The following is a 121,896-nucleotide window of genomic DNA, read 5'->3' on the forward strand; positions in this document are numbered from 1 at the left end:
GCTGGTAGGGATTCACACGTGCAATGGAAGCAAAGGCCCCCTGGCCTATAGCCGTGTGTGTCTCAGGTGGCTGAGGATGTGGGCTCTAGCGTCAGACCACATGCATGAAAAGCCCAGCTATACCGTGGGCACTCTGTACATGGTGCCTAGGACAATTTACTCCTCTGTTCTAAGCCCCAGCTCCCAAATCTGTAACGTTGGGATGATCACAGCTGTTTGATTTTCATCCTGTATACATCTGTGCTTTGTGCCTTCTGATTAGTTGGCCATATTAATTGTTATTTTCAATATCATCCTTAGATTAGAGTTTTTACCTCCTGGGAGTCACTGTAATAACTATGTGAGGTAAGTACTCATTGTTGTATTTATCATTATTATATTTGTCATTATTATTATAGTTTAAATCAGGGCTCAGCAAATTATTGCCTGTAGGTTAAACCCAAGCCCCCTTCTATCTTTATAATCTTTGTAGGTAAAGTTTTATTGGCACACAGCTATACTCATTCATTTCCTTATTGTCTGTGGCTGCTTTCACACCACAAAGGCAGAGTTCATTAGTGGAGATGAACTGGCCCTTTGCAGAACAAGTTTGATGTCTCCTGTCCTAAATGGAGATTGAGTCCTACTTTAGCTTTGTCACAATGTAGTCTAGACAGCTTTACTCTGTTACAAAATGTTAGCATTTTCAAATAATTCTTTGCAACCAAAAAAGGAGTTGTGCTTTGCCAAACTTTTCAGGACAATTTGCTAGGGATAAACTTGGAAGTGATGAAACCTCACTTCCCTCCACCCCAAGATGAGGGTGCTGAGGATGAGGGTTCCCAGTTAGCTCTGGGGTCAAATTTCCAGAAATAAAAAGACACATTGGCCATGAGACATTCATGTATACACTGAGATGTATTAGTGTCACTTTCTGTTTGCCCCCTTGCCCTCTAGTCTCCCATCCTGGTGGCAGCCTTTACCTTGCAGTGCTAAGTTAAAGCAGAGGATAGAACATTTCCAGGGAAGGCACAGGGAGAAGACATTTTTTCTGCCAGTTTGAGTGGGGGGTCAGGGTCATGTTTACTCTTCATGGAACGTGGAACCTTCAAAAAACTATTTGGACCTTATTTTTGATTTTGCTTCTTTAGACTCGTAAGTACTTCAGGAATTTCAGGATTTTAAAAAAGATTTAATTTTTTTTTTTTTTGGAGACACAGTTTCACTTTGTCACCCAGGCTAGAGTGCAGTGGCATGATCATAGCTCACAGCAACCTCAAACTCCTGGGCTCAGGTGATCCTCCTGCCTCAGCCTTCTGAGTAGCTGAGACGACAGGCACATGTCACCACATCTGGCTAATTTTTAAATTTTTTGGTAGAGACGGGTCTCATTATGTTGCCCAGGTTAGTCTTGAACTCCTGGCCTCAAGCAGTCCTCTCGCTTTGACCTCCCAGAACGCTGGGATTACAGGAATAAACCACTGCACTTGGCCATTTTTTTTTAAGTAAACAAAGTTCAAGTCAGTGAAGAAATCAGGCTGAACCTCGCCCCGCCCCCCCAAATCAAAATCAAGGAGTGGTCATAAAACAATAGAAGTCAAAAATCCAGAAAAACAGAGGTTCATGTATTCCTTTCTATTCTTTTTAGTTTGATTTGACCCTTGTGGGAAAGCTGAGAGTATATTTGAGCTCTGAGTAATGGTCTCATTTCACTTCAGAAACACAGCAGAGTAAGAAGGAATTGAGTCAATAAAAGTGCTTAATCAATTAATTCCAAGCTAATACCTACTATGCACAAAGTATTGTGTTCATCTAGATATTTTATATGTGCCCACAGAGTTTTCAAACCTACATGCAAAGCTGTATCAACACTACGTCCATAATTCAGCTTTTCAAAAATCATGACTTCAATGTTTTCAAAAGAAAACTTTGAAATATTTCCTAATTAACATTTATTTGGTTTCAAGAGAAGACCAAATGTATTTTCCTCTTATGTAGGATATATTTAACTAAACACTTTTATCCTTAGTATGTAAAAATCTTGTGATCTTGGTTTTCTAGGAAAGATCTGTTTGGAAATCAATTGTTTCTTATAGAACATCACTTGTTTCACAGAAGTTGAGAGAGAGAGGCAGAGGTGTAGTGAAAACTCCTCTCACAGTGGTGGAAGTGGTATGGGTTGTGCCTTTGCCTAGATCAGAGGACAAGCTAGGTCCTGGCAGTTGACCTGCTGCAGGAGGCCTGTGATGGGCTGAGTGACCGGGCTGGGGAGAATCTCTGGAACCCTTTGCCTCCCTCTGCAGAGACAACACAGGATGACTTCCCAGTCTTGAGGGACCCTGAGTGTCTTCAGCCAAGTGGTGCTTCCTTGTCTCCTTTCCAAAATATGGTTATCTCTTCTCACCCCAGCTTTATCCTTGCTAAGAAAAATTCCCTTGTCTTGTTAGAAGGAGAAAGGAGGCCCAAAACATAGGTGCATTTTTGCAGGGGTGTACACTGGACTGCACTGTGCCTATTTTCTGGTTGTGTCACGGGCTCTGTACCTTCTTATTGCTCTATTCCCTCTGATGAGACTGGCTCCCAGCAGAGTGTGAAACTTTCTCCTGTCAAAACTAGCCCTAGAGAGAAGGCTAGGTAAAGTCATTCATGCAGCGGTAACAATGATTAGTATTAACCTGTGAGAGCATTTGCATTTTATCCTAGGAGAACCTCATTAAAAGGTGAAACTCCTGTATAAACTTTCAGGTTTCAGATAGTAGATAGGGGAGTCATCCAAGGGCAGCCGGGCTCCCTCTGCACTGTTAAAATAACAATCTTCAAAGACTGCAGTTTATTGCAGTTAATCTCAAATATGAGATTGTATGTGAATATATGAATATAATTTAACATAATTTTAAGAAGAAGGAAAAAAAGCTGTCATCATCTAAACTGCCTTATTCCAGCTTTTTTTGAAAGCTAGAAATTTAGAGAGTCAAATAGTGGAGCCAAAGGAGGTAGTTATCTTTTAGCCTTTCAGAAGATTTCAATCTCTTTAGGCTTTCCTCCAAGGATATCTGAACAGGACATTAAGTGGCTGAAAAGCCAAAGTTTCAGTGTTGCATAACTGTAATCAGTCCTATGCATTAATTTTTGGGAAAGACTAAATTATGAAAAGTTTCATATTAAGGCAAGTAGCTCTATGGGATTTTTTTCTTTTTCTTTTGTGGGGAGATGGAAGATTTTGTTTTAGTTAATGCATTTTGTTTGTTTGTTTTTTAAACTATGGATGGAGAAAAAGAAAATGCTTTGCTGGCGCACAGCAAACTTTCCCATAAAACTCTCTTTGGCCATGGACTAAGTACAACACACATAGTGCCAAGAGGGGTTTTATGCCTTCCTTTTTTTTTTTTTTTTTTCCTCCTGCAAGGAAAAAAAATGAGCACAGGATCAAAATAAAGCTAGAATGAAAACCATATTTCCATCTCATCAGTTGTGCTTCTATTCTGCCTCTTAATAATCACTTCAAGGGTTTGTTTTTGTGAAAAAGAAATCAAATAACCAAACTACTATCTTTCTTCTGCACTTCCAGAAGAGAAAATGAACAGAGTATTCTGTGAGCTGAGATGCCACTGCTATGTTGGTCGGGCATGTTTATAAACCTCATAACTTGGCCAGTAGCTCCCCGGCAGGCTCCTGTGAGCCACACTGGCTGAAACAGTCCTTCTGAAGACAGGGACACTGCCCTGTCCCAGCAGGCTCTTGATGACCTGAGTGCTGATTACTTAAAGAGCAGGTTGATCCTGATTGGCTGTCAGCCCCAGCTCCAGTCTTTAAAACCCAGGCCCCACAAACTGTTTCTACCCCTAACACAGCAAGCCATTCTGTTGATTGGGACTATCTCCTGCCCAGACAAATCAGAAGAAGTAGTGAGGACACTTTTTTTTTCTACCAAGGGTAACTGACCCATGAAGGTGGAATTCAGGGAAGTAACAAAACTTTCTCAGAATTCACATTTTTCTAATTTTAAGCAAGACTGATTCTCCCTAGCCCCTCCCTGAATCTCAACTTCCTACTCTAGAAAATGAGGAGGATTTTCAATTATTTTACAGAAAGAGATATTTATGTTCATGTAGTCTCATACTCTCGATATTGTGAATATAAACATTACATTTAAACTTCATGGGGATTGGGGAAAAATTCCTAAACATAAAAATAGTGGGCAAGGGGGAAGATCACCAAATAAGCTATCAATAGACTTCAGTTTGTAAAAATTTAATACTCCTTTATAATAAGAGGACTATAAATAAAATACAAATTTAAAGGACTAATGGGAAAATCCTTATAACACAAATAACAGGAAAAGATTAATATGCCTACCAATAAGAAATTCTTACATAGCAATAAGAAAAAAAATACTACTATCCCATCATAAAAGTGGGCCAACAAGGCAATCTTGAAAAACAAACTGAAGAACTTATACTACGAAATATAGTAATGAAGACACTGTAATATTGGCACAAGAATACACAAACCAATCGATCATCAGAACAGAATGGAAAATTCAGAAACAGAACCATATATATATGGTCACCTGATTTACGACAAAGGCAATAAACATTGTAGGGTAGAGGATAAAAGAAGATCTTTCTGTTAAATGGTGCTGGGTGAATTGACTATCTACATGGAAAACAATCTATCTGGACCCCTACCTCAATGCCATACACGAAAATCAACTCCAAATGATTACAGATGTAAATGTGAAAGAGTAAAAGATAAAACTTTTGTAGGGAAACATAGAAAAGCATCTTCATGATCTTGGAATGGGCTAAGATTATTTAAACAGGCATAAAAATCACCTACCATTAAAAAAAATTAATGACTATATTAAAATAAAAAACTTCTTTTAATTCAAAGATACCAATGAAAGAGTGAAAAAGGGAAGCCACCGAGTGAGCAAAAATATTCCCATACATATTTCCAACTTACTAGATAGAAAAATGGACAAAGATTTCAACAGATACTTCACAAAAGAGCATATCTAAATGGCCAATAACCATATGAAAAGGTGCTCAGTATTAGTTATCAGGAAAATTCAAATTAAAACCACAATGAGACACCTTTACACATCCACCAGAATGGCTAAAATTAATAAGACTAACAATACCAAATGTTGACAATGATATGCAGCAAGTATAACTCTCATACCTTGCTGAAGGGTATAAATTGGTATGACCATTTTGGAAAAATGTTTGACGATATTTATTAAAACTAAATATATATATACATATATATATATAACTAAATATATATATATAAAACTAAATATATATATAGCAATTCCACTCTTAGGTAACCACCCAAAAGAAATGTGGACATGTATTTTCCAAAAGACCTATCATAGCAACATTACTCATAATAGCATCAAATGAGAAACCACCCAAATGCCCATCAATGGATAGATAAATTGTGGTACTCACACAATAGGATTCTATCAGCAATTAGAAGAAACAATCTACAACTATATGCAACAACGTGAATGATCTCACAAATGTATTATTGTGGGAAAGAAGTCAGACACAAAAGAGTACATACCTTGTGATTCCATTTATATAAAGTACAAAAACATGTGACAATCATCTTTTTTTGTTACGTTGGTGAGGGTGGGTGTAAATGTTTTGGCAAAATAGCAGAATGGGTCAAAAGTCTTAAAAAATTTCATGCCCTGAACTCCCTGCTAAGGAAAGAATCACAGATGCCCATGGACATTTATCCTAAAATATATTCATGCTAGAATTCTTATAATAATAAAAAATTGGAAACCAATACATATCTATAATAGAGAAGTGGTTAAATAAACTTTGGTTCATCTGCATTGATGAGCTATTAAACAGCCACTAAATATCACATTTTTGAAGAATATTTAATAGCATTCCATAGTCATATTTAATATTAGATAGAAAATTATTTAAATAATGCAGAATAGAAAGTTATTTAAATAATGCAGTCCCAATTTTATTATCTGCATGCTCACATAATTCATCCATTCATCCATCCATTCAAACATACATGCATAAATACATAAAAGAAGGAAGGAAACATACCACCAGGTCAAAACTGGTCATTTCTGTGAAGTGGAATTACAGAGCATTTACATTGTTTTCTTTTTCCACATTAGTCCCTAGGGCTAACTCAAAGGTTCTGCCACAGCCTTGAGCCTGTCATTAAACAGGACTCAATACCTCTTTCATTTCTCAGGGGGATTCTATTAGCATTAAATGTTGCCTTTTACTGAGGATTTTGTAGGAAAGACGGACAAGAATTTTACACTGTACAGTCCACAGCACTTCATATATTTCCTTCAGTTGCGCCTCATCTGTTAATTCTTTCAAGCCACAAGCCAAATGAGATTTCCCTTCTGCTATCTTTCTCCTGGGCAGCACTTAGACAGGCTAGTTTCTGGCTTCCTAAACCTAAACTTTTGTACCCCCACAATATGCTGAAATAATAATAATAAAAATATTTTTAAAAAATAACTGGCCAACAAGCATATGTAACAAAAATCTTTGATGACTAAACATGAAATTAATTCAAGAAGGAGATACATTTTTTTTAACCTCTTCAGATTAGCGAAGAATTGAAAACATTTGTTGCCTGTGGAGAAAGGGTACTGTCACAATTGGCTTATGGACATATATATTGTTACAATTCTCAAGGGTAGTTTGATAAATTTTTATTAAATTCCTTCAATTTCTTTTGATTCAGCAATTCTGCTTTTAGGAATTTATCCTCAGGAAGTAATTGGACAAAGATCCAAAGATGTATGTGTAAAGATGTTTATCATGGCAGTGTTTGTAATAGTGAAGAACTGGCAATAGCCTGAATGACCAAAGAGTGTTTTTTAAAAGTTGATTTAAAAAAATGAGAGATGATAAACAAAAGAGAAAAAACTATTTTGAAATAGGCAAAGAGTGGATGTTTATAATAAAGACTTGTTTGTCTTCCTAAGTGGTATTAATAACATTCCCCACAGAGGAGGGAAGGAGCAGAATGCCATGTGACAACCTGGACATGTGACCCCTCACATCTCTGAACACTCAGGGGGTTGCCCTCCAAAGGACCACTTTCCCCTGTGAAGACTGGGCCTGACTCCTTGGCTCCATAAACACGTATCACCTCTTCCCTCCTTCAAATAGCATTATCCATCATTCCCTCTGAAGACTGGAAATTTAGCTCCTTCATTGAAAAATACCCAGTTGAGACAATGGGAGAGGGTCTTCAGACCCATCAGTCAGATCCTGGGAAGACTGATAACAGCAGAATGTGCATGGGGGTTGAGGAAGAGAAATCAGAGAACATAGTAGGTACTTAATAAACATTGAGATGTAGCTTAGGCATCTGGGATATGATTTCAACGTGCCCAGTTCCACCCTGGCCCCTTAATTGGAACTCACTACCTACTAGAGCAGGGACTAGGGACTCAGGGTCTCACATCAGGTGCCTGTGGCTATGGAGACCCTTTTCAGGCAAGCCACTCCAGCCTGGCCACACCAACTGGTCTCTGGCTGTCTCTTCCTGTTAGCACCTGAGAAAATAGAATGTGTCACTCCCATGGTTCTCCCCAGTCTTGGTAGACACTTCCCATCCCCAGCCTCTTCTTCATCTTGGGATAGAGGAATCAGAGACAAAGTGATACATTTACTAGGTTGAAGAACATTAGAGTTAGGAGGGACAATAGACATTAGCTAGCTAAACCAGCCTCATTTAAGGTGCGATGACTTGCTCACAGTCACTAGCTAATTTCAATGTAATATAGCAGCTGGGTACCAAGGTGGGCCTTTTCTTTTCTCCTTCCCCATGAACTTTCCAACCAGTCATACACTATTATCTTTCCAAATTCCCCTTAAAAACCAGCATTTTAATTGCTGTTAATACTCTTCTTTCTGCTGTCACTTACTTTGGGGCTCCCTGTTGCATTGAGGACCATGCATTACTGCAGCGCACGTTACCAACAGGCAGAAGACGTTGCTGACTATGTGAAATGATTTCCTGAGTTCTAGAAAGCTTTTCTATCACTCTTCCTCCCAAAACATTTCCTCTGCCGGAGGCTAAGTTTCGGAACCTCTTCAAAATTTTTTAAATTATAGATTTATTGAGATATAATTCACATACCATAACTTTATTTATTTTTTATTTTTTTATTTTTTCTGAGACAGAGTCTGGCTCTGTTGCCCGGGCTAGAGTGCTGTGGTGTCAGCCTAGCTCACAGCAACCTCAAACTCCTGGGCTCAAGCAATTCTCCTGCCTCAGCCTCCCAAGTAGCTGGGACTACAGGCATGCACCACCATGCCTGGCTAATTTTTTCTATATATTTTTAGGTGTCTGGCTAATTTCTTTCTGTTTTTTAGTACAGACAGGGTCTCACTCTTGCTCAGGCTGGTCTCAAACTCCTGACCTTGAGAAATCCTTCCACCTCAGCCTCCCAGAGTGCTAGGATTACAGGCGTGAGCCACCACGCTTGGCCCACATGCCATAACTTTAAAGTGTATGGTTCAAGTATTTTAATATATTCACAGACTTGTGCAACCATGACTACAATCAATTTTAGGACACTTTCATCACCCCAAAAAGAAACGTCATACCCATTAGTAGCCATTCCCCATTTTTCTCCAACTGTCTCAATCATAGGCAATTAGTGATCTACTTTCTTTCTCTATGGATTTGCCTATCTGGATATTTCATTTAAGTGGATTCATACAACATATGGTTCTTTGTGACTGGCTTCTTTCACTTAGTGTAATGTTTTTAAGGTTTATCCCTGTCATAGTGTGTATCAGCACTTCATTATTCTGCACAGCTGAATTATATTCCATTGTATGACTGTGCCACATTTTACTTATTCACTCATCAGTTGATGAACATTTGAGTTGTTTCCACTTTTTACCTATTATGAATAATGCTGCTATGAACATTCATGTGCAAGTTTTTGTATGGACATACATTTTCCTTTCTCTTGAGTATATACCAAGGAGTGAAAATGCTAGGTCACTTGGCAACTCTATGTTTAACATTTTGAGGAAACATCACATTGTTTTCCAACATGTTTGTACCATTTTTCAGTCCCACTAATAGTTTATAAGGGTTCCAATTTCTCTATATTCTTACCAAAACTTATTTTCCATTGTTTTTATAGTCATCCCAGTGGTATCACATTGTGATTTTAATATGCATTTTGCTAATGACTAATGATGTTGAGCATCTTTTCATGTGTTTATTGAACATTTTTAAATATTCCTTGGAGAAATGTATTTTCAGATCCTTTGACCATTTTTCACTGGGTTTCTTTTTTTTATTATTACTGAGTAGCAGGAGTTCTTTATATATCCTAGATACAAGTCCCCTATCAGATATATGATGTGCATATTTTTTTTCCATTTTGTATCTTTTTACTTTCTTGATGGTATCCTTTGAAGCAAAAAGATTTTTACTTCTGATGATGCCCAATTTATTTTTTTCTTTTGTTGCTTGTGCTTTTGTTGTCATGTGCAAGAAACCTTTGACATATCTAAGGTCAAGAGGATTTAAACCTATGTTTTCTTCTAAGAGTTTTATTAAACTCTTAACATTTAGGTCTTTGATCTATTTTGAGTTCATTTTTGACTTCTATAGGGGTCCAACTTCTTTCTTTTGGGTATCCAGTTGTCCTAGAACCATTTGTTGAAGAGACAGTTTTTCCCCATTGAATTATTAATATCTGGTACTCTCTAACCACTTGAAAAGACAGAATACCATAAAAATCCCATATTTTCAGAATTGGAAGGGACCTTGAAATGTATACCGGTCAGGCTTCTTAGTAGCAGATAGCAGAATGCATTCTAACAATTTAATTGGGAAAAAATTTATAAAGTGTTGTTGGAAGGAAGAGAGGCGAAGGCTCAGGTCCAGAGGTTCTCAAACTTGGCTGCGCATTGGAATCACTTGGGAGCTAATGCTCATGCTATACCCCAGACCATGAATCAGATTGCCTGCAATAGAATCCAATATGTTAAATAATCTCCTCAGGTGATTCCAATGCACAGCCAATATTAAGAATCAGTACTCTAGACTGAGCTGTTAGGAATAACCTCTAGAACCACACTGCTAAACTGGCCTGGCAACGGAGCTACTCTGCAAGCTGCAGCCCCTTCTGCCTGCCTACTCCAGAAACGTACTGCCTCTGCAGTTACCTATGCTAGCAAAAAATGTATGCCCAGTGCCCAGGCCGTTTCCATAGGTAGCTCTTTCTGAATCAAGGTTTTACAAACGTACATCTGGATGGTAGAACCTGTCCCATACCCACATCCTAGCGGCAAAGAAACTTGAGAAAATGGTTTATTTGGATTTTTCAATGGGAAGGTAAGATTCACAATATGAAGACCTGTTAAAATGTTAAAACTTTTTTGGATCAGCCAAGAAAGGTAAGGTCCATTGGTTGGTTACAAATCTGGATGTGCATCAGAGTTACCTGGGGAACTTTGCAATAATAGAGATTCCCAGGCCACATCCTGGGAGAGGTCTGGGTGGGTTCTGGATTCTGCAGGTTTGGACCTCTTGGGAGTCCAGCCTCCCACTTTCAATGTACATTCCCTCAAACAGAAGCCTTTCACTTCCAATCAGAGATAAGGCTTTCTCTGCACATATCTCCAGAGAAGCAACAGTGACAGATTCATACTAAAGCATAAATGGTCAAAAGAGCCTTTGGCCAGGATCCTAAATACAGGAATGGTGCACAGAAGGAGCATGGGGAGGGGGGTCTACACTAGTGAGTCTTAGTCTTTCTTGATCCTCTAAAATGGCGACTATCCATCCTTGATAGAACTATATAGTTCGAAAAGTCATTTTCAATATTTGAAGACATTTGGCAAATAAAAATAATCCCTTATATTTTCATAATAAAAACAACTGCACATATAGCTAGATAAAATCTTCTAGGCTGGTAGGGGTGTACAGAAGGTAGTGATTTCTAAGTTAAGTATCTGTAGAGGCCATCAGAATCTCTGTGGGGGCATGTGGATGAGATTTTTGTATTTATCTGAATAAGGGATGTGCTCAAAAATGTTGGATAGTGCTGCCCTAAACCAACTGCTTCTTCCTTTCTGGGGAAGAGAGGGTGAGAATTCAAAGCAAAGCAGGCAGAGGGGAGTCTTCTGATGGCCGCTACTCCAACAGCTGCCCCTTGTGCCCAGCAGACAAAGTGCTTTCTCCAAAAGATTATAATTTTAAAGCACTCCCTGGAGTCTTCAATGTACAACTTTTAAAAATTACTGGAGCCACTCGGCTGTAGCCCAGGTGACCATCGCCTCTTATTTAATGTGCTGTATATTCACCATGTCCTGGGTCAGGCTCACTTCAAATCACACCTTCCGGGAAAGCTCCTTCCTTTTTATCAACAGCTTGATTTACGACCAGCAAAAATCCATAGCCCTCTGTGACCCTTCTAAAAAGCTTGCCTTTCACACTGTGTCCTCTTCGAAGGGGGGGAAAAAACCCACCCTCATTTCTTACATCAATGCATTGGCTAGAAATACTACCTGTACCATTGGTTTATTTGAGAGAGACTTGCATTCAGGGGGAGAGGCCCCCAAGACACAGCTAATCTCACAATGCAGCTGAGAGCAATATGTAACAGGCTGTTCTCTGCAGAGAAAACAAGAATAGGAATTTGTACACATTCATGAAGGCAGCTTAGGCTGGCAGACAGTATGTTCTGAACCTTACTGGTTCTCATAACCTCTCTCCATATGTTTTCATAACCTCACGACTGCTATGTCATGAGAGTGTGGGGTGGGGGAAAGATCACCCAAAGAAATAAATCAGTTAGGTACTTAATTTGCTACCAATATAATAGGTCCTTGGCGACACCTATTAATCCAACTGAATCTTTTAAGAATAAAAAAGGGTGTTACCCATGGTGTGATGTTTCCTCTTGTTTGTCTAACTATGTGTCAGGCAGCTAGCAGGAAATCATAATAGAAAGGCATCCAAATAAAACAGAATCTCCTCTGCCACTCATAGCTGCTTAGTAAAGTCACATTATACCCCCAAAAAATCAAATGTTAATTGCAGAATTGGGGTACAGAAAGGATTCATTTTATATAGTCAAAATAGGAGCAGTGATGAATTGACTTTTGGTTGCTTTGGATTAAACAGAGAATTTGAATGGATACCTCCTGAGCTGGAAGGACGGTGGTGCAATGGAAAGCCAGCTTACTGTAGCAGCAGGACAAAAAGCAGGAGAAGCTGCGGCTGTCGGCATCCTCCCAACTGTTGCTGTGACAGGTAGGAGGCTTAGGCTCCTCGTGGTAGATTCCTGTTCCCTCAGAAACGGAAGACGAAAGCTGCCACCTCTGGATACACTTAAAATGGCAGTAGAGCATCTATGAGGTATAGAAACACAAACACAGCGTTACAGGAGATCCTGAAAAAGTCAGGAAAGATTGATTGACAAAGAGTGAAATGAATGGAAACGCTCATGTTGGGAAGGATGTAGTGACACAGACATTTTCATAGAGTGCTAGTGGGAGTATAAATTACTATGGTCTTTCTGGAGAGCACTTAAGCAGTTTTATCAAGACTTTAAATGTGCATTTCCTTTGACCCAGAAATTTCACTTCTAGGAATTTCTGGAACAAATAAGCAAAAGATGTATGTTCAAGGATGTTCATACTGGCATTTTTATAGTAGGGAACTAAGGAGAGAATTAAGTCAATTATAGTGCATCCATACAAAAGCATACTATGTAACCATTGTAAATGATATCTGGAAAGACGTACAGAAAATTGTTATCAGAAGTTTTCTTCTGTATGGCAAAATTCCAGGTTTTTTTTTTAAATAAAGGGAAAAGAAACAAATACAGGGAGAACTCCTTACCCTTCAATAATTGCAAAATAAAGCTATTTTCCCTTTTTAATATTAGGGCTACACCTGTTAGCCACACATCACTAGGGATTAGGATAGTTATTTGTTGTGATTTTCCCATTTAGAGGAGAAGCCTTGAGTAATTAACTCTCAACCCTTGGAGTCAAAAGATCGTTAGAGAGTTTCTTTAAGGGAAAACTTTTGAGGGATGGTGTGTTTAATGAAGAAGCCTTAGAGTGCTTTGCTAACTATGGATGTATTACGATTTATTTATAGAATAAATGTACATGCAATGAATGAATGAATGGAGTAAATGCTTTGTAGGGCTAGAAGGGACAAAAGAAACCATCGAAACTCTCATTCTACAAATGGGATCCTCAGAGTTGCCAACTAGAGACTTGCACAGGTATATACAGCGAGTAGGTGGCAGAGCCAGAACTGGAGTCCAGGGCTCCTGACCAGCACACTCAACACTGCTAAGGTCTGCTGTGACTTCACTGTATCAACGGGAGCTGTGAGGGGTCAGACCTCTTCTGTCTTCAGGCCCCCAAGTCCAATAAGGGCCACTTGTATGCAATCATTAGCTATTGGCAGGACACTGTTTAAAGCTGTGGTTTAACTTAGAGCTGCAAATAATGACAATGTTTCGTGCGTGGGCGCCCAGTAAACATTTGGTGGTAATCAGGATGAGGAGGCTGTTTCTTTTGCTCTGGGAAGGGACACACTGAGTGTCCCCTATACCTCATCCAAGTCCTCTGTGACCGTGGCCACTAAAAGCAGTCAGGGTGGGGCTGGGGTTGGCAGCTGAGGAAGTGTAGTTGTCTTTCTTCCTGAAGGACCTACCCCTAGCAAAGTCCTGGAGAATGTGGTTTTAGACTCCTGTAGTATTCCTTTCCAGTCTTCCTCTTCTCCACCTGCTGCTTTTCCTTCTCCGTACCTCCTTCTCTTCCCAAGTTTGTCAAAACCCTCCCAGGCACCTATCTATCCTGTGTCCTTCTTGAAGGACCATAAATGGCATTAAATAAATCTATAGCTCTCAAGCCATATTAAAAAGTGTTTCATTATGGGAAATTTCAAATACGCACAAAAGTAGGAATAACGCCCATGTCATTATTACTTTAGCTTCATCAATTGCCAATATTTTGCCAATTTTGTTTCAACTATTCCCTCTTTGAACTTTTTTTTAGTATTAATATTTTAAAGCACATCCCAGACATGATATTATTTCTCTCATAATTTAGAATGAATCCCTGAGAAGGGTGTTTGAAAACACAATCCCTATGTCATTAGTTCACAAACAAATTAACCATAATTTTTTAATATCATCTAACACTCAATTCATGTTCAAGGTTCCCAGTTGCTTCAAAAATGTAATTTTAATAATTGCTTTGATTGACTCAGAAACAAAACAAGGTCTATACATTGCATTTGGTTAGTATATTTACCAAGTCTTTTAAAAATATCTATCTACCTATTTATTTTTATTGAGGTGAAATTCACGTAACATAAAATTATCCATTTTAAAGTGATCAATTCAGTGGCATTTAGTGCAGTCACAATGTTGTACAACCACCACTTCTGTCTAGTTCTAAAACATTTTCATCATACCAAATGGAAACCCCAAACCCCATTCATTAAGCAGTTTCTCTTCATTCTTCGCTGTTATTAGCCACAGGCAACCATTAATCTGCCTTCTCTCTCTATGGATTTACCTATTCTGAATATTTCATGAAATAGAATCATACAATATGTGACTTTTTGTGTCTGGCTTTTTTCCCTTTAGCATGTTTTTGAGGTTCATCCACATTGTAGCGTGTATCAGTACTTCATTCCTTTTTATGGCTGAATAATATTTCACTGTGTGATATACTGCAAAATGTTTATCCATTCATTCATTGATGGACATTTGGGCTGTTTCCATCTTTTGGCTATTGTGTATAGTGCTGCTAAGAACATGCACATACATATATTTGTATGGATACCAATTTTCAGTTCTTTTGGTTATATACCCAGAAGTGGAATTGCTGGGTCATATGATAATTCTATGTTTAATTTTTTGAGAAATCACCAAACTGTTTTCCACAGGGGCTGCACCCTTTTACATTCCTACTAGCAATGTACAAAGCTTCCAATTTCTCCACATCCTTGCTAGCACTTGTTATTTTCTGTAATTTTGAGTATAGCCATTATAGAGGGTGTAAAGTGGTACCTCTTTATGGTTTTGACTAATGACTAATGATGTTGAGCATCTTTTCATGGGCTTCTTGGCCATTTGTGTATCTTATTTGGAGAAACGTCTATTCAAGTCCTTTTCTCATTTTTAAATTGGATTGTTTGTCTTTTCGTTATTGTTGTAAGTCTTTTTAAATCTAATAGTTCCCCTGCTCCCTCTCCTTTTTCATGCTATTTATTTGCTGAACAAACCAGGTCATTTGTCCTATAGAATTCCCCTCATTCTGCATTTGGCTGACAGTTTATTCATGGTAAATTACTCACTGTAAATTACTGGTAGTGTAATTTAACTTGTTTCTGTATCCTCTTACTTCCTGTAAGCAGATACTTTAGAACTAGAGACTTGGTTAGATTCATTTGTTGCTGTTGCTTTGTGGGAATATGTCACAGATGGTCCAATGTCCTTCCCACTGCATTACAGACAGGCATGAAATGCCTAATTGTCCAGTTTTTAATTATCCAAACTGTATTTTGAGGATCCCTAAGTTTCTTCAAGGCTGCTTAAGGAGCCCTGCAAACATTTAATTCAAATTTCATTTTAAAAATACACAGTTGATCACTTTTTGGCCTTTTGGCTAAGATCAAGTGTAAAAATACACAGCTGACTGTTGGTTTTCTGTATTTCTTCAGATTGAAGAGGAAGCCAAGTAGGTGAGCCCCAGCTCTCCGCCCTCCTTGAGCCAGAGTGGCTCTGTCTTTTGTATATTTGGGTTGTAGGTAGGATTTCACTGGAAAGAGTATTGCACTAAATTTTAAAAATATAAAATAAAATGAACGTTATAAGAAGATGATCCTCTCCTAAAATGTTAGCTGATTGTGTGACTCCATCATGATTGGGGTCTTTGGAAGTCAGCAAGACCTTAAGACTCAGAGGGAAAAAAGTTATTTAATGAAGCAACAGGCACACCTGCGGGGAGACACAGTGGAGTCTTCCTGGTGTCCCTCAAATCACACAACACGGGAACTGTTGTAATCTCCCCAAATCTATGGCTGCCTCCCATCCATATCATATGTTCCTGCCTCATTAAATGAAAGTGGACTTTGAATAAAAGCAATTCACATTTTACAACAGAGCCCAAAGTTTTATGAGAGGACCATGATCAAAAATGGAAGGTGATGTGGTAGGAATAGCTGAGAACCTGGCAATTGCCTCTGGTGCAGTCTACAGTTGCCCTTCAGGTGTCTTTTGCTGGAAAGATCTCTAATTCTGGTCACAAGAACAGATCTTCCATCTTTCTGACACAGAATATACACACTTTCTGCGATACCTTAAATCAATACCTGATTGTCCACCAGGCTCTTTTCCCGGTATTCTATTAAAATTGAGCTCCTCTCTGTAACTGAATGTTGAACACATCAAGGTGATGGATAGTGCATCAGCCCCTGTCCCCAGGATTTTGGAGGCAAAGTCTTCAGCCTTCTTGTGGCTAAAAGGAGATTTATGAACCTTTGCCTCAATTCCAGTTTAATCCTCAAGTGTCTATATTTTAATCGTCGAAGACTTGTAAAGTCTGCCCTTCATGGAAATAGGATGGACACAGAGCTGGATCACATTGCAAGCGGACGGAGAAAGCACTGCACTGAGTCCTCATATTTCTTCTGGAATGAGAAAATTGCGGTTCTGATTTTCCTGTTCCTCCACTCTGCAGCATTGTTTCTGGACTAGAAGATTTTGTCAGTAGAATGAATGCTTTAGCCAGAGTCAGTGCTTACTCATCAAATGCAATCATGTGACGTTTTGGTCAATGATGGACTGCATATTTACATGATAGTGGTCCCATAAGATTATAATGGAGCTGAAAAATTCTTATCACCTAGTGACATCATAGCCATCGTAACATCCTGGCACAGCACATTACATTACTCATGAGTTTGGGGTGATGCTGGTGTAAACAAACCTACTGTCCTGCAAGCTGTATGAAAGTATGCAATTATGTACACAGTCCATAATACTTGATAATTATAATAAACAACTATGATACTGGTTTATGTATATACTATACTATACTTTTTATTATTTTAGAGTTTACTCCTTCTACTTATTAAAAAAAAATTAACTGTAAAACAGCCTCAGGCAAGTCCTCCAGGCGGTATTCCAGAAGAAGGCATTGTTATCATAAGAGATGACAACTAACTCCATGCATGTTATTGCTCCTGAAGACCTTCCAGTGGGATAAGATGTAGAGGTGAAAGACAGTGATATTGATGATCCTGACTCTGTGCAGGCCTAGGCTAATGTGTGTTGCTTGTATCTTAGATTTTAACAAAAAAGTTTAACACATTAACTGCCATGTGGTTGTATTTAACTCACACTAGTTTTGAGCCTAGGGCCTTGTGAAGCTTATGTAACTCACATATTGCATTACCTTGGGAGCTGCATGAACATTTTTCAAGTTGCCTATAACTCATGCACAGAAAATAATAAAAAACAACAAATTTTTTATTAACTTAGGAAGGATAGTTTTGTTTTCAAAGGTTTTTTTCTATTTTTAGAACAAAACACCATGACCCCAGGGAAAAAAAATTTTTTTTCTAGTGTGGCAGTCAATATGTTAAAAAGTAAAAAATAAATAAATAAAAATTTTAAAAATAGAAAAACACTTATAAAATAAGTACATAAAGAAAGAACATATTTTTGTTTTGTTGTACAATGTGTGTTTTGAGCTAAGTGTTAATTACAAAAAAGTCAAAAAGTTAAAAAAATTAAAACATTTATAAAGTTAAAAAGTTGTAGTAAGTCAAGGCTAATTTATTATTTAAAAAGGAAAAATATTTTAAAAATAAATTTAGTGTAGCCTAACTGTACAGTATTTATAAAGTCTACAGGCATGGTCTAGTAGTCCTTCACATTCACTCACCACACACTCACTGATATACCCAGACCAACTTCCAGTCCAATAAGCTTCATTCATGGTAAGTATCTTATGCAGGTGCACTGTTTTAATAGTCTTTTATACCATATTTTTACTATACCTTTTCTATGTTTAGATACATAAATACCATTGTGTTACAGTTGCCTATAGTATTCAGTATAGTAACATTCTGTATAGGTTTGTAGGCTAGGAACAATAGGTTTTACCTTGTAGCCTTGTTGTGCAGTAGGCTATACCATCTAGGTTTGTATAAGTACATTCTATGATGTTTGCACAATGACAGAATAGCCTAACGATAAATTTCTTAGAATGTATCCCCCTCATTAAGCAATCCATGACTATACTTGTGTTATCATTGCTGACACCATCATCATCATTGTCATCATTATGCCTGTATTCCAACATAACAATGGGAGAGAGGGACAATTACTATCTCTCTTAACCTTCTGTAACTGAGAAAAAAGTGCTACAGGAGCAAAGAAAGAAAAAACAGCCCCAAGGCTCAGATAGCTGTTGGCCCCACAAACTCCAAATTTACTGCCTTTCCAAACCCCCAGACACAATTCTCATAAATTTGCCATGAAAATTTTGCCTAATTTCCCTAGCTTTTATTGAAAGTGATAAAAGACATATATACAATAAAAATGAATTTTTAGACACAAATGTCAAGGTTTATCAGCTCCCAAACCCTTTCCCCAAGTCTGTCCCCAACTATGACTATAAGCCAAAGACAGGAGATGGTTGCTATAGGCCCCCACAAAAAATGAAGCTGTACAACAGGCTTTCTAAGGGCCTCCTCCTTATTCATCAGGCTGCATTCCTTATAATATAGAAATCATGCTTTTTGTGTACAGATTTGGATCTAAGATGCTCATTATGTTGAACAACTGGAGAGAACCTAAAAACCCAACAGTGGGAAGACAGGAAAGTATAATTGAATTCTGAAACATTATAAAGGATGCTACAGAAAATTGATTGATGTGGGAAGATGTTCATGATAAATTAGTTTAAAAATAAGGTGGGGGAAATTTTACATAGCTATAATTTTTCTTTTTAGTTTTGGATATTTTTAGCCTTGAAGGAACTATGTGTGCTTTATTTGGGCAGAGAAGGGATATTCTATTCTGAGATTTTCAGTGTATTTGCATGGGTTGGCTTATCAGGCTGGCTCACTGTGGAAGGCACAGGCACCTTGGACCAATGGGAATAAGGCAGAGTGAGAACAGTTCAGCCTGGGAAGAGGAGGGGCAGGGCTTGGGGGACAAGTCTAGATCACATTCTAGCAGTACTGTCTGGTTAATGAGGGAAGGGCAGATAATGGAATAAATGAAGGCTTGATATGAAGCACCAAACTCCAAACGTTGAGCCCTTTGTGATTTGGTCTAAATATGAGGGGGCCCAGGGTGATGCCAGGGCCTGGCCCTGAGCTGACATAAGGGGGGACAGGAGTGATCCTGTGATGTTTCTGTTTTGCTGTGGTTGTTTTGACCTCTATATTCTTTTTTTACCTACTTCATTCTGAGTAGAGAGACTTGGCTGTCCTCTCCTGAGTATCTTAAAGCCCACGAGTGATGTTACAAACATAAGCTAGAAGAAAACAAGTGGGTTCAAATAGAGGGAGGGTGCCGATGGGGACACTACACATGTAGATCCTCTTTTCAAGCAGCAGTTCACTACCCTAAATGTACTGCCCCGGGTAGAAATGCAGGTTAGGATTCAGAGCCTAACATCAAAGATGGAGTACTTTGTTTCAACAGGTTCAAAAACCGCTCATAGTGTCACTGTAAATATATCTGAAAGGTGTTGGCAACATCAAAGGGGTTCATTAAGAGATCTCCCAATTAAAGTCCATGGAAGTTGACTAAACTGCATAAAGGTGCTTTTATGAAAGCAGGCCCAGGAGGCATTTCAATAAAGACCTCTGGTTAGATAACTGGACCAAGAGGGCTGTGTCACAGGCCTGGAATGCAGAACAGTTTGCTGTCATGCATCTGACCTAGGGTGAAGTTCCTAACCCTTCTTACCTCAGTTTCCTTCTCTTTAAAATGATAATAATAATATCCAGCCTTACAGGGATGTTGAAAGGATGAACTAATATTTTTATTTATTTTTGAACAAAGTCTGTTATTAAATTGTCACTCGTGAATGTTAATTCCTTTATAGGTAAAACAAAAACCACTCAAAACTACCATCTGAACCAAAATCTGTGGTATACTTGCTTCAGAAAGATTCCGGGTTTTCCCTCAATGACTCATACCTAAAAGAAAAGCAATGGAAGAGGAAGGTGTAACCCAACCCACACCTCGAGGTTCAGAACAAACAAAATGGTGGGAGGTTGAAGGAAGGAGGCTGTCAGGTGGTCAGAATTTGAATAAGGATTGAAAGAAATATTCTCTCATCCCTCTAGTGTTCAAATGATCTCACTTGGTCATTTAGATAAATATAGGTTCTGGTAAAACTTGGAAGCTTTCTGCAAGATTGTTCAAAAAGATAAGAAAAAAGGGAGGCCCCATTGCTGAAGTGACATACGTACACACACTGTAATAGTGAACCCTGGACAAAGAGATCTACCATAATTCCAATTTAACTTCCAGTCCAGAGGCCAGTTCAGCCAAATATTTTGTTCCTGCTTTTTAAAACTCAGTGGCGAGTACATAAAAATGTCTGCAACCCAGATGAGGTTGTTAAATTCCTTCTTAAGAACAAGACAGAAAAGAGAAGTGATTTACTGGAGTATGTTGCTGGGTTTGTTTTTTATTTTTATTTTTGCTCTTCTAATTCCCAAGCCCACAGCAGCCCGTTGCGTTGAATCGTGATTTGTTTTTGTCTCATATGAATGTGAACATCCATCCTCCCAGCAGAAATGGTAAATAGCTGTACACATCTATGTCATGAAGTGGCCATAAATAACAATCATTTATGGGGCTGGTGGGAGGGCAACCTTAGGGCTCACAGAATTGCTTGCAGCAACACTGCTCTATGAAGTTTTTTCTAACTAAAGGAGTAGAAACATTGATTTTTGTTGTTGCTGTTGTTTAAAAGTATTATTTTAAAATAATACAAATGCACAGGGAAAAAAAGAAAGAAATTGACATGTCATAGAGTGGTATTAAAGGAAAAGGCTCTATATCCTGCCATCTCCATTTCTCTGCCCCGGTGATAACCACTTAAAAATGATCAGTTTTAGGTTGCCCAAATCATACAGGAACTGCTTTTATTAATAAAAATTTCAAACCATACAGATAAGGCTTGAGTTTCTCTTGACCACCATCCCAATTACATTCCCCTCCTCAGGGGTAATCACTATTGTTAACAGAGGTCTGTTTCCTCCAGATCTTTATGATCTTTGTAGGCATAAATGTTTTGATTTTTATATTATACAAATGGTATACCACGTTTGTTTTCCAGCTACTTGCTTTTTTGACTTAACATTATGTCTAGGATATCTTTCCATGTCAGTGCATATATATCCATTTTATTTCTTTAAATGGCTATGTTATGACTGTCACATAGTATATTTATGTACCATGAACATTTAGATATTTCCAATTCTTCATTATAATGACATGGAGCTCCAATGAACATCATTATCCCTACTTCTTGGTGCATATGTGGAAGTTTTTCTCTAGAGTAGATATAAAAGTATCCATTTGTAGCCATTTCTAATTTTAGTTCTTCTGTTGGTCACCATGACCATTCAGAATAATGAGCTAATCATTTATTTCTTGGTTTACCAAATTTAGATCTTATCAATTGACTCCTTACCATGAAAGGTGAGGAATTTAGCTCACTTATATGACTTTTTACCTTCCTTTCACTCCCAAGTTTCGTTAGCTATATTTTTATTACTGGCTCTTCTATTGATTACATTTACAACTTTATATAATATACTTAAATATCTAATTCTTATACAGTCAACTTTAGACAATATCTTTTGATTCTCTGCAATGAACAATGAGGATATTAGCACGTCTACATCATCTGCTCTCCTCTTCTCCCAAGTCCAGTCAGTTACTGTATTCCTCTTACTCTGTCCAGGTTTATAAAATTTCCATTCTTTTTTATAACTATAATTAAGTTTTCCATGGTTTCTCTGTCAACTGATTCTGAAAATTGGAAAGCTTCTGATAATATTTTAATATAATGACTTTTTAAACAATATTCTCAGTATACCCAAATATTGTTGTTGAGTTCTTAGAGAAGCAGCAGTACTGCTCAGAGAAACCTTTTCAAGCATCAAGGTCAAGTGGATTGCATTTTCTTATACTCCATCATACTCTGGAAATCATGTTGCATTTTACTTTGATTCATAGATGGAACTTAACTTCCTAATAAAGTCCTCCCATCTCTTCCTTCCTCCCTTCCTTCCTTCTTTCTTTTCTCCTTTCTTTTTAAAAAAATTATTTATGATCCAACTCTGCCTTCATATTTTATATGCATTTGGGGCTACCACTTCCTGTGCTCTGTTTTTTTTTTAACCTGTAAATAAGGTCTTATCCACTTTTTCTTTTCCAGAAAGTCATGAAATTTTCTGCTCTATGAATTGCTTCTCTCTTCTAATCTCTTTTGTATATTTTTAATCTTGTTTCAGTAAGAATTTGGATAAAGGGAATTTAAATGCATAAATTCAGATATCCATCTTGAACCAGGCAAAGGAGGAATTTTTTAAATTTTCTCTTAAATGCCATTTCTTCTTTTAAGGCATTTTCAACATTATATGGCAGCCCACCTCATAGAGTTGTTATGAGTATTAAAAGCAATAATATACATAAAGCACTTGGTGCAATGCTGGCACATGCTAAGCATTCAATAAACGTTAGTTGTTTTTCTAATGAACCTTGCCTTCTGAACATATACAGTCCTCTGTGGGAAATTCCAAGGGAAGGAACGGATGTGGTCTCCATATCCCACTGGAGTTCCTAGTCTAAGGTGGCAATATGGCCAATATTTTTACTTTATGGTGCTTCACATATAGTAAGAATTTAATGGATATCTATTGGATGAATAATCAAATAACCCCCAGGTCCCAGTGGAAGAATGGCTCCTCCTCTCAGGGAATACTCAGTCGAAGAGAAATAAGACACATATGTAAACAGATACTGAGTACATTTAAGCCTGGTTCACTCATATAATTCATTCAACCAATATTTGTTACTCCTTGACTATGTTAGGAAATGTAGCAAGACACAGTTCTTGCCTTCAAAGGGTTTAAAGTCTTTTGGATAAGGTTTATACACAGAGCTAAATACATCAGGGAGAGGGCATTACTCATCAATGGGGTAAGGCAACTTTTCAAGTCACCTCATTCCCATGTCCAAGTCCTCTCTCTCCTCTCTGGCCACCATCCATCTCTCATGGTGTGTCTATAGCAATGTTTAGTTCTGAGGCAATAAAAACATCATGTGAATTGTATCAGAAAAAAAAATGGAGATAGGTATATAGTTCCCTACCTCCTTGGATAAACCTATGGGGTTTAATCTCCCCGCCGGCAAATGAGCTTTCCAAAGAATACACATTGTTCACACTGACATAACCCTAGCCATTCATTGACTTCTTTTCTCTGTGATGGAAACCCCTCACTCCATTAGTCATCTTATAAATGCATACCTAAGGGGTTGGAAAAAATCTACTTGTACTTTTACTCCACCATCACCTCAAACTCAATATGTGATATTTCTGGAGAAAGACAATGGTGTGGAGAAAAAAACTTTGAAGCTAGACAAACAGGGGTCCAAATCCAGTCTATCTTTTACCATAGTAATAGAATTTTTAGCTGCCTGTGAGGTTGCCTAGAATAGAACAAGCCTTCCATGGCCATGTAAATAAATTCTGGCCAAAGAGATATAGGTGGAAGCAGTAGTGTGCTGGTAAATGTTCAACTGGCTCTACACACACACAGCATGTGTGTATATGTGTGTATAAAAATTTATTATACATTTTACTGATATCAAAGATACACAAATTTTTATAAATTATAAAAAATGTACAGTATTCTTTATCATAAGTTCTATATAGTTAACTGAATCTTACAGAATGCTTTGGTTGATTTTTTCTGAACTCTTATATCCATATGCAACCTATGATTGCAATTCCACCATGATTTGACAAATGGAGTTGCATTCCAATTTACTAAGTCTGTTCCTGATAAATGTGTTATTATTAAATCTGAAATGTGATCTACTATTAAACTATTTCTCATCCTGATACAAATTATATTCATTAAATTTAACTCTTTTTCAGCTTCAGCACTATGAGTTGGAACTTCACTCATTCGTCAGTGAGGGAATGACTTCTCTGCTGAACTGCATAATAGTTTTGAAATACTGGAAGAATATTTTCTTAATGTTTTGTGCTATTCATAATGTTGTGGTTATAGGTACACCACATTTTTAAGTTTAATCTGCATTTTAAACATTTTTTTTCATTACTTTCCTAAATTTAGACAATCAACATAATAATAAACCAAACCCTGACTTGTAGGAGTTGCTAATTTCCATGGTGTAAAGATTCCCATCATGGCTGAGCTCAAACAGCCAGCATGAGGTCACTGAATGAAGAGCTGAGAAGAAATATGCAGTATTTCCATCATATGAATGCTGTAGATATTTCATATCTTTATGGTTACTTGGAATTCTCTGAATTGTCTATTCATATTTTCTTATCATTTTTCAATTGAGTTGTTTCTTTCTCTCTCTCTCTCACTTGTAAGAACTCTTTGTATATTATCAGTCATATGTATCGTTTATCACTAGAATATAAACTCCATGAATGCAGAGATATTTGTTTTATTTAGCATTGCAATCCAGTAGCACCTATAACATAAAAGATGTTCAAGCAAATATTTGTTAACTGAATGAGTGTGTTGCAAATATTGTCCCAGATTATGATTTGTCTTGTTATTTATTTTTTATGCTTGTTTTTTACCATACAAAAATGTTAAAATGTATGTCTACTTTTTTATTTATTACACCTGAGTTTTCTGTCCTATTTAAAAATGTCTCTCTCATCCCAAGGTTGATTATTCTCCTAAATTTTCTAAACGTTTTATTTATTTTTTTGCTACATTTAAATCTGGAATCCATCTGGAATTTATTTTTGTATATGACATGCATTTCTTCCAGATGGCTAGCCCATTGTGCCACTTCTGTAAAGAAATTATTTTTCTCTGCTAAACTAAAATTCTACCTTTGTGGTACATTAAGTTCCCATGTATGTTGGACTCTATTTCTGGCTCTCTAATTTGTTCTGTTATATATTTGCCTACTTCTTCTGGGCCTTTATGATGCTCTCGATGCACTGAATTAATGGTAATTGTAATGTAATAACAGGGTACTGTTATGTAATATTTACCATATGCCATTCTGAGCAATTTGCATTTAATTCTCACACAACCCCTACAAGGTAAGTACTATTAACATTCCCATTTTACCGATGATGAAATTAAGGGACAGAGAGGTTAAGAAACATGCTCAGCATCACACCACCACTAAGTTACAGAGCCTTGATTTGAACCTATGTATTGTAGCTTTGGAGTCCATGTTCTTAACCATTACGCCAAAGTGCTAGCCTTTTCAAAACATAATTTTCTTCGCTATTCTTGATACTTATTCTCCCATGTTCTTCTTTAAAATATATTTTGGTTCCAAAACAAAATCCAAACCTCTCTTTTGGGATCCTGATTAGAATTGCATTAACTTTATACATTAATTCTGGGAGGCATATGTTTTTATGAATTACGTTTTCCCATTTAGGAACATGATAAATTTTTCTGTATGTTCAGATCTCATTTTATGTATTCTGCATTAAGATTTTATAGTTTCCCTTATACAGATCTGATACCTAGTAACATTTTATCCTAAGTATTTTATGAGTTTTGTCATTGTTGTGAATTCACTGTTGAAAATATAGACAAGTTATTAATTTTTTGTGTGTATGTTTATATGTGTATACATACTGTTCACTTACCTTATCAAATTCTCTTATGAATTCTACAGGGTTTTTTATCACTTGAATTTCTAGGTACACAATTATATCCCTTCCAAGTAGAAATAATATTTTTCTCCCTCCCCTGCCCTCCCTTTCCTTTCCTTTGCTCTTTCCTTCCAAGCTGTCATGTGAGAATGTAATCTCAAGTAGTCATACCTTCCAACCTTTTAAAAGGAACTACAAAACTGGATTTTAATATGAGATCTCCTAATTTAAATAGTGACTTAAATTTTTAAAGTACTTTTTAGGTCAAACAAAAAAGTCTACAGGCTAGGAAATGCCAATTTTTTAAAATATTTCATTCTTACTAAGATAACGTTCATTTTAAAATCTGCAATTTTTATTAGAAATGAATGTTGATATTTTTCTCTTTTACTTGTTAATAACATTAATTATGTTGATAGGTTTGTTACACTCAAACCAGCCTTGATTTCTTAGAATAAACGTAACGCATCATGGTATATTATATCTTTCGATTAACTGATAAATTTAATTTTTCATATTTTATTTAGATTCTAAAAATCTTCCTCAAAAGTGAGATCGGCCTATTATAGTCATTTGGAGCGGGTTCTATTTGTATGAGGTTTGAGTATTAAAGTTATGTTAGCTTCGTAAAATAATGACTTTTGCATATTTTTAAGTGGTCTGAGATAATTTAAACAGCACTGGAATCATCTATTATTTAAAAATTAGATATAACTTAATCGTAGACCTATTTGAGCATACTGAAGTAAAAACCGTAGACCCTTAAATACTTTTTTTCCCCCTGTATTTCTATAAGGTTTTATTGTGCACAGAGGGGCAGGGGCTCAGTCCTTGGGACCCGCTTTCCTCATGGCGGCCAGGACACGGCTCAGCTCCTCTCGCTTCCTCTTGGCACGGATGTGTGTCCCCACCCTTTTCTTGATGAACCTGAGGGCCCGTTTGTCCTTGAGCACGCGCATGGCACCCCTCTCGGATCGTGTCCTGCAAACTTGCTGTGTTTGGGGGGGCTGCGGTGCCTCGGCTCGGCTCGCCCACGCTCCTGGTCACCTCGTGGCCCTTGTTGAGGCCCACGGCCGTGGGGTAGCGCAGAGCCATGGCTGCGCGGTGGAAGGGCCCTTAATTACCTTTTATAACTTAAAATTATAATTGGTCTATTTGAATTTCTTGTTTCTTATGCTTGGGGTCGACTTCAGCAATTTCTGTTGTTATAACCAGTATGTCGAATAAAAAACTCATTGGTGAAAACATAAAAGTCACTTAATTTTGGTCTTCAACTGTCCCTTTAATCCTGCTCAGTGGAATAGTCTTGGACAGGCCTACCTTGGGCAGGTCTTGGGAAATAGAAAGTCCAAAGTCACCTAAAGTCACACAAACAGTCCCGATCCAAAATACTGTGTACACTTCAGTCCTCATTAAGAGGCCTGAATTTTCCCCTACTTCTCCATCTGGGGTAGGCGGTGCACAGGAGGTGTGGTTGTCTTTCTTTTGTTGTTATAGCTGCTACCACTGCTGAATTTGTTCTTGTTTTCTTGTTCTTATAGTTCTTCCTCCTCCCCCTCTCTGGCACTTGTTTCTCTTCCTCTTCTTCTCTTTAACATTTTTATTACAAAGTAAAACACAAACATAGAAGTCTGCATAAAATAAAAATATAGATTAATGAATTATTTATAAGGCAAACACCCTTTTAACAATCAGCCAAGTCAAGAAGCAGAACTTTGTCAGCCATCCCAGAAGTCCCAACCATGTGCCTCGTTCCAGTTGCACCTCCCTTTCTCCCTGCAGTCACATCCTGGCTTCTAGAGTAATCACTTTCCTGTATTTCTTCACAATTTTATCACCTACTGTGCATCCCTAGACATGATAGTTTAATTTGGCCCGTTTAACATTTTTTGCATGCTTTTAAAATCTCCTTTAAATTATAGTTTCTCCTCCATCTCTTTCTTTTTCTTATAATTTATTTTTTGAAACACCCAAGACATTTGATTTGTAGACTTTTCCAAGGTCCGGATGTCGCTGACTGCATAGTTATGTGCAAGTCAACATGTTCCTCCTCTGAAAATTGGAAGCTGTATTTGTAGATGTGAGATTCTTATATCAGAATTCCAAGTGGTGGCGTTTTTTTTTTTCATCAGGAGGCACAAAATATCAGGTTGTCTTTCTTCTTGTGAAATTAGCAGTATTAATGCCCAGTGCCTATATTCATTAATTCACTGAGAGTTGCAAAATGGTGATACTCTATCATTTTGTTTTCATTGTTGCCTGGAATACTGTTGTAAAAAGATGCTTCCTCTAATCTACTTTTTGGTTATCCAGTGGTAAAATTAATATAGGAAAGGCAGGATAAATGCTTGATTCTTTCTCTTTTATTTACTAGCTTTGAAGACAATCGTTTCCTATAATTCTCCAAAAGTGATCAATTAGTTTTTTTCCCAATTTTTTAAAAGTTGTGGTAAAATACACATAACATTCAATTTACCATTAGTGACATTTAGTCTATTCACGATGTTGTACAATCATCACCACTATCTAATTCCAGAACATTTTCATCATCCCTAAAGGAAACCTCCTACTCACTGAGCAGTCACTTCCCTTTCCTCCTTCCCCCTAGTCACTGGGGACCACTGATCTACTTTCTGTCTCTATGCTTTTACATACTCTGGATATTTCATATAAATCATATAATATGTGGCCTTTTGTGTCTGGCTTGATTAATTAGTTTTTAAAAGATATTATGAATTTAAACGTATCTGATGGATTTCAATCAATTGCAATTATTGTTTTGAAGCTCAAATTCTCCTATCTTTGGTCAGTATAAGCCTCTTCAAGTTGGCTTCTATGTCATTTTGATGCAATCATACTATCCCTTGGTAAATGGTATTACAGGATATTCTAGGCTTATCTTGCACATGTCTTACTGTAGAACCAGAATCAGCCATTTCTCTAAGAAACACCGATTTCTTTCAGTGAAAAATGGTGTTTCAAGACCACATTTTGGGTACTAGATTAGTTCATTGCTATTGGGTTGGTTTTTTTCTAGGCCTTTTCAGTGGACAAAGCTAGGTAGTATCTATGTCTAGATCTATATTTATATTGTCTAAGATAAAATACCTCATGAGTTTATGGTGAAATTTGCAATTCAAATTCAGGTCTGTAGGTTTTTACTTAACCTCTTTTATATTAAAATACAATTGTATCTTTTTATTTCCACACTAAGAATCCTAGTTCTCAAGGGCATAGGGGATGATAGAATTAGAACATCTATGATTACTCACTTGTTTTGTCTCATATACCGCTCATACAATCTCAGTGAAACAATAATATTTAGTGAGAACAATTTAAATATTTTTGCATTATGCATTCCCTATTCTCTCTCTCTCTCTCTTTTTTTTTTTTACAATTTTACTGTATCTATGCTTATACACATTCTCCCTTACAACTCTCATTTAGTCTTAGTTCTACAGATAATTATATATTCTGTAATCAATGTTCACCAACAGTCCTAATGTTGATGTTTCTCTAGTCATTTTGGTTGTTTGAAGTTCATTTTCTGGTAGATTCCATTGGAAGAGCTCACAGGTGCAATATTTCCTGGATTATTGCTTGTCAAAAATAGTTAATCTGTGCCTTTTGTACTTGAAAGTCAATTTTTCTGGATATAAAATCCTTGGTTTAAAGTTTTTCTCTTTTTGAGCATTTTAAATATGTAACCACTTTCTGCTGATATATGGTGTTGCTGTTGAAAAGTTTGATGTCAATCTAATTTTCTTTACCTTACAGGTCACTTTCTGTCTTTGCTTAGATGACCATAGAATGTTTTTCTTTACCATTCTAGAATATATCTTGGTGTTCGTCATTGTGAGTTGATATTATCTGTAACAGGTGAGTCCTGTAGTTTCGAATCTTTTTTCACTTCAGGAAAGTTTTTTTTCAATTAGATTTTTTTTTCTTTTTTTTTTTTTGAGACAGTCTTGCTCTGTTGCCCTGGCTAGAGTGCAGTGGCATCATGATAGCTCCCTACAGCCTCAAACTCCCAGGCTCAAGCAATCCTCCTGCCTTGGCCTCCCCGAGCGCTGGGTCAATTAGATTTGTAATATTTGTTCTGATCCCTTGCTTGGCTTTTCTTCCCCTGTATCTTTATAACCTGTACATTGAACCTTCCTTGTCTATATTCAATATGTGTCACTTTCTCTCAGATCCTTTTTTAACTCTTCATTTAATATTCATCTCTAAAAATAAAAAAAAAAATTTTCTCCTCTTCACCTTCTATTCCTCTGAAGGCATAATCTAGTGTGTTTATTAGTTCTAAGTTAGTCTTTAATTTTGAAATATTTTTTCCTTTTATTTCTAATTCTTTCCTGACATCTGTTACCCCATTGCTGATTTTTTTCTAAGTTTGATTTATGTCATTCTTTCAAATATTGTATCATTTTCCTTATGTCCTTTAGCTCATTTTGAAATAGTTTTGACAGTTCTGATCTTTTCTGTGAGCATACCTGAGTGTTCATTGCCTATTACAGTAGATCTCAACGTGTGGTTCAAGACCCTTTCAGATGCACTGAGAGGTAAAAACTATTTTCATAACTTTACTAAGATGTTATTTTTTTCTTTCACTCTGCCAATATTTGCAATGATAGCTCAAAAGCAAGAAGAGATAAAATTGCTGGTGTTTTGTCATAAATCAAGATAATGACACCAAAATGTACTGCTAATCATTTTACATAGGTTTTTCTTTTTTTAAATCCAATTTTACTTAAGAATGTCCTTAATGAAACAGTAAAAGTTATTAATTTTATTAAATCTTATCCCGCATCTTTTTAATCTTCTATGTTACAAAATGGGAAGTACACATAAAACGTGCTTCATACTAAAATGTGATGGTTGTTTCCAGGAAAAGTATTGTTGTAATTGTTTGAATTTTTAGCTGAACTAACCATTACAAAAAAACAGAATACTACCTTTACTTGAAAGAATGACTAACAGATGAACTATGATTATTCGGATGTGGACATTTGGGAGACATATTTTGAAAACTAGCTAATTGAGCCTGAAACTTCAAGGAAAACACCTGAAAGTGTTTGTTGGCAATGATACAATTTAAGCTTTCAAATGAAAATTAGAATTTTGGAAAATGTGTACTTGCCACTCTGAGCCTGACAGCTTCCTAATATTAATGCTTAGAAGACTTTTCTGGTGGTATCAGTGATAACATTTACAAGTGTGATTTTTCTTGCTATTGTATAATGAAATGTGTGTCAACATTTGGAAGATCTGCATAATTCAGTGAACCAGTATTATCCAAATGATTAACACATTGTTACAAAGTCATCAGTGGGTAAAAGATACATTCAAAGATAAACCAATAGATTTTAATGGAATGAAATTTGTAAAATTTTGATAGGGTTCTGTATTCCATGTTGCAACTAAGCTTCCAAGCAGCTATCACTTGCGAAGGTTTAGTGTAATATCAAAGAAGAATATCCACAATTATCTGAAAAAGCTGTTCAAATACCTCTTCCTTTTCCAAATACGTATCTGTATAAGGCTAGATTTTCCCAATATGTTTCAACAAAGGTAGCATATCACAACAACGGAATGTAGAAGCAGATATGAGAATATAGCTGTCTTCTATGAAGCCTGATGTTAAAGAGATTTGCATAAATGTAAAACAATGGTATTCCTAAATTACCTATTTATTTTTTAAATATTTATTACCTATTCATTACCTATTTATTTATTAAATATTTTGGAAAATATAGGTGTTTTCAATAAAATATGTTCTTAATGTTAACATGTAATGGGTACATTATTATTTTTGAATAAATTAATAAATATTTTAAACATCACTCAGTTTTAATTTTGAATGTGGTAAATATCAATAGATATAACCCAACATAAACTAAAGCTTTCGGGGTCACTTTTTTTTTTTAGTATAATGTGATGCTGAGAACTAATGTTTGAGAACCATTGGATCATGGAGATGTTATTCTATGTCTTATTCTCTTTTATCATATAATAACTTTGAGATTTGATTTCAACCCTTTTTATTGTTGATTTTTTTAATATGAAACTAGTTTTTTGAACTTTTGGAAGGAAACATGGTTCCTGGTAACTTCTCTTGTTTTCATGTAGCATTAAAGAATATGGCAGCTTGTTTCCTGAGATTTTAATAAGAAAACATTAATGTCCTCTATATCCTAAAATATATAGCCCTAGAGTTTAACTTAATATTCACTCCCCATATTTCCTCATCTCTTTTTTTATTCCCAATCTTGTGTTTTTCTTTTCTGTAGTTTTTCCCTTAATTAGGTTTGAGAGATATATACCGATTTTATTGGTCCTTTTCAAATATCAAGCTCAGAGGTTTTATTTATATTTCCATAATTTTTTAAACATTTCAATAATTTAAACATTTGTCTTTACTAATTAGTTCCTATTACTTTTTGTTGGTTTTCTCATTGTTATTTTACTATTTTCTTCAAAATAAAACTCATGTATTTTTGGTATTTATTATGTAAATTTTCCTCAGAGTACAGTTTTAGCTGTGTCTCATTGGTTTTCTTATACAGTACTCCCCTTTTCATGATTTTCTATAAAATTTATAATTTTAATTTCCTCTTTGATAAAGACAATTTCATATAAAAATTAATGAAATATCAAATAAAAGCAATGTAGATGAGCAAGGACACCAATAAGTAATTTTGGGCCCCCAAAATTTCAGATATCAACAGCAGTATAGTAATTCAGTAAGAGGAAGAGATAGATTTTTAATAGTAGGAATAGGAAGTAATAGAATAGTAACAGGAAGAGTAGATTTTTAATGAATGCAGTCTTGGATTGTCTGATAGCTCAGTTAATCAAGACCACAAAATCATTTGAACATACTGGAAAAGGATTTCTATTAATATTACTTTGTGATTTGATGTAAAATACTGGACGAAAAATACTTACATAAAACTCATTTAAGCCTTACAGTGATGGCAATGATGACAAACTGATTAATGAACATCATCAATTCAAAGGTTAGTCATTGACCAAAGAAAATTGAAATGATCAAAATCTTACAGCTCATATGTGAAATAAACTTGATATGAAGTTACTGATATCTATATCACATTGTAATGTTGAAGGAAACTTTACTTTGGTCATTAACAAAAAAATAAATTTTGATCAATCATGCTAGAGGAAAAACCAAATTATCTATTTTCTCCATGGAAAATAATATTGTAAAATTTATTATTATAAAATTGTCATATGAAGAGTCAATCAAAGAATGTGCAGTCAAAATATTATAGAGGTATGTCACTTTTAATTGCCTGTGTCAGGCAGTTAATAAAAATATTATTATGTTATTTTACTATTTTATTTTTCTGTATCTTCTAATATTTGTAGAATATATTAGCTTTTACAATTTTAATTTATTATAATTTCTATTTTCATTCTAACTAAATATTCATGCTTATATAGAATTTTGTATTTGTAATTTTACATTATTTTTCTTAAAGAGCACCTCACTCTCTCCCCTCCACAAATTTATGTTCTAGGCCTCTCAAAGTTTGTCTGCCCAGACTTGGACTATCCCGGTTCCCCTGATTTTTATTCATATACAGACTGCTTGTACAAGCTTATTTCTCATGGGGTAATCATGGTACTTTCTGTGTACTATCGGAGGGATCTGAAGCTAAAGATAATGCCAATCTATAGGTTTCTTACTGTACTCCCAAGCATTGTCTAAAAAAGATGAAATACAAAATGGTTTTTGGACCACTTGGCAGCCATTTGGGAAACTGAAATAAAATTGGATCACTACTTTGCTCTTTGTATCTAATATGTTCCAGATGGATCAAAGATTTAAACATAAAAAATGAAGCCATAAAATGCTAGACAAAAAATATAGGAGAATTTCTATATAATATTAATGTGGGAAAAGGCTTTTTAAGTTTGATACAAATCCCAGAGGCCATAAAAATGAATTGATAAATTTTAATGCATAAAAGTGAAAAAAAATTGCCTGCCAAGAAATAATAAAGTTAAAAGACAAGCAACAAGTTTAGAAAAATAACTATAACACATATCCCGTAGGGGTTTATTCCTTAATATAAAAAGAATTTCTATACATTCTTGGTAAGAAAAAGGACCAATAACCTAACAGTAAAATAGGCAAAGGAGATTATCAGATAGTCATAGGAAAGGGAATGCAGATGACTTGTAAACACATAAAAAGTTGTTCAATCACCCTTATTATAAGAGAAATGCAAATTAGAACTAACAATCAGATTGACAAAGATCCAAAAGTTTGTAACATATTGTGTAGGTGAGGGTGTTAGGAAACAGGCATATTGTTGGTGTAAGTATGAATTGATGCAACTTTTGGAAAGGGAGTATTAAATTTGACGCAACAAGTTCATTTCTAGGAAATCATATTATAGACATGGCTATATTTGTAAACTCTTACAAGTAGAAGGGCATTCACTGTAGCATTGTTAATAACAGCACAATGTCAGAAACAACCTGAATGTCTATCATAGTATTCCATGGTGTGTATATATTTTAAAAATGTCTATCAAAAGGAGACTTGTTTAATACATTATGATACATCCACCATGAAATATTATGCAGCCATAAAAAGGAATAAAGCAATGCTATATATGCAAATATGAAACCATCTGCTATAGTTTGAATGTATCCCTTAAAATGTGTTGGAAACTTAATCCCCAATGCAACAGTGTTAGGAGATAGGGCCTAATGGGAAGTGTTTAGGTCATGAGGGCTCCACCCCCATGAGTGGTTTAATGCCAATTATATAGGGAGTCCAATTATATAGGAGTTCAATCTCTGGCTACCTCTTGTCAATGAGTGCTCTCTTGCCCTTCCACCTTCCACCATGGGATGCTGTAGCAAGAAGACCTTAGTCAGATGACCTTGGACTTCCCAGCCTCCAGAACTGTAAGAAATAAATTTCTTTTCTTTATAAATTACCCAGTCTGTGATATTCTGTTATAGCAACACAAACAGAATAAGACATCATCTTAAAGACACATTATTAAAAATACAATGTTCTGGGTAGAACCCTGGCATTTAAGTGGATAAAGTCAAGGCTTGTATTATCATGGACTAGCTCTTAAAGACAGTGGTTGCCTCTAGGCAGAGATCTAGGGGATGGGGGAGGGAGTGATGGGGAAGATTGTTGGGTGGGAAGACTTACTTTCCACTGCATAGCTTTTTGAATATTCTTTCACATACCTATATTACTTGTTAAAGTGATGTATTTATTTATTATAAATAAGAGATGCCTAGTAACTAGGCTACTTCCTGGCCTAGATGATATGCCTGTGAATATCTGAGTGTTATTTGTATTTCTTTCCCTGAAAGTACAGTATTTAGTACATGAAGAAAAAGTGAGATATCCCCAGGAATTAAGTATAAGGTTTTCCTCTGCAAAGAAGATTGTCACTCTAACAGTGATGAGTGAACGGTTGCTGAGGAGTTTCTTAACTAATGAATTCCCAGTCATGTTCTAATCTCAGAAGAATATAAAAAGCTTAGCATATCTGAAGTTGAAGCCTATTTGCTGTACAGTGGTCATCTGTCGGAAGGAAGACTGAGCTGATGGATGGGAGCCGGTAAGCATGTGGTCTAAAAAAGGGAGTCCAGGCCAGGCACGGTGGCTCACGCCTGTAATCCCAGCACTCTGGGAGGCCGAGGCGGGTGGATCGCTCAAGGTCAGGAGTTCGAGACCAGCCTCAGCAAGAGCAAGACCCCGTCTCTACTAAAAAAAATAGAAAGAAATTATCTGGTCAACTAAAATATATATAGAAAAAATTAGCCAGGCATGGTGGCGCATGCCTGTAGTCCCAGCTACTGGGGAGGCTGAGGCAGTAGGATCGCTTAAGCCCAAGAGTTTGAGGTTGCTGTGAGCTAGGCTGACGCCACGGCACTCACTCTAGCCTGGGCAACAGAGCGAGACTCTGTCTCAAAAAAAAAAAAAAAGGAGGGGGAGTCCCAAACTAGAATTTGACTATATTCATCGAGTACTGACTGAGGGAGAGGATGTCTGTAGTGTACAGTTATGTCTTCTAGTTTTTGTGTAAAATTAGTAACTGCCATTTAAGTGATCTTTGAGAAGTGACTAAAGACATGGCCTTTGGAGACAAACAGATCTGAATTCAAATCCCAGTTCTTCTTTCTATCAGCTGGATGATGTTAGGCAAATTCTAGTTCTCTGAGCCTCAGTGTATGAATTATTAAAATGGGGATAATCATCTTTACCTCCAATGCTGTTGTGGATTAAAGAAAACAACATAGAAAAAGTTTAGCATAGCGCCCAGCACATATTTGGTGCTCACTGAGTAGTAACTGTTATTTTTCTGTATAGATTGCTTTTATTATCTCTACCACTTAAGGGGCTAAAGACCAATTCATAATTGAAATGAATTAAATTGAGTCAAACATATAACATCTTGTCATTAGCAAGATAAACACAGCCTTCAGATAAGGCCTCTCAGAAGTTGAGGGAGGCTCAGCCCTTTTTCTTTCTTTCTTTTGTTCTTTTATTTACTTATTTGGATGTTCTTAGTATGTAAGATAAAGAAAAATTTCAAAACGTGTTTCAAAACATTGTGGTGTGTTTTAAATGTTTACATTAGATGGAATGAAATATATTTATGTTAGTCACAGGATGATAATAATATTTGAAATATGAATATTTAGTGCCCCACAGGCAGGACACAAGATAGATGAAGGTTTTGCAACGAGTGTCGTGCTCTTTTAGTTGCTGTTCATCTCTGGGACTGGATGGATGACCTCCTTTGATGATAACATCAAATGTCTAAAGTTGAAGCTCTTCAAAATGAATGAGGGAGCCAGCCAAATGGCCGTCCTAAATCCCCAGCCCCTGTTCTGTGCAGCAAGGCAACAGAGAAAGGCAAACTCCTCTAATGGGCTACAAAACTTAGCATACACATTTCTCTCTTCCACTTGCTCAGCATTTCTAAGTTGCCAATGACAAAAGCCAGCATCTGCATCTCATGTCTTCCTCTCAGCTGGTGTGACACAGTCTTTAACACTAATCTGGGCAGGTTGCCACTTGGGGGCCTGGATAAAGCCCTTGGAATGCAGGGAAAACTCAATCTGCTCACATTTCCCTGTGTCATGGGGAGCTGCTTCAGCCCAGTTAAAATCAAGAAATGATACAGTTAAAAGACTCTTCAAGAACCAAGAAATAGCTCCTAAGTGGGGTCTTCAGTTGGACACCAAAGAGAAATGGCCCATTTTCTCCCTGGTTGAGTGAATTTTTGCTGCTGACCTGTAAATTCTACACTATTTCAAAGTTACTGGCTGGGAAATTAATGGAAACTGAGCTGGGAATTTTTTCTTTCATACCCTTATGTGTGATGCCTTATTTAAAATAATTCAGACTCAAAGTGAATTTCTAGCAAATGGTGCTATGGCTGCTATTAAATTTATTGATGGAGAATACATCATCCTCGCTTTTTATGTATGATGTCGCTGATGTGGTGATTTTTTTAAAGCTCCATGGTGAGACTTTCTTAAAATTCACCTCTTTCATCTGCCTATAGTGCTATAAGTGACTTCAGGTTAAAATGCCATTTAGCAAATTAATTTCCCATGTTGATATTTTATGGTAAAGCTTCACAAAACCATTAAATAAACCACACTTATTTTTTATATATTGGGATGTTTTGATGTGCTAAGATTTTATATAAATTTGTTATTTATCTTGATGAAAGCCAGATAAATAAATGTTCCTATTGTGCCTAATAACTCAACTCTTTGCTTTCACAAGGCCAGAGCAAGGCTGAAAGGAAATTCATCTCAAAGCTATTAAGAAAAGCCAGATAGAAGGGGAGCATAAAAATGAAATGAACTATGGTGAAAGGGCCAGACCCTCTTCCAGCCTGCCCTACATCATCCCAGCTGCTCAGATGGAACAAAGATTTAGAGTTCCAGACAGAACTCAAGAATAGAAAGAAATGATGTGGGATGGTCTGAGAAAGGGCTCAATCTAGCTTCTGTTCATAGAAGACCCAGGGAGAAAGAGAAATCATTTGGCAAAAAGTCTTAACAGCCCAAACCAGAAATAATATGACCTACCTTTTTTTTTCTAAGCTGCCACCATGGCCTCCATTTGAATACACCCCTAGAGCAGCCTTTGTTTCCACTTCTCTATTTACTGCCCATATGTAGAAGGAGATGAAACAAAGGAAGTGAAGAGACAACCTGAGTGCCTTCTCCTTGATACTTGGGGGACTGGGTTGTTCTAACTTTCAAGTTCAGTGAAGCCCCTGGTGGCCAGAATACAAAGAAAGGGGCAGGCAATTTGGACCTTGAGGGTTTCCTCTGATGACCTGCTTTGGGTAACCTTTCTTTTAAAATCCCTGTGACTGCACAGCCGAGAGCTTGGTCTCACTCTGGCTCCTGTGCCACGTGACTGAGTCTGTACATCTTATCTTTCCATTGAAGTTGGAGGCTCATTCAAATTCCTGAAGAGTCTGGGTTTTAATTCACACCTACCTAATGCTATTCCCTCAGCTGTAACATTCTTCTAATTCTTCTTGATCCAAATCCTGTCCACCCCTCAAACAGTAGCTAGAGCTATTTCCACTTTGAGAAACCTTTTGTGGCAGCATTAGTTATTCATCCTGTCCACCTTCTTCCTACGTTTGGAGAATTACTCTTCTAAGGCACAATGAATGTACTTTCCCCTACAACCTTGACAATGTTGGACACCCACTTTCTCAGCCTCCTTTGCAGTTGGGGTGCGGGCATGTGATCTAGACTCTCTCAGTGACATGCCCACAGCCCAAACTAGTGGCAGAAAAGCTGGGATAGTGCAGAATCCCGTCTGGTGGCCAGTGAGGGCAACAGCAGTGGCCAATGGTCTGGCTCCCAGAGGTGGTGATGACTGTGGTCTCTGCAGCTGAATCCTGCATTGGTGGCGGTGTCTGGGCAAGCAGCACAGTCTGCACCCAGCGGCAATGGCTGTGATACCTTTGCTATTCCAGCTGTCTGCGTAATTTGGAGCATTATTTCTGCCTGCACAACCTCTAAGCCTGGTTCTCCAGCCTCTCGGAGATTCTATAAGCTACCCACTACTTCTTTAAAAACAGTTTTGTTGAGTTGTGGTTCACATACCATATAATTCACCTGCTTAAAGTGTGTAATTCAAAGTTTGTAAGTAAACTTATACGATTGTGCAATAATCACCACAATGTAATTTTAGGACATTTTTGTCCTCTACAACAGCAGTCCCCAACCTTTTTGGCACCAGGGACCAGTTTCATGGAAGACAATTTTTCCACAGATGGAGGGTGGGTGGTATAGGTGGAGCTCGGGCAGTGATGCGAGCGATGGGGAGCAGCTGTAAATACAGACGAAGCTTCACTGCTCACCTCCTGCTGTGTGGCCACATTCCTGAGTTTCATGGAAGACAATTTTTCCACAGACAGGGCTTAGGAGGGTGGGATGGGGGTGGGGGAGGGGAGACAGAGCTCAGGCAGCCCAGTTCCTAATGGGCCAGGGCCCGGTACCAGGCCATGGCCTGGAAGTTGGGGACCACAGCTCTACAAAACCCCCCTATACTCATTAGCAGTCACTTTCCATCTTACCCCCACTCCCAGCTCTAGGCAAATGCTAATCTACTTCTACCTCTAGATTTGCCTATCTATATTTTAGGCATTTCATACAAATGGAATTATGTAATATATGTCTCTCTGTGACTGACTTATTTCACTGAGCATAATATTTTCAAGTTTCATCCATGTTGTAGCATGTATCAGAAATTCATTCCCTTTTTATGGTTATTAATGTTCCATTGTATGGATAAACCACATTTTCTTTATCCATTCATCAGTTGATAGGCATTTGGGTTGTTTCTATTTTCTGGGTTCTATGAATAATGCCTCTGTGAATATTTATGTACAAATATTTGTGTAGATGTTACGTCTTTGTTTTTCTTGGTGGATACCTAAGGGTGGAATTGCTGGATCATACAGTAACTATGTTTAAGCTTTTGAAGAGCTGCCAGACTTTTCTAAAGTGATTGTACTACTTTGCATTAATACCAGCAATGTGTGAGGGTCCAGTTTCTCCATATCCTTGTCAATACTTATTATTATGTTTTTTTTTATTATAGCCATCCTAGTAGATGTGAAGTGATACCTCATTGTGGTTTTGCCCACTAATTTTTAAATAAATTCTTTCTGCTTAAGTTTAGTTTCTTGCAACTAGAAACTTGACTGATCCATTTTTTATTTAGTTCACACTGACCTGTCCTATCTCTGAATTCTACTGCACAATTGAGCTTTATCCAATTGTGGATCAATCCCTGGATGTAAGATGCTTTTCTCCTCTCTGAGGTGGCAACCTACTGGAGGTCAGAGAGCCCATCACCTACTTCTGTGTCTCCCCTACAGTGCCTGGCCTGGAGCTCAGAACTTAGGAGCCTTTAAATGCATGCTTATTCATTGCAGAATTGTTGATTGGTTCATCAAAAAAATTCCTTACTTACCGCACAATTCTGGAAATGTGTTTTTTATTCTCTCATTAAACAGACATCATGAAGACATGTAGCAAGTGCTGGGGACGTGGGTTTGGGAGACTGGTCAAATTTGGTACTAATTCTATCTCTACTTATCACTAGCTATGGAACCCAGAGTCAGTTAATTAACCTCTCTGAGCTTTGGCTTTTCTATTTACAAAGATAGGTAATAACAGATAAGTGTTATGAGTATTAAATTATATCCTGTATATAAAACAGTAGAACAGTGGTGCATGATGGTTGTTCAATAAACATTAGTTTCCCCTGCAACTCTGCATTCCTCCCAATCCTGTCCCCAGTAATCTGGTTTAGAGATGCATCTTAGTTAAATTTGCTGTTTCATAGCATTGCCAGGAAGGTGGAGCAATGCTGCTGCTTACATGACTTAATGATCTTGCAAATGAGTTTCACATTGAGGGGTGAAGGCAATGGAAATGGAAATCAGGGAAGGGAGGGAAAGACCTTGCCCAAACCTGATTTAGAGTGCAGAGAGCTGTTGACTTTAGAGAGGTCAAAGATGAGGTTGCCACTGGGAAGGAAGGGACAGGATGCAAAGGATGCCTGAGCTCTGCTGTTTACATGTCCTGTTTCCCCAAAGGACTCTTTTTTTGGGTTATGACTACATAGGCATAGAATCTTTTTGAAGCGAAGTTGATGCTTATTTCAGATGACCTATTTCTAGGGGCATTCTGGGATTTGACTGGAAGAAGCCATGTATATACCACAGGCTGAAGGATTAATCGTGGGGGTGGCTGGCAGGAATGTTGGTTTGTTATGGGAAGATTGCTGTCCGTGGCAGCTGACTTTATCCGTAGTACATTCAGAGAAAGCTTCCATCCTGGAAGGCTTAAATAAAGCATGTAACTGAATGAAACGTTTCATAAGATGGTTGTGAGGGGGTTGAGCTGACATCTGTGTGATAAACTAATGGGAGTTGAATCTGGTTTTTGAATGAAGCTTACTTGAAGGACAATACAATTTGCTACTTATTCAGCATGACAATTTTCTTAATCTTCTACTAAGTAACTTAAATTCCTTAAGCAAAGGTCAAAGTCTTGCTACAGATGCCTCAGTGAGAGCTCAAATGAGCCATAAATTTAGAAGAGTTAACAGACTAATGTTTTTACTAATGTGTAAATTACTGGTTGCAGGGCCTCCGTAAGAGTGGGTTTTAGTAGTGAGCAGAGGGAAGTGATCACAAGGAAAGCAGATTTCTAAATAGGACACACTATGAATGAGAAAACAGATGCAGAATGAAGAGGCTGCAGATATAGAAGTTAATGTCTTGGCTTCCCCAAGTCAGCATTATTTGGCTTCATCTAGTCATTCAACATTTACTGAGCATCTACTATAGACCAGGTTTTGTGCTGGGAACTAGGATGGCAAGACAGGGTCTTCATTGTTCAGATCCTTTATGTTGTGTAACCTGAAGCTAATATTTCTCCTATAGTTTGGATCCTAGAACTCAGGAGCCTGAATTCTAGCCTAACCCACTTGAACAGTAGCCAACCTCTACAGGTTGTGACTTGTGAGCATGAGAATAAGGGACTGTTGTTGTAAGCCTCTGATTTGGGGGCAGTTTGTTACATATCATTGTGGCAGTAGCTGACTAATACATCATGATAGTTTTGGATTGTCTTCTGAAAGCACTAGGGAGTCACTGAAGAATTTTAATCAAGGGAGAAGTTGATAACTTTTATATTTTAGAATGATCTCTGTGGCTGCAATGGACTCCTGGGTAGCCACTGCTCCTGCAGCTTGGGTGCCAGAATTCAAGCTCCAAGTAGCTGCTGGCTCAAAGACAATGAGAGCCAAGTAGAGCATGTCTGAACCAACCTATAGCCTGAAGACTAAAGAATGGATTGAAGATGGTAAAACTGGACACAGGGAGACTATCAAGGAGACTGCTGTGGTCATGTAGGCTTGAACTTGGGAAGTGACAGTGTGAGGTAAGGGATCATTTAGGAGGTAGAATTGATTGGTTTTGGAGATGGATTGATCGGATGTGAGAGTTGCAGGAGAGGAAGGTTAAGGGTGACTCAGTTTGTCAACAGGATGGACAGTAGTGCCCTTGACTGAGATATAACACTCAGAAGGAGGAATATATTTTTTTTCAAGTGGAGATGGTGGGGGAGACAAACAGGTGGGTTCATTTTAAAGCATATTGAATTTGTGTGCCCATGAGATGTCTGAGTTATGTCCAGGAGACATTTAGATATTTAGATCTGGAGAACAGGAAAGTGATCTGGCTGGAGACATGTAGTTGGTGTTATTGGCAAGCCCTAGCAAGAGGAGCCAGCAGATATATGAACCTTCCAAAGGAGATTATGTGGTGTGAGAGTGCAAGAGGTCCAAGAATAGACCTCCAGAGAGCATGGACATTTAAAGCGTGGGTCAAAAAAGAGGAGCCTGGAGGGGAGACTGAGAAGATGCAGCAGAAAGGAGACAGTGGACTTGTGCAAACTGAGACAGCAAAGAGGTGCACAAAGGAGGGAGTGGTAACAGGGACAAATTTTTCAGACAGAGAGGGGGAGAGAGAGAGAGAGAGAGAGAGAGAGAGAGAGAGAGAGAGAGAGAGAGAGAGAGAGACATGTGAACTAAAGAGACCCAATCACTGGCACTGGAGTCAAAAAGGATTGGGTTTGGGTTTGAGTCCCACCTCAGCAATTTATAGCTATGTGATTCCATACCTTACCTCTTAAAGGCTGTTTTCTCATCTATAAAATGGAACAATCTTTTTTTTGTGACTATATGAGTATTTACCTAGAACAGCATCTGGGGCATAATAAGCACCCATTAAATCCTAAATATTAGTATTGTTAGCTATTACTTAGAAAAAGGAAGTCATTGGTGACCCAAGTCAGACCAACTCCAATGGTATGGTGGGGCAGAAGCCTGGTTACAGTGGGTCAGGGAGTGAATAGGTGCTGAGGAAATGGAGAAACGCAAGTAGAAAATTCTATTGCCTGACATGAGGAGAGAAAAAATACAGGATAATAACTTGAAGAAAAGCACAATAGAAGGCGATTTTGTTTTGGTACTTTTAAAAGAAAATAAAGTTGGCATATCTGTAAACCATGGAGAGAGTTCCAAGAAAGGAAAGATAAAGATAATTGGCAAATACAGTCTCCCAGGAAGAGAGAAATAGAACCCAAGAATGGATGGTGGAATAGGCTTTAACTAGTGGGAAAAAAACACAAAAAGCAAAACAGAAAAAACAACCCAGCATCTCCACTGGAAATGTAAGTAAAGTTTCAAAAAAGGTAAGTACAATGAGATGTTGGAATTTTTATGTTCCAGAATCCCAAAAAAGTGGAGAATGGGCAGACTGGCTCAAGAGAGAATCCTTAGGAAGGGGGCTGTGCTTCCCAGGAGGCTGCTCATGGAGGTGAAGGTCATGTGTCAGGAGCAGGGGCTTTGGATGACTCCTGAGATAGGAGGTGGAGTATAAGGTCACTGTCTTGGTGACAGGCAGTGTGTGCCCCATGTGATATGACCCCATAACTCCTCAAGCCTTCAGTGAAATTATGGAATTCACAAAGTCACTGTTGTGATAGGATTTTCTGTAGAAAATGATGAAAGGAGCTAAGGTGAGCATGCTGGCTGCCAGGGACTCTGGAGAGAAAACCCACAGTGCAGAAGGAATAGAAAAGGCAAAGGCAAGTAAGTGCTGCATTTGCACAAACCTTAAGGAGGATCTCTAGACTCATACAGGTAGAGAAATTGAGCATTTAGGCCTAGGGCTTAGGTCAAGTTACTTAAGTCTCTGATGGACAGAGGGACACCCAAAGTGACATCTCAGTCACATAAGTTTGTTGAGAAGGGTTAAACAATTTGTTGAGGTTGTACTTACTTTATGACAGGTATATATGTATACCTGTCATAAGGTAAATATATATGTATATATGACATATATATGTATCATAAGGTAAGTATAACCTCAACAAAAATATGACACATATATACTTTATACATATGTGTGTGTGTGTGTGTGTGTGTGTATATATATATATATTTCAGCCACGTGGGAAGCAAAGTCATTCACTATTAGAGCAGGGTCTTTTATTCAAGTCGAGTTAATCTGATCGAGTTATTTTTTACCTCCTTTTTTTCAGTCCCTATTGTATATTTAATTTCATAACTGATAAACCCATATTATACTTTGAATGATGAAATTAAAAAATAACTCAAATGATGAAACTTGTTTATCTAATTTTTCAGAGCCATGTAATTTGTATTAAGTGAGGCCACACTCCTGCCAAGAATTCACAGTAAGCTTTTATTTAAAGACATTTATGTCACATAATTAAAAAAATAGTAATAACAACAACCTTCTGATCTCCCAGTGTAGCAGAGAACAGCAAATATTAACATCTGCATACTGCAGGTGGGAAACTGAAGCATGGTGAGATTGAATCACTTCCTCAAGGGTCCTTTGTGTTCCAGAACATTCCAGCTTCTGAATATGTGGTAAATCATGTAAACTTCCAAACAAGACCAGTGCACAAATAAGCTATCATCTATTAATATTTATGGAGCCCTCGTGTCATGCTCATCCTATGGTGAGTGCTATAAATTATTAAAATAAAGATGTGCAAGGCACATTCCTGGACTTAAGAATCCTATAATCTGGTTAGAGAGACCAAACCTCAACACATTAAAAGTTTATAAAGAATATTAGGAATAAATAACAATTTGAGACAGTGACAGGAAAAGTCTGGAGACAGGTTCAGCATTTTGACCAGTGAGTAGAGTAGACAATACGTGGGAGGTCAGAGGAAAGGAAAAGCCAGAGTGGGCTGGAGCTGACAGGGCAGACTCCGCGTTGGGCTGGGAGTCTAACTGGGCCTTGGAAAATGGGTAATGGTTGGAGCGTCATCATTATCATTATCTTCTTGCTTGTATAAGAACAGCTGTATAAATGTGGAACCTCATGAGTGTCCATTTGGGCAGACAACTTTCAGACAGAATTCTGAAAATAATTCCCTCTGAGTAAGTGTCAAGAGGAGTGGGAGATGGGAGAGAATGCACTGAAGCCTAACTTTCCTACACTCCCATTCTTGTCCCCTGAGAACTGGCTCTGCTGGATTAGATTGAGTTTCCTCAGGGTTCTCACAACTCTGTGTCTCCTACATACATATTCCTGCCTTGTGCCTAAAATCTCTGCGTTTGTGACATGAATGAATCTTCCAGCTGCCCTAGTTCCTGATGCTCTATTTTACTTTGCTCCTTCATGAAGCAAAAGCAAAAGAGCTCTTTCCCAAACCTTGTGAATGTTCCAGAACATTCATTTCAGGGTTTCCTGAGACAGTCTCCTGGAGTTGGCAAACACTGTGGCCTGGATAGAATCATGGCAGGGCAGGGTGTTGCTACCCCTCATTTCTCAACTGGAAATCTGGTGGGCAAGGCCTATGAAAATAGGTAATTTAGAGTTCAGTTGATGAGAATAGAAAGGTCCTTAAAGAGTGACTGTCACTAGAGGCCTGTGGACTCACTGGGTACCTTCTGGGCAGCAAACTCACATTGGAACAACTTTTCAAGGATGGGTCCCTGGCATCTGTGACCTGTATCCAGCGGGCTCTGAGCTTGTCCCTTCCCTCACGGCCTTCTCCAAATATAAACCCACACCCTTTTTATCCCTCCACACAAAAGCTTTATTTTCTTATTTTCTCCTACAATGAGGTTAGGTGACCTCTAGGGAAGAACTTATTTGTTCATTAAATGAAAATATTCAGCAATCCGAGGCTCTATATTTAGAAACACAGTTGACTTTTGCTTCAAGAGAACATGGGGAATCTTCTTTCCACTTCTAACACATAGCATTGCTAAATGCTAAGAACATTTTTTAAGTATATAGCCAAACTTACTTTCTAAGTAAGAAATATAAATTTTAGTGTCAGACCACTAAGAAAGAATTCACAGAGGTGAATGGTATTTAAATCTCATCAGCAATCCCATCACCTTGGGGTATGGATTTTAACTGGCAAGGATGGAGGTCAAGTGCCTAAGTCTCCTGTGTATGGGACAGGCTGCAGTCAGACTCCCTACAGAGCATAGGCCCCCATCACTGGGCCATAAATGTCAAAAGTGTTAGCTAAGAGAAACCAAAATCCTTACCCTATGCTATCTTTGCAGGTTTAGATTCTCAAAATATTGTCATGATATTGAAGCCTAGAGCCAAGATTATAAACCAAATATTTGTATGGAATCTGTAAATCCCATTGAACACCCAGCAAAGGAAGCCATGGAAAAGCGCCAATGGATCATCGCCACAACCTGGGGCCCAATGCAGAAGGGACTTTGAGTATGTTTTAGAATGTTCAAAGAAAGAGAACTTGTAAAGCAAGAACTTGTAAGGGAAGAACAGGACATTATTTTTTTAAAAGAGAGGGATTTGAAAACATTATATAGCATGGTAGGATGTATCTTCTAAAGTTGCTGAATATAGTTGGCCATAATAATATTTCCCACCTTATATACTTTTCTTACAATGTGTCCTTATGCTCCTTTCATAAAGAGGTAGGGTCTATGTTCCCTCCTTTGAGGGACATGATTATGAGTCTCTTGTAATTAACAGAATGTAGTGGAAGTGATGCAGTGTGATTTCTGAGGCTTGATCAGAAATGGGTGGCAGTTTTTGCCTTCCTTACTGGGTCACTTGTGCTGGAGCCATGAGCTGAGATGTAAGGAGTTGGCCTACCTGGCGGTTGCCAGGTGGGAGGAAGCCAAAACTAGCCCATGCAAAGAGACCACATGTAGAGGTCCTGTGACCATAAAGAAAAAGAGACATCTGGCCATTCCCAACTTCTCCCACCTCTGCTGTTCTTCATCTGCAGCCACTGTCTGCAACTGCATAAGACCCTATGCGAGAACCTCTATGCTGAACCCTTCTTGAATCCCTAACCCCAAAATCATGAGCAAAGTAAGATGATTATTTTAGTCTGCTACATTCTGAGATAATTTGTTATGCAGCAATAAATACTGGAACATATGGAAATTATAGAAGTTAAAATATAGAGAAAACTTAATGCATAGATTAAACAATAATTTAGATTAGTTGAAGAGAAAATTAGAATTAGATATCTTCTAATCACACAGACTTCAGACTAGAGAGAGAAAAGACAGAAAAATTGAAAAGGAAATGAAGAGTCATAGAGGTTGAAATAGAAGTTTATACCATATGTCCAGTAGGGATTACTGAGAAAGATAGTAGTAGAGAAAGGAGGAGAGAAAATATTTGAAAAAATAATGGCTGAAAAGTTTCCAGAATTGACAACATGATTCCTCAGGTAGGAATTGTACAAAGCATTAAATAGAATAAATAAAAATAAATCCAAATCTAGACACAGTGTAGTGGAAATACAGAAAGTCAAGGCAAAAGAGAAAACCTTAAAACTTTAAAATGGAAAACAGATTATCTATTGGGTTAAACCATATGAAATGTAGATCAACTGTAGATCAAAAATGATTGCTTCTGCTTCTGCGTATGAAGGATTAACTGCTATAAGAATCTGTACTCTCTCTGTAAATAGCTGGGAAACCAGATAAATGTATTAACCCAAATGTTCTCTAGTTTGTGAACAGATAAACAGATCATAGTTTATCCACACAGTAGAATACTGGCAGCAGTAAAAAGGCACAAAACTGCGGATGAATGTAATAACATGAATGGATCTCAAAAGCATTATGCTACACGACAGGGAGAGGATACAAAAGAGCACATTCTGTATGATTCCATGTATGTGAAATTTCAGAAGATTCAGTCTAATCTGTAGTGACTAAAAGAAGATTAGTCATTCCTGGGAGCCAGAGTGGGAAGAAGGGTATAGAATATAAAGGGTCATGAAGGAAAATTTTTGGGTGTTGGAAATGTTTTATACCTTGATTATGGTGGTGGTTACTTTACTGTATGTTTGTCAAAAACTCACTGAATTGTATATTTTAAATTGGTGAATTTTATTATTTATAAATTTACCTCAATAAAACATGGTCAAATATTGGAAATCTCATGTGGTTCAATTTAATGCAAAGACAGGATGACAGCTGACTTTTCATCAGTAACAATAGATTTTGAGAGACTGTGAAATAATATTTTCAAAGTCCTAAGGAAAAAAACTAGTATCCACCTAGGAGTCTTTAACTACTTAAACCAGTAGTTTTCCAACATTGGAGTGCATCAGAATCACCTGGAGGTTTATGAAAATGCAGATAGTGCGACTACCCCCAGTTTCTGGTTCAGTAGGTCTTGGGTGGGCTGAGACTATACTTGCTAACAAGTTCCCACGTTATTTCCGATTCTGCTATGACAGGGACTATGTTTGAGAACCATCAAACTACACCATCACATAAGAGAGGATGAAAAAAGAAAAAATTCAGCCTTACAACAACTAAGCGAGTTTAGCACCTATAAACCCTCTCTGAAAGGACTAGTAAGAGATTCTTCAATATGAAGGAGAACAACTCAAAAGCGGTGAGAGGGAGGTAAGAAGCCCTTCTTTAAATATCACTGACCCATCTCTCCTACCAAATTTCCAAAACAGCATTCTCTGGAGGAAAGTCTCTTTTATTCCATCCTGTGGAAGGTTCCAGCCTACTTGCCAAGAATATGTTGAATGACTTCTTATAGCAATAAAAAAGCAGAGGGGAAAGGAGGAAAGATTTGTTCTCTTACCCTTTAAAGACTGAGAATTATTTTCTTGCTGTAAATGTGAGAAGCAGTTAACCATCAGCAGGAGAGACCAATCTGTACACATTATAGGGGCTAGACATTTTATGCAGTGGCAAAGCAAGTGTGGGTGGAGGGTGCAGACCATAAGGGGTGCATTTTCTCTGGAGAATCTAAAAATGATAATAGAGCTAAGTTGAAGTGAATATACTTTTTATTATCTCCACATGCTATCAATTCTAAATAATGTCAGTGATAAAATACTCTACCCTAATAAAATCTTTTGTTAGTCTAAGTTCTAAACAATGGTTCAAGTTACCCGTTAAATTATAATATATGTAGACTTCAAATTAGCACACTTTCATTACTTATTCTTTAATTAATATTGTATTCTGCATAGAAGTTAATATGGAGAATTCCCAGTTACATAGTTGGCTCTCAACATATTCAGACTCAGCTACACACTTTTGTTTCAAGAGTAAGTTAGTAATGGTTTGGAATATATTTCCAACCCTTGGAGGTATTACATATTACCGCATTTAAGTAGTAGATTAGAAATAAATGCTTATACCAAAGTGATTGCAAAGACAAAGAAACAGAACTTGAATTATTAAAATTCCATCTTTCTATGTTACCATTTGGACTCTTTAATTATGTTTGAAACAAATCAGTGAAACAGAATATAAAATTTGAGGCATTATATTTTTGTCTGGCAAGTGCAAATTTTAGTTCATTCCTATATTTTTTTATTTTTTATTTTTTGAGACAGGGTCTCACTCTGTCACGCATACTAGAGTACAGTGGCATGGTCCTAGCTCACTGTAACCTCCAACTACTGAACTCAAGCAATCCTCCTGCTTCAGCCTCCCAAGTAGCTGGGACTACAGGCATGAAGCACTATGACCAGCTAATTTTTTTATTTTTTGTAGAGATAGGTGTCTCGCCATGTTGTCCATGCTGGTCTCAAACTCCTGGTCTCAAGTGATCCTCCCACCTTGGTCTATCAAACTGCTGGGATTATAGGCATGAGCCACCACATCTGGTCTTAGTTCATTAATAATATTTTTTTACTTAATAATAGCTTTTAAATGGAAGTATCTTCCTTTTTATTTATTTTTCTTGTTTTAAAACTATTATTATAACACACTAATATGTAAGCATAAGCTTTTTAATCTTTGACTCTAAAAACGCATTATAATCAAGAAGTATTAATCTATTACTGATTTCCTTTTATGCATTGTAATATTGATAAACAGTTTTTTTTACTGGCATATATGTATATACACATTTAAATAAAATAAAAATTTTACTATCTGTGTTTCTTTTCTTTTCATCACAGTTATGTAACTTCATGATTATTACTGAAAACAATTTTGTCATATAGAAGAGGGGATGTTAAAAGTGATCTGCTCTGGTGCAGCCAGGTAGGAGTAGGTACACGTGCCTTCCAGAAATGTCTCAGGGAAACTTGGCCTGGCTCTTTCAACAAAGAGGACAGAAAAATGGAAAGAAGTTTAACTTTTTGGTCCTAAGTCACTGCGGTAAGTGAGTAAGCCTTCGTTTAACTACCAGGAATACGGGGGTGGTGGCAGTGATGAGGTGGGAAACTGAGAGCAGGTACTGGAGCAACGGCTGTGGTATGACGACACTGGCCACCACACAGGAGAACAGCAACAGGAAACTCACAAAAACTGAACAAACCTCATTTTTATAATGAGGACTGGACTAGATGAGAGCATAAGCCACCTACATAATCTCCGGAAGACAAGAGACACGGAGGTTTGGAGGGGAATCAAAGTCAAATATTATTTCACTTGCCACCAAGCCTATAAGTGCCACTAAAGCAGATGTGGCTTCCGTAAACAAAGGTTGCCTTGGCTTGAAAGTAGTCCTCTCTGAATGTAGTCCAATGGCATAAATCAATAATATTTTGAGGAGCAACAGCGTGAAAAATATATTGTACTTAGCAGTGTATTTATGTCAGCCTATTAAGAAATTATGCAACGAAATTACTAGGGGCAGCCCTGGACTTAATTTAAAAGTTGGTGAAGCTCAACTTCTTTATTTGGCCTCATTCTGATTCTTTAACCTCCATTGTGTATCCACCTTCTTTTCACAAGGCACCAGGGTCATCCTGTTCTCCCTGAAGGATCATCTATCAAAATATTTTTTACACTAAGGTCTAAAAGAGTAAAAACAGCCAAATGTGATCTCATCTGGTATATTTGCTTTTTTAAAAAATAAGATTTTTATTTTGTGATAATTGTAGATTCAAACACAGATGTAAGAAATAAAACAGAGATCCCGTGTGCTCTCTATTTAGTTTCCCCCAATGACAATATTTTGCAAAAACTACAGTATTACAACTGAGTTATTGAAATTGATAGGCAAGGCACAGAATATTTCCATTAACACAAATACCCCTCGTGTTGCCCTTTGAGAGCCCCATTCACTTTCCTCCTACTCTCATCCCTGCCTTGACTCCTGGCAACTACGAATCTGTTCTCCATTTCTGTAATTTTGTCATTTCAAGAATGTTATATAAATAGAATTGTACAGTATGTTACTTTTAGGGATTCGCTTTTTTCAGTCAGTATTAGTCCCTGGAGATTCATCCGGGTTGTTGTACGCATCAGTAGTTCATTCCTTGTTATTACTATTACCCATGGTATGGATGTACCACATTTTGTTTAACCGTTTACACGTTGAGGACATTTGTGTTCTTCCAGTTTTGGGCTATGATGAATAAAGCTGCCATCAACATTCATGTAGAAGTTTTTATGTGAACATACATTTTCATTTCTCTGGAACAAATGCACAAGAGTTCAATTTTTCGATCATATGGTATTTGCATGTCTATTTTTTTTAAAAGAAACTGCCAACTGGTTTTTCAGAGTGACTGTGCCATTTTGCATCCTCACCAGCAATGTATGAGTGATCTAGTTTCTCCACATCCTTATCAGAATTTGGTGTTGTCTCTATTTTGTTTTAGTCATTCTGATAGATGTGTAATGATATCTCATTGTGGTTTATTTTTATTTATTTATTTATTTATTTTGAGACAGAGTCTTACTCTTTTGCCCAGGCTAGAGTGCCATGGCATCAGCTTAGCTCACAGCAACCTCAAACTCTTGGGCTCAAGCAATCCTACTGCCTCAGCCTCCCAAGTAGCTGGGACTACAGGCATGCACCACCATGCCTGGCTAATTTTTCTATATATTTTTAGTTGTCTGGTTAATTTCTTTCTATTTTTAGTAGAGACGGGGTCTCATTCTTGCTCAGGCTGGCCTCTAACTCCTGACCTCGAGCAATCCTCCCGCCTCGGCCTCCCAGAGTGTTAGGATTATAGGCGTGAGCCACCGCACCCGGCCTCATTGTGGTTTTAATATGCTTAGTTAATGGCTAATGAAATAGATGCATCTTTTCATGTATTTATGTGCTGTGTGCCATCTGTACATCCTCTTCAGTGAAATGTCTGGTCACGTCTTCTGTCCATTTTCTAATTGGATTGTTGGCTTTTTTACTGTTCACTTTTAACAGTTTTTTATATATTCTAGATACGAGTCCTTTGATGGGTATGTGGTTTGTAAATAATTTCTCCCAGCCTGTAGCTTGCCTTTTCATCTTCTTACAGAGTCATAGAGCATAAGTTTTTCAATTTTTGTGAAGTTCAATTTATCAACTTTTCCTTTTATGGATTGTGTTATTGGGGGCTCTAGGGGGAAACCCAATTTTTTTCTGAGACATTTGGCTACAGTAGAGAAGTTATTGTCTAAAAGTTTTCCATCCGTCTGGTCCTTAGCTAGAGAGAGCAGGCTTTTGTTGGGACTTTTTATGTCTGGGCTCATTGACATTTCCATGTTGCCATCTTCTTTAGCACCTAATCTGGGGTATATGAGGCAAAAAGAAAACTCAGGGAACTCACCACCACACCATTCCTTGGGTCCTGAGATCCCCAGCTAGTCTACCTTCTCCCTCCCTATCAGCGTTCTTATGATTTTATATATAATGTCTAGAGTTTTTATTTGTACTTAGTGGGGGTAATAGGGGAAAGTATATATATTCCATCTTCTTCAAAGCAAAAGTTCTGCATTTAACTTTCATTAAATTTGGATTTGGGAATAAAGTCTGACATAAGAATTTGGGACATCAGATTTTTTTAAAATAGTACAGCTAGTCCTAGTAAAGTACAACAATGTAGTTCCTTTAAAGTCAAAGACTCGGATTCACTGAGATGGATATACATACAGAGGATTCATAGATCTAATTTAACACATTAAGTCAAGCCACAAATAGGAAAGTAGGAAAATGCGTATGTTAATACAGGTGAAGAATGATTGCCTTTTAAGGCAGGTTGAGCCAAGTTAAATATGTAATAGAGGAAGTAACTATAGGCATGTCATGAGTAGAGCTCTTTCTTTGAATCAATCTGGGAAGGCTGCCTAAAGGAAATGATGTTTCAAGAGTTGGTTTACAGTATAGGAGAAGGGCATGCCAATTGGATGGTAAAAAAAAACCCTGCAAGGTAATACTTTCTAGTGCATTTTTAATTTCAGATATTTTGTTTTTCATCTCTTGAAGTTTCATTTAAAAAAAATTTTACAGTCCTCTCCTCATTTTGTTTATGTTTTCCCCTACCTTCTTAAATGAATGGAACATATTTATAACAGCTGTTCTCTGTGGAAAAGGCACTGAGCGAGAAATGGGTTGTGGAGCAGCTTTGAGGCAATTTGAGGGAGGTGACTGGGATGTAAAAGACAAGAGAAATAAGGTAAAATCAGAGCCTTAGATTTTTTAGATAAAAATTCATGTGCACACACATACACACATATATATTTTGCAGAAGTATTTGAGAATACATTACAGACAATACCCTTTATCCCTAAATATTTGTCTCTTTTTTAAGAAAATGATATTCTCTTATATAATTACCATGCAATCATCAAAAGGAATTTAATACTGACACAATACTATTATCTAATATTCAGTACATATTCAAATTTTCCACAATAATGTCCTTTCTAGTAATTTTCTTTTTCCTTTGATCCAGTATCCAGTGTAGGATCCTGTGTTGCATTTACTTAGCATGTTTCTCTAGTCTTTAATCTGTAACAGCTCCTTAGCCTTTGTTTTTTATGACATTGATATTTTTGAAGAGCATTAACAAGTTGTTTTGTAGACTGTCCTTTAATTGGGGTTTGTTTATTTTCTCATGATTGCATTCATGATTACATATCTGGCATGAATACTACATAAATGATGTGCATCCATCTCACTATCAGAAAATGCATAATGCCAATTTATCTTTTTATTAGTGATGATAACTTTGATCTCTTGGTTAAGGCGATATCCATCACATTTCTCAACTGTAAAGTTACAATTTCTCCCTTTGTAATTAGTGAGTAATCATTTCTGGAACTCTTCATTCCCTTGTGTGCATCCAAATTTCCAACTCTTATCATTTTCTATCTATCTGAAAAACTTCCTTTATCATTTTTTGTAGGAAAGATCTGATGTAAATAAATCATCTCAGCTTTGTATAAAAATATCTTTATTTAACCTCTATTTTTGAAATATATTTTTGCTAGATAAAGAATTGTAGGTTTTCTGTTTTCTTCTTTTGGTAAAGATGCCTCTCCATTGTCTTCTGGATTGCATAATTTCTGATGAGAAACATGCTGTAATTCTTATCTTCATTCCTCTTTGTATTGTGTATTTCCTAAATTCATTTATAACTTTCTCCTTTTTTTGAGGGTGTGTGAAGTTGAGTATATTCTTTAATATTTCTTTTTTAAATTTCAGAATATTATGGGGTACAAACATTTTGGTTACATGAATTGCTTTAGTTTTCAGCAATTTGATTATGATGTGCCTTGACATGATTCTCTTTAGGTTTATTCTGCATCTTGAGGTGATAGCTTAAATTATTTTTTATTTTTCTATCCTGCAGTATAAGTAATTAAATCCATGAATTTCCCTGTAAGCACTGCTTTACCTATATGCCACAAATTTTGATATGTTCTGTTTCATTTTCATTCAGTCTAAGATATTTTCCAAGTTCCCTTGTGATTTCTTCTTTTACTCATTGATTATTTATTTAGAAGTATGCTGTTTATTTTCTAACTATTTGAGATTTCATCAAATTTCTTTCTGTTTTTGACTTATAATTTAATTTTGTTGTGGTCAGAGAACATACTTTGATTTCAATCATTTTAAATGTATTGAAATTTGTTTTATGGCCTAGCATATGATCTATGCTGAAGAATGTTCCATGGGCACTCAAAAAAATAAATGTGTATTTTGCTGTTGTTAGGTGTAGTGTCCTAAAAATGTCAGTTAGGTCAAGTTGGTTGATAGTGTTATTCAAGTCTTCTATATTCTTACTTGTCTGCCATTTAGTTTTATACGTGACTGATAAAGGAGCTTCAGTTGTGAGCTTTACCTCTTCATTGATGTCTCTAACTATTATTGCTGAATTGTCTAATTTTCATTTCAGTTCTATTAGTTTTTGCTTTATGTATTTTAGAGCACTGATATTAGATAATGATATACTTTTATAATTTTTATATCCTCTTACTGATGTGTTAAGTGTTTTATCTTCATGAAATTTTCCCCTTCTTCTCTAGTAATGTTTTTTGTCTGTTATTGATATGGCCACCACAGTTTTTTATGGTTACTATATGTATGAAATACTTTTGTCATCTGTATTAGAGTTTTCCAGAGAAACAGAACTAACAGTATCTCTCTCCATCTCTATCTCTCTCTCTGTATATATATAGCTATCTACTGTTTTTTATATATGTATGTATGTGCATACATATATATTTTATATATAGATATCTTGTTGACTTAGAATTATAGTATATATCTTAATAATCACAATGTACTTCAGGTTAATATTGACACAATTTCAGGAAAATATAGCAACTAGACTTCATTATGACTCCATTTCTGCCTCCTTCCTTTGTATTATTATTGTCATATATTTTAATCTATATGTGTTATAAACCCAACAAATAGTGTTGTAATTATTGTTTTATACAATCTCATGTTTTTAAAGAAATTAAGAAAAGAAAGAGAAAATATATTTACTCATGACTACATTTTATGTAATATATATTTATAAATATATATTTATATATTTATAGATATATATTTATCTTTTTAATATACCCACATATTTACCATGGCTGTGCTCTTCTTTTCTCCCTGTAGAATTAATTTACTAGTATCATTTTGTTTTAGCTTGAAGGACTTTCTTCAGTATTTCTTTACTTTTCTTTTCTTTTCTTTTTTTTTTTTTGAGACAGAGTCTCACTATTTTGCCCTGGTGAGGGCTGTGGCATCAGCCTAGCTCACAGCAACCTCAAACTCCTGGGCTCAGGTGATCCTCCTGCCTCAGCCTCCCAAGTAGTTGGGACAACAGGCACGTGCCACCATACCCAGCTAATTTTTTCAATTTTTAGTAGAGACAGAGTCTTGCTCTTGTTCAGACTGGTCTTGAACTCCTGAGCTCAAGCAATTCTCCCACATCAGCCTTAGTCTTTCTTATATGACAGATCAGATAGAAACACATTCTTTGAGTTTTTGAGCATCTGGGGATGTCCTTATTTTTAGTTTTGATGGATACAGAATTCTTGATTAAAAGTTTTTTTTTTTTTTACAGCGTTTTGAATATGTTACTCTACTAACTTCTGGCCTCCATTATATCTGATGAAGCCAGCTATAAATCACACCTTTTTTCCACTGGTCATGATGAGTCATTTTGCTTTTATTGATTTCAAGATTTTGTTTTTTCTTTGGTCTCAAATTTTTGTTATGATGTGTCTAGTGGTGGAGCTCTTTGAATTTATAATATCTGGGATTTGTTGAACTTCTTGGATTTAAAGACTAATATTTGTTATTAAATTCGGAGAATTTTTAGTTATTATTTCTTTAATTTTTTTCTGACTCTTTTTCTCTTTCCTTATCTTCTGGTGTCCCTATTATAGGTACACTGGTATGCTTGATGCTGCCCCACAGGTTTTTGGGACTCTGTTAATTTTCCTTCAATCTTCTTTCTCTCTATTCTTCAGATTGGAAAATTTCTATTAATCTATCTTTAAATCTGCCAACTCAATTCTGTTGTTAAGCCCATTTAGGAAATTTTCCATTTTAATTATTGTACTTTTCAACTCTAGAATTTGGTTCTTTTTTATAGTCACTATTTGTATATTGAAATTCCTTATTTTTTAGACATTTTCATATTTTCTTTTAATTCTTTGAACATGCTTTCTTTAATTATTTGAATATATTTTTAATAGCTGCTAAGAATTCTTTGTGTGCTTAATCCAATACCTGGGTCTACAAAATTTATTTCTATTGATTGATTTTTTTTCCTGAACATGGGTCACACTTCCTTGTTTCCTTGCATTTCTCATAATCCTTGGCTGACAACTGGGCATTTTTGGTAATATATTGTAGCAACTCTATATTCTGATTTTTTCCCTTGCCTTTTTTTTTTAATTGATCTTAAATGTTGGAATCTTTCTCCCCTGTGAGTTGCAGGCCACTGCTGTTGTCTCTGCTCAGAATTTTATTCTGATTTTTATTTTTTATGCTGACTAACTAGAGTCCATCCCTGTATCAGCAGAGCTTAGTGGTCAGCCAATGACTGAGCAGAGATTTTGCTCAAACACCTTGAGTCCATAGGCTTTCACCCACCCCTTTGCTCGCCTATCTGTCTGTAGATTAAGGAGTAAATGCATTAAAAGTTCAGCTAGTTCTCAAGTGTGCTGGGAATTTTGTCTTTCCACTGAGCTCTCTTGGGTTTCTCCTGTGCATGTGCGTAGTTTCCTAGTGAGCCAGGGTTGGGTGGAGAGCTAACCTAGCCCTTGTGCTCTGTCATTTTAGGATCTTCTCGTCAAGTTTCTTCCTAATCTCAATGCTTGCCTCAGCTGTGATCACAAACCCAGGCTAGCACAATTGTGAGCTTTACCTCTTCATTTCCTACTAAATTTACATTTTTTTTTTCTCTCTCACAATGCTGCCATGTTTTTTGCTTCCTGCCCCAAGTCTAGTCTGCCCCCTTTGACAGCAAAGCTGCTGGTTTTTACAACTAGACTCACCTTTTTGTAACTATCATTCTCAGCAACCAAACCTGGGGTAGGAGGATGGGGATGGACCCAGGCAAGAAGGCCACAGACTCTTGCTGTTCTTACCTGAAGTTCTAGAAATTTCTTTAAAAAATCAATACATACTTCTCAATTTATTTGCCTTTGGTCATTTTTCAGAGTCCTGAAATGGTTGTTTTTGACAATTTTGTGCAGTTTTTGTTTTGTGAAGAGAGTATTCACCTACTTTTTAATTCTACCATAGTCAGAAGTCCTGTCTACATACTTGGTGATTTTTTTTATTGGATACCAAACATTGTGAATTTACCTTTTTGGTTGCTGGATTTTGTTCTATTTCTTTAACAAATGTTGGATTTTGTTCTGGTGCACAGTTAAGTTATTTAGTCTTGTTTATTTTAAGGCTTGCTTTTAAACTTTGTTAAAGCAGGTCCAGAGCAGCCATTAATCTGGGGCTAATTTAATGCTACTATTAAAGTGATACCCTTTCAAGGACTCTAGCCAAGTCCCATGTATTTTGAGGTCTTTTCCCTCTGAGTGGTAAGAACATGAACTATTCCCAGATCTGTGAATTGTTCTGCTACTCCTTTCAGGGGATTCTTTCTCCTGCCTAGGGTAGATTCTGTTGCACGTGCATAGATCAGTGCTCATCCAGAGACTTGATGGGATTCCCCTGCAAAGTTTTGGAGTTCTTTCTCTGTCTGTGTTGTTCACATCTTATCCAGTATTCTGCTCTACAAATTCTAGCACTCTAATCTCCCCTAGATACATCTCTACCTCTGCAACTCATGGAGGTTTGTGTGGTTTATCTCTCCCAATGAAGTGAACTGGAAGCTGCCACCAGGCAGTAAGCTCATGCAATTGCACGGCTCACCTTGTTTGTTTCCCTTCTCTCAGGGACCATAGTCCTGCACTACCTGTCTAAATATACATAAATATTTTTGTTTATTTTTCTGGCTGCTTATGAAAGGAGGTTACATCTGATTTCTGTTACTTTATTTTGGCTGAAAGTGAAAGCTAAAGGGTTTTAATCAGAGGAGAGAAGTTATTTTATTCATGATTTAAGATTACTGTGGCTGCTTTGTAGAGAATGAATCTTATGAAAGTAAGATTGGAAAAAGAAAGATCAGGAGATTTTAAGTAGTAGTCCAGGGCAGAAATGGTTACCTGGTCTAAAGAAGTTGTGGCTAATGAAAATGTCCAAAAAAACAAAACAAAACCAAAAACAGAATAGATTTGAGATGTATTTTGGACGTAAAATGGATAAGACCTGTTGATTATTTGGATGTAGGAAATGAGAGAAAGCTAGCAGACAAGGGTGCTTTCTGATTAGCAAGCCCAGCTAACTTTCATTTTCTTTAGCTTTTTTAAAATATCTGTAATTTGGCTTCTAATTCTGCCCTCACCACTCTGCTCTTTGAGTCCAATCGCCTTCCCTGTTTCTTGCTTCCTTCTCTGACAACAGAAAATATCAAATGGTCAATACTTTAACTACGGAAAGGAGAATGTATTGCATACCTATTGGGTGGGCACTGAAGCCCCAGTAGAGACAACTTAATCAATGGCCCATGTGAAACAGATCCCAAGAGCAGATGAGGACTTAATACTACTTGAATACCAAGTTAGGTAGGCTGTGTAAGATCCATTGTTATAATCCAATCAACAAGATTTCAGGCATATAAAGAAAGATTTACAACAGGTCACACTTTAGTATTCCAAAAAGACAGGGTTCTCCAGCTGGTTGAGGCTCTGGTTGGGGAAAGCTCATAGCCATGTGGTTGGCCCCATCCCGGGGCTGACAGTCACAGCAAGCATAACTTTGCCAGATGTGACAGGTTGTCCTGTTTATCCCAGTAGTTTGTGGTATTTGTGTTCAAAACAAGAGTCACTTCCTCTTGAAAGACTGACCTTTAGTTGGAGGCTTTGTCTTGGGAGATCGGGAGCATGGGGCCGAAAAGGCCAAGGAGATACAAATTTCCTTGTGTCAATGCTGTGAATGAAGTAACCTAGTCACCCTTGAGGACTGGACTTGAGTGTAGGGGTAGAAATCAGGCAGTACCTGGGAGTATCTGGACTCCTTTTGCAGTTCTTCTCAGTGCCACATAGTTTAAGATCGCATTAGTCTATAACTGCGCTGTTATGTCTGAGTGTTTGAATCTTTAATTAGACAATTGTATTAGTTTCCTAGGGTTGCCATAACAAAGCACCACAAACTGGGTGGCTTAAAAACAGAAATTTATTGTGTCACAGATTGGTGGCTGGAAGTACAAAATCAAGGTGTCAGCACAGCCACGCTTCCTCTCCCATTAAAGAGAAAGACTATTTACAGACTGGCGTATTTATCTGATTGGACCAATTATGAGACATCTTCAAACATGAGGCCACACTTTTATATGGAACCTGTAGAGAAGAATTCTGTCTTGCCTTTTTAAGTATCTGATATTTGCTGGCCTCCTTGGCATTCCTTGGCTTGTGGATGCATCACTCCAAACTCTTCCTTTGTCATCACATAGCCATCTTCCCCTCTGTGTCTCTGTCTATGTGTCTTTTCTCATTTTTTTTATAAGGACACTAGTTATACTGGATCAAGGGCTCACCCTACTCCATCATGACCTTATGGTAACTAACTGCATCTTCAATGACCCTATTTCCAAATAAGGTCACATTCTGAAGCACTGGGAATTAGAGCTTTAACATCTTTCTGGGAGACACAAAATAACCTATAGTAACCACTCTTAAGGAAACGGACAGTGTCTCATACTTTTTTTCACTCCAAGGAAACTTAGGACGCTCAGCAAAGTTTTCTGCTTTGGATGGAAGTGAAACAAAATTAAGGACTATGATTTTAAAAGAAACAGATTTTATGTAAGGTTGGGAAATGTATTTAATTAGAGTGGAATAATATTTTGATATTAATTCATATGTATCTCCCCAGATTTGTTTTTATTTGTCCTACAACTCTTCCCCCATTCTGTAGATATGGGTTGTCTTAGGAAATGTTTGACAGAAATATTAGGGAACAAAAGAGTGAAATTTTACCTTTTAAGTTTCAAAAGCTTAGGTACAGGATAAAGCAAAAAGATTTAGAATAATACCTGGTTAATCAAAGACAGTTCTTCTTCCTTGTTTTCTACCTGAGATTAGATAAAGTCTCCAGAACTGGGGGAGGAGTAAGAGGAGCATCTGAAAGGAAGTAGAACTTCACTGGTTCCTGAGCAGGGGTTCCGTGGCTCGTCCCCAGGGTCCATTCCTGGGGAGTGGTGAGGAAGTGAGACCTTCCCCAGACAGGATTTAGGAGAAGAGGGAGAGTATACCCTGCTTTCAGGGAGGCCATACTACTTGTAGAATTTTTCTGTCCACGTAGAATAGAAGCAGAGTTGAGTTTTCCTGTACCTCTGAGAGAGGCACAGAAATACCGAAGGTAGAGCTAGCCTGGAGGGGCCTAGTGGCCAGGCACAAAGGGCTGAGAGTGTCGCTAGGACTGAGGACCAGTTCAACAGATGCAGGTATAGACAGATGACAGCCGAAGGCCTACCCTCCTATACCTCAAGCTCAAGTCAACCCTAAGGATGGGTCCCTAAATTGACTAGCTCGGTTTCTACACCTATGTGGAATGAGGTTCATAAAATAAATTATGCTTGGTTATTAAAAATAAAGTTGGTTTCTTTCAATCCTTAATTTGTGGCCTGAGATTTATTTCAGCTACATAGAGAAAATGATCATTCTACACTCGCAAGTCGCTTATTTGTAGGTGGAAAGTGGGAACTGAAACTGTCCTCTGGGCAGCCAGGTGTAACCTCTGCATTTTCCCAGACTACAGAAGTTATTGCTGAGATCTTACTGACTCAGCCTCCGGGGAAAAGGGAAAGGGAAAAGGAAGAGGCGGGAAGGGATAAAGGTATGCAATTAAAGCACTTAAATTATGTTTTAAGCTTTTAACTTATTGTTCTGAAAGGGATTCTCTGGCCCTTTTAGAGAGGAAGTTCTAAGAAGCTCTGAAACTTGAGGTACCTGCAAAGACAACTCAGCTGTCGTTGCTAAGGAACAAGTGTATTTGAATTGTGGTGTCAGTGTCACCAGCTCCTGCTCAAATGGCAAAAAGTAAAGGAAAGATGTAAAATCATCAGAGGCAAAAGAACAGTTCAGTGCAATAGGCCATGTGTTGTGATTTAAAATTGTCTCTTCTCTGAAAAAATATGGCCTCACATTTGAAGATGTCTCATAATTGTTCCAATAAGGAAATACACCAGGTCCTGAATAGTTTTCTCTTTGATGGAAGAGAAGTAGAAAGCAAAACAGGAAGACAGAGAGGGAAGGGAGCAGAAGCCAGTTGGCATAAATAACCTAATTAAAGGGCATTTTGGAGGTAGAGGTCAGAGTCAGAATAAGCCTTTGGAATTAGACTGAGGTTTGAGTATTGGTTTTGCTACTATTTAATAATTAAATGACTTTGGGAAAATAATTTTTAACTGTTCCACGCCTTGGGTTTCCAATCTGTAAAATGGGATGTGTTGTGTTAAGAATGCATGAATTTTACTATTTTGGATCTTAATATTTCTAAATCATTCATGATTTTCATTTTTATTTCAATAACTCAATGTGGTAAGCAGTCTCTAAAGTGGTCCCCAATGATCCCCACTTCCTGGAATTCACACCCTCGCACAATCTCTTCTCCTTGAATGCGGGTTGCACCCTAGTGACTTGCTTCTAATGAATGGAATATGGCAGAAATAGTGGGATGACACCTCCTATATTATGTTATAATGACTATGGCTTCCATCTTGGGTACATTCTATTTCTCTCTCTCTATCTCTCCCTTTCCCTCTCTTCTTCCCTTTCTCTCTCCCTCTTTCTTTCTTTCTCTTGGATCCACTTGTACTGAGAGAAGCATGCTGTGATGAGGTGAGGAACTGAGGCCCTCAGACAAACAACCCAGAGAAACTGAAGCCTGCCAACAGCTAGGTGTATGACCTTGGAGGTGGAGCCTTCATCCACAGTCAAGTCTTGAGAAAACTGCAACCTCAGGCAGCAGCTTGGCTGCAATCATTGTGGAGCCAGAGGCAACCAGCTAAGCCAATCACAGATTCTTGACCCATAGAAACTGGGAGATGATAAGTGTTTGGTTTTTTAGCTTCTAAGTTTCAGAATAATTTGTTATGCAACAGTAGAGAACTAATACATGGCTCAGGTCCATCTCACGGTGAGCCCATCGTGTCCTAAAACTCATAATGTAGTTATTTTCCCAGTTCCAGAAGCATAATTAGAATAGACATACTCAGCAACTGGCAGAATCCCTTACAGTGGTTCCCTAACACATGGAATGAGGGCTATTTTGGTAGGAAAGACCAAGTGGAAGCCATTAGAGCTGTCTCTACTACAGAAACAGTAAACTAAAAGCAATACTGCCTTCTTAGAGGAATTGCAGAGATTAGTAGCACTAAATGGGAATTGAAAGATGAAGGGGCTGTGATTCAACCAGAATGACAATGGACTATCATAAACTTAGTCAGGTGGTGACTCCAATTATAGTTGCTTTTCTAGATGTGGTTTTGTTGCCAGAGCAAATCAACATGTCTTTGGTATGCAGCTATTAATCTGGCACTTGATTTTATCTTTATACTTGTTAGCAAAGACCATCAGAAGAAGTTGACTTTAGTCTGGCAAGATAGCAATATATCTTCACTGTCCTGCCTCAGGGGTATATCAGCTCTCTATGTCATAGTCTTGTCTGCAAGGACCTTGATTGCTTTTCCCTTCCATAGAACATCATACTGATCCATTACATTGATGATATTTTACTTATTGGACATGGTGAGCAGAAAGTAGCAACTACTTTAGACACTTCGATAAGACATTTTTGCACCAGAGAATGGGAGATAAATCCCACAGAAATTCAAGGACCTGCTACTTTGGTGCGAGTCCTTGGAATCCAATTATCTGAGACAGGAAGAAATTTCTCTTCTATGGTTAAGGTCAAGTTGCAGCATGAATCTGTTACTACTATGAAGAAAGAGGCATAATACCTACTGGGCCTCCTTGGCTTTTGGAGGCAACTATTCCTCATTTGAGCATGCTCCTTTGACTCATTTGCTGACTGATCTGAAAAGCTGCCTGTTTTTGAGTAGATCTCAGAATAAGAGCAGGCTCTACAAGAGGTCAAGTTGCCATGCAAGCTATTCTGCCAATTGGGTCACGTGACTCCGAAGATATGATGGCACTTGAAGGATGAGTGATTCATAGGGATGCTCTTGGGAGCCTTTGGAAGCTGCTGTGGGTGAATCATGCCACAGACCCTTAGAAGTTTTTTTAGCAAAGTCCATTGTGAACTGAGTATTGTTAGACCCACCAAGCCATAATGTTGGGCATGTACAGCAGCACTCCATTATCAAAAGGAAGTTGTATCTTCAAGATTGGACTTAAGCAGGTCCTGAAGGCACAAGTCAATTTCATGATGAAATAGCCCAGATGCCCATGCCCTCTATTCATGCTACATTTACTTCTTTCTCTCATCTTTCTCTCATCTATGGCCTCCTGGGGAGTTTCTCCATGATCAGTTGACTGAGGAAGGAAACACTTGAGATTGGTTTATAGATCCTTCTTCATGATATACAGATACCACCTGAAAGTGGAGAGCTGCAGTGCTGTAACTCCTTTCAGGGACAGCCCTGAAAGACAGTGGCGAATGGAAATCCTTCCTATGGGCATGATTTTGAATAGGATATGTGGCTGTTCATTTTGCCTGGAATTATAGATGGCTAGACATATGGGTCTACATCAATTCATGGGCTGTGGCTAATGGTTTGGCTGGATGGCAGGGACTTGGAAAGCACACAACTGGAAAACTTCCTGTGGGGAAGAGGCATGTGGATAGACTTCCCCAAATGGGCACAGAATGTGGAGATGTTTGAATCTCATAAGAATGCTCACCAAAGGGTGACTCAGCAAAAGAGGATTTTAATAATCAGGTGAAGAGGATGACCTGTTCTATAGATGTCAGTTGGCTTTCTTCTCCAGTTACTCCTGTTATTGTCCAATGAGCTCATGAACAAATGGCCATGGAATCAGAAATGGAGTTTATGCTGGGCTCAGCAACATGAACTTACACTCACCAAGGCCTGTTTGCATATAATTTCTGCCAAGGGCAGAGACAAATACTGAGCCCCCAATATTCCTTGGGAGGATCAGCCATGTCCCTGGTGGCAGGTTGATTACATTGATCTGCTTCCATGATGGAAGGGACAGCACTTTGTTCTTACTGGATATGCACTTGCCTTTTCTGCTTGGAATGTTTCTGCCAAAACTACTATTTGTGAACTGTCAGAATACTTTAACCAAAAACATGGTATTTTACACAGATCACTTTTGACCAAGAAACTAATATTATAGCAAATGAAGTGAGACAATGGGCCTATGCCCATGGAATTCACTGGTCTTACTATGTTATCCATAATTCTGAAGCAACAGATAGGACAGAATGGTGGAATAGACTTTTGAAGGCTCAGTTATGGCACCAGCTAGGTATCAACACCTTGTGGGGCTAGGTCAAGGTCCTCTAGGTTGTGGTAAATGTTCTAAATCAATATCCATTTTATAGTGCTATTTCTCCCCTAGCAGGATTCAGAAGTTAGGAAGCAAGGGGGTAGAAATGGAAGTTGTTGTTCTCATTATCACCCCTAGTGATCCAATAGTAAAATTTTTTGTTTCTTATCTCCACAACTTTAGGTTCTACTGCTCTAGAAATCTTAGTTTCAGAGGGAGGAATGCTTCCACTAGGGACAAAACAATTCTATTTTTGTTGTTGTTGTTGCTGGATTTGGGGCAGTTTAGAAGTTACAACTCAGTCGTTAAAAATTCCAATAAATTCAATTTTCTCCTCTGCTACCCAGTTTTGTAAGTGTAACTGTGTGGTTCTTTTCTTTTCTTTCTTTTTTTTTTTTTTTTTGAGACAGAGTCTTGCTCTGTTGCCCAGGCTAGAGTGCCATGGCGTAAGCCTAGCTCACAGCAACCTCAATCTTCTGGGCTCAAGTGATCCTCCTGTCTCAGCCTCCCAAGTAGCTGGGACTGCAGACATGCACCACTACACCCAGATAATTTTTCTATTTTTAGTAGAAATGGGGTCTCACTCTTGCTCAGGCTAGTCTCAAACTCCTGACCTCAAGCGATCCTCCTACCTCGGCCTCCCAGAGTGCTAGGATTACAGGTGTGAGCCACACTGTGCCTAGCTGACAATGATTCTAATCAATGGGCAAAGAAGGGAGTTACTATAATGATTGTGGTGACTGATGTTTACCATTACCAGGAAATTAAGCTGCTACCATACAATGGCTATGTCTAGAATGCAGGAAACCCTTTAGGGCAACTTTCTGTATACCCATATTTTGTGATTATTAAGTCAATGAAAAACTACAACAACCTCCAATTCAGGTGGAACCATTAATGGCCCAGAACCTCAGGAATAAATATTTGGAAATAGACAAGGAACTGTCACTAGTTATGGGCCTTAGTGAAGAAATATGACTGGGTAGTGGAAGAAGGTAGTTATAAATACCATCTATGCCCCATGACCAGTTGTAGAAAAGAAGACTATAATAGTTATGAGTATTTTTTCCTTATTTTGATATGTGTATTATGTGTGTATATATATATAAACCAAATATTTTTTTTCTTCCTTCTTTCTCATTGCTTTATCTAATATAAGATGTACTAAGTTAACTTTATATCACAATACTTAGGTTACAGGATATCAAAGGATGACATGTGAATCAGCTAGGAGAAGAATAAAGATCATCTAAATCAAAAAAGAGACTTTTTATTCTCTTCAGTAAAAAGATTAACACAGGGCTCAGCAAACTATGGCTGAAGGGCTGACTGTCTGCTTTTGTAAATAAGGTTTTACTGGAACACAGCCATGTTCATTCAGTTATGTACTATCTAGGATTGCTTTCATGAATAGTTGCAATAGAAACCATGTGGCCTGCAAAACCGAAAATATTTACTATCTGGCTTTTTAAGAAAAAGTTTTCTGACCCTTGAGTGAGCATGTTTTTGGTTGTATGGGGATAGTTATATTATGTTAGGCAGAAGCATGTTATTATTATCTTTACTTGAAAATTAAGTTTGGAGATCTGTACAAGCGCAAAGTTGACAAGGGATAGACTGTGGTGCTTTTGTAATGTGTCACCTAGGCTAGGCTGAACCACATTTCCCAGAATTCCCTTTCCGGTATGTTTCCAGTTAGGCTGGACTACAAGAGAGATTCCTTTGGGCTATTTGGAGAGTGTAAATGAAGCAATAGCCATTTTGTAGCTTACATATACTGTCTGTTGGCTCTCCTTGTTGATGTGGGATAGTGGCCAGGGCTGGAACTACTCCATCTTTCCCTGGATCCTCCTTTATCTTCTCTGACTCTTGGGCCAGAAGGGTGTATGTGTTTAGCTCTTTGACAAAAGACCCTGGCTTCTGCAGGACCAAGGTCAGAGTCAATAAGAACAGACACAGGTTTTAGCCTGTCATACTGGCTCCAGCTTTTGCTTGTGGGTTCCAGCTTGTTCTTGCTCTCCCCACTTTACATCTGCCTGCCTGCCTTGAGGACTCCAAAAGCCAGCATCAGATGCAATGACAACAGCCTTTTAGAGACTGCTTAACCAGCAACCACAACTGCACAAGATAAAACCTCTATAACAAATTATTTCTGAAGGATCAACATCTCTAATCAAACTCAACTAACACACACAACAATCATTTATAAAGGTATTTAAATTTTTCAAGTAGATAGATTTTTTTTTGCTATCCTTTGTTGTTAATGTCTAAGTTTTTATTGCATTTTGTTTAGTAAATATGTTTGTATGAATGCTGCTTTTTGGAGTTTATGAACATTCTTTTTATTTTTTATGGTTTAATACATGGTTAGCTGTTATAATTGTTTCCATATATGTTTCAGAACAATGTGTAATCTCTGTTCAGTGGGAACTTATTACTATGCTATATAAATTCTTAATATACTGAGTTGATTTGGTCTATTTGATCTATTTTAGAGAGAAATGTGTTAACTTCTAATATGACAGTTGTTCTGTCAATTTCTCCTTGTAAAATACTAGAACTTTTTTTCTTTATACATTTTGAAACTATATGGTTAGGTGCATAAAAGTTCATGACTTGTATAGTTTGTTGGTGCATTGTATATTTTATCAACATGAAATGCCCATTTTTACCCCATTTAATGTTTTTATACCATATTAATATTTGCCATTCCTACTTAATAATTAAGATAATATATAAAGTGCTCATGCACTTCTGACAATAGTAAGCAAGCAATAAATAGAAGCTGTTATTATTATTGTCATTATTATAATTATTATTATTCTGTGTCCCACAGTGTGCAGGTTGTCTGTTTTTTGGGGGGAGAAAAAGAGAGAAAGAAAAGACTGAAGGACTCCATGTTAAGAAAGAGAGCAACTGCCTCTCAGGCACTTCACAATAATGCTTAGAGTTTCTTCTTCCCTAAACAAGGTGATGGAAACTCCAGGAAAGAGAGGCCCCAGGCTTGGACAAATCACCAGAAAGCCTGCCAAGAGAGTCCTCCTAGGCAGCCAGGAGAATACAGCAGAAACAGATTTTCTTGTTGGATCTTGGCCTTTCTGCTTTTGAGGCCCAGCTGAAAGTAGGAAGGGAAAATGCAAAACAAGATCAGATTCAGTAGTAGATGTATCCTGTGCTTGAAAGATCAGAATTATCTCTTTTTTGGCTGACTTTTGGCTCATATAGGCCTGTTAAGGTAATTCCCACAGCAGTGTTAATTCTCACCCCTAGCGCAATTCTCAGCTCTGTCAAACTTGGATGTGCCTAGGTTCTGGTTTCACTGCCTCACTCCCCAAACCTCCATCCTTTAGGTCTGGCCTGTAGTTGGGCCTATCTCTGTTTTATTATATTAGATGCCCTTGTTCCAGTTGCAGGGTTGCAGTGCAATCACTTGCATACTGATTGCCAATATGTACTCAGTGTGTGTGTATACGTGTGTCTGTGTGTCTGTCTTTGGAACCCTAAATCAGGGTAGCCTTGTTAACTGACCACTTGATTGCTTAAAATCCCTTGGTTTCCAAATCCCTTCCTTCATCTGCCTGAAATTCTTCACTTCTCTTTGCCTTGCTGCCTGAAATTCACAGAAGCATAGAAAGTTAGAGTTTGAAGGCACCTTAGAGATTAATTAGTCCAAGCACTTCATTTCACTGAAGAGGGAAGTAGAGTCCAGAGAGGTGAAGTGATTTGCCCGAAGTCACACAACCTGTGAGAGGCAAATAAAACTGGAGTCCAGCTCAGAGAAACAGTGTTAGGAAATGAGATTTAATGGGAGGGTGGTAGCAAGGGGAAGTAATCTGAAAGTCCAGGGCTCTGGGTGTTGGGATGAGCCCGAGCAGAATACCAGGAAGAGGTTGCTTTGGGCAGCTGAATGCAGCATGGAGTGATTCAGTGCCTGGGGTGGGAGAAAGTAAGTTCCCAGAGGTGGGGATGGTGGGCTGGCAGGCACCAAAGATTCACGGTCTCTGCTCTTCAGGCCCTGCTACTAACAGCACAAAGTATTCTGAGGAGCAAATCCCAACTACAATAGCAGCATGGCTGGAAGAACTACAACTCACACATGTATAGTGCTAAAAATCTTTCCATGTACATTATCTCATGTAAGCTCACTCCATGAGAAGTTGCTATCAGTAGTATCACTGATAGAGGGAAGATAAAATCAGAGACAAGAAAAATAGGAAAATACATGGAAAACACATAATGTAGCCTTAGGAGTGTGCTGAATATTGCTGGCTGTCTACCCATCACCAGCCCTCCCTTTCTCCTTCTTAAGGGAGCCACAATTTTGTTCAGCTTTCTCTGCTACCTGCTGCCCCAAATTCATGTGCCTTGGGAACATGACCACACCTTCAAGTTCTAGGGATGGGTTTGATTGGCTTAAGGGTAATTCCATCTCCTTGACAGTGACTGGTTTGGGAATGGGCGTGTGACTCTAATTGGACCACTGAGATACGACAAGAAGCTGTGTGTGGGGTGTGGTGTTCCAGGAACACTTTCTTCACTCTTCTAGGAGAGCATTGGGAACCTCTTTTCCTTTCCCACTAGGTGGGAAGGCAGAATCATGCAGTTCCAACGGCTACAGGGCCAAGAGGCAAGCCAGCTTCAGGATGACAACAAACAAGAGAAATAGAAAAAAATCTCAGTCTTTTAGGACCTCATCGAGTTGCTGGAGCAACCATCCTTAGAGCTTGTCTTGCTTTTGGACTTGTAGTTAAGTGAGCCAACAGGTCTCCCTTAGAGACTAGTTGGAGGGAATCTTCAATTACCTGTAGCTGAAAGCAGGGACAAGGAGGGGACAAACTGCATGGCTGAGAATAAATTCTGCTTGGTCCTGAAAGAAGGGACTCTGTTGGTCTTTCTGGAACATTTAAACACTCCTCTCCCCAGCAAATATAAAGTACAATATGGAGAAGTTGGAAAAATATCTTGTAGATCCTCCAAATATACTGTTAGTGTCAGCAGCCATGTATGGCCTTTAAAGGGTGCCAGCTTTGAACCAGACTGTTTTCAAATGCTGGCTTCATCACTTCCCAGTATGTGACCTTGGGTAAGTGGGCTAGCCTCTCTGTGCCTCAGTTTCTTCATCTATGACACTGGAATAGTAATAATTCTTACATTACAGAGTTATTTGAGAGGATTAAATAAATTAATACATGGAGAAAGTTTAGAAGTATGCCCATATAAATAGCAAAGGCTCAAAAGGCATTTTAATATTTTTATGGTAAAAAGTAGAAAGAATAATTAAAAGAGACCTAATTATTACCAATAATATAGTCTATTTACTAATATAGTACCTGTCATGTGTCAAGCATCTGAGTAGGTACTTTATATATATTTTCTCTAATTCTGATAATAGCCCTCTGAAGTAGGATTGACTCACTTTACTTCCGGATGAGGAAACTGGTGTTCACAGACGCAAATGACACGGCCAGAGTCACATAGTCAGTAACTGCAGAGGCAGGATTTGAAACCGGGTATAACTCCAGCAGTCGTCTTCCCACCGTACCATGCAGCTTCTCAGAGCAGCTCTCAGCAACTCATCCTGGTGGGGGGCAATGAAGTCGAGGTCAGGAGCAACCCTCAGCAAGAGCTAAGAAAAAAGTGCAAAATAGAAAGTAAGCCACAGAAGAAACAAGTGTTTGGAAACACTGGAAAAAGGCCTAGGCCCATATGAAAGCTACTCTCTGAACTCTATGCCCTCTTCCAAATGGACAGCATTTTGACGGGAGGTGAGAGACGCTTCGCAGGTCCAAGAGGTTGGAGCGCACTGGGGAGTCTCTCAGCCTTGCCATTTGAAACTGGAGAAGCAGAGAGGAAGAGAAGGGGGTGGAATTAGAAATTCAAATGCATCTGATGAAACCACTTTGGACTCCACAGTTATTAACCCCAAGATGGCTCATTCCTTTAAATCTCAAGCCCGTCTCAAGTGTACTATACATTAAGTGCCAGAAATTATCGATCTCTCCTTTCGTACGGCAAGTACATCTCCCCACCACTGGAATGGAAAGAAGCAGTAAATGCTGAATAAGACATTTCTTCAGGAAAGACCAACAGTGAACACATTCTAAAGATGGGGCGGGATGATGAGTATCCTTTTGAAAAATGGAGACCCACTGCAGGAAAGAGACAAGTTACTTTGATGGATTTGTTAGAGATTTTTTTTTAAGCTAGGAGAGTGTGCTCCAGGCACATTCACTCAAATAATAAAATGAGAGTGGTGTTTGTAAGAATTTAGAAAGGCCCTTTAACTCTTTCTAACCTGAATAGATTGTTACAAAATGTTCAGAATAGCTATTTAGAACTTCCTTCTAAGATCTTGACATAAGACCAAAGCAAATCTCTTGCCTTAAAAATTGTATTGGGACCTTGGCCTGAAGGTGTTATGGAAAAAAAAAGCTGGATTGATGGAGTGATTGAGAGTATGTGATGTTCGTTGTTGAGAGGTGTTCATTTGATGAGGAATCGGAGAAAAGCTTTTTACTGACAGTATTATTGGAGCTCTTTGCAAGAACTTTAGTACATTCTGGCTTCTGTCCTTGGTTAAGTTAATTAGTAGTAAGTAATTAGTAGTGTATATGTTAAGATACTGAGTAATAGCTAAGAAAATGATTGAGGCTAAATCAACAAAGGATGAGGATGGAAAGATGCAGCGGAGGCAGAGGCCAAGTCCTGGCCTTAATTGCCAGAAGCCAAGTGAGTGAGGCTCTTGAACAGGCCCCGGCCCAAGGATAATCAGAACGATCTGATCTAAAGAGATCTTTGATGTTGGTTCATTGTTCATGAGATTCCTGGGATTGAAAGAGATGGACAGCCTACTAAAGCTTTACTTGATTTGCAATTTTTAAAAATATAGGTCTGGTGAATAAGAGCTGATTTAGTGAGTCATAGCTCCTCACCCAACTTCTAGATCTGGGTGAATTTACAATGCAGAACTCCTTCGCTGAAGGAGTGGTCCGTTATGCCTGAGGAAAGAGTTTACACCAACATCACAAGAACACACTGTGAATCTTCCTCCTCCGTCTTCCCCAAGAGATCTGAAGCCACTTCCTGGGTAACTGTGATTAAGGGAATTGGAAACACTGAAAACATTCAGGGGCACTTCAACATTGACTGCGGACTTACAGTAATTTCTTGGAGCCTGAACCACATTGGTATTGAGACTTAGAAGGAAAAGGTACTAAGTAGAATTTTGACCCAGCACCCTCATGGTAGATCCTGTGGAACCCCCAACTCTCATCTTGTGTTTATTTCCCCTTACCTAAGAATATAGATAGATTAGACAACCTCAGCAACTGGAAAAATCCCCACATTGACTCATAGAGTACGGGCTACTATATTAGGATGGGCCAAGTGTAAGCTCTTGGAGCTTCTCCTCATTACCAAAATAGTTACAGAAAAGCAATATTGCGTTATTGCACTTACTATCACCTGGCAATTGATTTTATGATTATTTGTTTATATATGGTCTATTTCCCTCCCCAGAATGTAATCTCCTTGAGAGCAGATATTTTGTCTGCCCTGTTTACTGCTCTATCCCCAGTGTCTAGAACAATGACCGGCACATAATAGGAAGCCAATAAATATTTACTGAATAGATAGATGAATAAATTTCAGAAATCAGCCCCATCCTCAAAGATTTGAAAGATATAGGTGTGGCAATTCCTACCAGATTCCTATTTCATTTTCCATTTCAGCCAGTGAAGAAGGTAGCTGGGTCTTAGAGTATGAAAGTGGACTGCATAAACTCAATCAGCTAGTATTTCCACCTGCAACTTTTGTTCCAAATGCAGTGTTCTTATGGGAATGATCAATACCACCTACACCTGGAACACAGCTAATAATCTGATAAATCTGTTCCTCAGAACAGCAAATATAAACAGCTGAGACAAGGTGCTTTCACTTGGCAAGGACAATAGTACAACATTTCTGACCACCTCAGTTATACATCACCTTTTGTCACTGTGCCATGTTTGTTACACTGGACCTTGGCCATCTCATTATGCCCCAGGACATTATTCTGGTTTGCTCTATTGATGAAATCATGCTTATGAGACTGTGTATTAGTTAACTATTCTTGCATATCAAATTACCCCAAAATTTAGTGGCTTAAAAAATAATTATTTATTTTTCATGATTTTTGTGGGTCAAAAATTCAGATAGGGAAAAGTGGGAAAGGCTTATCTCTGTTCTCTGATAAATGGGACCTCAACTAGAAGATCCCAAGTCTAGGGGTTGGAATAATCTGAAGGCTTCTTCACTCATGTGTCTGACAAGTGATGTTCTCTGTTGGCTAGCTGGGTTCCAAGGGCACATGGAGAGGGACAGAGAGAGACAAACAGAGAGAAGCTGCATCCTTTTTATAACTTAGTGTTGGAAGTCACATAGCATCACTTCGCTGTATTTCATTAGTTGGAATAGTTATAAGCCCCTTCCCAGATTCAAGGGGAGAAAATCTAGATTCCACCCCTTAGTGGGAAGAGTGACAATCACATTGTAAGAAGAGCATGTGGGATGGGATAAGTATAAGGTGTGGATATCTTTGGAAAATAAAATCTGCTATGGACTTAGAAGTAGCAGGTGCTCTAGATACATACGCGTGCCAAAAAGCAAGAGATTAATGCCTTGAAAATGCAATGGTCTACTAATGATCAAATATAATTAATGAACTTTTATTGGATTCTGGTTTGGAAAAAAACCACTATAAAACACTGTAGCCTTTATCCTTACTGCTTTAGTTCTTGCATATAAAACAGATTCCCAGTTCTTTCTTCTCTCTTCTTCCCACTCTTCTGTATATATGTATTTGTGATGTTTAACTTCAAAATTTAGTCCATAAATTGTAGAATAGCAATATGGGATTGTATTGAACTAAAGAAGAAATGGACATCACTCAGAAGTCCCGCCTGCAATGTCTGATGAAAGCCTGGATTATCTCACAACAGAGAGAATGTGAGAACATTTTTGGTTATTATAAAGAAGAGCTATGTTATATTTAGTGAGAAGTATGTGTGTTCAAGTATAGGATCAAGGATGTGTGGTATACGTGGATAGTGGATACTCAAAGGGGTGCGTGGTGGTACCTGATACTATACAGATGAATTCACTTCCAGCTTAAAATAATCTGAGTCTGTTTCTGTTGCTTGCAACCAGGAAACCCAACTGATATACCTCCTGATGTCAGAGACAGTAACAGTTGCTACAGGAATATAAGCAAACTCCATCCATCAGATCAACATCTGTAATAGAAGCAGAAATGGCAGTGGTGATGGAAGTTTTTGCGGCCAATGGAAGACACCAGGAAAATTCAGAGGCTTGTCAATGTTGGGTATTCTCTTCAGCAGGGGAACGTGAGTGTATGGGATTAAGGTTGGGGGAAGGGAGAAGGCCAGGGTGCCCCTCCTGAAGGAGCTTCCCAGCACCCAAGACATCTAAGTCCCCTCTAAAGTAACTTCCCAGCATCTAATGCACCTAAACAAAACTTGCATTCTTTTATTGACTTTCAGGGTCAGCCAGCCTTTGATATAGTGCAGTATAATTTTTGGAAACCAGGAAAAACTCCACTGTTCTTAAAAAAAAAATTTTTTTAATCCCAATAAAAAAAAAAAAAAACACCCTTCAAACTCTACCTGCTTAATATTGCCTAAAAATCCTTCCATGGAAGACCTACAAAACCATTTCATTCCCTAATAAAAGGTTTTAAATGCAAATACCTGGGGCAGCTACACACAGTGTGTGTGTGTGTGTGTGTGTGTGTGTGTGTGTGTGTGTGTGTGTGTGTAAGACTTCAGGAAGGCTCCCAGAACCAGGAAGGAATGTGGAGGGGAGTGGAGGGGAGGGTCTGGCCACCAAGGGGAAACAGGAGAGGTTGGAGACACCCAAGGCAAATTTCACTGACTTCTCAGTTTCACAATTTTGCTTCAGGTGGGATTGGTTTATCTTCACATCTGTCTAGAAAAAAAATACAACTTTTGTGCAAGTATGCATCACCACATCCATCTGAGGTGCCAACCCTACCTCAGCAGAAACTGTGCATCCCTGTGTGCTCCATGGGGATGTATTCTTCTCTGGTGGATGTAGGTGACCTAATGTCTAGAATCTAAATACAACAGATTCCCAATCCTGCCCCCTTTAGGATATTGGTGGTTGGGTGGACCCATGGGCTATTGTGCTGAGCCAGTGTTGGAACCACTAAAGCTGGGCCTTCTGGAACAGTGCACCTGGGTGACTGATCCCAGGAAACTGACCTCCCCTTCGTCCTCCCAGGGAGCAGTCAGGAATACGCTGGGGTTGTTACCAGTTACTTGTACCTGGTGGGCAGGCAGGTCCCAAGCTAGAGTCTCTAGAACAGAACGGAGGGCTAAGGAGTAATCACCCTCTCTCCCACACCATGAGAATAGTAAAAGGAGCATTTGAAAACTGGCACCTCCTCAGCCCAGAGTGGTGGCGTCAGAGCCAGGACAGCAGGGCTGCTGAGTCTCCGTGTGCATGTAACAGGCTGTGTCCTTATTTCTGTCAATCACTGTCATCTGCATAAGCATGCTTTTACTATGTGAAACTGTTCCTTTTCTGGGGACCATCTATGCCCTTGTAGTACATTAAACTTGTGAAAATATCTGAGACAATGGGGTTCTGGATAATTAGTGACCCTTTAATTCAACTCAACTGAATTTGCTCTTACTAAGGACTCAGTACGTATACTCTGATTGGGGGCCAGAGACGTGGAACAGTCCTTGCCCTCCAGGGGCTCATCATAATCAAGTTGGGAATGTCAGGCTCAAAGGCAACCCCCCACCCCCGCCAAGGCCACAGTTCTCTCCCCACACACCTCTCCCCACCTCCCCCCAGGTCCTGGACTGGAGGCAGAACTGCTGAAGAAGCTCCAGGGGGTCTCAGGCTCACCCTGGCTGCTGGTCCACTTTCTGCCCAGGCCCAGCTCTGGTAACCAGATGCTGTCACTGTCTTCTCTGTCCCTCAGCACTGCCTGCCTTGGGTGTTGCTAGACAGTGCAGGACAAGCCTCTGATTTTTCCTTGTCAAGGGCAATGCCATCATCCCCCCTCTACCACTCTGGCATGAACTACCCCCTACGCTCTACACATTATGTCCTGTGGTGCCAACGTCACCCTGGCCCGCCCCTGACTGTCACACTCCGGCTTTGCCAGCAGACTGCTTCCTAATTCTAGAATTTTCCACCTTAATAATCAGTTCTGTCCCATTTCAATTAATCATAGATGTGCAGCTGTTTCTTGAGCTATGCCACAAGAAAGAGAGTAAAAAGAAGAGAAAACAAATGCAAGACAATGCGCATACAAGTGTGCAATTTGTTAGTCTGCATGGAGGGTAGTGCCCATATCTTATTTTTTCTCATATGCCTAGCAACTATTATAATATTGATACGCCGTAGGTACTTAATAAATGAAAGTGAATGAATGAAGACCTACTGATGTTTCTTCACAAGTTACATCATCTTCATGTTACCTGTACGTGTGAATAAATGGAGTGCTTGTTTTAAACTGAGATCTCCCCAAAGCCAGTGAGCTTAAGTATCTGACCCAGCCCATCGATGATCCCAGACAGCAACGTGGGGAAGATTTTGCTACAGGGTGAATAAAGATTTTTTTTTTCTCTTTAGCCTTATTTCAGCCTGTCTTCTGTATCAAATAATCGGGCATTCAACTCTTATAACTCATGAGTTCCTGTATAGTCATTTTCTGAGAACATTCACAGGGTGTATTTGTAAAGGGAAAGTAATTTGCCTGTATTTTTTTCTCCTTTTTTGGCACATAAATAAACTAACTGTTCTGACAAACTCACTATTTTTTGCTTTGCCCACTGCCTTGCCCAATATATTTGTCTTCAGCAGTTTCATTGCAGTTACTTGTTTTTTTTTTGTTTTGCACAAAGGAGTACGTTTCTTCATGTTTAAGAGGCACAAATTGTTGCTCCCACTTTCAAAAGAGATGTGGTGTTTCCAGATTTAGAAAGACACTTCCAGCTGCCAAGCTCTGTCAGACCCTGCCTTGGCTTAACGAGGAATGTTTCTGTTTTTCTTGGGGAAAGAAAAAAAAGCAAAGCCCCCAAATTATTTAAATATCTTTCCGTTTAGTTTAGAGGCCAAGAGAGGTAGTTATGTGAAAATCTGGAGGAGGAGCTTGAGTTGAGAGCTTGGACTCAACTGCCAAATGCTGTGCAGGGCTTTGCACAGACTGGGTGAGCCCCTAGGCCCCTGCTTCCTTGTCAGTGCAATGAGGCGGGTGAACTATGTGGTCTTTGGAGTCTGTTCTAGCTCTCAAGTTCTATGTTCCAGTGCATTATGCTCATCTGTTGTTACCTGATTTTTATATGTGCATGTCCTCTCCAAGAGAACAAGGCTATGGAAGTGGCCATGGACAGTGGGAATGTACTGTTACACAAATTTTCTCTCTCTGTTGAGGCCACGGGGGATGACAAATGGTTAATCCCAGAGCAGGAAACGAAGCAGGCTTATGCCTGGGAGGGAGAGACTTCCTCTCCTCTCTGGGAACCTCATCCGATTGCTCATGGAAGAGGTTTGGTTTTGGATTTATCTGTGGCTACTGTGGAACCTCTACTGCCTGGTTGCCCAGTTTCCATGGCATTCCTAGGCAGGGTGAGGAAGATTTGGGGGTAGGTGGGTATTTCCCTAAAGATTTATAACACTGATGTCTGAAGCACCCAAAGTTGACCAGGCCTTGGGAGGGAGGACTGTTCTCATTCTCCCTGCACTCTCAGAAGCGACTGCCAAACTGGCACTGGGCTGCTGGCTTTGGTGGCAAGGTGAGCACAATAACTTCAACTCTTTCTGCCATGGGCCTTGGCCATCGTCACTGCATTTCTTTTGGCTAAAGAGTCTGAGGGACTCCCTGTTTTCAGCAGCTCCATAGCAAAGCCACGCTGTAACAATGGTGGTAAAGAATGGCTTCTTCTGGCAGACAGAATGTATTTTCTTTGAAGTGATCTGGGTAAGCCCCTGTGGGCTTCTTGAATGCATCACAGGCAGGAAACCCCGGGACAGGTGAAAGGATTTCCTGCCGTTGGAATGAGGGTACAGAATTTTATTGATTTGATTATGAAAAGAGATATCATTTTATTTTGAGCCTCAAATGGGTGAAGTAGACATTTCAATTATATCATATTTTTTAGTTTCTCCCACAGATAGCACTTATTCAATAAATGCTTGTGGGTTGAATGAATGAATAAAACTGATGTCAAATAGAACCTGGGGATAAAGGGCTCTGTTGGCCATTAGCTGTCCTGATTCACCCTCTAAGGTGGGGATGGTGCTGAACAACGGGCAGGGTTTCCAAAGGGGGCATAAGCATTGGGCCATTTCTTCATTTGGAGGTTTTGATTTCATTCCTTCACTTCTGAGTAGATGCCAACCAATGTGAAATCTCTCCATTTTCTTTCCATTTTCTACCTTTTCCGTACTCCATTCTTTCTCTTTCTCTTATCTACAATCATATTTTTCCAAATGTAAAAACAATGGTCAAGACGAACGAGTTAGGGTTGAAGGAGACTCATTGATTTCCAGACTGAGCCTGGGAACATTCCTTTGCATATCCCATCTATGAACACCTTGGGCCCTGAGATGTTGGGCAGACAACAAACTCTAAGACACCCAAATCTAAGAACGTGTTCAGGGTGCCGAGTCATTTCCAGTCCTTAGGAGCCATACAAAGGGAGTTCCAAGCGCAGACGTTTTTTTTTCAGGGTTATCTATTGCTGTGTAATAAACTACTACAAAATTTAGTTGCTTGAAACAACAGCTATTTTGCTATATTTCACTATTTTGAGGGTCAGGAATCTGGCAGCTTTCAGTCAGGTGAGTCGTCTGTCGCACCTGGTGTTGCCTGGGATTGCTCAGTGGAATTGTCTGGTCTGGAGGGTCACACATGGCTTTTCTCACCTTCCTGACACCTTAGTGGAAATAGCTCTGGCCGGAAGACTGGCTTGTCTGGCACCTCTTTCTCTCCATGTCATTTCAGGGCCTTGCCCTGGTCTGTCTAGCAGGGCAGCCTGCCTTCTCATGTGGCTACTCAGGACTCCAAAAGAGCAGGGAAGAAGCTGCCTGTCCTCTCAAAGGCTAGTCTCAGAACAATTGTAGCTTCTCTCCCACCGTGCACCACAGGACCAGACCGGAATTAAGGAACGGGGAAATGGAGCCCACCTCTCTCCTTTGGGAGGAGTGTCAGGGGATTTGCAGCCATCTTTAACCCACTACCCAGGCTTATGAGTATATGCAACTGGAATTGCCCCCTGCCAGGAATCAGGAGAGTGAGTGTCTATTGTTCTAAGTGCCAAGAAATAGCTGGCATGGAAACATCTGGGTCCACTGAATCAAAACTTTGACTCCCCTGATGGAATGGAGCCGAGGTTTGCATGCCATTACATCCTAGACTAACATCTGCAGAAGCTTCCAGTCCTGATAGCTGAAGTTACAAAGAATTTTAAAAGTGCAATCCCTAGTATCAGACTGCTGGATAATTTCCCTTTTGATCTCTGCACTGTTTTTCCTCTTGTTGGCAGTGACAGACAGAACGTTGGGTCCTTCGCCTTCAGTGTGACCTCGACTCCATTTCATTTTATACTGCTAAACTCAACCCGACTTTTTGAAAAAACTGACATAAGTACTCCCAATTATAGAGTGGCTGGCACTCTATACATTATCTCCAGTTTTCTCAGTAACTGTAAGTTCCGTATGCCAGCCCGATTTGCAGGTGAGGGAACAGCAGCTCAGAAAGGTTAAGGAACCAGCTGAAGGTTGCATAGAAAGTGACACATCTGCGATTCTGAACCGAACCTCTTTCCAATCCCAATCTGTGATCTTTGGAAAATCAGAGACCCTAAGAAAACATCCCCAGTGTACTGCCTGAGAAAGCACAGGCGATGGTGCCAGAGTGAGCAGCCAGCGAGAAGACCCGCAGCTCCACACTGTGCTCCCTGACGGCCATCCCCACTGGGGCTGCTGGCGGCCACAGACTTGTTCTGACTCTGGCTGTGCCCCTGTCTGAGAAATCTTGTTATGCACAAAAGCATAAAAGTGCAGAGGGATTTGTCTTTTTCCAGAAACTTTCTTCTTTTTATAAAAGGTCTCTCTGCAAAATTTCTTAGAACAGACAGCTTTACTAGGGTACTTAGGAATGATTAGAGATGCAAAGAACTGAAAAAGAATCGCCTGTTTATTATCCCCCCTCACATAGTCTGTGTCTTCAGAAAATTGTGCGAAGGAAACTGAGCAGAGAGCTGGCAAGGCTGGGGGGTCACCAGACCCACTGCGATCAGACCTGGGTGCGGGAGGCAGTGAAGGGAGGTTAGGTAGAGTGTTCTAGACTGCTGTGCAGTCTAGGGAAGGCTTGGCAAAGCCACTGGGAGTCCTTGAGCCAAAACTGGCCATCAGACGAAACCATGTCTTCCAGAAATGGCCCTGCCTCAGAATCTCTGTCCCACTCAGGCATTGGCCCGGAGTGGCCTGTGGGAAGTGTGGCCTCAGTGCCAGGGTGGTGGTGGATTTCAGAGCATGGCACTTGGCCCCTTGGACAACTGAGCTCCCCAGAGTTGGAGGCCTATGCTGTATAGTCTCATGGCTGCCACACCAACATGGTACTGGGCATACATAAGATGCCTAATAAATGTTTGTGGGTATGTGGTCTTCAAAGCAGTCTTCTACTACTATGCACTTCCAGCTTCTGTGACATTGCTCAGGGTTTTCTCTGCTTTGCTTGCTCCGCTCTCTTGTACCTATGTTCAGAAGCCAGCTCAGATCTCCCCGTAAGCAGCTTTCTCCAATCTCCACAGTCAGAATTAATCTTACAAATCCTTCTTCTAGGTACCTACAGCACTGCCTCTACTTCCATCAGGGAATCTAATACAGAGTCAACAATACACACCAGAATTACTCAATTATATCTGTGAGGTCCTGGGGACCTAGGGTAGTGGCTTATTCACTTTATGTGCCCCCCATAGCATCCTAGCACAGGGCTCTGCACATAGTAGGTGTGTAATAATTGGTTATTGAGTTTGTTGAGATTCTTGCAATAGATGTACCCAAATATATCTTTAGGAAAAAAGGTTGTACAGTTCTGCTCAGAATCTCTTACAAGAACTTCAAACCCAGCATGTCCCAAACTGAACCCCTCATCTTCTCCCTAAACTTACTTCATGTCTGCTATGTCAGTGCCCAACACCCATGCTCCAGTCCCTAAGCCAAAGAACCTCAGTGTCCTCCTGGACTGTTGCCTTGGGTCACACCAAATCTTGCTGGTGCTTCTTTGGAAGGACCTCTCTGATCTCTACATCCCCAAAGCCATCATCCTCTTTCATCTGGACTGTTGTACTGGCCTCCTTATGGCCTGCTCTGATATATGCCCTCCTCCCCCTCCAAGTCTCTGCATTGTCCCCAGAGTCAGGGCTAGGACTAGGGTGCAGTAAGTGAGGTGCCCAAGGCAAAAAAAATGTAGGGAGGCGCTACTTTCAGGATTGTGCAAGTGCTGAAAGTGAAATCTTCCTTATATTTAACTTTTCATAGCACTTAACACAATGGCTCAGGCACAAAGTCTTTAAACATATTTGTTGAGTGATTAAATGAACAAAGGAGTGAATATGGGCCAGAGTTTGTCATCACCATTTAGCCACTTCCAGGGAGCTTGTATGTGTGTTGGTGTTACTTGGGACAGCTCAAATGTCAGAATGCATAAATCAGAATCATCTGGGATATTAGTAAGCACCCAGAATCCTGGCCACACTCCCAGAGATGCTGATTCAGTGGGTCTGAGTGGGGCCTAGAAATTTGCATTTTTAACAAGTATCTTGGGTAATTCTGAGACAAGTGGTCCACAGGCTACATTCTGAGAAGCACTGCAGGCGGCATCTGGTGTTCAGCAGGTGGTGTTCACTCCATGGGTGGATTCTCAGGCCAGCAGCCCCAAAATTCAACCCTTAAAGTCAAAGATAATGTGGAGTCCTATCAGGAGAATGTGGTAAAAGCAGCAGGTCTGACGTGGCATCTGATGGGCCTTCAGACTCCAAGAAGGTCATTGGTGGGAGAGCCAGTGCATCCTGCAATGGCAGGAAGAATGACAAGCCATGCAAGCTTCATCTTGGTTGCAGAGTCTCTTGTTTCTGGCCTGTGGCTGCCACCAGGCTCCTCTGCTCTGACATGGCCCTGTTTCAAAGCCCCAATTCTGATGCTCCCTGGGCCTGGGTGACTCCCTGGTTGCTTCTATTATCTAGGCTTAGATTCTGTGTTCCCCACAAGGCCACTGCCTTCATGGCCATCATTCTTTGTCCAGCCACACCTCCACAGGGGAAAATCAGGGTGGGTCTGGTGGAAGGAGGCTGGGTGGATGAGCCTACAACCCTATGTCCTGGTCTGAATTCTGCAGCTAACCACCCACCAGACTTACCAAAGTCCACTTAAACAAAGTAAGCAGGCACTTATTGAGCACCTGCATATTAGTCTGGGTTCTTCAGAGAAACAAAACCAAAGAGAAAGGGATTTACTACAAAAAGTTGGCTCACAAGTTTATGGAGGCTGAGAAGTCCATGATCTGTAGGCAGCAAGCCAGAGACCAGAGAGCTGATGGTATAGCTGTCGTCTGATTCTGCAGGCCTGGGAGCTGGGAAAGCTGACAGTGTAAGTTCTAGTATGAGTCTGAGTAAGTAAGAGAAGACTTATGTCCCAGCTTGAAGACAGGCAGAAAAAGAGAATTCTTTTTTACTCAGCCTTTTTTTTCTATTCAGGACTTCAGTGGATTGGATGAGACACACCCATGTCGGGGAGGGCAATCTGCTTTACTCAGTCTACCAATTCAAATGTTAATGCCATGCAGAAACACCCTCCTGGACACACCCAGAATATATTTAACCAAATAGCTGGTCACCCTGTGGCCCTGTCAAGTTGACATGTAAAATTAACTATCACAATCTGGTATGTGTAAAGCAGCCTTTGAAGAACCGCTAGGGGCCCCAGATTCTTCAGGTGTGAAGAGTCTTATAGTTCTAATTGCTTCAATTGAACGCAAAGCTAACCAAATAAAACCCACTTCATTTTAAAGGGGAGTTTCTATCTATCACCTTCATTTTATGGATAAGGACACTAAAGCCCAGCAGAGTTAAGAATCTTGCCTCAGGTCACATATCTAGAGAGTGGGACGCATATAGCTGGTAAGTGGCATGTTAATATATTAGACATATGTATGTTAAATCATAACCCAGCATCACAATTAACAGGAAAACAATGGAAACATTTCCACTAAACTCAGGAATAAGATAAGTACATCCACTATTACTGTTATTATCTAACATTTTTTTTGGAAAAGCTAGCTAATGAAATTAGATAAGAAAACCAATTAAAGGTATAAATATTGTAAGAGAGGGGGCAAAATTACAGTTACTGAAGATGATATGACAATACACTTAAAACCCCAAGAGAAACAACTGCAAAGTCATTAGAAACAATGTGAGAATTCTAGGAGGTAGCCAGTTACATATTAATATTAAGAAATCCATGACTTTCCTGTATACAAACAATAATCAGGTAGAAAATCTACTGGAAGAAATGATCTTATTCAAATTAGTAATGAAAAAATAAAATAGTTAAGAATAAATTAACAAAACTGTATATCACCTGTACTATATGAAGAAAAAGGTATAATATCGAGAGGAGTAAATGGAGATTTGAATTCATAGAGAGACAGTTCCTCTTTTGAGTAGAAAAAAATGAATTGCCAATTCTCTCTTCATTATAAATTGAATGCCATTTCACCAAATTATTAGCAGAATTTTTGTTAGAACTTGACAAAATTTAGATTTAATCTAGAAGAACAAACTTGTGAGAATAGTCAAGAAAACTATGAAAAGTAAGGGAGGGAAACAAGCCCTACCAGGTATTAGGCTGTGTTATGAAGTTATAGCAGTTGTAACACTGTGGTTCCAGCTCAGCAGGACACTGACAGGACATAGAAACAGAGTAGGGTGGCCCAGAAATGGACCCCCAAACATATGGCAATTTACACCTAATTTACAACATTGGCATCATTTCCAATCTATGGGGAAAATACATCAACAAATGGTCTGTGATAACTGATAGCCCTTTGGAAAAATAAGAATACTGGATTATTACCTTACTCCTTGTATTAAAATACATGTCAAAGGGATCAAAAAATTAAATGTACCAATGAAGCCATAATTGTATTAGAAGAAAATATGGACATGTATTTTTATAATATTGAGGTGGATAAGGCCTTTTTAAGCATGAAAATTCCTAGGTTCTAAAAAGAGAAATGTAACTATATAAAATAATAAGCTTCTGTGTAGCAAAAACAGAAGTAAAGGATAAATTGTGGGGAGGGAGTGCAATATATGTAATAAGCAAAGAGTTCATTGATTCCTCTAGTAAACAAAAAGCACTTATAAATCAATAACAAAAAGATGGACAGTGCAATAGAAAAATGGACAAAGGACGTTAGGGGCAAATCACAGAAGAAATCAGGAAAGCAAGTGAAAATTTGCTCTATTTCACTAATAATTAAAGAAATGCAAAATAAAACAACAAGTTATCCATTTTTACCTGTAAGATTGAAAAATAAAAAATTGATAACATCCAGTATGGGTGAGAAGGTGAGAAACTTGTACTCTCATAAATTGTTGATGAGAATCTAAATTGGCATAACATTTTTGGAAGAAAATTTGGTAGCATCTACTGAAATGTTTAAAGCCCTCACCCTTTGAAGGAATTTATGTGTTAAATTGTGTCCCTTGCCTCCTCCCCTCCACCTGCCTCCCCCAACAAAAAAGATATATTGAAGTCCTAACTCCTAGATCTCAGATTGTGACTTTATTTGGAAATAAAGTCATTGGTAGATATAATTAGTTAAGATGAGGTCATACTGGAGTGAGGTTGGCTCCTAATCCAAAGCGACTGGTGTCCTTATAAGAAGATGGCCATATGAAGACAGAGACACACAGGGAGAACATAACGTAATGTTGAAGGCAAGAAGTGGAGCTATGCAACTGCAAGCCAAGGGATGTCAAAGATTGCCAGCAAACTACTAGAAGCTAGGGAGAAGCAAGCAAGGATTTATCTTCAGGTTTCAGAGGGAGCACAGTCCTGCTGACACTTTGATTTTGGACTTCTAGCCTTCAGAACTGTGACAGGATACATTTCCAGTGTTTTAACTCACCCAGTTTATGGTACTTTATAACAGCAGCGCAAGGAAACTAATACAAAGGTCAAATTCCACAACTAAGAATTTATTCAACCCATATACTCACTTGATTATACATATTCAAAGATGTTCATTTCATTGTTGATTTTACTGCTGAAAAACTGGGATACTATCCAAATATCCAGTAGTAGAGAATTATTTAAATAATTATGGTACTTTCTTTAGTGGAATACTAAGGTTTGGTTAAAAGCAGTGAAGTAACTAAAAATGGACTAATTCATTAGACAGTTAAGATAAATTAGTAGGTTGAAAAATCAAGTTGTAAGGCACAGGTGCATCCTAAATTTATGTTTTAAAAAGTCATAATAGGCTGAGCGCAGTGTCTCATGCCTGTAATCCTAGCACTCTGGGAGGCTGAGGTGGGAGGATTACTTGAGGTCAGGAGTTTGAGACCAGCCTGAGCAAGAGCAAGACCCTGTCTCTACTAGAAATAGAAAAAATTAGATGGGCAACTAAAAACTGAAAAAAATTATCCAGACGTGGTGGTCCCCGCCTGTAGTCTCAGTTACTTGGGGACTGAGGCAGGAGGATCACTTGAGCCCAGGAATTTGAGGTTGCTGTGAGCTAGGCTGATGCCATAGCACCCTAGTTCAGGCAATAGGGTAAGACTCTGTGTCGAAAAAAAAAAAAAAAGTCATAATAACATGCCAGTATGTAAATAGAAAAAACATGGATGTACTTTTTCACAAGGAGTTATTTGGAGTCATGAAAGGGAGAGAAGATGAAGGATTTCCTTTTCCAAATTATATATAATATATATAACATTTGAATATTAAAAGTTGGCGTATATTACTTTTGTCATAAGAAATATAAAGTCATTTTTATTATAAATTCTATAAAGGAAGATTCATATCTCATCTTACCCTCTGTCTTAGTCCATTTTGTGCTGCTATGTCACAACACCATAGAGTAGGTAATTTATAAACAACAGAAATTTATTTGGATCACGGTTCTGGTGGCTGGGAAGTTCAAGATCAAGGAGCTGTATCTGGTGATCAAAGAGCCGTACCTGGTGAGGGCCATCTTGCTGTGTCATAACATAGCAGAAGGCATCACGTAGTGAGAGAGTGTACATGAGAAAGCGAGAGAGCAAGAGATTGAAATCATAGCCTTAAGCCCTTTTATAATTGGCCTTAATCCATTTATGATGGCAGAGCCCTTAAGACCTAAACACCTCCCTTTAGGTCCTGCCTCTCAACACTGTTGCACTGGGGATTAAGCTTCCAACACAAGCTTTTTGGTAGACCCATTCAAACCATAGAACCCTCCTTCTGAGTTTTTGAATCAGCTTCCTTGGAACAGCTGCAATAATCTCTTACCTTTCTAGAATTTATCTTTCTGACATTCTCCCTATACATGAAGTTGGAAAGAATAAGGAAATTCAATATGACATAAAAAGGTCCTATTCTCTGTCCCTTAGGTACTCCCTCAGAACCTGTTTACTTTTACATTACACTCAGTATGGACTTATGTTATTCTAATTTCCATGAATGTAGCAGCTTAGAAGAGGGAAATGAATTTGCTAGTGGTAGGTACATTGACAACAGAGAGGGAGGTTTTCAGAAAAATTATAAAAAAAAACATTGCAAGGACTTACATGTATATAAATCTAGGTCACCTAACATATAAACCATCTTACATGTCTCAGCAACTCCTGAGGTCATTTTTTATGACAAGTCAATGTAATAAACTATTGTTTTTATGACTCAGTAAAGAAAATTTTAAATTATGTCCATTTTTAAGAACCCAGGGAAGAGTGTGATACATTTGATTTAGACTTCTACTTGAAATGGTTAAAATTAAAAGTTTGGGGCTTAAAGAAAAAAAATTCTCAGTTATCTAGGAAATTTCCACTGCCAAGAAAAACTCATTATCTAACAGTTCTTGATAATCAAGATTTTTCTCTCTCTCCTTTTCTTCCTAGAGCATTTAATCAAGGCCACCCACAGTCTAGAGGTTTTAGAAGTCCCTAGTTGAGTCATTTACTAACCAGCAGGGTAAACATGGAGATGAGTCTGTGAGAACAGCGTGCTGTGTATGGCTGTTCTTGCAGCCTCTCCCCTGAGATAGGATGAACAGTGACGGGGCCCTAGGGAAGGGGGCTCTGCACTGGGGATTCTCCACCCCTCTCTACGACTTCCTTCTCCTAGCAAAGCCCAGAAATGGTTGGTTAGGCTGTAAAATAAATAATGCTTATTAAGACTAATTACCATGTAGCACAAAAACAATTATGCAAATCATTAAGAGTCAGATCAACTTTGCTGTGTTTCTTAACTTCAGAAATAGCTCTGCAGTTCAAGTATGCTCAGCTTTCAGAGTTCATTTTTTTCTAGCAAGCTAGGCTGCTTTAACCACCTCCCGTGAGGGAGGAAAGGGAAAGAGGAAAGGAGGAGGGAGTGAGGGAGACATACCACCCTCTACACACACACACACACACACACACACACACACACACACACACACACACACACACACACACACAGACAGACATACAGACAGACAGAGACAGAGGAGAATTGTCCATAAGAACATATTTAAAAAATCAGAATAGATCTGCGCAAAGTAGGGCCATGGAAGCATGGTTGCAATTATTGTACTTAGGCAACAATGTATGTGCTCCATTCCACATTCTCTCCTTGTTCTAGAACTAGAGCTAAGATTTGTCAGGCTAAAATTTAGCATGCAGTTCACTTTTTGCTTCTCTCGCTCTCGCTCTCACTCTCCTCTTTTTGAAAAGCTGGTAACCAACATTAAAGACTTTGTGGTTGGTATCCTTATAACTAAAATATAGCTTCACTTCTGCTCATGGAAATATGTAGTCAATTAGCCATAATGTGGTCCAGACTCCCTTTGATATTCTAAAATAAAAACATTCCAAGTTATTTACTTGAGAAGAGTTGTTTCTAAAGCACACCCAGTAGCTGCTGTTTTTAATAATGCTGGTTTTAATGGGTGTGGGGCATTCTGAGTGAAGGGGGTGGAGAATGTGTGGCTCAGGGTTCTGAACTATTATCACTGGATTTTTGGAGTAATAAGCAGGAGGCTTATATTTATATACAACTATTACTGAGGTTCATTCACAGATATTTAACAATTCTTGTTCTTCTTTCTCTTTTCAGGCAAAGTGAAGGGGGAATAAGGAGTAATCAGGGAAAAGAAGCAGATGGGGAGACCCCTTACAAGGATGCCTTACCCTGGAAATCATCCCTACAGGAAGAAGATGGGAGCTGCCCTTTATATAGCATTGTCTGAGGAGTAGTTCCCAAATACTTGTTCTTGCACATGGCAGGGCTGGATGCCCAAGAATCTCCTGGGAAATGTTAATTACAAAAACCAAGCAAAACAGAGTTCTTGGTGTCACTCTGATTTGAAGTGGGTAAGGTGATGTTCAGTAGGGGTATGGGGTATGGGTGGTAACCACTGATCTGGAAAGCAAGGCTTTTCATTTGTAGTTAGGTCATTTGAGCTTTCTGATAATTCCCTGCTGTGTGACCTCAAGCAAAACAATCAACTTCTCTGAGTTTCATGTTGATCATTTTATAAAGTGATCATGATGCCAACAAGTTTACCTGAAAGGGTTGTCTTGAGAATCAAATGAGATTAGGTATGCAAAACCACTTATTAATCTTTCAAGTGCTCTCCAATTTTGGCTAAGCTTATATATTTAAATCCTAGTAATGTCTGTGCTAGTGGTGTGGGAGTTAAAAAAAAAAGAACCAGAATCTAGTTTGGGAGATGTTTTCAATCTAACTGGAGAGACAAGGTATAAATGAAATTAAAACTACATGCAACAGCATATTAAGCCATTAGAAACATTTTTAGTGTGTACCATGGGCTCTGTGCTAGGGTAGACTATGTAGGTAATTGAGAAGTATAGCATACAATGAGGATGTTATTTGAAAGGGCTCCTAGTTTTGGTGGAGAGAAAGTATTATTCTATAACAACAACTAATACAAATACAATATGATCCAAGTAACTGCTAAAGTTTACAGTACCCCTCTAAAAGGTTAATGAGGAAAGCTCTGAAGAAAGACCAATAGGAATTGCTGTAGTTCAGGAAAAGAGAGAACTTTAGCTGGGCCTAGGAGTTAAAACAGCAGAGGGAAAAGAGAGAGGCTCATTGGTCAGAGGAACAGCAAAATCCAAACATACAGGCAGGAATAAACATGGTATATAGAGTACCAGTCAGGAGATCAGATTGGCTAGAGTGGTAGAACGGATTACAGAGGGCCTTAAAAGCTCAGCTGAAAAGTTTGTACTTGATACACCTTTGCATATTTTGTATATATGTGGCTAGAGTTCCAGAGAGGAGACTGCTTATACACCTACCATTGAAACTCTAGGACTGTGCTGTCCAATATGACAGCAACTATCACTGTGGCAACAGAGCACTTTAAAATGTAGGTAGTTTGAATTGAGAAGTGCTCTGAGTATAAAATACATACCAAATGTCAAAAATGTAGTGCAAATAAAACTTAATAAAATTTTTATATTGATCATTTCTTGAAATGATAATTTTAATATATTGGTTTAAATTTAAAATATTATTAAAATTAATTTTATATATTCCTTATCCTTTTTTAATGTGGCTACTAAAAATTTAAAATTATATATGGAGCTTGCATTACATTTCTTTTGGACAGCACTGTTCTAAAATGTCAGGATGGTTAAAGAATCTTATTTGCACAAAGAACCTGGGATAAACAGGTAAGCAATGAAGTAGACGGTTGGGAAGATGCCTGGAGGGCATAATTAACAGTATTGCATTCCCTTTACCCCCTCAACCCCCATCACACACACACAGAGGAGAACAGAGATATACACTGAAGTCAAGGCAGTAGAACCTGGTCCTGGGACAGTGAATAAAAATTGATATTAAGGTATATTTTTTTGTGCAATACTGAGGAGTATCCTTCAAAGAGAAGAGCCATTAAGAAATCGAGTAAGCAAGTAACATACATGAATTGTAACAGAACTCATGTTTAAGGACCAGAACAGGAAAAGTCATAAGCCTCTGAGGAGCCTTCTCCCATATCAAGAAAATACACTGGTGGCGATATGGGCAATATGCTCGGCCACTGGGCAGGGCCAGAAGAGCAGAACAGCCCTGGTTAGAAGAAAGGGATGGGCAGAAGTGGCACCAGTTACCAGGGAGCTGGGTGGAGACCAGTAGCTCTGATAAAAGAAGAGCAATATTCTCCAAGGAAAACAATAAGCCCATAAGAGACTCAGCCAGCAGGTTTCCAGCAGTTCCTTTCCTTGGGCCCAGAGTCAAAATATATTATATATTTTAAGGTATATGTATTTATATTTTCTATATTTTTTTCATGATATTGGGGGAAAATTTTGTTATCTATAGTATCACTATGCTCTGAAGAGAATGATTTATGTTAATGAAGAGGTGTTTGTTTTTCTGAACATTCTGATGGATATGTTTATGCAAATTTAGGGTAGAATCTATACCCTACTTCCTTCCCACTTTCTTCCCACCTTCTTGCCAATCACCCCTGAACCTCATGCAGGCTCTGGATGTCAGATAGCACCAAGGTTCCAGGGAAAGAGGAAAAATATTATGTTTAATCAAGTGAGAAAATTTTGGAAGGAATGGTGGGCAGAGAGGAGGAAGGGCAGAGGAGAGGAAGGGCTGGGGAGAGGAGAAAAGGCTCCTCATTCTGTAGTGTGATCCTCTTTGTGTAACTCCACCAAAGCTAAAGTTGGTTCTACTAAACTCACCAAAATTTGGCATGAGTGGATTTCTTGGAAAAACCAGCAAAGAGACTGAGTGTTGCCTCCAGTGTAATGTGGGGAAAAATATACAGCATATTCAAAGGCCTAGCCAGACCTCAAAATGAAGTCCTCTGTACCATCTCATATTAGGGAGTAAGACTGAGAAAATATTTTTTTTAATTAAAAATATAGAATTGGAATTTAGAGGTACAAAAATTGTGCCCAGGGATAGCATGTGAGGGACCTGGCCCTACTGGCCTTGCCCCCTTGCTCTAGCCAGCAGGGCTCAAAGGGAGGTCCCGGCTCTGCAGGCTGTGCTGTTTTAAGGAATGCATGTCTCCTGGAAAAGGAGGGCTGGATTTTCCAAAGCTCTATCTCATCCTTTTTTAAAAGTTTCTTTTTGTTTTAGTAGAGGCTTCGTTGACTCAAAGGATATAACGTGGAGAGACTGAGAAGTGAAAGACGCTGGGTCTCCAGACTTAAGTATTCAAGTTGCTTCAGATCCAGGAGTTGGGGGAAGAGGAGGTGGCTGGAACGATCAGAGGAGGGAGTCAGGGAAAGTGGGAGGGGTGGGATCATGACATTTGCTTTCCTGTTCTCCTACTCATCTGTTAGTATTGGAATGAGTAGGCTTCTGGAATTCAGCTGAGCATAGAGATTTTTTTTTCCTGTTTCTTTTTGGGCTTCATAAGTTAACTGAGGAGTCCCACATAGAGCTCTTCAGACCTTGAGCCAGCTCTGCAGCTGGCAGTGTGTGTGTTTCTGCCTGGTGTTGGGGAGGGAGTGGGAAGGAGGGGGGACCTCAGGAAAGGGGAGAGCTTCCCAACAGTGGACTTGAGGTATCCTAAATGAAGCTCTCTCTGTCTGAGTTGACCAGCAAAGCTGTGTTTACTCCAGCAAGAATCACCTTGGCTACCAGCAGTCAACAGAATCTTAATTTTTAGATGTGTGTTGGGGCACACTTGGAGATAAGCATATAAATATGAATTTTGTATTTACATCTGTGTATATACAGATAATGCTGTGTATATATATTTTTTCATGTGCTTGGCTCTATTACTTTTCCACTAAAGAAGAAACCATCAGTCTGACATAATGAGATTTTCTCAGGTTATTTTTTTGATTGCTTGTATTGTAACCATGCTGCCAATTCTTTGACGACACATTGCGTAACACTGAAAATAGGTGAATTCTATATTTCACAATATGGTACTGTAGTCAATGTGGTGTGGGGGGTCTTCTGGCCAGCTGCATTTTCACAGAGCATCAGGGCCTTCCTGGGGTCCTCATGGACCTGGGGCCTGGTCCTCAGCTCATCAGGTCAACCAGATACAGTTCTCTTCAGAGTACCAGTGCCAGGGTTCCCAATCACCATACTTATTGGTTATTTTTTAAAATAACAATTGCTAACAGTACAACACAGGTTCTTCCCAGAAAGAAAGAAAGTGAGAAATAACATTCATTCCAGAAAATTCTTTGATAAACAGAAGGTCAGGATAAAAAGAGATAAATTGGCCAGGCGCGGTGGCTCATGCCTGTAATCCTAGCACTCTGGGAGGCTGAGGTGAGAGGATTGCTTGAGCTCAAGAGTTCGAGACCAGCCTGAGCAAGAGTGAGACCCCGTCTCTACTAAACATAGAAAGAAATTAGCCAAACAACTAAAAGTAGAAAAAATTAGCCAGGCATGGTGGCGCGTGCCTGTAGTCCCAGCTAACTGGGAGGCTGAGGCAGGAGGATTGCTTGAGCCCAGGAGTTTGAGGTTGCTATGAGCTAAGCTGATGCCACGGTACTCTAGCCCAGGCAACAGAGTGAGACTCTGTCTCAAAAAAAAAAAAAAAGAAAAAAGAAAAAAAAAGATAAGTTATCCTTAGAAATACTGACATTGTGCTAACCATGTCTTTGTTAAAAGACGCCAGCCAAATGACCAGGAACATTCGTATTGGAATATTTTTGCCCCTGGTTAATACGGGGGCACAAAGGCAAATGGTTGGAGCTTTTCCCCCTGAGATTACAAGCCCTTCCCACCACAGACCTAGGCAAAATCAATCTGTCCCTGAGGGAAGAGTAGAAGCAAAAAAATATCTGCCCCTGGTGAAGGGCAGGAAAGCTGGTCAGGCCCAGCATCCCGTGATGATACAAACCACATATCTGCTCTCAATGGAGGTAAAGCAGGAAACTCTCTTTTGCCCAAGAATCTGAACAATTACAAGGGAGAAATTGGCTTCCATAGGTGTGAGAGGGGCAGGAATGCCAAGAAAGTCCCACCCTCAAGGACCAGGCACACAGAGCCTGCCTAAGACTGAGCCCTCCTTTCCCCCATCAAGAGCCTTGCACTGAGTGAGTAACAAGCCACAGCAGCCTATCACAGGGGTAAAAAGCAAGAGCATGGAGAGAGGCCCTTCTCTGCAGCACAAGAATACAAAGTCTGAAGAGAGATGAGAGTAAAGCAGGAACACTGAGAACAATGATTCAGGCCCCACACTAAAGGCAAGATAACAGCAGCTGACTAGTGGAGTAATTTAAATTATATGGTACACTGCAGGTAAGTATGGCAACAAAAAACCCCAAATTCAGATCAGCTACTGAATGGATTGACTGAACCTCCCACATGAGTAGCTTGACAGAGGAAAGTCCATTTCCAGGAGTAAATACTATTTACATCAGTCTCTACTATTCTTTTATCACAGTGTCCAATATTCAATAAAAAATTATGAGAAATACACACACACATACACCCCAGAAAAAGTACAAGTTATGGTCAAAATACAAAGCAATCAACAGAATCAGACCCAGAGATGACCCAAATACTGTAATTATCAGGCTTTTGACTTTAAAATAACTATGAGTGCAGTGTTAAGAGATCAAGTGGAATGGATAGACAAGAGGGATGAATGGACAGAGGATGTCAGCAGAGAGATGGAGACTATAAAAGAAGTCAAATGAGAGTGCTGTAATGAAAAAATATATATCATAAACGAAGAACTCCTTCCACAGCCTTATCAGCAGACTGGACACAGCAGAGGAGTCAATTAACTTAAAGATAGCTCAATAGAAATTATCTAAACTGAAATATAAAGGAAAAAAGAGTGAGAGAAACAAACAGAATACAGTCTCCAAGAGAACTGTAGGACAACATCAAACAGTCTAATATACATATAATTACAGAAGAAGGAGAATAGAAATTTGAAGAGATTGTGGCTAAGAATTTCCAAATTTGATTAAAAAAAATAAATCAGAAATACAAGAAGCTCAGAGAAACCCAAACAAAGGAAGGAAAAGAAACTAACCACATCATAGAGAAACTGATGAAAACTAAAACTAAAGAGAAAATCTTGAATGTAATCAGAGGGGGAAAAAAAAAAAAAACATTACACACAAAAGAACAAAGATAAGAATGACAATAGACTTCTCAAGAGAAACAATGCAAGAAAGAAGACAGTGGAGCAATATCTTTAAAATATTGAAAGATAAAAAGTTATCAACCCTGAATATCATACCTAGTTAAAATATCTCTCAAATATTAAGGTAAAATAAAATCTATTCAGACACTCAATGTCTGAGAGAATTCATTTAGCAATACAAGACATATTAAAGTGAGTTCTTCAAGCAGGGGTATGATACTAGAGGGAAATTTGTTATCTATACAAAGAAATAAAGAATTCCAGAAATGGTAAATAAAGATGAATAGATTACAGTCTGTATCTGATATTTTTGTTTTGGCACTACTACTTTGAACTCATCAAAATTAATCAGATTATGTTGCATTACTTACACTTTAACTTCTTGGATATTTGGGAGAAACCATAGATATTTAATGATACTTGCCAAGCATTCAAGTTTTAGCAGAATGTTTATAAATATCTTTCAAGATGGATTACTTTGTCAAGTGACTAATCACATCCATTCAAATTAATTTTTATTATCTGAAATTTCATAAGGTGAATTCATTTCAAATTGTAGCAATAAGTGTACCTGTATACACACATAAGGACAGAAACATCTATATATGCACCATGTAAGCCCAAAGACATATCAATGTATTTAAAAGATACACACATGTATTGATTCATGACTCATCCATTATTTAGGGTAAGCATTTACCTTTTTACTAGGTACCATGCTAGAAGCTGGGAATAATAATCTAAATAAGTCGTGATCAGTACCTGACTTAAGGAAGCTTATGGTCTACTGGGAATCCAATGCAAAATAAATAATTAAACACATTGAGAACAAAATGACCCATGCCATACAGGTGTATATGGAAGACACTGCATAGAGAAAGGTAGAACAATTCTGTCTAGGGGAGTCAGGTAGGACTAGTAATGGTAGGATGTCCTGCCATCACAGGAAGGGACATCCTTTCCATCACAACAAGAAAAGTCAAATAGTCATTTGCAAGAAGAGGGATTGAAGAGGAGCAGGTCTAGAGGCAGGATATTCTCCAGGAGCTTTGTATAGTGGTCCCAGTAAGAGATAATAAAGACCAGATTTACAGTCATATTGGTGGGTATGTATCCTGAAGATATTTAGACTACTACAATCAATTAGACCTGCTGAGCCATCGGATGTGGAAGGGTGAGAGAAGAGGAATTTGGAGTGAAATACAGATTTCTGGCAAATGAGAAGGTGGGTAATTATGCTACTAGCTGAGATGGAACTATATAAGGACACAAGGACAAAGAGAAGAGGCATTAGCACCCAAGAGTTGCCAACAAAGTTTTGCAAGTTAGAGAAGAGAAAACTGACTGTAAAGTATAGGACGTTCCACAGAATGGAACACTGATGAGAAGTGCATAAACACTTGGAAATCCACAGGGACCATGGAGGACAGGGGTGAGGCATGACAATAAAACAGGGGGACAATTAAAAGAGTAGTTGGATCCTCATTTCACTTCCTCTTCCCACTTTCAAAATTCTGAATAGATGACATAATGGCATCTCAGTGGGAGATGAGAAGATTCTTTCCCAAAGAAACTGGCTGTTCAGACAAGTGCTCCAAATATTGATATCTGGAAGCCCCTTAATGCAACAGCTTGCTCCCTACCTGATCCATGTACAATGAAGCCTGCTAGTCATTAAGTTTTCTGCACACGTAACACTTTCTAGTTTCACTATGCCTTGTTCTTACGTGTGAACAAATAACTAAAGATGATCAGACATTTGAAGAAAGTTTCCAAAATGAAAAAGAAAGAGAGAGAACAAACAGTAAAAAGTCTTGAAATTAAATGAAAAATATTCAAGACACAGATGGAAAAAATTTCTTGATTTGAATTAATGTGCTTAGATAAGAAAATCTCATACTTTAAAAAAGGTATGCTATGAAATAGCAATTAACAGAGAACAAATAAAAGCTTTAGGAAGCTGAGAAAGTTTGTTATGTAAGGTCATTGATATCTCCCCCAAAGTAGAGTAAGCTATGAAAAATAACATAAAATATGGAAGACACTTGGAGGATGCTATGGTTTGAATATGTTGTCTCCAAAATTCAGGTGTTGCCAATGTGATAGTTTTAAGAGGTGGGGTCTTTAAGAGGTTATTAGGCCAGGATGAGGGCTCCTCTCTTTGTGAATGGAATTAAAGCCCTTATAAAAGAAACTTCACACAGCTTTCCACTCATTTGCCCTTCTGCCTTCTGCCAAGTGAGGACACAGCAACAAGGTGCCATTCTGGAAGCAGAGGGCAGCCCTCACCAGACAACCAATACTGATGGCACCTTAATCTTGGACATCCTAGCTTCCAGAACTGAGGGAAATAAATTTCTATTCTTTATAAATTACCTAGTCTCTGTGGTATTTTGTTATAGCAGCATAAGTGATTGAGACAAAGGATCAATCCAGAATATCCAATTCATAAATAATAAGAGCTCCAAAAAATGAAAAAAATAAACAGAGAAAATGGAAAGGAAGAAATTATTCCAGAATCAAGCCATGTGTCTTCATATTTAAGGGGCCCACAGTTCTTAAGTGAAAAAAGATAGATTATAGTGAAATTTCAGAATACCATGAATAAAGAAAAAATATAAAACCTTTGAGATAAAATGAGATGACATAGAAGAAACAAGATATAGAATTACAAAAGATTTTTTAATAGCAACACCAAAAATCAATGGTGACTCAATGGCCAGATGCAGTGGTACACACCATTCTCTGCAAACACATCTATAGATTGAATGTAATCACAATAAAAATTCCAACAATTTTTTTGAAACCTCGTAAGCTGATTCTAACATTTATATAAAAATACAAAAGATCAAAAATAGCCAATACATTCTTAAAGAAGAACCAGGTGGGAGAAAATGCTCTTCCAGATATCACAATTTATTTTTTTATTTTTTTGAGACAGAGTCTCATTCTGTTGCCCGGGCTAGAGTGCCAAGGCCTCAGCCTAGCTCACAGCAACCTCAAACTCCTGGGCTCAAGCAATCCTCCTGCCTCAGCCTCCCGAGTAGCTGGGACTACAGGCATGCGCCACCATGCCCAGCTAATTTTTTTCTGTATATATTTTTAGTTGTTCATATAATTTCTTTCTATTTTTAGTAGAGATGGGGTCTCGCTCTTGCTCAGGGTGGTCTTGAACTCCTGAGCTCAAATGATCCACCCACCTCGGCCTCCCAGAGTGCTAGGATTACAGGCGTGAGCCACCGTGCCTGGCCCACAATTTATTGTAAAGTTATAATAAATAAGACAATGTACTTGTGTAGGGATAGACAACCACTGGAAGAAATAGAGAATGCAGTCACCTATCCAGATACATATTATCATGTGATTTATCTAAAAGGGAGCTCTGTATAACATTGGTAAGAGCATAGCCTTTTCAACACTGGGTAGTTAGGTATCTATGTGGAAGAATTTTAAATTGGATCCCTATCTCACATCATACACAAAAGCTAATCTCAAATGGATTGGGATTGGCCAATATATGAAAGAAAACCCAACAAAATTAATAATATCCTCTAATACAGAAGAATATCTTCATGACCTTGAAAATATCTTAAACAAGTTATCTTAAATAAGAAACAAAAGCATCAATCATATAAGAAAAGATTGAAACAACTGACTGCATTAAAATTAGGAACTTCTGTTTATCAAAAGATACTATGAAGAAAGTAAAACTATAGAGTGGAAGAAAATATTCCCAACACATTCAACTGACAAAGGCCTTGGATCTAGAAAGGGGAAAGGACTTTTGCATCTCTTATGAGTGGAAGTACAAATGGTTAATGAATATATTAAAAGGCACTCATTGCTTTAATAAACAAGGAGGTACAAATTAAAGGTACAGTGAAAAACCACTATAAAAGCACCAGTTTGGCAAAAATTAAGAAGTTTGACAATCTAAAGTATTTGCAAAGATGTGAAATAATGGGATTTTTGCATATTGCTTATGAGAATGTTGACTGGTACAACTTTAAAAGCAATTTGGTAGAATCTATTAAAGTTGAAGATATGCATATACCATGAACCAGTAATTTCCCTTTTGTGTGCCCTAGAGAAATGTATGTATGTATATATCAAGAAATGTGTATAGAAATGGCCATGTTCCATCTGTAAAATGGTGATTAAAAAAAAAAAAAAAGAAATGGCCCTGTTAATAGCCATTTTTCGTAATCAGCCCAAACTGGAATCAACCCAAAATCTCCAACCACAATAAAATGAATAAATAAATTGTAGTATATTTATTCATTGAAATACTATACAGCAATAAAAATGAATAAATCATAGCTACACGAAACAGCCTGGATCAATCACAAAACAATGTTTAGTGAAAAAAAGAAGGAAATAAGACACAAAGGGATACACATGGTTATTTATATAAAGTTCAAAACAGGCAAAACTAAACTATTTTTTTTAGAGATGCTTATTTGTCAGAACTATAAAGAAAAGGAAATGATTACTATAAAAGCCAAGATGATAATTATCTCTAGAGGGAAGGAGGAAGGCAGTTATGACTGGGAAGAGACACAGGAAGAAAGGACTTTTGGGATGCGCCAGTGACATTTTCTCTCTTGATCTGCATAGTGATTACACAGTTGTTCACTGTCTAATTTGTCACTATATTGTATCTATGTATTTTATGTGCTTTCTTTATTTAGTGATTTTATAATTTAATTAAAAGAATATATGCACATAGTTTTACAAATCAGACAAATATGCACTGTAGGACTCTGGCTGGATTGATTTTTTTTTTTCAGGGTCAGACATGTAACCAATGAAACACCAATCTTTTTCTGAGACTTTCAGAAAAGAGTCTTTGCCCTTTTCCATTATTCTTTCCCACTCCAGAATGGTCTGAGGAGCTCCTATGGCAGCAATTCTTCCTTCATTGGCTGTTCTAGTTCAGTCTAGTATGGTCCAAATCAATGGATTTAATATGAAAATAATCAGGTGAACATTTGTCCACTTTACTTCCAACCTCTGGCCAGCTCTGTGGGAGATAGACAAGGGAAAAATATGGGCCTTTTTGTTCAATGATCTGACAACCTAATTTTGGAGACAACTAAAACAAAGGAAACAAAACTGTGGTGGCTGTGCAGGACTGAAACATGCTACACACCCATTAAAGGAAGCACTTCAGGAGCTAGTAAAATTCTGCCAGCCCCAACCTTCTCAGCCAGTCTACCAGGAAGTGAGTGTGCTTGTCACATCAAAATACAGAGGCTTTAACATGTGCAAATCCAAATTTCCTTCAAAGGGGCACAAAAAAGAAAATAATAAAAAGCAGAGTTGTCCAGTCATGGTGACTCATGCCTATAATTCCAGCACTTTGAGAGACCAAGGCAGGAGGATCACTTGAGCCCAGGAGTTGGAGACCAGCTTGAGCAACATAGTAAGAGCCTGTCTCTACAAAAAATTTAACAAATTAACCAGACATGGTGGTGTCCCAGCTACTCAGGAGGCTGAGCCAGGAGGATTGCTTGAGCCCAAGAGTTTGAGGTTGTGGGGAACTGTGACCACACCAGTGTACTCCAGCTTGGGCCACAGAGCAAGACTCTGTCTCTAAACAAACAAAAAACAAACAACAACAACAAAGAAACAAAACAAAAGCAGAGTCTTATGTCCAACAGATATGAGTATAAATGTTTACCAAAAGAAATGTACTAGAATGATCAAAGATGCACTATTTGTAACAGCTCCTCCCAATGGACAACTTCCCAAATGTCCATCAGCTGTAGCATGGATAAATTGTTGTATAGTTACTCAATGGAACACTATATAGCAAGTAGAATGAATGAATCAAGAAACCAAAGAAAAAAGAATACATATTGTATGATCCCATTTATAGGAAGTACAAAAATTAAAAACTAATTTGTGCTCTTATAAGTCAGGATAATGTGAGCCCTGGATGGGAGGTGGGTAGGTGAATAACCGGCTGGGACATGAAGGGACCCTGGGATACTGGAAGTTTTCTGTTCTTGGTCTGGATGCTGGTATGTTTAGTCTCAAAATTCAAAGGGCTATACACTAATGACATGTGCACTTCTCAGTATATAAATTACACTTCGACAAAAAGCTAAAACTACAAGACATTTTTTTAAAAAATTGATTTCTATATAATCTCTTGTATGGTATCTTATAATTAACACAGCATGCTCAAATGACCCAGTGAGGTATGAACTTAATAGCTCTATTTTATAGATGTGGAAAACTGAGGCTCAGAAAGATTAAATGACATACACATTGTCACATAGCTGTCAAGAAACAGAACTGAGAATGACCAAGATGGTGGGGAGAGTCAAGTTCTGTGCCAGTAACTGCTGGTTATTTCTCCAGGAGAAGGAAGTTTTTCCCAAGGGTTTCGATTTGTCTGTGTTGTTTTTCAGGAGAAGAGCTGGAGTGGGTAGCGGGAACCAGTACAAAAGAAGTGGGCTCTTGAACAACACATGTAAAGTGTGCAGCCAGAGCTTGGTTCACAGTGGAGCCTTAATATCAGTTTATTAAGTATGGAATGTCTGATTTCCTTAAGTACTAAGTTTGACAGTTGATATCTCTGACATTTCCCTTTGATAGTTTTTGTGTGTGTGTGTGTGTGAAGGTACATCCTTAGTCTTTCAAATGCATGTTTTGGCTTGTGACTATCTTTCAAATTTTTTTTTAGAGCAATTTTTTTGAAACCATGGATAAGTCCAAAATTCATGTTATTTTTGAATATGAATTCTGTCATGGAACCAATGCAGTACAGACAGATCAAAATATCAACACAGTGTTTGGGAAGGATGTGGCTAATGAATGCACAGTACATCCATGGTTTGAGAAGTTCTGTTCTGGTGATTTTAATCTTGAAAATGAGCTATATGGGTGACCTGACACCAAGGTGGATAATGATGAGCTGAAAGCTGTAGTGGAAGCAAATCTATCTCAGTCTACGTGTGAATTAGCAGAAAGATTTGCCATTACTATTCCAACAATATTGGACCATTTGAAACAAATGGACAAGGTAAAGAAGCTGGATAGATGGGTACTACATGAATTAAATAAGCATCAGAAGAGAGATTGTCTTGAAGATTGCCTTTCTTTGCTGTCATGACATAAAGGTGAACTATTGTTACACTGTATTGTTATGTGTGATGAAAAATGGATTCTTTCTGACAATCGCAAGCGTTCGTCACAATGGTTGGATAAAGATGAAGTGCCAAAACACAGTCCAAAACAGAATACTTATCCAAAAAAGCTAATGATGTCTGTTTGGTGGTCCAGTGCTGGTATTATCCACTACGGATTCATGAAACCTGGTCTATTGATTACAGCGGATGTCTACTGCAACTAATTGGACAAAATGATGAGTATGCTTGCAATGAAGCAGGTGAGACTGGTTAATAGAGACAGGCCAATCCTCTTGCAAGACCACATGTTTTAAAAAAAAAAACACTGCTCAAACTACAGAACCTGGACTTGGAAACTCTCTGTCATCCACTGTATTCACCAAAACTTGCACCAACTGACTACCGCCTCTTCCAGGCTTTGGACCACTTCTTGCAAGGAAAAATATTCAATTCTCAACAAGCTGTGGAAAACAAAGCCTTTCGTGATTTCATCGCCACTCACTCTCCAGGCTTCTTCGCTGCTGGCATAAGCAGGCTACCATTAAGATGGCAAAACTGTCTCAATAGTTTAGTTGCATACTTTGATTAATTGTACTGCTTCTTGTTTGAGATATAATAAACTAAACTTTTTATTCAAAATTGGACATTTCATATTTTATGACCTAATAGATGCTACTTTTCTCCTCACACACCAGCCCTTTTCCAGGGAAATAGCTTGGGGCAGAATGCTGGGGAGCTCTGGCAAGTCCGGAGTGGACCCTGCCCACCTCTGGACAGAGCGACCAGGCCAGGGTCCCAGGCTTGTGCTGAAGCCTGTTGTCTCCACCGCCAGAGCAAAGCTGTCCTGGGGTCAGGAGTGTGGAGGAAGGGCTTCTAATTTGGGTCCAAGTTCCTTACTGATTATTGGTAAGGCCAGTTAGGAGCACAGTAGCAGAGTCCAGGACGTGGAGTAGAAGCCCAGTGTGAGCAGAAAGGTTCCTGACACCCTGATATCTGAAAGTGTGTGTGTGGGGGGGGGGGGGGGGGTCGGCTCCGTTGTGTGCTCTCTGCTGACATTCTTGCTGGTCCCTTCTTTCAAGACATCTGAGCCAGCCCGGGCAGGGTGGAGGGTGGAGTGTATGCACTGGTTCCTGCTTAGATCCCAGACAACCCCGTGCTGAGTTCCTCTGCACTTTTAGCAACCCGTTTTTCTGGGTCTGTAAACCAGCCTTGTTCCTTTACCTAGAGGGGTGCAGGTTTTCCCAATGAGCTTCCCCGCCGGCCTTAGATTTCACATCATGACAGCGACACCTAGTGTCTACGTGTGAAAGTCCAGCCGGGCCCCGTCCGTAGGGGCTCTGGGAGCCAGGGGAGGAGGCGTTTACAGAGGTTCCAGACACTTCCACACTTTACACACAGCTTCCAGGAGTTGGTGCTCCCGCGCCGCCAATTCCACACAACCCAGCCCTTAATCACATCCTTTTTTTTTTTTTTTGAGACAGAGTCTCACTCTGTTGCCTGGGCTAGAGTGCCGTGGCGTCAGCCTAGCTCACAGCAACCTCAGACTCCTGGGCTCAAGTGATCCTCCTGCCTCAGCCTCCCGAGTAGCTGGGACTACAGGCATGCACCACCATGCCCAGCTAATTTTTCTATATATTTTTAGCTGTTCATATAATTTCTTTCTATTTTTTAGTAGAGACGGGGGTCTTGCTCTTGCTCAGGCTGGTCTCGAACTCCTGAGCTCAAACGATCCACCCACCTCAGCCTCCCAGAGTGCTAGGATTACAGGCGTGAGCCACCTCGCCCGGCCTCTTAATCCCATCCTGCCCTGAGTTGCTCCCAGTTTCTTGTGTAATTCTTTAAGTTCATTTTATCTACCCAATTTTTCCAAAGGTTTGAGGCTAGGGCTGTTAGAGACACATCTCTTTAGAGCTGGATGGGAATTTAGGGTCCTCTTATCTGACCTATTTATTTTTCAGATGGGAAAACGCAGATGTGGGTGAGGGGGAGGTGACAGGAATTGCCCAGGCAATTAAAAGTGAAATTTGGACAAGAGCCCAGATCTTCTGAGTACTCTCTGTCCAGTGTTTTCCATGGCACCATGCCATTTCTTTGTGTCACCCACAATGCTTGCACATAATAGGTGCCTGGCACACAGTAGGTCCCCGTAGACAAGTCTGACTGATAGATCATAGCCTTGCCACCTTGCTTGCCACTGGGGTGAGTTTCCAACTGTCATCTGGGCCATCTCCCACTTCTGAGCCTTTTGAGAGTCCTGACAATGAAAGTGGGCACTCTCTGCATAATAGGTCATTGTCTCTTCCATTTATAAAGCACACAGTGTGGACTCAAGTGGAGAGGAAATGAAGATGAGACTCAATTTAAAGTGTCCCAATCTCAGCATCTATTCAGATAAAGCCAAGACCATGGGCTTCAAAAGCTCTAGCTCAGCGCCTCTCAAGCCTGCACAGGCATCTAGATCTCCTGGGAATCTTGTTGAAATGCATATTCTGATTCAGAAGGTCAGGGGTGAGACCTGAGACTCTGCATTTCTAACTAGCTCCTGGAGGCTGCCGACCTTGCTGCCGAACCTGTGAACCGCACTTCGAGGATCAAGGATGTAGACAACTACCCCAAGTTCGCCCCAGTGGCCCCTTCAGGGAGGACCAGGGGCCCCACCTAAGCCCCTCCGTCCACCTCAGCCCCTGCTGTGGCCACTCTGGCCTCAGCTTCAAGGGAAAAGGAAAGGCACTGAAGCAACTGTAAGTACTGCAGCCCTCTCCTCACCAAGCCCCCTACCTCCCTCCTGAAGCTCCTGCCCCTGGGCAGTAGGAAGAGGAAGGCGAGGTTGCACCTGCCCTAAATGTTGCACAGAAACGGGGAGATAGACTTGTGCCTCACAGTTTCCCTGAGGAACAGCCCTGTGTGGTTGCCATTTTATAACTGAGTACTCGTGGCATCCCTATAAGCCAGAGGGTTCTCTTTTTAATTATAAAATATATTTTAATATATGTAGTTTAATTATAAGATATATTTTTATGGATTATGCATATGCTCATTTGTGCTATTATTTTTCTGACACCAAGCACACCAAAAAATTGTTCACTATTACTAAATTAAAAGGAAATAGGGATTTGTTGAGCCACAATGACATGGCCAATAATACTGTGATGAGTGTCTCCACATGTTTCCTCACCTAATACTCACAATGCTCCTGCAAGGTGGTGTGATTACTGCATTTTACCACCAGGTGATGAAACTGAAACTTAATGAGTTTGAGTAACTCACTCAGGACCATCCAGTTAGGGATAGGAGCTCAGACATGTTTGAAAAGTTTCTTTCAATTAAGAAATTTAATTGAAGAAATACAATGATAATAAATACTAACATTTGCGGTGTGTTTACCATGAGCCAGATACTGCTCTAAGCATTTGCATTAATTCATATAATCTTCACATCAATCTTATGAGGTAGGTATTCTAATCACCTCCATTTTACAGATGAAGAAACTAGTCACAGAAACCGCAAATGAATGGCCAAGTCACACAGCTAATAAGTGATAAAGCTGGGATTGCAGTACAATCTGGTTCCAGAGAACTACACTCAAGCACTAGTTCACATTGCCTATCAATTTCCTAAATCTCATAGTGAGTGGAAATCACCTCTCCTCTTGTTATGTCACCCTTTCTTATTCAGTGCATACTACCATACCCCGGAAAATCCCTGTTTGCCAGTCTAGCATGCATCTACGTTTCTGGTTTCCAGCTAGAACCGCCTAGGGCTTTGGGCTCCATTTATATCTGGCAGAGGCTGAGGTCACTCGGGAGAACCCGCTTCCCCATTAGCTGGAAGTTGAAGGAGTCTGAAAGAGTTGGGGAAGTCATGAGCTTCTCTATGGGCTGGTCACCCTCTCCCACCTTGTCAAGCTGGCCTAAGTCAGAGGACAAAAAGATAAGGCTTAGGGCTTGGCTGACAGAGCAGGGCTGGCCCTGTAGGAGCCCACTCTATAGACACAATAAATGTTGGATGTACACACAGGGCCTTCTGACTGGAAATGTTTTCTCACTCTATAGTCTTAACTCCTCATTTCCTATTTACCTTTTATTTTCCTGAGTCTTATTTTCCTACCTGAAGGATTCCAGAGGTGAAGGTGGCTTCGCATTTCTGTATGCACAGGAATCTCGGCTATATGTACCTATCCCAACTTTCCCTGGGCTGCACGATTGTGGGCAGGTTGTTTTAACCTTTTTTAAACTTTAGTTTCCTCACCTGTAATGTGGGAATAATGAGAATCTACTGCAAAGGATCACTGCACAGGCATAATAAATTTAGTGCTGTGCTTATTATCATAGGCCCATCAAGAGTAGCTATTAAATATTAGGCAAGGCATGGGTGGCTCACACCTGTAATCCTAACACTCTGGGAGGCCGAGATGGAAGGATCACTTGAGCTCAGGAGTTCAAGACCAGCCTGAGCAAGAGCGAGACTCTGTCTCTACTAAAAATAGAAAAATTAGCTAGGTGTGGTGGCTCATGCCTGTATTCCCAGCTAATCAGGAGGCTGAGGCAAGAGGATCGCTTGAGCCCAGGAGTTTGAGGTTGCAGTAAGCTATGATGTTGCCACTGTACTCTAGCCAGGGTGATAGAGCGAGACTCTATCTCAAAAAAAAAAAAAAGAAGAGTAGATATTTATTAATATAATGTATAAATACATTCCTTCTGAGTCAATGAATGAGATGAATGAACATTAGGGGAAATTGAGAAGACTAATCCGATTCCTGACAACTTTTTTCTTTTATTTTCATTATTTTTTTTATTTGTTATTTTATTCATCCTAGTCACATGGAACCTGGAACTGACAACTTTCTTAAAAGTGGATATTTAGAAATTTGTTGTTTTTGGTGAGAACCGGGTTTAAAAAAAAAAAAAGCTCACTAAATTTGTATGGGAAGACTCCAAGGACAAACTTCCTCAACTTTATAACTTTGCCAGGGACTAGGCTGCTTTTTAGCAGCTGATGGTAGAACAAGCCTTTCAAACCTTCCTTTGTTTCAACATTGACCTTGTTCCACATGTAAACCCAAAGCTTTCCACTGGAAACCTCTAGAATGACTAGATGCGTTTCTTTGGGGGGGGGCAAGGCAGGGGAGGGAGTGCATTATGTGACTGCTTTCTACGAACAGAGCAAATTTACTTATTTTGTTGGTGCTTTGGAGAGAAAACTAAGTTATCAAAAGAACTTAAGGTACTGTGGTAATATCAGTACACCTACTGATAAGACTGAAAACTTTTTTGAAAACAAGAAACAAAGTCTGAAAGCAGAAAATAGTTTTTCTTGTCTCAGGATAATAGACTTTAAAATAATATGGTTGTTTTTCATTGGTCTTTTTTTCTGCTTGTTATGTCTATTGAATGCAGTATTTTTCTTGAAAACCAATTTATTCTTCAAATCAAGATACAGCTGGTATACTGATTGTAGTATCCCTGTTTTTTTAATGGGTTGTGTTTGACTTGTAAAAATAAAATAAAATACAAATAACATCACCTATATGCTAACTATATGACTCAAATTTGAAAATGTCTGTGACTGGGTTTCTAATGTGATTGCAATGGATCATAAAAGTGGGTGAGAGACACTAGTTTCCCAAGTTAGGGTGTCTATTTACCATCTGCTGGAATCTGTGACACTTAGGAATAAGACAGTAATCAGCCGGGAAGAAATGACTGCTGTTGACTCATCAATCCACGTACTCTGCACTAATTACAGTGCCTCAGTTTCCCTATTTTATAAAATGAAGCTGTCACCTGCCTACTTCTCTGTAGTGTTTGGAAAGTCCGGGGAGATAATAGACTTTGAGTGCTTTGAAAATACAGAATACATTATAAATGCTGAATAATAATAATGGGAAGTCTTTAATAACAGAGGTCTTTTAATAATACTCATCAAGTATAATAACATTACTAACCAGTAGGAACAAGACAGAGTGCGTCTCTGTCTTCTTAATCATTGGTTTGTCTCATGGGAAATGGTGAGGGGTTGGCACTTCATTCAGGTTGGTTATGATGCCGGTGGGGGGCATGGGGGTGGGCAAGAGCCCCTCGGGGAGGCTTGCAGCACGCTGTCACTCCTGGACTCGCCACCTAACATTTCGGTTGCCTGTAGGAAGACACGCCCATGCAATTCGGAGAGGAACACAGGCATCACAGCTTAACTCCTATGCCCAGGGAACATGATGTTAAAATTCCAGTCCTAGCAGGTTGGAGAAAGAAGGGAAGGTACCTGGGACCCAAGCAAGTTGTGGGCGTGCGGATCTGTCCCGTGGCCCCGTGCGGCCACCTTATCCTGCCGCAAGATGGCGACAATCCAGCTGGAAACGGTCGCAGGGGCCGCCCTGCCGGCTTCAGCCCGAGAGGGGCTTCCTCCCGCAGACACAAAGAAAGAATCTTCCGAGCCGGGGGAGAGGCATTGGGTCGCTCTACGAACGGGGATCGGAAGAGGCCGAGACAAAGGCCGCCCCGAAAAGAAGTGGGCAGCTTCCCTCTCACTTCCGTCGGCTGCAACTTCACGGGGCTGAAATCACTGGGGGGGATTTTGTGCAAAAACACCCGAGAAATTCCAGGTTTGACCCCTCCCTCTGCCCCGAGGCCCGCCAGATGCTTCCCCGGGCGGCGACATTCCCAGGATTCCGGCAGGGGGAGCGGGCGCTGCCCCGGGCGGGGCGGCGCGGACGGAGCGGCCGGGGCCCCTCCCGGCCCTACACCCCGCCGGGCGAGTGGTCCGCCGCACCCCACCCCTGGCCTGGGCGGGGCAGGGCGAACCCCGCCAGCACCACCCCTGGGGCCCCGGTGTCTTCGGGGTTCAGGACCATGGACCTGAGCACCTGAGACTGCGGGGCTGTGAGGCTCCGAATCCAGGCTGCTGCCGCAAAGGCGCGCCCTCCCCTCCTGCTGCCCAGTTTGCCTGGGAAAAGGTCCAGAGGTCATCCCTGGCTTGGGGGCAGGCGCTCTCTTTGTTTTCTTTCTTTTGTTTCGTTTTGAATGTAAGGAACCACCACACCCGTATTTGTTTCAGGCTGGGGTAAACTTGCTTCGAAACAAACAGTGTTAGAGAACTCACAGATTCCCATGTCAGGGTTCCAAGTACAGTTTAAGAGACCCTCCTGGGCTTCAGAGCCTGAGCGCTGGCCAGTCCGGCCTCCATTGTCCAGCCCTTGGCCTGACGGTGGCAGCCCTGGGCAGATCCCTGCTCCTCTAGCCTCCCACCATTATTATCTCCATTTTATAGAGGAGGAAAGTGAGGCTTATGAAACCGCCTTCACAAATTGATAAAGGGGTACAAGGCGAGAACTGTGGTAAGAGCCTAGCTAAAAATAAGGCACAAGCCTAGCTAAAAATAATGATAATAATTAGCCACTGTCCCCCTGTTTGCTTCTCTATAATTGCCACTCTGGAGCCACACAGCTGGTGGTCATAAAGATTCTTAGCTTTCTCCATAGACAACATCAGCTTTTTGAAACCTAGGGGTAGTTTCTGAGATATCTTCCAGGTCCTGCATTCCAAAGGAATGGGTAACCCACCCAGACCATGAGGAACTGACTCAACCGGTCTTGTGACCCCCACCCAAGAACCTGGTCAGCAAAGAAGACAATTTCTATAACCCTATGGTTCCGCCCCAAACCCAGCCAATTAGCAGACTCAATTGCCTATGCCAAACTGTCTTTAAAAACCCTGTCTCTCAAATTCTCAGGAGGCAGATTTGAGAAATGTCTCCTGTCGCCTCACTTAGCACCATGCGGATGAAACTCTCTGCTGCAAATCCTCCTGTCTCAGTGCATTGGCTTCCTCTTGGGCAGTGGGCAAATGAACCTGGTTGGGCGGCAACACTTAGAGATGTTGAATACTTTGCCCAAGACCATACAACCCTTATATAGTGGGGCTAGAATTTGAATCCAGATCTGCATTTCTCCAAAGCACCAGGCTGTACTACTACCTCCTTAGGTAGCCCCAACAGCCCCACTGTGAGACAACTGGATTATATAAAGAAATACGTGGTGCTGTGGGTGTGCTTAACACTGACATGGGCCACCAAGGATATTTTGGACTCTTTTTGCCTTTAGTGTGGGCTGTAGAAGTGGGCTAGTGTAGCTTGCCCTCTCTCCTTCCTTCAACAAATGTTTACTTGAGTGCATGTTATTTACCAGGAACTTTTCTAGACATCGAGACATCCCAGGATACAAGGCAGACCACAATTACTAGCTATGTGACCTGGGCAAGTTGCTTAATGTGCTAGTTATTAAGCTATTGACTCTCACCCGACCTACCTTCTGTATGTGGCTTTGAGATGCTGCAGCTGGGATTCTGCAAACCACATTTCTCGTTTGCAGCTGCTCCCTGTTAATCTCTGCCACTAGGAGCGCTAGAGGGAGACTCAAGGCAGGAGGAGGAATGGGACACATTCCTTTCTGTAGCCTTGCTAGCCCTGTCAGCTTCACCCCAGCATCAGCAGCAGGTTCTGGCCTCCAGCTTTCTTCAGCACTTCCAGCCCACTGTCATCGTAACCCCTCAAATGTGTCAGCACAAGGGGGGCAGCCACTCCTCCTCTGCAGCCTAGGCTCTGGGGTCCCTTCTCGGAGTTTTCATAACCCAACCTCTTCCCTTTGTTTCCCAGCCCTGGTGTGGTAGCTGCTTTCTCCATTGACTATCTCTGTTACCCCGGTGTTTGCTTTTTTCTGGCTCTTTGATACCTACAACCAATGATATGCTTGTAAATATTTAATAACTAGTTCTCTAGGAAAAAGACAACAACAAAAGGAACCTGATTTGTAATGTGTGCCAATTTCTGTAATATAAATCATTCACCATCGATAATTTTTAACTACCAACATAGCATCCCTCAGCTTCACAAGCTGGTGTGAGCAGATCCAGGATATGCCAGCAACCCATCCCCTATATTAAAATCTGTCTGCTGAAGTACCTAGTGTGGTTTCTGTTTTCATGACTGGGCTCTGACTGATAGCACTTAAGCTCCTGAGCATCTATTTTTTTGGCTCCAAAATGGACTTACTACCATTTTTTTCTAACAGTGTTGTTGGGATGATATACAACAATACAAAGAAAAATTCTGAAAATTACTTTTAAAATTTGGAGACTATAACACAGTTTCTAGAAATTTCTGCCAGAAGGATATAAAGTCAAGATGATGAAAGTAGGTAAAGTAGATTAATGATGGCTCACAGAGGTGTTCCAGGTGCTTTTATTAATAGAACCCAGGGTGACCTCAGAGCATGGGTGAAGCCTGATGACTAAGAATCGGAGAACTAGTCATGTCAGTGACTGGATTATGACATCACAATGAGTATGTGTAGATACTTTGTTCTTCAAGAATTCCAGGACTGAATATTGTGCAAACCAAGAAAGCACAGAAACCCAAGGGGCAAACAATTTATGTCATTCAACTACACCACAGATGTGGGGCAGGGTTGAACTTTTACACAGCATTCATATCCTGGATCTGCTCATACCAGCTTGCAAAATTCAGGGATGCTATGTTGGCAGTTTAAAATTATCCATGGTGAATGATTTATATTACAGAAATTGGCACACATTACAATTCTACTTTGTACAAGTACATTCTACTTGTACAAAGGAAAGAAACTTCTGTATTTTTCCATAACTGCTTTAATATTCCCCTTAAGCTCCCAATCTACTGAGCAGTGAGAGGAAACAAACTTTAAACTTTCAAATCACCAGGATCTGTATTTCTGCCATTTTAAATAACCTCTTTTGAATGACCTAGAGTTTACATAAATGCTCAGGCTTCTCATTTCCTCTCCTGCTCCTTTCTAAGATGACCTTTAGGGTATATGGGAGTGTATATGACCTTATGGCACAGGGGAGGAGGCCTCAGAAGCACGTGTCCTCTGCTTTCTTGTCTGTCTCCAGCCTGGCTCATTTAGTCTTTTGTCTCTTCCTGGCACAAGTTACTGGAGTCTGAGATCTCAGATATGTCCCCCTGATTTAACAGCAACAAACACAACAATACCACTGCATAACGAGACTTCTTCATCCTGACCCCAGACTGTAGCTGTTCAATCAGGCTTCTGTCCCTTTATGTTATCTAACGAGGGCACTTAGGAACTTCTAGGTACTGTATATACCATACAAAGGCTGGAACAGCCCAGGGATGCAGCCTCTGCTGCCTCTGCCTTCTCTGAGACCACCCATCTCTGCCCCTCACTGTTGGGTTTAGTGAGGCTAAAGGTGGGGCTCCTCCTAGAGGCCAATGGGCTCCCAAGACCATGCCTGGAAATGGAGTCACCAGTCCAGCTAACTGGGACTCACCAGTGCCCAAATGGATGTCTCTACAGCCTCCTCACCTTGAGGTTCAGCCAGGGAAGGGACTAGAACCCTGGCATTGGCATCTGACCAACTCCCTCTCCCTCTGTCTCTTTTCCCATGCTCCTACCTCTTCAGAATGAACAATCACCACAGTCCCCTTCTTCCTGGGGGGCACCAAGCCTCCTGGCAAAATGGCTGAAGGAGAATCCTCTCTACACATGGAAGAAACTCTGGTCTGGCTTGATACAGGCGCCTCAGTAAAACCAGGAACTATGGCTACAGAGGATGAAAATACGTTGGTTTAGTTCTCTCAAAATATGGGCCCCATTACATACATATAGTTGAATACAACAGTCAACAAAGATAGACTACAGTAACAATTCCAGCCAACAAGAAAATGTATTTTTATAGTTTAAAAAAAAAATCCTTGGTTCCTCTGCTTACTAAAGTTATGCATGCTTATTATAAAACAGATGAACAAAACAACCTAAAATATGTTTTTAAATGTCTAATGAAGTGTCAACCTGAAATAATCAAAAGGCTCAGAATCCAGTTGTAAAGAGTTTATTCAGCTGAAAAGCTGGGAATGGCCATTCTGGGACCCACACACTCCAGAGAAATGGGGACAGTGCTCCAAATGGGGCACATTCTTGCTTATATAGAAAGATAAAGAAATTTAACAGGATTATAGCATTATCTATACAAGGCTGGTGTAAGAGTTACAACGAATTAATTAGTTACAGCTTCTTTTCTTTTCCTTATAGCTGGTTTTCATTTCCTTTCCAATTTAAAAGAGTGTGTTTAACATTCCATCTTAAGACATTGTGATAGCCATGAAGGCTTTGTGTGAGAAAGGTAAGAGGAAGGTTAATCTGTAATGATCACCAGTGGAGAGGGACCAGGTCTTCCCTGGCACCCTTCAGTCATTCACAACATTTTACAAAACAGTGCAGGTAAGGAAGAAGGCCAATCTATAATCAGAGAAACAAAGGTTACAGCTACCTGGTTACAACTGTCTGTCACCTGACTCAGGTCCTATAATCAAAATAATTTAGACTTCCAACAGCTTAAATTTTGAATTACTTATTTTCACAGAAGGGAGCAGAGCTCCTCAGTTCTCCTGGTTTGGCCAAGAGCCACTGCTCATAAAATAACCCAGTTTCCTAAGAGATTCTTCTTTTAACAGGTACCAGGGTCTATTCAGGGGCTAATGAGTTATCGTCCCTGCTAAGCCACTGGGAATCTTCTCTCTTCCTTTTGAGAGTCAGGGCTTGGCAAGGATATTTTCTCTTGAGTTTAGAGACTATGAGCTAGAGAAAAAGAATGGGGTCTGGGGATGGGTCTGAGAAGTAGGGAAGTCACGGATGCAAAGTGCAGTAGAAAATGTGTGTCTGGAGCCAATCTGGATTGAGTTTTGAACTGGACTTCTGCCATACCTTCCTTTATGAGTACACATGCACTCTGGTTTATCTGGGTATGTTCTACAGTGTTTAATGACATTTATAGAATGAGGTGGAAATACAAGCACTGTGGTATCCCTTCTTGGTTACAATATGCTGGAGGCAGGAGGAACTGCTGGGCCCCACTATAAAGACTCTGACAAGCACCATGTGCTTTCCCTTCCTTTCTCTCATTTGATCTTCTAAACAGCCCCATGTGGTGGAAAACTCTATTTAACAAATAGGGAACTAAGAGCCCATAGCAGTTGAAATGATTGCCCCAGATCTCACAGAAAGTAAAAAGTAGAACTGGAACCACACCAAGGTTTCCTAATTTCCTTCAATCTCTTTCCGAGGTTGAGTGTTCCAGATGAGAGCTGAAGTTTGCCAGCCTGTTTGCTGCTCTGCCCAGAAGCAACGGAATTAGTGTAGAAATCACAGTGACCAGATACCCAAGTTGACCTTTTTGGGTTGTTGCCCAGGCAAAGTATAGATTATAGAGGAACATGAACAGGAGAACAAAAGAGGTTAGAGTACATGCTCCATTTGGTGGGTTAGGGGATGGTTAGTGCAGGGGTTGGGGAGGAGAGGAGATAAGGAACAGAACATCCAGTGACTGAAGACAGGATTCCTAGGCTATCAGTATTAAGGGACAACTTAAGGGTCAAACCCAGGCAGCCCTCAATGAATAAGCAGGTGACTTTGCAGTGCCAGTCACCCTAGCCTGCATTTTGAACAGTTGGGGAGGAAGAACTTTTTCTCTACCCTCTTATGTTCGATAATTGGGGGCCTGCGAATTAAACTAACAGAAGACAGATCAGCAAGAGAAGGCAGATTTTAATCATGTATATATTATATGTAAGGGAGTTCACAAAGAAATGTGACAAAGGGAAAGTTAGGCCAGGCATGGTGGCTCATGCCTATAATCCTGACACTTTGGGAGGCTGAGGTGGGAGGATTGCTTAAACCCAAGAGTTTGAGACCAGCCTAGGCAATATAATAAGAGCCCCGTCTCTACAAAAAATTATAAAATTATCTAGGTGTGGTGGCATGCACCTGTAGTCCCAGCTACTTGGGAAGCTGAGGTGTGAATATTGCTTGAGCCCAGGTGTTTGAGGCTGCAGTGAGCTATGATTGCACTACTGCACTCCAGCCTGGGTGACAGAGTGAGACCCTGTCTCTTTAAAAAAAAAAAAAAAAAAGAGGGGAGAGTTGAGGAGAGAAGTTAGAATTTGAGGCTTATATATCATCTTAATAGGTGAAGGGGAAATTCTGCAGCCACCACCACAATGCAGTGTGTAAAGTTGCGTAATGTGGGTGTGTAGAAAGTGCATGAGGACAATAGAGATCATCTAACTCTATCTTAGAGATATGGGAGTCAGAGGGAGAGAGGGAAGGCTGTGGAGCAATTTTAACATGAGCTCTTAGCCCTGAGAATGAAAAGGTACTTAGGGGAAAACAAATGACTTTTAGGAAAGATAAATGGGTTCTAGGACATAAGAGAATAAATGGGAGATATGATTGTTTTGTGACAATGTAGTGCCAACTTTTCATTGTCTGACTTCTCTGATGATGAGTCAGTCTTCCCCGGTTGATTTATGACAATTGGGGTTTTTTCAAAGTCTCTGCTTTTAGGCAAACAAGGGATTTCACGAACTCAAATGCCTTCAGCTCAAAATATTTTTATGCCACACTGGTTATTCTGGACCCCTTTGCTATCCTCTGTGCCCTACTGAGCCCAGCAGTCCATTCCCACCCTGGAGGAACTTTACTTTTTTTTATAATATTGTATTATTTGTAATCAAGACCTTGACAAACTGTTTTTAATAGCCAAAGGAGTGAATGAGCAATTACCAGAGAACTTTTCCAGTTTCCCCTCAAATCATTTCTATCTCAAATTCTTATCAGAGAAGTAGAAGGTATATATTAAACTGTAAAAAACAATCTAGTAGTTCACTTTTTTGTAAGTCCATCCTTGGGGCCAATTATGAAGCTAATAAAGGGAAGGGGAGTTCACAGTTCAGCTGAATGAAATTCTAGATTTTACAGTGTGTAGTTCTGGACCAGCAACATGGACAACACCTGAGCTTGTTGGAAATGCAAATGATTGAGCCCCACCCCAAGCCTACTAAGTTAGCAACTCTGGGAGCTCGTCAATCTGTTTTAACAAGCCCTCTGATGCTCTCTCATGTAGGTTTTAGTCTGGGCTGCACATTTTCATTATTTGGCTATATTTTAAAATTCCTCATGTCTAAGCCCTACACTAGAACATCTACATTGGAAATTCTGAGTGTGAGACCAAGGCTTCTGCATTTTTGCGGTTCCCAGTTGGTTCCAATGCGCAGTCAAGCCTGAGAACCACTGCTATAGAGATTTCTGTTGACCCTGGTGATTTCTCCAGAAAGTGGTAGCATCATTCGGTGGCTATTTTACTTATTTATTTATTCCACAAATTCCACCTACTCCATGTCAGACCCTATACTTCTTCCTATATGAAGATGAATAAGAAGTAGTCATTGTCTTCAAGAGAGACATCAAAACACATATCTCAATATAGCAGTGGGAGCTCCAGAGGGTGGCTTAGGGGAAGAAGTGGGCATAATCTTTTCTACCTCCATTCTTTAAAAAAAAAAAAAAAAAAACTAAATCTTTCAAATCATATGTGAAAAAGATCGGCAAGTGTAGCTTCAATGTAAATCCCATTACAAATGCCAACCAGACTGTTGCTTTTAATCTCCTTCAATATGGAAATTCTGAAGCCACCACCACAACACAGTGTGTAAAGTTGTATAATATGGGCATGTAGCAAGTGCCATGAGCCCAATAGAGAGCACCTAACACTTAGAAATATGGTAGTCAGAGGGAGAGAGGGAAGGCTTTGGGGCAATTTTAACATGAGCTCTTAGCGCTGAGAATGAAAAGGAGGTTTCTACCAGGACAAAGATCTATTACATAAAATGTACTCAACACATATTTGTTGAATGAATGAATAAATGGATGAAGGAATAGATGAATGGGATGGATGGATGGATGACTGGATGGATGAGTGGATAAATGGATGAATAACAGGACACTCCAGGCAAAGGAAATGATATATCTAAAGCACTCAAGTATCAAAGGCATGCTATGTTTGGGGAGCTATAATCAGTCTCTGCCTCATCCTAATCTCCTGAGCAACTGCCATACCTGGGGGAGGAGGGAATACCCTATGAATCTATCAATCAGAACTTAGCGTGCCAGCTGCAAAAGAATGCAGAGGACTCTCTAGCCCTTGGGCCAAGCAGCATAGGTACTATAGAGTACAGAAATTGACCTAGAACAACCGGCATGTGTAGTAACGCAACTCCCAACTGTCCAATCAAAGTGGTTCCATGGTGATGTCTGAGCTGCTTGGGAGGTCCCAATCCAGGCACTATAAAACAAGTTACAGACCATAACCAAGCTCTTTTCCTGCTGCAACAATGGGTCCAGTCGTCATCTGTGGCGTATGCATCACACTCTGTAGACCTGTATCTTGCTCTTGCTCTATAATCTTATCTTTCTTCCTTATTTCATGCTTGCCTTACTTTGGCGTGTCTGGTCATTCTACGACCATGAGTGTGCTAAGAACTGACATTTCAGACTGAAACCTGACAATAGCACTTGGTGAAACAGAACGAAATCAAGTAACAGGTTGTGTAGTGTTGGCTTGGAATACTGTAGAATCCTAGAGAGAAAGGGGAAGTCTGGATGAATCAGGGAAAGCTTCAGAAAGCAAGTGAAATGTGCTTGAAACAAGGAATAGAATAGACATGGACCAGCCGACTCAAAGCACGGAGGTGATGTGGAGCAGGGAGATAAAGAAACTGACCATCTTGAATGGCCGTATATTTGGGGAGTAAAATTGTCAATGGCTTCCCCTCACAGACAGAATCAAAATCAAACTTTTGCCTAAAATATGATTTCCTCTGTATCTGCGCCCTGCTTATCTTTCATTCACATCCCTAAATTTGCCTTCCATCCATATAAAAGAACTTGAAGTGCCCCAGCATTCGTTTATGCATTCAGCAAATATTAATCCCTACCATGTGCTGGGCACCATGCTGGAAGGGAAGAGTCTGGACTCTGCCTTCATTCATCTTATCATTTAATGAGGGAGGCAGATAAGTAATCAGTCCATTATAATGCAGCATGATCAGCATAGTAGGGGCAGATGAGAGTGTGAAGGTCAAGGAAGACTTCCATAGAAAGAGACTTTTAAGCTGAGGCATGCATGATGAGTAAGAGTTAACCAAGTTAAGAAGAGGGGAGGAAGGTTGGAAGAAGAGGAGTGGTAGGGATGGGGGAACAGCAAGTGCAAAGGTTTGGAAGACAGAGCAAGTGTGTATTTCGGCAGAACTCAAAGTAGTTCCTGTGATTGGAGGCTGAGAATGGAGAGCTCTGAGGCTGGAGGATGAGCAGGGACAGCTCATGCAGGGCCTTGTAAACCATATGAAGGACGCTTTAACCCAAGGAAAATGGGAATGCTGGAAACAGGGAAATAGTGTAATCAAGCACAGGCTTAGCTGCTTGCTGCTTGCAAAAGCCAATCACAAGGACCAGGTGCAGTGAAAGGAAAGTGACTTTGTTCCCGAGCTAGTGGTGGGGAATGGCCAAAGCTTATACCTCAAAGAAACCATTTCAAAGTCTTGGGCTGAGGACAGGGGTTTAAAAAGGGAATTTGGTATGAAGGGCATGAAGGAATGGCAAGGAGGTGCTTGTCAGCATGACTCATCCTGATGACTATCTTGAATTATTGCTCCCCCAGCGAATGGGCTGGGCCATCTCAGAGGCTGTTTATCCACAGATTAACTATAATCTTGAGGTCATCTCCTGGTGGGGGTCTGGATTGTTTCAAGACTCAGTCTCTGGAACTTCTAAATAAGCACATAATTAAATAGGGGAAATGTACAGGGGAGTGCCTAGTGGAAAAGAGGAGGGTAAAGGTCAGTATTTCCTCATTAAAAGAATAACAAAAAATGGGCAGGAAAATTTCAAAATGGAGCACTGAAAAACAGGGCACTGGTTACCATAACGGATCCAATTTTTGTTTTTAAGAGATCACTCTGGCTGTAGAGAGTGGGTTGAGGTTGGTAGGGAAATGAGAGCAATCCTAGAATCAAATGACCAATTAGGAGGTGAGCTGGGTTGAAAGAATGTGACCTTAACTAGCCGAGAGGCAGTGAAAATGGAGGGAAGTCCATGATTTCAAGAAATATTTAGGAAATTGAATGGGTGGGACTGGGAGCCTTGCTGACTGGAAGATAGTACATAGAAAGGAAGGGGGAGGGGTGGAGATGGTAGCCAGGTTTTTTGTTGGACAGTTGGGTGGTACCATTCCCTGAGACAGGGAACATAGGAGGAAGAGGAGGCTGGGGAGGAGGGAGATGATAATGACTCTGGTTCTGGACTTGGTGAGTCTGAGGCACCTGTGGGACATGCCAGCAGTAGACAGGGAGATCTGGAAGTCAGGAGACTGGTGACAGCTGGGTACATCAACACAGTGGTGATAAATGCAGTGGGTGAGATTGGGAGTGATGAAATGAGGAAGAAAAGGGAGCAGGGACAGAACTTGAGAAATAGCCCACTTAACGGAGAAGCAGGGGAAGAGGATCCAGCACAGGACTATGAAGGTGTGATTGCAACTACAGGAACCCCAGGAAGGTGGGGTCATCCAAGTAAGGAGAGGAAAGTAGTCAAGAAGGAAGGGGTGCTCAGCAGGAGCCAGCCCTTCCAAGAAGCCAAGAAAAATAAGGATGGTATGAAAAGGACTGTTCAGTTGCAGGTAACAGAAACCAACTTGAGTTAGTTTAAGGAAAAGCGGGGGTAGATTATAAGGGTGCAGGAGTGCCTCATGGACCCAAGAGCAAGAAGGACTGCAAGGAAGAACTTAAAGCTCTTGGCCCCCTTAAAGCTTTTCTCTGCATATCTGATGCTGCATTCTCTTCTCTCTGCAGACACCCTTCCTTGGCTCACAAGGCTACATGGGAACTGGAAGATGGCTAACTATGGTTCTGAGAGTATGGCTTTTCTGGTTAAAAGACTTGCCCAAATTAAACTGGAATCCCAATTCCTGAGACAGGGTGGGAGAGAGGAGGAGAAAGAAAGAGGGAGGGAAAGAGAGAAGAAAAGAAAGGAGGAAATGGGAGAGGAGGAAGGTAGAGAGAGAGAAACTGATTTCCCTAGAATATATTCAGGTGGCCATCCCTGGCACAATCATCTATGGCCAGAGGGAAGGATCTCAAGGATAAACTAGGCTACTTGGGGTTCATCCTGACTGGGAAAGAGGGCAGTTAAAGGAGATATTATGAAATAGGCAAATACATTAAATTAAGGTTTCTATTATAAGAACTAAAAAATATCCCTGGGATTTTGGGACTCATTAAATGTACTTGTTGACCTTGGCAAGAGCAGTTTCTATGGAATGTTATCAACTAAAGTCAGTTTGCAGCGGGCTGAGAACTGGGTGGAGGAGGAGAAATGAAGGCAGTGGACAGAGGCAACTCTTTCAAGTCCGCAGTGGAGGCATCGGGGAAAGCTGGTGTTGAAGATTTTGTTTGTTGGTTTGCTTGTTTGTCTGTTTTTTGAGGTCTGCGAGAATTGACCATATTTATATGCTGATTGGAGAGTATGAAGAATGGGCTTAACAATCATTTTGGCATCTTGATAAACATGCGGAATCCCAGGCCCTCCCCAGATGATTTGGATCCAGCAGGTGGAAGGTAGAGTTCAAGCACATAATTAGTGGGGCACAGGGCAAAATGAAAATGCAGGCCTCCTTATTTAAAAAGCAGGAAAAAATGCTTTTTCCTTTATTCTGTGGTCTCTTTCTCCACCTGTCATTGTGTTTTTTATTTGTTATTTAATGTTTCACCCCCTCGGGAATGGGGTTACTTGCTGGGCAAGTGCAGACCTCATAGGTGTCCAGGGCCCTGTTCTTGGAAAAGATGCTCAACATGGTTCATCATCAGGAAAATGCAAATGAAAGCCACAATGGGATATTACTGCTCACTAACCAAAATGGCTAAAATTAGAAAGACTAACCATACTAAGTGTTGGCAAGTTGGAAGTGTAAATTGGTTCAATCACTTTGTTAACTTGGGCAGTAACTACTAAACCTAAACCTACATTATGATTCAGGAATTCAACTTTATATAATTGCACATGCTCATCCCAAGGGATGTATAAGAATATTCATAGAACTTTATTCCCAATAGCCCCAAACTAAAATCCTCAAATGTTCATCAACAGGGAATGGGATGGGGCCAGGCATGGTGGCTCACACCTGAATCCCAGCACTTTGAGAGGCTGAGGCAGAAGGATCGCTTGAGCCCAGGAGAGTAAGACCAGCCTGAGAAACATAGCAAGACACTATCTCTACAAATAAATAAATAAATAAATAAATAATTTTTATAAAAAGAAAATAGGGAATGGATAAATATATTACATGGAATAGTCATAGAGTGCTATGCAGCTAAATATCATTCATGGATGTTGCTCACAGATACTATGCTGAGCAAAAGCCGCCAGATACAAAAAAGTTCATAAACCTGCTGTTTACAAAAAAAAAAAAGTTCATATTGTGTGATTTAATTTATATGAAGTTCAAGAACAAGCAAAAGCAATTGATGATAGAAATCAGAATAGTATGTACATTTGGAGGGAGATAGATGTGAAATGGGCACAAGAGAATCTTCTGAAGTGCTGGAAATGTTCTGTACCTTGGTCTGGTAAGTGGTTAGGCTATATACCTGAGTAAAAATTCTCCAAGCTGA

General features: G+C 39.4%; 2 long non-coding RNA genes and 1 pseudogene across 2 annotated transcripts; all 3 read right to left on the bottom strand.

Moving 5' to 3' along the window:
- Nucleotides 1-12,080: 12,080 nt before the first annotated feature.
- LOC123636902 lies at nucleotides 12,081-112,916 on the bottom strand. Its single transcript, XR_006734699.1, has 3 exons — nucleotides 112,792-112,916; nucleotides 71,216-71,425; nucleotides 12,081-12,371 (listed from the first exon to the last, which is right to left on the bottom strand). It is a non-coding gene; the product is annotated as an uncharacterized LOC123636902 (long non-coding RNA).
- On the bottom strand, nucleotides 26,661-27,023 carry LOC123636901 (annotated as a pseudogene).
- Nucleotides 108,221-109,022, bottom strand: LOC123636903. Its single transcript, XR_006734700.1, has 2 exons — nucleotides 108,607-109,022; nucleotides 108,221-108,483 (listed from the first exon to the last, which is right to left on the bottom strand). It is a non-coding gene; the product is annotated as an uncharacterized LOC123636903 (long non-coding RNA).
- Nucleotides 112,917-121,896: the final 8,980 nt, after the last annotated feature.

The sequence above is a fragment of the Lemur catta genome, chromosome 4 (assembly GCF_020740605.2).
Source record: "Lemur catta isolate mLemCat1 chromosome 4, mLemCat1.pri, whole genome shotgun sequence".
Lineage (NCBI taxonomy): Eukaryota > Metazoa > Chordata > Mammalia > Primates > Lemuridae > Lemur > Lemur catta.